General features: G+C 47.1%; 5 protein-coding genes across 5 annotated transcripts; all 5 read left to right on the forward strand.

The window, feature by feature from the left end:
- Positions 1 to 22,544: 22,544 nt before the first annotated feature.
- On the forward strand, positions 22,545 to 32,801 carry LOC147980792 (uncharacterized). The gene is made up of 7 exons (XM_087516955.1): positions 22,545 to 22,672; positions 23,888 to 24,082; positions 24,195 to 24,351; positions 30,906 to 31,122; positions 31,566 to 31,705; positions 31,834 to 31,896; positions 31,988 to 32,801. The coding sequence occupies exons 1-7, from the start codon at positions 22,599 to 22,601 to the stop codon at positions 32,171 to 32,173; spliced, it is 1,032 nt and encodes a 343-aa protein (XP_087373081.1). The 5' UTR covers positions 22,545 to 22,598; the 3' UTR covers positions 32,174 to 32,801.
- A 1,569-nt stretch (positions 32,802 to 34,370) lies between these two features.
- On the forward strand, positions 34,371 to 38,998 carry LOC125545405 (protein NRT1/ PTR FAMILY 5.10). Its single transcript, XM_048709330.2, has 4 exons — positions 34,371 to 34,536; positions 34,654 to 34,871; positions 37,462 to 37,952; positions 38,026 to 38,998. Exons 1-4 carry the CDS (start codon positions 34,464 to 34,466, stop codon positions 38,813 to 38,815), a joined length of 1,572 nt encoding a protein of 523 aa, XP_048565287.1. The 5' UTR covers positions 34,371 to 34,463; the 3' UTR covers positions 38,816 to 38,998.
- Positions 38,999 to 44,233: 5,235 nt separating this feature from the next.
- Positions 44,234 to 48,786, forward strand: LOC125545404 (protein NRT1/ PTR FAMILY 5.10). Its single transcript, XM_048709325.2, has 4 exons — positions 44,234 to 44,413; positions 44,500 to 44,720; positions 46,714 to 47,204; positions 47,323 to 48,786. The coding sequence occupies exons 1-4, from the start codon at positions 44,299 to 44,301 to the stop codon at positions 48,143 to 48,145; spliced, it is 1,650 nt and encodes a 549-aa protein (XP_048565282.1). The 5' UTR covers positions 44,234 to 44,298; the 3' UTR covers positions 48,146 to 48,786.
- Positions 48,787 to 59,737: 10,951 nt separating this feature from the next.
- Positions 59,738 to 63,112, forward strand: LOC147980793 (protein NRT1/ PTR FAMILY 5.10-like). The gene is made up of 4 exons (XM_048709326.2): positions 59,738 to 59,945; positions 60,014 to 60,231; positions 61,351 to 61,841; positions 61,965 to 63,112. The coding sequence occupies exons 1-4, from the start codon at positions 59,831 to 59,833 to the stop codon at positions 62,785 to 62,787; spliced, it is 1,647 nt and encodes a 548-aa protein (XP_048565283.1). The 5' UTR covers positions 59,738 to 59,830; the 3' UTR covers positions 62,788 to 63,112.
- Positions 63,113 to 80,076: 16,964 nt separating this feature from the next.
- Positions 80,077 to 82,055, forward strand: LOC125545408 (protein NRT1/ PTR FAMILY 5.10). The gene is made up of 4 exons (XM_048709333.2): positions 80,077 to 80,288; positions 80,374 to 80,591; positions 80,686 to 81,116; positions 81,210 to 82,055. The coding sequence occupies exons 1-4, from the start codon at positions 80,165 to 80,167 to the stop codon at positions 81,997 to 81,999; spliced, it is 1,563 nt and encodes a 520-aa protein (XP_048565290.1). The 5' UTR covers positions 80,077 to 80,164; the 3' UTR covers positions 82,000 to 82,055.
- Positions 82,056 to 144,179: the final 62,124 nt, after the last annotated feature.

The following is a 144,179-nucleotide window of genomic DNA, read 5'->3' on the forward strand; positions in this document are numbered from 1 at the left end:
AAACAGAGTAACGCCTTAAGCAAGATGACATGACGTAGAGAGATAAATTCACGCAATATGAAATAAACCCCATCCTGTTATCCTCGATGGCAACGATGCAATACGTGCCTTGCTGTCCCTTCTATCATTGGGAAAGGACACCGCAAGATCGAACCCAAAGCTAAGCACTTCTCCCATGGCAAGAACTACCAATCTAGTTGGCCAAACCAAACGGATAATTCGAAGAGACTTGCAAAGATAACCAATCATACATAAAAGAATTCAGAGAAGATTCAAATATTATTCATAGATAGACTTGATCATAAACCCACAATTCATCGGTCTCAACAAACACACCGCAAAAGGAAGATTACATCAAATAGATCTCCACAAGAGAGGGGGAGAACTTTGTATTGAGATTCAAAGAGAGAGAAGAAGCCATCTAGTTACTAACTATGGACCCGAAGGCCTGAGGTAAACTACTCACACTTCATCGGAGGGGCTAGGATGATGTAGAAGCCCTCCGTGATGACGACCCTCTTCCGGCGGAGCTCCGGAACAGGACCCAAGATGGGATCTCGTGGATACAGAAAGTTGCGGCAGTCGAATTAAGTTTTTGGCTCCTCTTCTGATCGTTTGGGGGTACGTAGGTATATATAGGAGGAAGGAGTACGTCGTTGGAGCACCTAGGGGCCCACGAGGCAGGGGGGGCGTGCCCCCCACCCTCGTGACCTCCTCTTCGACTCCTTGGAGTAGGGTCCAAGTCTCCTGGATCACGTTTGGTGAGAAAATCACGTTCCCGAAGATTTTGTTCCGTTTGGACTCCGTTTGATATTCTGTTTCTCCAAAACACTGAAATAGGCAAAAACAGCAATTCTGGGTTGGGCCTCCGGTTAATAGGTTAGTCCCAAAAATAATATAAAAGTGGAAAATAAAGCCCAATATAGTCCAAAACAGTAGACAATATAGCATGGAGCAATCAAAAATTATAGATACGTTGGAGACGTATCAGGCATCCCCAAGCTTAATTCATGCTCGTCCTCGAGTAGGTAAATGATAAAAAGAGAATTTTTGATGCGGAGTGCTACTTGGCATAATTTCAATGCAAATCTTCTTAATTGTGATATGAATATTCAGATTTGAAAGATTCAAGACAAAAGTTTATATGAATAATACTTCAAGCATACTAACAAAGAAATTATGTCTTCTCAAAATAACATGGCCAAAGAAAGTTATCCCTACAAAATCATATAGTCTGGCTATGCTCTATCTTCACCACACAAAATATTTAAATCATGCCCGACCCCGATGACAAGCCAAGCAATTGTTTCATACTCTAACTTTTTCAAAACTTTTTCAATCTTCACACAATACATGAGCGCGAGCCATGGATATAGCACTATAGGTGGAATAGAATGGTGGTTGTGGAGAAGACAAAAAGGAGAAGATAATCTCACATCAACTAGGCGTATCAACGGGCTATGGAGATGCCCATCAATAGATATCAATGTGAGTGAGTAGGGATTGCCATGCAATGGATGCACTAGAGCTATAAGTATATGAAAGCTCAAAAAGAAACTAAGTGGGTGTGCATCCAACTTGCTTGCTCATGAATACCTAGGGCAATTTGAGGAAGCCCATCATTGGAATATACAAGCCAAGTTCTATAATGAAAAATTCTCACTAGTATATGAAAGTGATAACATGAGAGACTCTCTACTATGAAGATCATGGTGCTACTTTGAAGCACAAGTGTGGTAAAAGGATAGTAACATTGTCCCTTCTCTCTTTTTCTCTCATCATTTTTTTATTTGGGCCTTTTCTCTTTTTTTATGGCCTCTTTTTATTTGGGCTTCTTTGGCCTCTTTTTTTTTGTCCGGAGTCTCATCCCGACTTATGGAGGAATCATAGTCTCCATCATTCTTTCCTCACTGGACAATGCTCTAATAATGATGATCATCACACTTTTATTTTTCTTACAACTCAATACTTATAACAAAATATGACTCTATATGAATGCCTGCGGCGGTGTACTGGGATATGCAATATGACAATGATGGAGTGTGTCATGATAAACGGAACGGTGGAAAGTTGCATGGCAATATATCTCGGAATGGCTATGGAAATGCCATAATAGGTAGGTATGGTGGCTGTTTTGAGGAAGGTAGATGGTAGGTGTATGATACCGGCGAAAGGTGCGCGGTATTAGAGAGGCTAGCAAAGGTGGAAGGGTGAGAGTGCGTATGATCCATGGACTCAACATTAGTCATAAAGAACTCATATACTTATTGCAAAAATCTAGAAGTTATCAAAGCAAAGTATTACGCGCATGCTCCTAGGGGGATAGATTGGTAGGAAAAGACCATCGCTCGTTCCCGACCGCCACTCATAAGGAAGACAATCAATAAATAAAGCATGCTCCGACTTCATCACATAACGGTTCGCCATACGTGCATGCTACGGGAATCACAAACTTTAACACAAGTATTCTTTAAATTCACAACTACTCAACTAGCATGACTTTTAATATTATCACCTCCATATCTCAAAACAATTATCATGCTTCAATCTTTTCTTAGTATTCAACACACTCAAAAGGAAGTTTCACAAATCTTGAATACCAAGCATATTATTATTAAGCAAATTACCATGCTATTAAGAGACTCTCAAAATAATTTAAGTGAAGCATGAGAGATCAATAGTTTCTTTAAAACAAATCCACCACCGTGCTCTAAAAGATCTAAGTTAAGCACATAGAGCAAAATTATAACTCTCAAAAGATATAAGTGAAGCACATAGAGCAAACTACATAGCTCAAAAGATATAAGTGAAGCACATAGAGCAAAACTACTTAGCTCAAAAGATATAAGTGAAGCACATAGAGTATTCTATCAAATTTTAATTCATGTATGGCTCTCTCAAAAGGTGTGTACAGCAAGGATGATTGTGGCATACTAAGACACAAAGACACAAATAATACAAGACGCTCCAAGCAAAACACATATCATGTTCGTGAATAAAAATATAGCTCCAAGTAAATTACAGATGGAAGTGGACGAAAGAGGGGATGCCTTCCGGGGCATCCCCGATCTTTGACTTTTTGGTGTCCTTGGATTATATTGGGGGTGCCATGGGCATACCCAAGCTTAGGCTCTTGCCACTCCTTGTTCCGTGACCCATCAAAAGAATTCACCCAAAACTTGAAAACTTCACAACACAAAACTCAAAATAGAAAACTCGTGAGCTCCGTTAGCGAAAGAAAACAAAAGACCACTTCAAGGTACTGTAATGAACTCATTATTTTTTTATATTGGTGTTAAACCTACTGTATTCCAACCTCTCTATGGCTTATAAACTATTTTACTAGCCATAGATTCATCAAAATAAGCAATCAACACACGAAAAATAGAATCTGTCAAAATCAAAACAGTCTGTAGTAATCTGTAGCTAGCGCAAGATTTGGAACCCCAAAAATTCTAAAATAAATTGCTGGACGTGAGGAATATATCTATTAATCATCTGAAAAAAGAATTAACTAAATAGCACTCCCAAATAAAAATGACAGCAGTTCTCGTGAGCGCTAAAGTTTCTGTTTTTTACAGCAAGTTCAACAAGACTTTCCCCAAGTCTTCCCAACGGTTCTACTTGGCACAAACACTAATTAAACACAAAAAACACAACCAAAACAGAGGCTAAATGATTTATTTATTAAATAACAGTAAGGATAAATATTGGGTTGTCCCCAACAAGCGCTTTTCTTTAAATCCTTAAAGCTAGGCATTGATAATTTTAATGATGCTCACATGAAAGACAAGAATTGAAGCACAAAGAGAGCATCATAAAACAAGTGAAAAACACATCTAAGTCTAACATACTTCCTATGCATAGGCATTCTATAGGCAAACAAATTTTCAAGGCAAGCAAAAACTGGCATATGTAAGGAAGCGGAAAGAAACAATAGCAATCTCAACATAACGAGAGGTAATTTAGTAACATGAAAATTTCTACCACCATATTTTCCTATCTCATAATAATTGCATGAGGGATCATAAGAAAATTCAACAAAATATCTATCACACAAAATATTTTCAACACGGTCCATATGCATGCAAAGTTGACACTCTTCCAAAATAGTGGGATTAACATTAACTAAAGTCATGACCTTTCCAAACCCACTTTTATCAAAAATTTCATAAGATTGAACATTCTCCAAATATGTGGGATCTAAATTTGACACTCTTCCAAACCCACTTTCAATAATATTGCAAACACTATTATCAATATCATATTCATCATGGGGCTTAAATAAATTTTCAAGATTGTAAGAAGAATCACCCCAATTATGATCATTGCAACAAGTAGAGGTCATAGCAAAACTAGCATCCCCAAGCTTAGGGTTTTGCATATTATTAGCACAATTTATATCAATAGAATTTATACTATCATCATTGCAATCATGCTTTTTATTCAAAGATCCATCGGGAATCACTCCATAAGGTACTTTATCACAATTTTCAGATTCACGAATTTCAAGCAAAACTTCATAAAGATAATCTAGTGCACAAAACTCACTAGCAATTGGTTCATTATAATTGGATCAATTAAAATGATTAGCAAGTGGATGAGGATCCATAGATCTTAGGTTCTCTGTTTAGTAATAAATAATTAACTATTCCAACCATACGAGCAAACAAGAAACGGGCAAAAGCGGCAAATAGAGAAAGAGCGGGAGGATAGAGAGAGAGGGCGAATAAAACGGCAAGGGTGAAGTGGGGGAGAGGAAAACGAGAGGCAAATGGCAACTAATGTAATGCGAGAGATAGGGATTGTGATGGGTACTTGGTATGTTGACTTTTTGCGTAGACTCCCCGACAACGGCGCCAGAAATCCTTCTTGCTACGTCTTGAGCTTGCATTGGTTTTCCCCGAAGAGGAAGGGATGATGCAGCAGAGTAGCGTAAGTATTTCCCTCAGTTTTTGAGAACCAAGGTATCAATCCAGTAGGAGGCCACGCTCAAGTCCCTCGTACCTGCACAAAACGATAGCTACTCGCAACCAACGCGATTAGGGGTTGTCAATCCCTTCACGGTCACTTACGAGAGTGAGATCTGATAGATATAATATTTTTGGTATTTTTGGTATAAAGATGCAAAGTAAAAAGTAAAAGCAAAGTAAAAGGCAAAGCAAGATTAAAGTGATGGAGATTGATATGATGAGAATAGACCCGGGGGCCATAGGTTTCACTAGTGGCTTCTCTCAAGAGCATAAGTATTCTACGGTGGGTGAACAAATTACTGTTGAGCAATTGACAGAATTGAGCATAGTTATGAGAATATCTAGGCATGATCATGTATATAGGCATCACGTCCGTGACAAGTAGACCGAAACGATTCTGCATCTACTACTATTACTCCACTCATCGACCGCTATCCAGCATGCATCTAGAGTATTAAGTTAAAAACAGAGTAACGCCTTAAGCAAGATGACATGATGTAGAGAGATAAATTCATGCAATATGAAATAAACCCCATCTTGTTATCCTCGATGGCAACGATGCAATACGTGCCTTGCTGCCCCTTCTATCACTGGGAAAGGACACCGCAAGATCGAACCCAAAGCTAAGCACTTCTCCCATGGCAAGAACTACCAATCTAGTTGGCCATACCAAACGGATAATTCGAAGAGACTTGCAAAGATAACCAATCATACATAAAATAATTCAGAGAAGATTCAAATATTATTCATAGATAGACTTGATCATAAAACCACAATTCATCGGCCTCAATAAACACACCGCAAAAAGAAGATTACATCAAATAGATCTCCACAAGAGAGGGGGAGAACTTTGTATTGAGATTCAGAGAGAGAGAAGAAGCCATCTAGCTACTAACTATGGACCCGAAGGTCTGAGGTAAACTACTCACACTTCATCGGAGGGGCTAGGATGATGTAGAAGCCCTCCGTGATGACGGCCCTCTTCCGACGGAGCTCCGGAACATGCCCCAAGATGGGATCTCGTGGATACAGAAAGTTGCGGCGGTGAAATTAGGTTTTTGGCTCCTCTTCTGATCGTTTGGGGGTACGTAGGTATATATAGGAGGAAGGAGTACGTCGGTGGAGCACCGACGGGCCCACGAGGCAGGGGGAGCGCCCTAGGGGGGTGATGAAGCTATGCACCTATGGTAGGGTCATGGACCTGTCCTAACTGCCCTACCCAAGGACATCTCTAGAAGAAATCACCTTTTCAATCGACTTGGAGGTGTTCCACTCGACAGACTCGAAGACACTCGACCAAGAAGCAAACACTCGACCAAGATCCAACCACTCGACGGCCAGGAGACCTAAAGTCACTCCGCACGCTAACGGACGGTCATTAAGTAGCTTTTATGGTCATCATAGCACTTTATTAGGGGCGTTACCAGCAACGCCCGACCTTAATGTATTTGAAACCCTGCATAACTGAGGGCCGGAGGGGTCTGGCGAACTCTATATAAGCCACCCCCCTCCTCAGTGTAAAGGGTTCGACCCCTGTAATTCATACACACATAATCCAGTCGACCGCCTCCGGGCTCCGAGACGTAGGGCTATTACTTCCTCCGAGAAGGGCCTGAACTCGTAAACCTCGTGTGCTTACAACTACTTGCCTCTCCATACCTACCCCCCTACATTACTGTCAGACTTAGAACCACGACAGTTGGCGCCCACCGCGGGGCCGGTGTCTTAGCGATTTGTTGGAGGAGTTGCGATATTTTCCGATCCAAATCATCATGGTTTTTGGCGGAGTTTTGGTGGAGGGCCGCGAGATCCGTCTCGGCGCGCTCATGTTCATCGCCGACGACTCCGCTTGGCTTCAGGAGGCTCCGCTCGACGTCGACGCCCTCCCTGTCCGCGGGGCAACACACTTACGCGCGTGCGTTCGCGGCGTCCTCTTGCAGCAACCGTCGACCCATTATCGGTCGGCCCCTGTGTTGTCCTCCCTCCCTGTTTCCTGCCGGCGCAAGCGCTCCGGTCGGTCGAGACTTCAGCGGTGGGTGAGACACACGGTGGCACGCCAATCGGCCACCCCTCAAGTCACGGCGATCGAGCCCGGCGAATCCCTCTACGGCCTGTTCGACTGGCTCCGCAGAGACCGCATCCGAGTGCGACAGCAGTGATCCGGCCTGCGGAGGTTCTGATGGTCGATGGACCGCGCAGTCCTCCCGGTTTTCCCCGCACCGACGGAGGCGCAGGTGGAGGCGACCCGTCGCATCCCCATGAGGAATATCTCCCCGAGCCCCTCACGTCGCTGCAGAGAGAAGAACTTCGTCGCCGGAACATGGATGCACTGCACACTCCTATCGTTGGAGAAACCCCCGAGGCTCGTGCATTGGAGGACGCGCGCTTGGCAAACTTGGCTGAGGGCACTCGACTGGAGAACCTCAAGCGAGCACTCAACGAGCGTGCGTGACAACGGGTTCCAGAATCCAGTCGACGTCAGCTCTTTCCGCCCCCACAGGTATATCAAACTCCGATTCAGAATTTAGCAACTGTAGCCCGTATAGCAGAGTCGATCCAGCCTTCCCAATCAGAGGCTGGCAGAGGCTTGCTGCAGATCAGAGCGTTACTCCGGGCAGCAGGAGACCAGAATTCCGCTGTTTCTCAGTGGCAGAACAGGATTCATAGCAGATCCATTGCTGCAGACACAGTCCAGTCGGCTCATAGTCCAAGATCGCCCCCAAGGCGTGAGGGACGTGGGGACCGGCGTGATTAGTACGGAAACCGTGAGCAGTATGATCACCGATTCGATCGTGACGATTGACGTCGAGTGCCCACCCCTCCCCCGAGGAGTGGATCGTATGTGCCTCGACAGTAGGATGACAGGCGCCCTCATAGTGTTGGGCGAAGGATTCCACTCGACCCCAGGGAACCAGGCTTTGATGCGAGATCCATTCTCGTTCAAGATTTGGTCGACAGGAACAGAGCTCACCGAGAAGGTCATGACAGAGATGCACCTACCAGCAGCAGAGTACATGTTTCAGGGCCAGAGTGCTTTAGTAGAGCCATCAGGGCCGCTGTGATTCCTCCCAACTTCAGGTTGGTGACTGGAGTCAGTAAGTTCACTGGCAAGTCCAAGCCCGATACTTGGCTTGAAGACTACCAAGTGGCTGTCCAGATTGGCGGTGGCAATGATGAATTGGCCATGAAGCACCTGCCTCTCATGTTGGAGGGCTCGGCCAGAGCGTGGCTGAATCAGTTAGCACCCAGCAGCATTTACACTTGGGAAGATCTCGCTCGAGTGTTTGTCACTACATTTGAAGGAACATGCAAGCGACCGACATGACTGATGGAACTGCGGTCTTGCGTGCAGAAGCCGAATGAAACCTTGAGGGATGACATCCAGAGATGGATCACGTTACATCACACGGTAGAGAATGTGCCTGATCACCAAGCAGTCTGTGCCTTCAAAGAAGGCGTCAAGTACAGAGAACTGAATCTGAAATTCGGTCGAACCGGAGACATGTCTCTGAATCGGATGATGGAGATTGCCACCAAGTACGCTAATGGTGAAGATGAGGATCGACTCCGGAGTGGCAAGCACAAGTCAGTCGCCCAAGAAACCGGAGGAGGAAATTCCAATCAAAAACAGAAGCAGAAAGCCGAGCCAGCCGCTCCTGGGGAAGCCTTGGCTGTAACTCAAGGAAAGTTTAAGGGGAAACCCAAAGGGCCTTGGAACCCCAAGAAAGTTAAAGATCAAGACGGAAATGATGTATTGGATTTGCCATGTCACATTCACACCAAGAAAGATGAAGAGGGTAAGCTCATTTACCCGAAACATACCACTCGACAGTGTCAGCTCTTGATCCAGCAGTTCCAAGGCAAACAGCCCAAAGATAAGGAAAAGGAGTCGGACAAAGTTGAGGACAAGGAAGACAATGATGATGGATACCCCCAGGTCAATTCCACCTTGATGATTTTTGCTGATGTTGAAAGCAAAAGTCGACTGAAAGTTATCAACCGTGAGGTGAATATGGTTGCTCTGGCGACACCCAGTTATCTGAAGTGGTCTCAGACTGCCATCACATTCGACCAGTCCGATCACCCAACGCACATTGCCACCCCTGGGAGGCAAGCTTTGGTGGTCGACCCAGTTGTTGAAGGCACTTGACTGACCAAAGTCTTGATGGATGGTGGCAGTGGTTTGAACATACTGTATGCTGAGACGTTGAAAGGGATGGGCATTCCGATGTCCAGACTCAGTACCAGCAACATGAGTTTCCATGGAGTCATTCCTGGGAAGAAGGCTGAGTCACTCGGCCAAATTGCTCTTGATGTGGTTTTCGGTGATTCCAAGAATTACCGCAAAGAAAAGTTGACGTTCGAAGTTGTGGACTTCCAGAGTGCTTATCACGCTATTTTGGGCAGGCCAGCTTACGCACGCTTCATGGCTCGACCATGTTATGTGTATCTCAAATTGAAGATGCCTGGTCCCAAAGGTGTGATCACTGTTATGGGCAATCGGAAGAAAGCAGAAGAGTGTTTTCAGAAAGGCTCAAAGATCGCTGATGCTCAGATGGCAGTGGTGGAGCTGCAGGAGTACCAGAAGACTGCAGACCCGAGTGATTTGTTGCGAGCCAAGAAGCCCGCTACAGAATCAGCTTTTCAGTCGTCTGGTGAAACGAAGCCGGTTCACATTCACCCGACCGATCCCAGTGCTGCTCCGACTCATATCTCAACAACACTCGACTCCAAATAGGAAGAAGCGCTCATCCAGTTCCTCCGTGAGAACTGGGACATCTTCGCATGGAAGCCTTCTGACATGCCGGGTGTTCCCAGGGGGCTGGCTGAGCACCGCCTACGAGTCGACTCGAAAGTGAAACCCGTCAAAGAACATCTCTGACGGTTCGCCGTCCAGAAGAGAAAGGCTATTGGTGAGGAGGTGGCTCGGCTCTTAGCAGCGGAGTTCATCCGAGAGATTTACCACTCCGAGTGGCTCGCCAACGTTGTCATGGTCCCCAAGAAGGAAAAGTCACTTCGCATGTGCATTGACTTTAAACATATCAATCGGGCCTGCCCGAAAGATCATTTTCCTCTCCCCTGCATCGACCAGATAGTCGACTCGACTGCGGGATGTGAGCGACTGTCTTTTTTAGACGCCTATTCCGGGTACCATCAGATCCGTCTGTATGGACCTGACGAGATCAAAACAGCTTTCATCACCCCATTCGGGTGCTTCTGTTACGTTACCATGCCATTCGGCCTCAAGAATGCCGGAGCCACATTCATGAGGATGATTCAGAAGTGTTTGCTCACTCAAATCAGCCGGAATGTGGAAGCATACATGGATGATATTATGGTCAAGTCACGGAAGGGTTCCGACCTGCTGACTGATCTTGCTGAAACTTTTGCCAACCTCAGGAGGTATGATATCAAGCTTAATCCATCAAAGTGCACATTCGGAGTTCCTGGCGGAAAGTTACTCGGTTTTCTCGTTTTCGAACGGGGAATCGACGCCAATCCAGAAAAAGTCGGTACTATACTCCGGATGAAACGTCCCGTGCGAGTGCACGACGTCCAGAAGCTTACTGGTTGCTTGGCCGCTTTAAGTCGATTCATATCTCGTCTCGGTGAAAAGGCATTGCCTCTTTACCGATTGATGAAGAAGTCAGACAAGTTCGAGTGGACTCCTGAAGCTGATGCAGCGTTTGTAGAGCTCAAAGCTCTGCTCTCCACCCAGCCGGTGCTTGCTGCTCCAATCAGCAAAGAGCCTTTGCTGCTTTACATCGCAGCCACGGGACAAGTCGTCAGTACGGTACTTACGGTCGAGTGGGAAGAAGAAGGAAAAGCCTTCAAAGTTCAGCGCCCAGTATATTATGTTTCTGAAGTTTTGACCCTGTCGAAGCAAAGATATCCTCATTATCAGAAGCATGTATATGGGATTTATATGACCACAAAGAAGGTTGCTCACTACTTCTCTGATCATTCCATTACGGTCGTCAGCGACGCTCCATTGTCAGAGATCTTGCACAACAGAGATGCAACTGGTCAAGTGGCAAAATGGGCGATTGAACTCCTTCCTCTAGATATCAAGTTTGAGGCAAAGAAAGCTATCAAGTCCCAAGCAATAGCAGATTTCGTCGCCGAGTGGATTGAACAACAACTGCCAACTCAGGTTCACTCGAAGCATTGGACCATGTTCTTCGACGGTTCCCAAATGCTGAATGGTTCCGGTGCCGGAGTAGTATTGGTCTCCCCCCGAGGAGATAAGCTCAAATATGTTCTTCAAATCCACTTTGATTCCTCCAATAATGAAGCAGAATACAAAGCACTTTTATATGGGTTGCGCATGGCCATTTCACTCGGTGTCCGTCGCCTCATGGTCTATGGTGACTCAGATTTGCTGGTTAATCAAGTGATGAAAGAGTGGGACGTCAGAAGTCCGGCCATGACTGGTTATTGCAATGCAGTGAGAAAGCTGGAGAAGAAATTCGAGGGGTTAGAACTTCTTCACATACCCCGACTGAAAAATCAAGCAGCTGATGATTTGGCGAAAATAGGTTCCAAAAGAGAAGCCATTCCCAGCAATGTGTTTTTGGAACACATCCACGCACCATCAGTTCAGGAGGATCCCTTCACTGAAGAAGCCCCGCAGCCAAAAAGTGCCACGGATCCGATTGAAGTTGAAGTTCCAGCTGTGGTCGACCTGATCATGGAAGTTTTGGTCATCACTCCCGACTGGACGGTACCGTACATCGCGTACATCCTAAGGAAAGAACTCCCAGAGGACGAAGAAGAGGCTCGACAGATCGTCCGTCGATCCAAGGCCTTTACAGTCATAAAGGGACAGTTGTATAGAGAAAGCGCGACTGGAGTTAGTCAGAAGTGTATAACACCGGAAGAAGGTCAGATAATCCTTGATGATATCCACTCGGGGACCTGTGGTCATCATGCGTCCTCTCGGACCATTGTGGCTAAAGCATACCGAGCGGGATTCTACTGGCCAAGAGCGAATGAAATGGCGAAAGAGATAGTCGACAAATGTGAAGGATGTCAGTTTTACTCCAATATGTCACACAAACCTGCGTCAGCCCTGAAAACCATTCCACTCGTCTGGCCCTTCGCTGTTTGGGGATTGGACATGGTTGGACCATTGAGAACGGGCAGGAGCGGCTTCACTCATGTGCTAGTAGCAGTCGACAAGTTCACCAAATGGATTGAAGCTAAGCCTATCAAGAATCTTGATGCTTGCACTGCTATCAGTTTCATCAGAGAGTTGATATTCAGATATGGAGTTCCACACAGCATCATCACTGACAATGGGTCAAACTTCGATTCCGACAAATTCAGAGCCTTTTGCGCCTCTCAAGGAACACGAGTCGACTATGCTTCAGTCGCTCACCCCCAGTCGAATGGACAAGCGGAAAGAGAAAACAGCTTAATTCTCAAAGGACTGAAACCCGACTGATGCGCGATCTCAAGCACGCAGCAGGTGCATGGGTCGACGAGCTTCCATCAGTTCTTTGGGGATTGAGGACAACCCCGAACCGATCGACTGGAAGAACCCCATTCTTTCTGGTCTACGGAGCCAAAGCAGTTTTACCGAGTGACCTGCTTCACAATGCACCCCGAGTCGAGCTCTACTCTGAAGATGAAGAAGAACAAGCCTGACAGGACGCAGTCGACCTCCTGGAAGAAGAAAGAGAAATGGCCATGATCCGATCGACCATCTATCAGCAAGACTTGCGTCGATTCCATGCCAGAACTGTGAAGAGTCGAGCCTTCCAAGAAGGAGACTTGGTCCTCCGAGTGGATCAACAGAAACCACACAAACTCGCTCCTACTTGGGAAGGTCCCTTCATAGTCACCAGAGTCCTCCACAATGGAGCGTACCACCTTTATAATGTCAATCGCCAGATTGATGAGCCACGAGCCTGGAATGCGGAGCTGCTCCGCCCCTTTTATACTTGAATTCTCACTCGGATGAGATGTAATAAGAAAAACTTATGTAGTTTATTTATCAAAGACAAGAGCGTTACAATTCTCCCAGTGATTGTTATTGTTTTTGTTTGCGTGAGAAATCCCCCAGTGGGTGGCTTAGCTGCGAATCCGTTTCGCCTAAGTTTGTAAAAATAATTTCCTACCGAGTGGTGAGCCAGCCTCCCACTCGGGGGCTTAGCTGCGAACCCGTTTCGCCTAAGTGTTTGAAAATCCTACCAAGTGGAGAGCCAGCCTCCCACTCGGGGGCTTAGCTGCAGTCCAGTACTCGCCTAAGTATTTGAAAATCCTACCGGGTGGAGAGCCAGCCTCCCACTCGGGGGCTTAGCTGCAGTCCAGTACTCGCCTAAGTATTTGAAAATCCTACCGAGTGGAGAGCCAGCCCCCCACTCGGGGGCTTAGCTGCAGTCTAGTACTCGCCTAAGTATTTGAAAATCCTATCGAGTGGTGAGCCAGCCTCCCACTCGGGGGCTTAGCTGCAGTCCAGTACTCGCCTAAGTATTTGAAAATCCTACCGAGTGGTGAGCCAGCGTCCCACTCGGGGGCTTAGCTGCAGTCCAGTACTCGCCTAAGTTTGAAAAATCCTACCGAGTGGAGAGCGACCCTCTCACTCAGGGGCTTAGCTGCAGTCCAGTACTCGCCTAAGTTTGAAAAATCCTACCGAGTGGAGAGCGACCCTCCCACTCGGGGGCTTAGCTGCAGTTCAGTACTCGCCTAAATTTGAAAAATCCTACCGAGTGGAGAGCGACCCTCCCACTCGGGGGCTTAGCTGCAGTCCAGTACTCGCCTAAGTTTAAAAAATCCTACCGAGTGGAGAGCAACCCTCCCACTCGGGGGCTTAGCTGCAGTCCAGTACTCGCCTAAGTTCGAAAAATCCTACCGAGTGGAGAGCGACCCTCCCACTCGGAGGCTTAGCTGCAGTCCAGTACTCGCCTAAGTACGAAACACATCCCGATCCGCAAGGACGGCGAGGTGCAGGTCGACTGCCACCTTCTCCTTGGGAGCTTCGCCACAAATACAACGTGCGCTCCATCCCAATCCGCAAGGACGACGAGGTGCAGGTCGACTGCCACCTTCTCCTTGGGAGCTTCGCCACAAATACAACGTGCGCTCCATCCCGACCCGCAAGGACAACGAGGTGCAGGTCGACTGCTACCTTCTCCTTCGGAGCTGCGCCACAAATACAAAAGTTGTCTCGAGTGAAGAACGAGTTCCACTCGACGGAGAATTCATGAAGATATTCAATGATAAACCAAGTTCAGATAAATCCTAAAGGTTCCAGACTACAGATCGAAGTGCTCGGGCATTCAGCCCGAAATAGTTTAACGGTTACAAAAACCACTCGGCATTCCGAGGCAAATTTAAGGTGGGTGGGGCATAAAAGTTTGTTCACTCCGCAGGAGGAGGACTGGCAGGCTCGACGAACTCGTCTAGGTCGACGTCGTCGGCGATCCGATTTGCTGCAGCAATAAAAGTCTCCATAAAAGATCGGAAGTCATGCCTCTGGGTGTTGGCGAACTTGATTGCTGCCATCTTATCTTGTCGCACCTCCTTGCAGTGGACACGAACCAAAGACAGAGCCACATCAGCACCACACCGGGCAGAAGATTTCTTCCACTCCTGCACTCGACCAGGGATCTCGTTAAGTCGAGTCATCAGAGACTCGAGATCATTCTGGAGCATGGCCCCTGGCCAAAGTGCCGTGTCGATCCGTGACGTGGCGACCTTCAGTCGAGCCAAGTAGTCCACAACACCGTCGATGCGGGATTCCAGTCGGAGCAGATTCATGGCAGTTTCATCTTTCACGGGAGAGTTGATGGGGTCCAAACCTGGCTCAATCCGCCCAGTCTCCTCCTCAAAGTTCTGGCAAAACTCTGCATTCGCGATCCAAGGATAAGTCAATTTTCGTATGCTGAGTCAAAAAAAAACATCAGTCAGAACAAAATGTATACCTTCAAGCTTGATGAACAACTTCTTGGCAAGGCTCCTCGGATAGCTCTCCAGATCGTCCCTCCTGCGAGCGATGCCTTCCATCTTCTCGTACAGGTTGAGATTGTCCTTCTTCAAGCGCGTGCACTCCTTGTTGGCTTCGTTCAGGGCAGATTTCATCTTGGCGTTCTCTTCTTCCAATTGGCCGATTAAAGCCAGTTTCTGTTCAGCCAGAGCGATTCTGTCATCAGCTTTCTTTTGAGCAGCAGCCAAATCCTGATCCTTCTTCGCCAGAGCTTTGTTCAGTTTTTCTGCAAAGAAATGGTGCTTGATTCAGAAAGAGCAGAAGGGTACTCAAGCCTAAGACAAACCAGTCGACAAGCTCGTCTTACCATTGGTGTCGTCCTTGGCCTTTTGCAGCTCTGTCTTGGCCAATTCCAAGTCAAGGTTTAGCTGGATCTGCTGTTTCTCCAAGTCAGCAAAGCGAGCTCCAAGATCGCAAGATTTCTGCAAACAGGGAGGGGAAGTTATTTTACAGCGAAAAACGACAAAGACAATCAATACCAAGACTACGGTCGACTGCCCGCAGTCCACCATAGTCTCGGGGACTACACCCAGTGGGTGCACTTTGTGTGCCCCCACCAGTTCGGTTTACACTCGACATGGCCAGACCAGATCGAGCGAAAGAATCAAAATACAAAGACTACAGTCGACTGCCAGCAGTCCACCGTAGTCTCGGGGACTACACCCAGTGGGTGCACTTTGCGTGCGCCCACCGGTTCAGTTTACACTCGACACGGCCAGACCAGATCGAGCGAAAGAATCAAAATACAAAGACTGCAGTCGACTGCCAGCAGTCCACCGTAGTCTCGGGGACTACACCCAGTGGGTGCACTTTGCGTGCCCCCACCGGTTCGGTTTACACTCGACACGGCCAGACCAGATCGAGCGAAAGAATCAAAATACACAGACTATAGTCGACTGCCAGCAGTCCACCGTAGTCTCGGGGACTACACCCAATGGGTGCACTCAGCGTGCCCCCACTAGTCCAAAAATTCAATCGACGCACCCAGTGGGTGTACAGATGCAAAGATTTTCGAAAAGAGAGTCTCCAGATAGCATATCCTAACAAGAACAAGCGGTGACCAGCTAACCTGAACATTGCTTTGGAGAGCCGAGCTGGCGTCATAGGCGGCCTGACTGGCGTCCCGCACCATCTTCACCTTCTCCATCATAATGCCCGCCTGGCGTATGGCTTCCTTGACAGCATTCACTTCGTCCTCTGGGACATGATGGATCGCAAAAACTGAAGGTGGGTGGGCAGGAGCTTGAGCAGTCGACGAAGAAGGTAGGGCACTCGACAATGGTACGGCGAAGGTAACAGAACCCCGATTGGCATCACCAGCATCCTGAACGACTGGTTCCGCCATCGGCGTCGACTGTGGCACCTTGCTTGCAGGAGCTTTCCTATTTTTCCTCGTCAAAGGCCTCTCAGGCTCTTCATCATCATCATCGGGGAGGTCAATAATGTTAGGAGCTGTTCAAAGATCAATCGCCAAAATCACATCACCCAATGGTACACATTGCAGTTGAGTCGACCAAATAAAGACAGAATGACAGAAATCATACCCAGATTGGAAGTGACTGCATCCTCCATTACCTCATCCTCATCTCTGTAAGCTGAGGTCCCGGAAGTAGCAGCGCTACCAGTTCCAAAGTTCGTCTGGTTAAATCAAGAAAAAATAAACAGCACGGAGCGTCGAGTGAATACAAAGGGAGACACTCACGCAGAAGCGACGGGGATGTCGATCTTAATCTTCGGCAACGCCTTCCGAGGCTTCTACTCTGCAACTTTGAGATGCTTCGACACTTTTTCAGTTGGGGTTGGTGAAGATGTCCGAGGACGCTTTGAAGACTGACCAGTCTGAGCAATCGCCTTTTCACGGGCGCTCGGTCGTTCTTGGTCAAGCTTGGATCGCCTCTCCCTGCGAGGAGGCGACTCGACTTCTTCTTTGTCACTTGAGTCGTCGCTTTCTTTGTCCTCTTCTCCATCAGAATGCCATTCGCCACTGTCGCCGCCGCTCGCCTCTCCTTCCAGATCTTGCTCTTGCTCTCTGTTGGGCACTGAGTACATTTCGATAAGGGCCTAAAAGAAAGCAGGAAGAATAAAGTCAGTCGACGCAGTAAAGACAGCTGCGCGAGTGAATTCAGATTATAATCAAAAGCTCAGAATCAGACCTTTTCTGGTTTGTGGGACTGGTCGAATGGAGGAACTCTCCTGGCTCCCCTGGGGTTGTCCTTGTTTCCGATGATGCCCGACAGCCACCCCTCCAGTGTGTCATCATCGACCTCCTCCGGGTGAATCTGAGTGGTGTCGTCAAGACCCGAATACATCCACATCGGATGGTCTCGAGCTTGAAGAGGCTGGATGCGCCGCTGAAGGAAAACCTCCAAGAGATCCATACCAGTGACCCCGTCACGGATAAGCTGGACCACTCGTTCGACCAGCACCCTAACTTGCGCCTTCTCCTCCGGGAGCACCTTCAAATAAGAGGGTTTCCTCACTCGGTCCATGGTAAAAGGAGGGAGGCCAGTCGACTGCCCTGGCGTCGGCTGGTCTTTGTAGTAAAACCAGGTCGACTGCCATCCGTGGACCGAGTCGGGAAGAATCATGGCCGGAAAGGAACTTTTCCCTCTCATCTGAACACCAAGACCCCCACACATCTGAATCACTTGTGTTCTCTCGTCACTCGGATTGGCCTTTTTCACCGTCTGAGAACGACAGGTGAAAATGTGCTTGAAAAGACCCCGGTGAGGCCGACAACCCAAGAAATTCTCGCACAAAGACACGAAAGCAGTGAGATACACGATTGTGTTGGGAGTGGAGTGGTGGAGTTGTGCCCCAAAGAAATTCTGAAATCCCCGGAAGAAAGGGTGAGGAGGCAAGGAAAATCCACGGTCGATGTGGGTGGCAAGGAGAATGCGCTCACCCTCCCGAGGTTGCGGCTCGGATTCCTTCCCCGGAAGCCACGCCGATCCATGGGGGATCAGTCCTCCGTCGGCTAGGTCGTCGAGGTCTTCTTGGCGGATCACCGAGTGGATCCAGTCGCCCTGGATCCAGCCCTTCGGCAGGCCGGCTCGTGAGGAAGATCCACCCCGACCGATCGCCTTCCCCTTCGCCTTTGCCGTCGCCTTCTTCGCCCGCTCCAGAGCCGCCGTCTTCTCCTTCCCCATCGTCGCCGGCGAGACGCGTATGGAGCGGTGGCGCTGGGGCGAGAGCGAGCGCGACGAAGAAGCCTGAAGAGGAGAGGAGGAAATGAGAACGCACTGTTCAAGAAACCCCGGTCCGACGCCTTATATGAGGTCGCTTCCGAGTGGCTGACTGGTAGGCCCGGACGATCCTGTCAAATCCCCTAACAATCGCGCGCGTGATACGTGGCGAAAAAGGTGGCGCGGAGATCGAGGCGGCTCCGCCCTATCCCATCCGATTACTGCGGCCTCCCCCATCCCGCGCGCTTCCCAAAATTCGAATCCCGCGAAATCTGCGGGCAGCAGAACAACTTGTCAGACGAAAGATCTCCTCCACACCGTCACTCAGAGCTTTTCAAGTAAAGAAACTCACTCGACAAAAAACTAAGAATGGATCAAGGCGACTGAAAAGGAAGTTGCCGTCATCACTCAGGTTCATTGATCCGAAACAAGATATGCTCATGGCATGAAAAATGAGTCGGAGAAGTTCTCAACTCCTTCCCCACTCAAACCTCGATCCGTTCGGGGGCTAATGATGAAGCTATGTACCTAGGGTAGGGTCATGGACCTGTCCTAACTGCCCTACCCAAGGACATCTCTAGAAGAAATCACCTTTTCAATCGACTTGGAGGTGTTCCACTCAACATACTCGAAGACACTCGACCAAGAAGCAATCACTCGACCAAGATCCAACCACTCGACGGCCAGGAGACCTAAAGTCACTCCACACGCTAACAGTCGGTCATTAAGTAGCTTTTATGGTCATCATAGCACTTTATTAGGGGCGTTACCAGTAACGCCCGACCTTAATGTATTTGAAACCCTGCATAACTGAGGGCCAGAGGGGTCTGGCGAACTCTCTATAAGCCACCCTCCTCCTCAGTGTAAAGGGTTCGACCCCTGTAATTCATACACACATAATCCAGTCGACCGCCTCCGGGCTCCGAGACGTAGGGCTATTACTTCCTCCGAGAAGGGCCTGAACTCGTAAACCTCGTGTGCTTACAACTACTCTATAGCTAAGATCTTGCCTCTCCATACCTACCCCCCTACATTACTGTCAGACTTAGAACCACGACGGGGGGCGCCCCCCACCCTCATGACCTCCTCTTTGACTCCTTGGAGTAGGGTCCAAGTCTCCTGGATCACGTTTGGTGAGAAAATCACGTTCCTGAAGATTTTGTTCCGTTTGGACTCCGTTTGATATTCTGTTTCTCCGAAACACTGAAATAGGCAAAAAAAACAGCAATTTTGGGCTGGGCCTCTGGTTAATAGGTTAGTCCCAAAAATAATATAAAAGTGGAAAATAAAGCCCAATATAGTCCAAAACAGTAGATAATATAGCATGGACCAATCAAAAATTATAGATACGTTGGAGACGTATCACTGGCCTTGGCCCAGTGCGCGCGGCGGCGCCCGCTGCCGGTGGCCTCGGCCCAGCTCGTGCCTCCTCTTTCAGCCCAATGGCCAGCGACCGCACTAGGGTTTCAATCAAGCCCTTCCATAGCGATCCGACGGACCAGCGTCGTTTTCGCTTGATCAAAATCGATCGATGCGGTGAGGGGCGAGGGGAACCCTAGTCATTTCCTCCCCCACGCGCCGCTCGGTTCGTTCTCGCCGCTCCCACTGGCTGAGCACGGGGCTGCGCCCCTGCCGCCCTGTCCGGTCGCCGCCGCCGGCGGAAGCCATCGCACCGCACGCGCATCCTCTTCCTTCCCCTTTCTCTTGCCACTTCTAAAACCGCCTCCTGTTACTGTTACAGAGAGACTCCGAGTGACAGCGCGTTAGGGCCCCGCCGGTGATACGTCTCCGTCGTATCTACTTTTCCAAACACTTTTGCCCTTGTTTTGGACTCTAACTTGTATGATTTGAATGGAACTAACCCAGACTGACGCTGTTTTCAGCAGAATTGCCATGGTGTTGTTTTATGTGTAGAAAACAAATATTCTCGGAATGACCTGAAACTCCACGAAACATCTTAGCAAAAATAATAAAAAATCCTCGCCAAAGATGAAGACCAGGGGGCCCACACCCTGTCCACGAGGGTGGGGGGCGCCCCCCCCCCCTCTAGGGCGCGCCCCCTACCTCGTGGCCCCCCTGGATGCCCTCCGGCGCCAACTCCAACTCTATATATTTGCTTTCGGAGAGAAAAAAATCAGATAGAAGAAATCATCGCGTTTTACGATACGGAGCCGCTGCCAAGCCCTAAAACCTCTCGGGAGGGCTGATCTAGAGTCCGTTCGGGGCTCCGGGGAGGGGGATTCGTCGCCGTCGTCATCATCAACCATCCTCCATCACCAATTTCATGATGCTCACCGCCGTGCATGAGTAATTCCATCATGGGCTTGCTGGACGGTGATGGGTTGGATGAGATTTATCATGTAATCGAGTTAGTTTTGTTAGGGTTTGATCCCTAGTATCCATTATGTTCTGAGATTGATGTTGCTATGACTTTGCTATGCTTAATGCTTGTCACTAGGGCCCGAGTGCCATGATTTCAGATCTGAACCTATTATGTTTTCATGAATATATGTGAGTTCTTGATCCTATCTTGCAAGTCTATAGTCACCTACTATGTGTTATGATCCGGCAACCCCGAAGTGACAATAATCGGGACCACTCCCGGTGATGACCATAGTTTGAGGAGTTCATGTATTCACTATGTGCTAATGATTTGTTCCGGTTCTCTATTAAAAGGAGGCCTTAATATCCCTTAGTTTCCAATAGGACCCCGCTGCCACGGGAGGGTAGGACAAAAGATGTCATGCAAGTTCTTTTTCATAAGCACGTATGACTATATACGGAATACATGCCTACATTACATTGATGAATTGGAGCTAGTTCTGTGTCACCCTATGTTATGACTGTTACATGATGAACCGCATCCGACATAATTATCCATCACTGATCCGGTGCCTATGAGTTTCCCATATACTGATTTACGCTTATTTACTTTCCCGCTGCTACTGTTACAATCACTACAAAATACCAAAAACATTACTTTTGCTGTCTTTACTTTTGTTGCCGCTACCACCACTATCATATTACTTTGCTACTAAACACTTTGCTGCAGATACTAAGTTTCCAGGTGTGGTTGAATTGACAACTCAGCTGCTAATACTTGAGAATATTATTTGGCTCCCCTTGTGTCGAATCAATAAATTTGGGTTGAATACTCTACCCTCGAAAGCTGTTGCGATCCCCTATACTTGTGGGTTATCAGCCGGCCGCCGGAGACGGCGTCGCCACGGCGTCGCGCGAGCACCTTTTCTTCTCTTTACTTCCTTAGACAGAGAGAGAGAGATGCGAGGTCGAAGCCACCCTTGCTCCCCTCGCGCCACCTTTCACAGAGAGAGAGGGAGACACACAATTGCATCCTGCTCTGCTCCCCTTCGACGATGGTGGCGCTGTTGCCTCCCCTTCGCCGGTGACGCGTTTCCCTTAGCAGAAGCGCGCCGCCGTCGAACGGCGTGGCTGCTGTGCTCTTTACCCCTTTCGGGGTAGGTTCTTCGTCCCTGTCGCCTCGGCTTGCCGATGCGCGACGGGATCGAGAGGAACAGGCGCGGCCTTGTGGCGGCGCACTTTGCCGGCGAAGGCCCGAGGCCCTTCTCCGGTGAAAACTTTGTTCTTTTGTTTGATTTTCTCTGCCCTTCTAGGGTTCTTTGGGGAAGGATGATACTTTTGCTTTGAATTCTTTCTACCGAAAAAGATCTAACCCGATCTGGCTGATACCATTGATAGATTGCTTTGGATCGGATAGGTTAGATCATTCTGGTACACCTACCTTCTGCTGCTGCAGACGAACTCGATCCAGCGCCGGCCTGAAGTAGGGGCCGGTGATGGCAGAGAGATGGCGGCAGTGGTGGAGCTTCCCGTGAGCGCCACGCTAACCCTAGATCAGAAGGGAGTGTCGGTAGGGATTATGGCAGCGATTAACCTCGTAAGTCGTGCCCCGGCCCCCACCTCTATTTATATAGCGCGGGTCACAGGGACCCACCAACCATGGTTTGGTTGGGCGCCCCCGATCAGGACGCGAGTCAAGGGACCGTTCGACCCGTTGGGTTCGAACGGGATAGAGATCAACCTAACAGCCGCCTCATCAGACGAGCAGATGGACGGGGTGGCTGAGCAGCGATCGGCGGGTGGCTTCTTCTCTCCTGCTCGAACGGCAGCTGGTTGCGTGTTCGATCGGGTCACGAGGGGGCCAAGTGTTGGGCTGGGCGCGCCTACGCCCCTAGCCACTTCTGAAATTTTCTACTCTCTTTGTTCACTTTTATAAGACGCTCTGGACATTTCAGACAGCTTGTAAAACAGCTTATTTTCAGTTGTCTGAAACGACTTATAAAAATGAACAGAAGGAGTAGCATATAGGCTTAATTTTTTTCCCCACGCCCTGGTAGCCTGGGCCCAGCTACGCCTTCGCCGGCAAGGTTCGGATCTGTTGAGGCCAGGCAGCAGCGAAAAGAGAGGATGGGGCACCTCACACCACCGCCGCCGGTAAAGATGAGATCCGTTGAGCCGAAAGGGCGGACGCCACCTTCCACGTAAGATCTTGCTCTTGGTCCTTAATCATTTCCTGTTTGTAATTTGTCGAAATCGAATTGTTTTGTCTGTTGACGGTGATTCGTAGCTAAATTTCAGTCCGATTTCTCGCGGCAAGGTTCCAGGTCACATCACGCCATGATAGTCCTCATATCTTGAGAATGCTGGACCTCTTACCATCGCTGTCTTGGTCTTCTTCTATTTCTTGCTCGGATTGAGATCGGATGTTGCCCCAACTTCAAATGCAGTGGTGCCCTTCAATTCATACTCCATTCCGGTCGGATCTTCATTGTCATTGATCATATTCGACATGAACGCCTCCTACGTAATCATGGTTTGCAAGCATTGGTCATGTGCGAAATGAACTAGTGGTCTATGCACAAATTTGATCGGACAGGAGCAAAAAAAATGTACCGACTCTTGTTCGGTCATTCCATCGAACATGTCGAGCGCAGCCCGAGTGCCGCTGGTGCCCGTGCTCATCCGCGCCCGAACGAGCTGCGGCGAGTCACATACGTCCATTGTCAGGTTATGCGTCGGCGAAAAGCTGTCCGGAATAGCCTAGCCGACCGTTGAATCCTCCTCTGTCTCAACGGCGTCAGACGACGTAATCCACGTCGACGCTCGGATGGAAAGGGTGTGGGGTGCCGGGCACGGCGGGGGAGACAGCTGCTCGACCATGTCTGAACCTCCCTGCGCCGCCGCCGCCTCCCTCTCTCGGCTGCCGCCGCCGCCGTATCTTCTGGGCGACGTTCTCCGCCTTGCAAGACGGAGCCGAGGAAGGGACGGCTACGGATGAGGCAGACTGCGTCTCCATCGCGACGGTTGAGGTCGAGCTGGATGACATCTACGGCGGCGGGTCGGGGCCGATGGTGAGGATGGGAGGGGTGAGGGTGGCGGACGATGAGAGCTCTGGCGCGGGAAAGGTTGAAGGGTAGCGGGAGGATGAGGAAGGGTTTGATGAATTTAGTGTAATTTGCGGCGGGGTCGAGCTGCCTCATGCTGCCTCATGCCCAGACGCCTCATGTCCGTCCCATATTTGGTTGGATACAAGGGAAGACAATAAGCCTGGTCATTTGAGGCTCATTTAAGGCGTTTGTCTAGATTGAAATTTCCCGACCAGATAGAGTATGAGGCGGCTTTGACGCGCCTGCAGACGCTCTAACATCTAACATACAATCATTCTTGTACTCATCGACCGAGCCTTCCCACTGCAGGGTTCCCAATCCTTATTGGAACACCGACCATGTTATGGCCTGGAGGCATTTCCGTTTGCCTACACCAGTCTACGTCAGAGTGGATCGTTCAGGAGTGTATCACTCATATCCAGAGCTGCCAGGTCGGCCGTTCCAGAGTTTTGATGCAATTGCAAGTGCTCTCCATACCTATGCTCGTGACAGTAGCACTGACACGTAATGTTCTGAGCTCTCTTTCTTTTTCGCTCTCAAAAAAAAAGAGAATCTCTTACCTTCTCTGAAGAACGTAACATCTATTAATCGTATGCTCTGTCTGATCTAAAATTAGGTCCAAGGAAACAAAAAAGGAGCGTCTTATACGTGAATCTCTTGAGTGGTCAGATGGTACGAGGAAGGTCGCCACAAGTTTGAAAATAGCCGAGAGGGAAACGGAGAATGTGCACAGACTGGTTGAAGCTTTACTGGACAAGAAGCACGACGATGAGGTTCGTTCTCTCTCCACCCCGCTCGCCCTCACTCAGTCCCACTACCAGGATTACCGTATTTTATTGCTGATGCTTTGTTTTTTTTTTCAAGAACATGCAAGAGCGCTGCATGTCTTTTCCATTAAGATAGAAGGAGAGGAACCGAGACAGAGGATCATTACAAGGTAATTCCGCCTAGGGGCCAACTACTGCAAGTACTAGTGAACCTGAAAAGGGGATCCACCTACAACCCTAGCGCTAATCCAAAGCCGGAGCTCCGCCCTAATGAGCTCTACCGTGGCGGCGGCCGAAGAGACCTTGCGTTCGAAGACGCGGCTGTTACGCTCGAGCCAGATGAAGCGTAAAGTGGCGAGGGTAGTGGTGTTGAGATGTCTTCGTTGGCTCGCCGGTGCGGTCTCCACCATGTTGGGCCACCATTCTACTAGCGGCTTTGTACCGTCCGGGGTGAATCTGTGCAGCCTCAGCGGGAGTAGAACGCGGTACCAGACCTCGCGCGCGAACACGCAGCCCAGGAGCATGTGGTTGACATCCTCGTCCTGTTGGCAACACAGCTGGCACAGTCTAGTGTGCGGCATGTTTCTACGAGCCAGACGATCGGCCGTCCGCAATCTAGCTCTGACCGCAAGCCATGCAAAGATCTTTACTTCGAGCGGCGCCCAAGATCGCCAGATGTGGTCCGCGCATGGCGCGATCTCCCGTCCCAGGAAGAAGGCGGCGTAAGTGTCCCGGGAGGAGTACATGCCGGCCACTCCAAGCCGCCAGGAGAACATGTCTGGCGCTTCCGAAAGAGTGACATGCCGCACGTCCTCCCAGATGTCGAGGAATTCGGCGATGGCCGGCACAGTTGGTGCCCCACGAATTGCATGAACCCAGGCATGATCATGCAGGGCCTCCGCGACGCTCATCCTTTTGCCGGCCGGCTGGACAAAATGAAGGAGATGAGGAGCCCTTAGCGCTAGAGCGCGGCCGTCGAGCCAAGAGTCGTGCCAGAAGCTAGCTCCGCGCCCGTTCCCGATGGTGCACCTGAGCGCCGCCTGGCCAAGAGACATGGCCATGTCCGAGATGCCCACTTGCAGGCCTGCCCAAGGCTTATCCATCACCGTTTTCTGAAACCAAAGCCAGCGCAACCGCAGCGCTTGGTTCAGAAGCCGCAGATTGAGCACGCCCAGTCCACCCAGAGGCTTCGGGGAGCAAACAATATGCCAAGCCACGAGACAACACCCGCCCCTGGCGTCCTCGAGTCCGCGCCAGAAGAAGCCCCTACGCAGCTTATCGATGCATTTGAAGAACCATGGTGGGAGGTCCAGCGCCATCAGGTGAAAGATAGGCATCGCTGTGAGTTTGCAGTTTACCAGCGTCAATCTGCCTACCCGACGGAGGAGGCCGGCCTTCCATGTAGGCAGCTGGGCAGCAATCCTGTCCACAAGGGGTTGGAGCTCTGCACGGGTCAAGGCACGCAGCAATAGGGGAAGGCCAAGGTAGGTGATTGACAACTCCTTGACGGCGCAGCCCGCCGCCTGAACAATGCCCTGCACGTCGTCCACACTGCAGCGGATCAAGGAGATGGAGCTCTTGGCGAAGTTGCAGCGAAGTCCCGTGGCTTCGCCGAAGCATTCTAGGATTCCCTTTGCCGCGTCCATCTCGGCGGCCGAAGGCCTGAGCAGTAGGATGGCGTCGTCAGCGTATAGCGATAGGCGATGGCGCACCCCTAGCGCATGGAGCGAGGAGAAGACGCCCGCTTCCTCCGCTTTCCTGAACATGGCAGTGAGGACATCCATGACGATGATGAACAGCATTGGAGAGACAGGATCCCCTTGGCGCAGCCCCTTTCCGTGCCAGAAGCTAGTGCTGGCCGAGCCATTGACGAGCACCTGGGTGCTAGCCGTCGAGAGGAGAGTGGAGATCCGTCCGATCCACCTTGGGCCAAAACCACGGTGCGATAGCACCTCAAGGAGGAACGGCCATGAGACGCTGTCAAAGGCTTTGGCGATGTCGATTTTGAAGATGATAGCCGGCGCTCGCTTGCGGTGGAGGGTGCGGATGGACTGTTGCACGAGCATGAAGTTGTCCAGGATAGACCTACCGGAGATGAAAGCACTCTGATTGCGGTCAACCAGCTTTGGGATTAGCGGGGCGAGCTCAGTCGACAATGCCTTTGCGAGGATTCTGGCGAAACTGTGAATGAGGCTTATGGGCCTGAAATCTTTGATGTCTGTAGCGCCCTCTGTTTTGGGCAGCAGGACGATGAAGGCCTCGTTGAGCCTTTCCAGGCCCCTACCATCCGCACCATCGAAAGCCTGCACTGCCTTCATCACCGCCTCCTTGATAATGGCCCAACATGTCTGGTAAAAACGCGTGGTGAATCCATCAGGCCCCGGGGCTTTGTCAGGCTGCATGGCCTTTATAGTGCTCCAGGTTAGGGTTTCAGAAAGGGGGGCCTCGAGCGTCGTAGTGTCGACCGCCGGCAGCTCGAGAGCAGCCAGGCGGAGCGTGTGCTGCCGCAGCACCGGCCTGCCCAGGAGGCCCTCGTAAAAGTCCCCTGCCATCTCACACATGTCCGCCCGCGATGTTGCCTCTGTCGCGCCACACTTCAGCCTGAATATGTGGTTTTTCCGGCGCCGCTGGCTCGCATAGATCCTGAAAAACGCCTCGCTTGCCTCCCCAGCCTTTAGCCACGAGATGCGCGACTTCTGCCGGGCTATGGTCCGCTGTAGAGACGCCAGCCCGAGCACCTTCCTCTTGAGCTGCTTGCGGAGTCATGATTCTCCGCTTGACAAGGGTCGGGAGTCCATCGCCTGATCGAAGCACAGGATGAGCTCGTTTGCCAGCAGCATCTGCTCTTGATGTTGCCAACCTTGGCCTGATTCCACCTGGTCAGCGCCTTAGCAGTGGCCTTTAGCCGTAAAAATAGATCCACGAAGGGGTCGGCTTTCGGGGGCAGCGAGTTCCAGCTCGTTGCGACGACATCATGGAACCCGGGAAGAGAGGGCCAGTAACTTTGGAAGTGGAACCGCGATTTGTGATGGAACGAGACGTTGGTTGACATGAGAAGCAGGCAGTGATCGGAGATGGAGGAGGACAAGGCCTGCAACAAGTGCCCTGGGTGCTCGGTGTCCCAATCTGCCGTGGAGAACCAACAGTCTATCTTTTCCAAGGTAGGGCGAGTCCTCTCATTGCTCCACGTATATCTTCGTCCAATAAGGCATGCTTCCTTAAGCTCCAAGTCATTTAGGAGGCGCCGAAAGCGCCCCATCATGCGCCTGTTGATCAAGTTGTTGTTTTTGTCCGCCGCTTCAACAATGAGATTGAAATCTCCTGCTACCACCCAGGGTCCCGCACAAGCCCCCCTGATAGCCCGGAGCTCATCAAGGAACATAGGTTTCAACGTGTCGTCGGTTGGGCCATAAACTGCGGTAAGCGTCCACTGGTTGCCCTCCCCAAAAATCATCTCCACCGTGGCAGAGAACTGGTCGATCCGGAACGCGAGCACAGTGGCCATCGTGGAGTCCCATGCGATGATGATTCCGCCGGCCGTGCCTTGAGCAGGAAGGGCCACGAACGCGTTAAATTTCAGCCCAAGCAACGAGTGGATCAGGCGCTGATCCACCCTCTCGAGCTTTGACTCCAGAAGGCACACTACCGACGCCGAGGCGTCCTCCACCGAGCTTCTCATGGCAGCCCCCCTAGCTGCGCTGTTGAGACCCCTCACGTTCCACACCATAATGTTATGATTAGCAATCTCCATTACAAGGCGTACAATCCACCAGTCCGATCCTCTAGAATTCTAGAGACAGCGAGGCCTCCTCAAGAGGGACATCTAAGGAGAAGAGCCTCACTAGGGCGTCGATGCGGTGTTGAGGCAGCGGGCTCCGAAACAGCTCCGCATATTTCTGCAGGCAGTCCACCGGTGGCTCATCCTCCAGCTCACAGATGCCCATCTTGGACATCAAGACCCGTTGGGCCTGTTTGATGTACGACGACGGCAGGGATTTGGCACTTTGCTGCAACCTCGCGCTGCGGCAACAAAGTTCGTCCGGAATGATTGGCCTCTTGCGCCGGCCACGCTACACATCAGGGAGCGGTAAGAGGGGGGCCTGTATGTGATCACGGATCTGAGATAGGACCTGCTCGAGCACGGTAGGCGGGGTGGACGGGCCGGATGCAGAATCTCGAGCGGGGGTGGCCAGCATATGGGGTGACGAAGCGGGATCAAAGGGGCTGCTGCATGGGGGTGTAGCTGGGTGGGCCAGAGCTGCATGGGTACTTATTGGTGAAAGCCCGCGTGGGTCCGCCTGGGGAGAGCAGCGCGCATGCAGCGGGGAGACCGATGCCTCGAAGGCGGGGCCAAGGTCAACTGAGAGGCGGACCCCGCCCGAGCCGGTGCTGCGGACCGCCCAGGAGGCCGACCAGGAGGCAGCAGAAGCATCACGAGAGCGCCCGCGCGCCCCTGCCGAACTGCCACGTAGAGCAGCAATCATACTGCCCACCTCCGCGGATTGGACGGACGAGCCGCTACATGCAGAGGGAGTGCGTCCAACATCCATCCGATCTATATCCACTCCGGATGACCCGCCCGAGGCGGGCCCGGGGCCGGTCCGTACCCGCGATTCCTGGTACCAGGTCCCAGAGTCCATCGTGGTCAAAGCCCGCATGGCCTCAACGGGCCCCATGGCAGCGCAACCTGGCATGCACATAGAGCCAGCCCCACACGGCGTGATGTCACCAACGCCAGCGCCGGCAGGCGCCCGCCGACGATGATCCGGAACCGCGTCCACCTTCCCGGCGTAGGAACACCGGAAATATCCACCGCTGGGCTCCTCCACGCACCTCGCAGACGAGCCACCCTCCATCCAGCGTCCCGACGAGCCAGCATCGGGGCCATGGCCATCAGCGGAAGGCGGGGAAGGAGGCGGTGGCGGCGGTGGCCGTGGTGAGGAGGGAGGCTGCAGCGGGCGAGGCATCGCCGGGAGGTCGCCCACCCGACGGATCTCGATGGGGTACCGCAGGGTACCAGCGCGAGCCCGAGAGGAAACCCTCGGGCGGCCACGCGCCGCCGGCGCGGACGGCAGGGCCGGCTCCTCCACGAAGAGGAGCTTGCGGGAGGGAATGCGGCAGAGGTCCGCCGTGCGAAGCCAGACGCAGAAGTGAGACATGTCGTTACGGCTCGACTTTTCCTCCGCCACGTCCACCACGAACCCATAGCCGTCTAAGATGACGTCCGCCGTCCTCCGCGTCCACGCGTTGGCCGGCACTCCGACGAGGTCAAGCGGAATGAGGAAGGGGAGGTTTACCGCCGTAGCCTGCGCCTGTCTAATCCAGGGCCTGAGCGTCAGTGTGAAGCCCGGGCCGTCCGCCCGACCGCGATCCGCCATGCGCTGCCGGAGGTGAATGGAGTCGCAGAGCACCAGGAAGTCCTCGGGGAAGAAGGCCCGGATGGACATGGACGCCGGCCCGACGTCGAACGCGGCATGAAGAGCCTCCGCCGCACTGGCCAGATCCATCGCCGGGCGATTTCCGACGATGGTAACCACAACCGCGCGCGCGAGCTCCGCCTCCAGCCGCTCCATCTCCTCGGAGCGCTCAAGGTAGCAGCAGGATGGCTCCTCCACCCGCTGCGCCGGCGGCAGCCTTACAACCTCCACCCGGGAGGGAGCCCGGCGAAGGGGATGGCGAAAGCCGGGCCATCCACCGATCCCTCACTGGAGCCCTCCCGCACAACATTGCTCCAAGAGCGCCCAAGCCGGACGGCCCCGGGTGGCGGGGGGCCCAGCGGCGGGGGCGGGGGGACCGCACCCAGCAGCGGCCTAGACGTCGGCGGAGAGGAGAAACGCTGCCGACGAGCAGGCGGCCTGGGGGAGCTGCCACCGGACGAGGAGCCACGTCGCAGCGGGCACTCCCTGGAGCTGTGCCCGGTGCCCTCACAGCGAACGCACTTGGTTGGGTTCGTGCACTCCCGCGAGATGTGGTCGTCTTCTCCGCAGTTGTAGCAGCAGCCGAAGAAGCGCGCCAGCAGCCGCGAGTGCGGCGGCGGCCTAGGGGCCGGAAGAGTGCGCGCACCCTGCGCGCGCGGGCGCGCCAGGCGACAACGCTCCCGGCGCCCCCGCTTCGTCCGCCACGGCGCGTCGCCGGCTGCCGGCACCGTCGGGCCGCCCGGGCCCAGGGGTCCCAAGGCGGAGCCCACCACCGGCACCAGCAGCGAGCGCAGGGGAGGGGGGGGGGGGCGCCGGTGGGGAACTGGAACTGGATCCACCAGATCCCGAGAGGGCCACGCGCTCAGCCATGGCGCGGCGCTGAAGGAGGGGCGGGGGGAAGGGAGGGGGGAGGGGTGGCTGCCGGCACCGTAGCGGCGACCGGCAGGAGCAGTGGCCGCCGGCGCCGGAGTGGCGCGCGGCGCAGATAGCGAGGGATCAATTACAAGGGAGCGGAATGACAAGTCGTCCCTTCACTCACGCCTAACAATGCAAGATACTCGTAGTCGCAACGTTACTCGTAGTCGTCCCTTAACTGATGCTTTGTGCATGCAACGTTACTGATCCAACCCATGCTCATTCTAGGGTTTCGAGTATGAACTCAAAGATATTGTGCATTGGCAATCAATCTGCGAAGGTCCCAATGCATGGTACTACCATCGCAATATCACTATGAAAACTAAAGGAGTTGATGATGATGCGGGCAGTGTCAATCAATTCTTCGCTGAAGTCACACTTGATCAAAGCGATACGCCGGGATATTTTCTCAGCAGTTTCTGCAGAATCGACCCTAACAGCAAGGGTGGTGTACACTCTTATCTTAAATTAAGCATTTTTGGAATACTGTTTGAAATTAGCTGTTAGATATAGGTCAAAACATTGCGGCAGGATATTTTCTCAACAGTTTCTGCGGGGTTAACCCTGACGGCAAGGGTAGTATACACTCTTATATTAATTAAGCAGTTTTGGAATACAGTTTGAAATTAGCTGATAGATATAACTGCGAATGTGTTTCTGGTTATTGTGGAGCTGTTACTATTGACTGTTTGCCCATTTTGTGCCATCTTCTACCATACATAGCTTTATGTTTGTAATATCGCAATCGAACTGGTTCACACACAACCAGTTGTATGTGCTGCTGCAATCATGCTTTTTTTTTGCCACTTATTCAGCTATCCTCGTGTATCTGAGCCAGGCTGGTTATCTTGCACTTAAATGACAAATCTCACTCATATCTTCCTTTAGATGTTCACTGCCATGGTTGTACGAACAATGGAAGTATTCATCTGAAGCACCCCCCTACTCATTTTGATTGCGGCCACACTGATCTCTCCCTTGGTTATGATACATGTAACGACGAGGTGTGTCGCGACGCCCAGAACAAGGTATGGTAACATATATAATAGCTAGCGTTTTAGTATCTTCAGTGTTACTTACCTGTGGTCCATCTTTTGCAGTGGCATATTTGTTTTGCTGCGCCAACGTTAATTATGTGTTTTTTCCTCGGGTGCAGGAAGACGACGATGAAGAAGAAGAACTGAGAGAAGAGGAGGAAAGGATAAGAAAGTCATTTGATGTAATGCCATAAATTGTGTGGTAAAGAACCATTTTGTGGGAAATTGATTGACCAGTTGACTAATTATTTCTTGTGTGTTTATCTTCTGAAGTACCTTGACGATGTGGAATTTATGGAGAAACTCGGCAAGAAACGTGCTGAGCTCTTAGCCTTACATTCCAAAATCCAGGTTCGAGTCCCAATCTCCTTCAATTTGTTAGTGGGTGTATGTTTGTATAGTTTTTGTGCGGTTCACTGGTGTTTGTACCTCCTAAAACTTGATGATTGTATCTCCTAAAATCTGTTAGCTCTTAGCCAAATCTGTTTGGTGTTTGAAACTGGTCTGCTATTTGTTTTTCTTTGCTCTGTTTAGTTGTGCCATGTACAAGATTAGTGGTGCCGTTGCATGTTTTTGTTTAGATGACTCCATATACTCGTTGACCGTACTGAGAAAAGTAGTGTTGCTGCTGTGATTTCAGAACGTGAACCACTATGTAATCAAGAACCCTAGTTGGTCTGTAACAGGACTGGAATAGAACATCATGGTTGACTACCACTCCCTCCATTCCCAATTAGTTGACGCAGATTTGTACTAAATATGCGTCAACTAATTTGAAACGGAGGGAGTATATTGCGACTATATTTTTCGCCATCAGCCAAGCCTTTGAAATGTCGGTATGTCAGTCTTTCCCAATTCTCCATCTCTGATGTCATGTGGAGGCACTGCCAGTGTATGAAAGTGTTGAATATGTGACATCGCTGTAAAGTCGTTTAAATATTCAAATTTTGTGTTCTTTACTAGTTCTATCATTGCTGCCATCTTGTAGGAGGATGAAGAAACGACCTGTAAAGAGTGAAGAGTGGAGATGTCCCTGCTTATTATCACATGTTTTCATTTATGTCAGTAATTTGAACTCAGTGAAGCTTGCGAGTAATTGTTGTTTGTGAACTTGCTATCAAGTTAAACACTTTAGCTATTATGACGTTTGTGTGTTGTCATGTGTGAAGAAGGCTCTGGAAGACGGGTTAACAGCCCAACCCCATGTCACGGACGAGTAAACAGCGGCACGAACCCTAGAAACATCTAGTTGCAAATGGGGGCCCTCCTCCTCTCGACTCTGCCCTAGCACCGTCTCCTCAGGAGGCGGCCGGGGCGGCGCGAGCCCCTTTTCTCTTCGTCCACCCCCCCCCCCCCCTCCCCCACGCCACCGCCGGCAAGCGCTCCTATATCTGGTCGGGTTGGTGTTGGCGGCGGCGGGACCTTCCATACCCGCGCGCGGTTCCCCGTCCCGGGGCAGAGGACGACGGCAGTAAAGCTCGGACGGTGGTGTTCCGGCAACCTAGAGACGGTGGCTGGCGGCGGGCGCGGTGGTGGCGCTGTGTGACGCCCCCGAAATTAATGGTGCACTAAACATCCACGCAGCATGCATGATCAAGATCAGTGACTCACGATATAATATCACAACACAACTCTATTACTCAAATATAAACAAAGAAATAGTATATTACAAGCCCTCTAACCAGGAATCCAGAAATAAATGCCACAATCCCTCTAACCATGAACATCAAAATACAGGTTGGTTCGCATGCTAGGAGAGTAGTTTTTTCGGTCCCATCGAGCCGACCAGTTAAAATCCGGACCAGACCGGATGTTCTTTCGGACTGATTTCACTAACCAGACCGGTCACAAATTTTGGGCGGGCCTTCCTTCTCCGGCACGGTGCGGTCCGGTCCACGAGCGGGACCCCAATCATGATGCTCCGGCGCATCGGCGTCGGCATGGCCATAGCGTCCGTCGCCATGGCTGTGGCGGCGCTGGTGGAAGCCGTGCGCCTCCGCTCGGCCAGGGACGCCGGCCTGGTCGACCGCCGGCAGGTAGCTGCGCCGCAGTTGGTGCTGATCGATCGGCTTCGCCAACGAGTTCACCATCGTCGGCTTCGAGGAGTTCTCCTACGACTAAGTGCCCGGCGCGCCACGGAGCGTCGGGCTCGCCTGAGCATCGCGGGCGTGAGGAGCTACACCAGCGGCACGCTCGTCTCGGCGGTTGACTGTGCGACGAGGAGCACGAGGGGGAGAGCTGGTTCTCGGACAACCTCAACCGGCTTTTTTTTTGCGAGGAATTTAGAGCTTTATTCAAACAAAAGCGTTCTCTGAACAGTCAGCTAAAAGACTGCTGATCAGGAAGCTCTTCTGCTGCTTTGGAGGTGCTCGGTTTCCTGTATTTTTCCAAGCGAGATACGTCTACACCAACAAATGCGAGCCTGTAATGTAGACTCGACGAGACGACCGGAGTGCAATCTGCATCTCGCCCCTGAAAAGTGAGAAGCCAACCGATCTGCATCTCACACTTGATTTCACGGAGAGACATGCCTTGATCCACACTCACAAAGTCACAATAATAGTGGGGCAGTTATTAATTCCATCGATTTAGACAGGCCCCTTCTCCATCACGAGAGACACGTGGATGGTAGTAGTGTAATAAGTACCGCCCAGGGCAGCTGTAACCTGCAGGTCCACCAGCAGAAGGCACACACTGAATAGATCACGCACCGGCACCACCTCCGGCCAGAGCGCCAAGGCGCGAAGCGATGGAGTCGGGCGAGCCACTCCCACGTCGCGACGGCCGCCGCGGCGGCTGGCGCGCCGCGCTCTTCATCGTCGGTAATCTCGCCGATCATTCCCCGCCGTGCGAGCTAATTTGTTTCGTCCTAAACGTCTCTCGCTTAATATGTGTTTAAAAGCCTGAACTAACCATCTGTGCGCCGTGCCTGCGTGCAGCCGTCGGGTTCTTGGAGCGCATCGGGTTCACCGGCGTGGGGGGCAACCTGATCACGTACCTGACCGGCCCGCTGGGCATGTCCACGGCGGCCGCCGCCGCCGGCGTGAACGCCTGGTCCGGGACCGTGCTGGTGCTGCCGCTCGTCGGCGCGCTCGCCGCCGACTCGCGCCTCGGCCGGTACCGCGCCGTCCTGATAGCCGGCGTGCTCTACCTGCTGGTCAGTGCTAGCACAAACTTCGCCCCCTCCCCTGTTCCGAGCATCTTTAGAGCATCATCCATGCCGCGCCTTGATTCCCTTGCCATTATTGCGCGGTAGGCGGTCGCGCGGCGGAGGTGACAATGATTTGCTCCACCGTAGAATTTCGCCAAGACTTCATTCTGGGGCGTGTGTCAGTACTATGCGAAACCTTTTGGAGTTGCCATCCAGCCACGGCAAAAGGTCTGCTTCAATTGCCGTCGGCGAATTGATGCATCGTCGCCTATCCTTGGCACACAACCGAGAAATGTCTGGATCGACCATCTCGTTGAGGTTCCAGACCGCGGGGTTAGCGGGGAAGTAACCAGAAGGCAACCGACAGATGACACATCCATGTGATGTGATGCGTACTGCTGCTGTCATTCTGAGATACTCCAGCGCTAGGAGCCAAGCTGGTCCCGTCCGTACAGAATTGGGCGTGGCTGGATCTCGTGAGTCAGCTGAAAATTTCTCTTGGGGTCAATCAATTTTGTGAACGTCAGATGCGAAATCAACGGACATAGCCTTTTTTTCAACCTCCCGCACATCTACTTTCTCCCCGCAGCCAGCTACCGCCGCCTCCTGCGGCCGGTGGCGCTCCCACGACCGCCTCGCCGTCCCGCCCTTACCTGAACCACTCCACCACCGGTCTTTCATCGCCCCCGGTCATCCCTCTAGCCACCCTCCCCTTCCCGTGTCGAGTTTTTTCTTCGGCGAAGCCCCGCCGCTGCCCCACCACGCCATCACTCTGAACCCTAAGATAGATAATGGGGTGATGACTTGTGAGCCCCTTCTTTAGCTCCGGCGAGGCCCTTCCTCTTTCTTCCGTTCAAAAATCGACCGACCTAATTGTGAAAATCAATCGACTGATATGTAGCTAAAATAGAAAAAAATAAATAGATACTCCCTCCGTCCAAAATGTAAGATGTTCTTACGTTTTGGGATGAAGGGAGTACATAAATTTTAATTTTCTCTAAACGATGGTTCTTGGTTGCCATATTGGTCGTCAGATAAAACGTAAGATTCTCCGTTAAAAATAAAAGATAAGATTTTTGGTTGCCGTAGTCTACTCTTTTTTTTTGTGAGAAACCACACTCTACTTTATCTGTACTGTTTGTAAGAGAGTAACATGCCAAAGTGTCCTTCTCAGTTCGAGCACAACAGTAAAAACAAATGAAAAATAAATTCAAAACATTCTGATTTTTGTGTGGCAAATACTAAGGAATGTTCGAGTGCTTGCAAAGTTCCAAGATGAAATCACATTCGTAGAAGTCGCAGCCAAACAAAAAAGCAGTGCTCCGAAATGTGTTCGGAATTTTTGGAGTATCATTTTTTCCCCATGACTTCCATGATTGTGATTTCATGATGAAACTATCCAAACGCCCAAAACTTTCCTCACTGTTTGTAAGAAAAATAGATTTTTTTTAAAAAAATAACCCTTTTCTCGATTTTACTATTTATACGGGAGCATGTGAGTCCAAGAGCAGATACTCTGGGTAACATGCAATCTCTTCAAATAAAAGATAAGATTGCCGAAAAAAAGATAAAACAAAAAAATTCTGTTATAGCACTCTATTTTACTTCACATATTAATTTTATTTGAAGTTTAACTTTCTGAAGTTCCACCAAGTTTACATAAAAGTATAATATTTTTTCAATTATCAATATACCATTTTTAGGGCATCTTCAACGGCAACCCGGTAAAAACCTCCCGCATCCGTCCGTGGACAGGGGTGACCAGTCCGCGAACACGGATACAGGAGGTAGCCATCCAACGTTAGCCGCATTCTGTCCGTCAGCAAATTCAAATTCAAATCTATGCTGAACCACACAATGCGTCGGATCACACCCGCCGAATCGCATCTCCGATCACAACCAAAAGGAGGCAAATATGCTTAGGTTTTACATGCACAAATTCAAAAGAACATCAGTCCGGCAGTCCGTGCATTTCTGCTGCTGCTAGTGATTTCGAGAAAGGGCTAGTATCCAAGGTGAAAATATCCTACGATACCATGTATCACGTGATACCACGTTACAAATTTTTTACATTTGTTGAAAATTTCTTAGTTTTTTTAATGTTCACAAAATATATTTCTACTATCCCCAAAAAGTTCAGATCAAAATTCAAAATACACATTAAGAGAAAAAGGATGAATGGTGTCAAAAAAGGCTGATGGAAAAAATGACACTATTCACACGGGGACTTCTATTTTTTGTTTCTCCATGTATATTTTAATTTTGGACTTGAACTTTTAGGGATTGTGGACACATGTGTTTTGAACATTCAAGATTATTTTTTTCATTTTTTTTGGATTTTTTTGAATAAATAAATATTCCCAATTAAAATGAAGACCCCTCTGTAATGCTTTCATGTGCATACTTTTATACAGTTTTGCTAATTGGTTATGTCTCAGTCGATGCTATATTCGTTCGAGCTTGTGTGAAGATTTATGCATTGTTTTCTTCTTATATACTATATGTCACTTGAGTGAGATTTTGTTAAATCTCTTAGTTGACTGACACCTAACCACACCCTACTTTACATCCCGTTACTAATGTTGATGATGAGCAGAGCTTGGGAATGCTGACGGTCTCATCCATGCTGCAAACGCCGCAACCTCATCCTGCCGGCTGCCACAGCACAGGCAGCACCTGCTCGCCGCTGCCCTCGGCATCATCGCCTGCCCGGCTCGCCTTCTTCTACACCGCGATCTACCTGCTAGCACTGGCGCAGGGCTTCCACATGCCATGTTCGGAGGCTTTGGGCGCGGACCAGTTCGATCCCAGCGTCGGTGCGTCCCGGAGCTCCTACTTCAACTGGTTTCACTTCTCCATATCGTGGGGCTACGCCATCGCGGCGATCGTGGTCACCTACATCGAGGAGAATGTCGGCTGGACGGAGGGGTTCGCCGTGTGCTGGGCCACCATGGTGGTGTACCTCGTCGTCTTCTTGCTCGGCACGAGGACTTACCGTGTAGAGCAGCCCGTGGACAGCAGTTCCTTGGCGCACCTCACCAAGAAGCTCACATTTGGAACCAACAATGCCACCACTGACACACAACGGTGAGTGCAAATTGACGTGACAGAGAGATGGTGTCATAGTAGTGAGTAATGGCGGATGTTTTTACTTGTGCAGGCTTTTGGCGACGGACCAAGATGTGGACGGCAAAGGGTTCCTCATTAAGCTGCTTCCTATCTGGTTGTCAAGCATAGTCATCGCCGCGGCCACCTCGCAGGTCTCCACCCTGTTCACCAAGCAGGGCAGCACGATGGACAGGCGCCTGGGCGCGGCCACGGGCCTCGTCGTGCCGCCCGCGGCGCTTCAGAGCTTCGTGAGCTTCACCTACATCGCGCTGGTCCCCGTCTACGACCGCGCCCTCGTGCCCCTCGCGAGGCGCCTCACCAGGCACCCAGCGGGAGTCACCATGCTCCAGCGCATCGGCGCCGGCATGGTCATGTCCTGCGTCACCATGGCCGTCGCGGCGCTCGTGGAAGCCAAGCGCCTCCGCGTGGCCGCTGACGCCGGCCTGCTCGACCGGCCCGACGTGGCGGTGCCGATGAGCCTGTGGTGGCTGGTGCCGCAGTACGTCCTGGTGGGCTTCACAGAGGTGTTCTGCTTCATCGGGCTGGAGGAGTTCTTCTACGACCAGGTGCCCGACGGGCTCCGCAGCGTGGGGCTGGCCCTGTGCCTGAGCATCTTCGGCGTGGGGAGCTACGCCAGCGGCATGCTCGTGTGGGCGGTCGACTGGGCCACGACGAGGGGCGGGGGAGAGAGCTGGTTCGCCGACAACCTCAACCGCGCGCACCTCGATTACTTCTACTGGATCTTGGCTGGCCTCAGCGCCTTGGAGGTGGTCGTGTTCTTGTATTTTGCAAACCGGTATGTGTACCGGAAGAATTCTGAGCAGCCAGTCGCCCTCCATTAGGGCATCAACAACTGGATGCACAACGGTGTCCAGTGGCATAGAAAGCTGCACTCTGCAGTGCGCTACAAACACCTTCCTACAGTGCATTGTCGATATATATAGATGCATATATGTATAAGCCTCCAGTTATGAAGAAACTCATAACATATGATGATCAAAAATTAATTTTATCTTTGTGCTGTACATTACATTACACGAGATGAAATGGGAAAAATCAAAGCTTGTCAAGCATCTATCGGCCCTGGTTCAAACCGAGCGACACAAAAGGGAGGAACCGAAGAACAGAAGCATCAACGCTCCCAAATCAAGAAGACCACAATAAACGCTAGACACAACCTTTTAAATATAGGCCGATACGACCAATATATGGGCATATTTATTGGTTTGGGAGATCTGGCGATGTAAACACGAATATCATTTTGTAAATATCATTTTTACATGTATCATCTGACATGTATTGAAATATCCACCGATATGGCATATATTTGGCCGATATGGCCACTGATATAGACCGATATGTAGATGACAATAATTCTTTATCAGAAAGTAACGAAAATACAATTATGTATTTACCACTTCATCATATTATCAAAGTCATGCTTAATATTTTGTAGAAAAGCATATATAACGTATTTTTTTATTTTAGATTAAGGATTTTGTGAATCTCTCTTAAGGACTTTCTTGATTAAGAAGTTAATAAAAGTAGAGTCTAAATTTGTTATGTCAGAGCATTGACATCAAATATTTTGTTTTACTAAAATGGTTTGCCCCCGCAAAAAAACGACATGTTTTGAACAAGAATAATGAAAACAATTCACATACATTCTCTCCAATATATTGACATATTGATAACCCACAAGTATAGGGGATCGCAACGGTTTTCGAGGGTAGAGTATTCAACCCAAATTTGTTGATTTGACACAAGGGGAGCCAAAGAATATTCTCAAGTATTAGTAGCTGAGTTGTCAATTCAACCACACCTGGAAACTTAATATCTGCAGCAAAGTAATTAGTAGCGAAGTAATATGATAGTAGTGGTAACGGTAGCAAAAGATAACAGTGGTAAAAGTAGTGTTTTTGGTATTTTGTAGTGATGATAGCAATAGCAACGGAAAAATAAATAAGCGAAGAATAATATATGGAAAACTCGTAGGCAATGGATCAGTGATAGAGAATTATGCCGGATGCGGTTCATCATGTAACAGTCATAACCTAGGGTGACACAGAACTAGCTCCAGTTCGTTGATATAATGTAGGCATGTATTCCAAATATAGTCATACATGCTTATGGAAAAGAACTTGCATGACATCTTTTGTCCTACCCTCCCGTGGCAGCGGGGTCCTTACGGAAACTAAGGGATATTAAGGCCTCCTTTTAATAGAGAACCGGAACAAAGCATTAACACATAGTGAATACATGAACTCCTCAAACTACGGTCATCAACGGTAAGTATCCCGATTACTGTCACTTCGGGGTTAACGGACCATAACACATAATAGGTGACTATAGACTTGCAAGATAGGATTAAGAACACTCATATATTGATGAAAAGATAATAGGTTCAGATCTGAAATCATGGCACTCGGGCCCTAGTGACAAGCATTAAGCATAGCAAAGTCATAGCAACATCAATCTCAGAACATAGTGGACACTAGGGATCAAACGCTAACAAAATTAACTCGATCACATGATAGATCCCATCCAACCCATCATCGTCCAGCAAGCCTACGATGGAATTACTCACGCACGGCGGTGAGTATCATGAAATTGATGATGGAGGATGGTTGATGATGACGATGGCGACGGATTCCCCTCTCCGGAGCCCCGAACGGACTCCAGATCAGCCCTCCCGAGAGGTTTTAGGGCTTGGCGGCGGCTCCATATCGTAAAACGCGATAATTTCTTCTCTCTGATTTTTTTCTCCCCGAAACTCAATATATGGAATTGGCGTTGGAGTCGGAGACGCAACAGGGGCCCCACGAGGTAGGGGGCGCGCCCCCATCCTCGTGGCAAGGTGGTGGGTCTCCTGGCCTTCATCTTTTGTAGATATTTTTCTTATTTTCTGAAAAGTGGCTCCGTGAAATTTCAGGTCATTCCGAGAACGTTTGCTCCTGCACATAAATAACACCATGATAATTCTGCTGAAAACAACGTCAGTCCGGGTTAGTTCCATTCAAATCATACAAGTTAGAGTCCAAAATAAGAGCAAAGGTGTTTGGAAAAGTAGATACGTTGGAGACGTATCACATATCATCCGATATGTCGAAGCCAAACTGGCAAGAACCCAATGTCTGATATTTTGAACCTTGATGCTAGGCCCTGCCAATAAATATGAGAGGAAGGAAGGATTAAGAGAACCAATGGTTGGAGTAAGAACATCGAGGCATCTACGGGACCCACGCATATCCATATCCCGTTATCTAATTTTTGCTTTTGACCGCCTTAGTGCCCTTAGAAAAATCCCGTTGTCTGGGCTTTTTGTCTAAGAGCCATATAATTTTGTAAGGATATCTAAGACAAACTTTGTAAGGATATCTAAGACAAACTAACTTGCTCAATAGATATATATCAGCCCAATCATGATGTCCGCCTTTTCGAAGTCCATCCTGCCAGCTCATGCTTATTCATCATTTCCCTCATATTGTACTTCTACATATGGAAGGAGATTTCACGCACACAAGGGCGGGGGCACCAACCCCATTTTTTCTTTTGGCTTTCAATTTTCAATCTCTGTATCTTTTGAATTGAACGTCCAAATTTAGCGCCGTTTTCATATTCATGTTTCTTGTGACAAGGGCTTTGAAATAAAACCTATTTTGAATACATTTTGACGAGTTTTTAAAACTTCTTCAAGTTTTAACCGTTGGAACTTGATACAACAAACGACAAAAGTCACAACTTTCAGAAACTAAAACTTGGTGTGCCCTCATGCGAAATTGAATGACTTTGCGGATCGCGAAGCAATGCTGCGGCCGAGCACAGCTGATAATATGTGTGCCTCGACCCCTGCATGCTCCTGTGATTTTTCCTTCTACATGTTTGTCATGACAAGTAACTTCCATAAGGCTAACTTTTGTATTGTCTTCGAATCTAGCAACTACGTGCAACTTCCATATTTGTGTACTAGACCATGGCACATCAAATTTAATTAGAGTAAGTGTCCCTTAAATGCCTTCTTTCGTCTGCTTTACGGTGGCTTCTTATTAAATGAAAGACATCTCCACTACACTTGTGCCTTGAAACCTGAAAACAATGGTTATTATGACACGAGGTGAAATAGTTGATTTTTCTTCTCTTCCTCCCCTAGACCTACTGAAGTTGAAGGTATGTCCAATTATGAAAACAACAGGTCCGACAACAACTATCTATGAAGAATCTAATTTTTATCTTAGGATTTTGATCATGTGACTAATATGCTGGTGCACACATTAAACAGTCATGCCGACGGAGTGGTATCAACTTCTTGTCAAGCTGAGCCCCCCCCCCCCCCCCCCCCCACACACACACATCCCTCGGATTTTACTCTTGATGTTCTTGCAAACAATGTAACTATATATTGTTTCCAATCAATAAAATGTGTCATGAGGCTTCCCATAAAAATATGAATACCATGTAGTTATGGGTTAACAATGCTTAGAATTGCTAACGTAGTTAGATATTTTTCTATAAACACAATACAAATGCCATTAGATTTTGGAAGTCGTGTATGCACGATTTTTTATGTTGGACAACATTTTTTATGAAATTTGATAATAAAAGTATTATAGTGTCATTGAATTAAAAACAATCCAGGAATCAATCAAGCAATATACACTGTAGAACCTACTTCCTTGCCTTCCCATCATAAGCGGATAAGCCACATCTAGGGCAAACTCTTCCCCTCAAGGTTGCGCCGGTGCCTCGCCTCCGTCTACTAGTTTAGTTTAGGATTTTTTAGTCCTCGCAAGGGTGGTGCTCGGACGGATGATGCGCTTCTTCGTTGAGTTGGATTTTGGGCTCTGATCCTCCTCGAGTTTGTTTGTCTAGACGAAGTCAATAGAGCTCTGACATATATTTATGTCAGCTTGTTGGTCGGTGAGGTTAGGGTTTTCTTCATGTGTACATGATGCGCAAGATCTGGTGCCAAGCGTTCTGTACGGATTTAGGGGTTCGACGCAATGGCTACATGGCACTAGTCAGCATTGGCATGTGCAGAAAGACTTTTCGGTTTTCATCGAGAAGGCCAGGCTGACTCCTGTAGGGGAGCGACAACAACGACACGTCGGTGGCGATGGTTCTAGTCCCTCATTTTTGTTTTTACTCACTTTGTCTCTGAAAACAAGGCTTATATTTTTGTCTTAAGTCAAATGATGCAGATTATGATCAGATTTGTACGAAAAATCATCAACAACTACAAGCTTAAACATATACGCCCTCCAATTTGAATTAATTGACGCATCCTCTAAACAATATGTATTTTACATTGTATAAAGGTCGTGTCAGTTAATTCAGATAGGAGGGAGCATAAGATATGATGTATCTAATGATACGAATTTGGTGTCATAGTCTTGATAATCCTTTGCTACAAACTTTGTACCCTTATTTTCAGAAGAAGAAAAAAGTGCATGCTTTCTTTTAAGACATGAAGGGAGTATTTTGTTGAGCATTGTACTTTTAATGAACTTTATAGTAGATCTAATCCTTTTTAGCCTTTTTTCTAAGTTTTGTTAGGGTTTATGCCATGTTGAAGAAGATGAGGCGGTGGTGGCTTCTTGAATATGGAATAAGGTCCCCCGGCCTAGCCCTTGTCCTGGTGATGTTTCAAGCGTTGTTAGAAGGCGTGTGGAGGTTTGTCTTCGACGGATCTCGTGGGATCCGATCGGCGTTTGTCTTCGGTGGATCCGACTCGATCCGGTCTTCGTTCGTCTACGTCCGCGTGTCTGAAGGTTGGATCCTTTCGACCTACACTTCTCTTCGTCGGGGGGGGGGGGGGGGGGAGGAGGGAGGGGGGTAAGTTGTTGTTCTAGTGCGCTGGTCCTAGGGTTCTTAGCACGGCGACTTCCCGACTGTCTACTACAACAATGTTTGCCTGGCTCCGACGAGGGATGGGTGATGACGGCGGCGCAGCTTCAGCTCGCTCCAGTGATTGTAGCCGTCGCTAGGTGGTCTACGGACCTGGATGTAAATTTTACTCCTAATGTTCTTTGTACTACGTTGACAATTGATGAAGATCGAAAGTTTTTTCAAAAAAAAAAATCAGATCTTTTTTTAAAAAAGTGTCACTTAGTTCATGTGAGACATGTGGTAAGCAATTAAAACAATTCAAAAAAAAGTGTCACTTAGTTCTTTCTGCTGTATGGAAATTTAGGGAAAGATATTATCCATTGCGCCCTCGCAGCAAAGTGAGGTCAACAGTTTTCCTAAAAAAAGGGGGGGGGGGGGGGGGGGTCAAAGCAACCGGACGACCTCGGCCAGTGGAGAGGAGGGGAACAGGTGGACGTCCATGGACGCCACGGCGGATCCCCTGCTGCCCCAGCCGGCAGCCGCCGTGGACCACCTCGGCCGCCCAGTCTCCCGCCTCACCTCCGGCCGGTGGCCCGCCGCGTTCTTCATCATCGGTACCGCGAAGCACCAGCAAGGCAATCAATCAGCCATGCCCTCCCAGCCTCGATCCTCTTTGACCCGCTTGCCGTCGGTATCGCAGGCGTGGAGATCTCGGAGCGGTTCGCCTACACCGGCATCTCAGGGAACCTCATCGCCTACCTCACCGGACCGCTAGGGCAGTCCACGGCGTCGGCCGCCGCGACCATCAACGCCTGGAACGGCGTCGCGCTCCTGCTGCCGCTGCTCGGCGTGGCCGCCGTCGCCGATTCCTGGCTCGGCCGTTACCGGACCGTAGTCTGCGCCTCTCTGCTCTACATCCTGGTATGTGTGCCATACTGATGTGCTCTGGTCTCACGTGGTCGCAGCGAGTAGCGTGCGGTCTGGATCATCCAGCTGCTGATTGAGGCCGAGCACCTGATACTTGGTACTTTTGGATGATTTAAAATCTGGAAAAGTTAAAGCTATAGTTGACATTGACTTTGCCAATTGTAAGTCGAACCTTTTTGCCGGTGCTAATTTGGCATACAGAATAGATATCGCAAAAAGAAACGTCTGGAGTTCTGGAATAGAGTACGTAGCCTGGTACAAGAATGGATCTCTTGGGACTCTACACTCCTTCAAAGAATTCGTGCGCAATCTCATAAAACATAGGAGCGCATTCTAGTGAGCGTGTTACTAAGAGTGATGGTCTTGTGGTCTGCTTCACAAACTAGCAAGAAGAAGAAGGCCTCCTAAAAAGCTGTTGTTGAACCAGCTTAGAAGATGTACAAGAAGTAATAAAGTGCAGGGCGAGTTTGGGTATGCAGAGTTGCGGGCTCATGATCAAGTGCAGATTATGCTGTAACAGTTCTCTAGCAAATCTTGTTTTTGGTGTATGGCCTTTATCTTTGCCTTGGATTCCCCAGTTATATAATAAGTGGCATTAAGAAGTCTCTCATGGCCTGGCTTCCATTTGTGTTGCTTTTTTCCTTACCTGCCATCATTGAGCCGGCCTGGTCTCTCTCAAGCCTGCACTTTATTGATCCAGCACTGTTTTTCCTGATCCCCAGCGTACGGTTTGGGTGGTTTAGTGCCTCCTCCTTTTCCCCCATGGCTAAATAAATAGCATTGGAATATCTTAGATTGGAACATTAGAGGTAAAAATTCCAGTGATAAATGGGTGCATATTTACAATAAAAGTTAGGAATCTGGTTGCTCCTTTTTTTTCACTCCATTATTTGCTTCCAGGAAACTAAGAAAGAGTTTATGGAACTAGAATTCCTTAGGAATTTTTGTCCTAGAAAATTTGCTTTGGCAACTAGACTGAGTTACGTATGCCAAGTCCAATACCATTCCCATCACTATATCTGGTGACAGGGTCCTTGCCATTCACTTACCTTGGCCTCTCCTTGAGCACCACCAAACCCAGGAAGGAGTTCTCTATGCCTCCTTAGTTGTGCTCACCATCTAAGCTATGGAAGTAAACTTCAAGTTGTGAACTCTGTGCTTTCATCTCTACTTATATTTCATCTCAGGTCCCTAAAAACTACCAATGGGTTATTGATGAGCTGGATAAGTACATGAGGCATTGCTTATGGAGGCATGAGGATCTCCCAAAGAAAAATCCACCTCTTGCTGCCTGGTATCTTGTTTGTAAGCCAAAGAGCCAAGGAGGGCTAGCTGTCCCGAACCCGAGGGTGCAAAATGGTTGTCTACTGATCAAACACCTTCACAAATTCATTAACAGAACGGCCTCCTCAAAACATGGATATTTAGAACATAATTGCAGACCTAAGGCAGATAATTCAGCTACCATTTGCCATGGAAATTATCATGTTGATCAGTTGGGCAATCTGGATTACTAACAACTTTATTTTCAACAGAATTTCACCAATCCTCTATAGATGCAGGTTCAAGTTCAAAGCAGAAATATCCCTGTTAGCACATAGAGCCAGGAAGAAATCCCTTTCAGGTCTTCAATCCTGGGTTGAAGCCTTTTGTAATCTGTGTTTTTAGAGGCCTTGGGACTTAAACTAGGATTCCCCCCCCCCCCCCCCCCCCCCCCGCGCTTCCTTTTCCCTGTACATATCCTGTAAATTTTGGACATTTTACAAAATATAAAAATACATACAGTAGGCAACCTACTATTCTTCCTCAAAGAAAATTCTGCAATACTTACTCAGGCATCATAGTACCTGCTTGACGTTTTCTTTCCTCCATGTAATAGCCTGGAATTTCCCCCCTTTTTGTAGTCTACTTGGAAAATTATTTAATTGACACACTATGCATCACTGTGCTAAAATACTTCTTTCATGGAATTAAATCCACCATCCAGGGCCTGGGCATGCTCACACTATCATCAATTCTTGCGACACAACTACCAGCACAACTTGGAGACTGCATGGATTCCGCTCTATACTCAACTTCGACTGCTCATTTACCTTTTTTCTACATCTCCCTCTATATGGTGGCCTTTGCTCAAGGTGGGCACAAACCTTGTGTGCAAGCATTTGGGGCAGACCAATTTGATGAGAATGACCCTGAAGAATATGCCTCGAGAAGTTCCTTCTTCAACTGGTGGTATTTTGGGACTTATGGAGGCACTCTTGTTACAGTTTCAATCTTGAATTACATTCAAGAGAACATAAGCTGGCAGTATGGGTTTGGAATCCCGTGCGTCGTCATGTCTCTGTCTCTTGCGGTTTTCTGGCTTGGGACCAGGACTTACCGCTTTTACCCTGTAAGAAGTGATGGAAGTCTATTTGGAGAGGTTCGCAGATACCTTTTATCATTAATTAGAACCTGGCATGCATCATGGTGTTTGAGGTAAGTTTATTCTAAATTCTGAAACTTCGTATCACTGTATGGAGTTCTTTGTTCAGAAACACTGACTTTATTCTTCTCTGTTTGGTGTGTGCGTGCACACTGTGATTTTGATTGGCAGATCAACCGATGATTCTGACTGCATGCCAACATCGACATCCAGCGGAGCCAAGGATAATGCAGAAATGATATGTTTCCCTGATGAAGCCAAGTCAGTGCTTAAGTTGTTTCCGATAGGGGCAACCTGCCTGATCTATGCAGTTGTTTTTGCCCAGTGGACCACGATGTTCACTAAACAAGCAAGTACACTAGATAGGCGGGTAGGTAGCCTACAGGTACCAGCTGCTGCCCTACAAAGCCTGATCAGCATGTCAATCATCATCTCAATTCCTATATATGACCAGATACTCGTTCCACTAGCCAGAAAATACTCAAAGAACCCCAGTGGTATCACACCCTTGCAAAGGATTGGAACTGGACTAGCCATCTCCGTGATCTTGATGGTTGTCGCGGCCCTCGTGGAGATGAGAAGGCTCAGGATAGCCAGAGAATATGTCCTAGTGGACAAACCTGAAGCGACCATTCCGATGAGCTTTTGGTGGATGGTACCCCAGTTTGTCCTGGCCGGTCTGGCGGACATGTTCACAGTGGTCGGCCTGCAAGAATTCTTCTACGACCAAGTGCCTGAGGATCTGCGCAGCATGGGCCTTGCCTTATACCTGAGCATACTCGGGGCCGGGAGCTTCGGCAGTAGCATTCTGGTGTACGCGATCGACTGGGTAACCAGCAACAGCGGAGATAGTTGGTTCTCGGACAATCTAAACCGAGGTCATCTCGATTACTTCTACTGGCTTCTGGCCGTGCTCAGTGTTCTCGGGTTGGCTGCTTTTCTTTACTTTTCACAAGTGTATGTCCACAAGAGAAAGGGCATTTCAGCAGAATGATGGTATGCGAAGGGACTGGCAACTGAGTCCTGAAATCCATGGGTTGCCGCCCATAGCCTTTTCAAAGTCCATGAATCTGGAAGATGGGCTGAAGCTTTGCTTTAGGCTGTTGTACATATATAATAGGACATTCTTCGTAAATAGGTAAAGTCACCACAGTAAGCTGAGGCGAATGATCAGGCATGCTTGGACGCTGCTGCTTCAGCCGGCCGGACAAAATCAGCGCTAGATCCCTCAACAATTACACTGCCAGATCCAATGAGAATTTCTGCAGGGAAGTTTTCCCTGCGCGCCAACGTCCTGAGGTGAGATATTAGTTTGCATACGGCCTGTCGATTCAATCTGTGAGGTCTGCAGCATACAAAGAATTATTGCATTGAGACTTTTGAAAAATACAGTTTCTCCAATGTCGCACAACTGTTCCAGTACAGTGCGAAATGCTGTGTCGACTCTTCTGTTCAGTACAGTGGTAAATGCTGCACTCAGTACTCAACGGTGAGTCCAGAGAATCACAGGTAGGAACCTGGGTTTTCCAGCTGATCGACTGGACGGCCGAGCGACCTGGAATAGTTGTGTAGGAAACTGTTCCCGTCATGGTTCTGGTGCTTTGCACGTTTTGTGCGGATGATGTTTGCTGATTATTCTTATCTGTTTTGGGTAGTGGAGTGGCAACGCTCCGAGCAGGCAATCAGTGATGTAGTAGCAGTTTGCAGAGAAGACAATTAAGGGGCTGTTGGTTCTAGTCCTTGCCATGGGCATGAAACCGTGGAAACCGGTAGGTGAGGGGCTCAGACGGGGTAGGTGAGGGGCTCAGACGGGACTTTGAAATTCCCATCTTTGCAAAGTGTGTCGGGAAGACGGCGTTGACCCCGCTGCCCCGTCCATAGGACTCGGGGAAGGCGGAAGCCGCCGCCGATCGGATCTTTTTTTTTGAAAAGGAGGTCATTCCCCGGCCTCTGCATTGGAAAGATGCATACGGCCACCGATCGGATCTACTAGCACTTGAGCGGATTTTTCTTGGATGAGGAATGTAGTCTGGGTGGTCTATGCGATCGAAGGTGGTGGTGGAGTTGGACCACTCCAGATATTCTGCGTGGGTCGGTGCAGTTGTATAAACTGCCCGATGCGTGTTCTTCTGGGCTCCTCGTGTATAGCCTGAAAGATCATGTTCACTTCATGCGATGGGGCGGACTGGCGGGGTGATGAAGATCCAGCCACCCTGAGGTTAGCCACGATCGGCACTGCTTCGCATGTCAAAGGTGATGGCGGGACACGGAGGCACACATCATCGACGTGCTGGTTGAGGTGTAACTCGATGCTTTTGAAGGTCATGATAGGGAAGGGCGACAGGTTGTAGTAGAGTAGCCTCGCTTGTCGACAATGAACTTGAAGGGACCGAAGACGAAAGTTTGGCCCAACATGAAGTTGTTGGGCATGACTAGAGATTCATTCTGGACTCAGTCTCCGTCCGACAGAACACATGACTGACGTGGTTGAGGTGTAACTCGAGGCTTCTGAAGGTCATGGTCCTGATAGGGAAGGGCGGCAGGTTGTAGTAGAGTAGCCTCGCTTGTCGACAATGAACTTGAAGGGACCGAAGACGAAAGTTTGGCCCAACATGAAGTTGTTGGGCATGACTAGAGATTCGTTCAGGGCTCGGTCTTTGACCGACAGAACACATGACTGACGCGCCAAATGACGGTGCAGAAAACTGTCGGTAGCCTCGGTAGGGTGGAGAACACGGTTGTAAGTATCAGAGGGGTGAAGGAAATATGGCCTAGAGGCAATAATAAAGTTGTTATTTATATTTCCTTATATCATGATAAATGTTTATTATTCATGCTAGAATTGTATTAACCGGAAACTTAGTACATGTGTGAATACATAGACAAACAAAGTGTCCCTAGTATGCCTCTACTTGACTAGCTCGTTACTCAAAGATGGTTAAGTTTCTTAGCCATAGACATGAGTTGTCATTTGATGAACGGGATCACATCATTAGAGAATAATGTGATGGACAAGACCCATTGGCTAGCTTAGCACTATGATCATTTAGTTTATTGCTATTGCTTTCTTCATGACTTATACATGTTCCTATGACTGAGATTATGCAACTCCCGAATACCGGAGGAACACTTATTGTGCTATCAAACGTCACAACGTAATTGGGTGATTATAAAGATGCTATACAGGTGTCTCCGATGGTGTTTGTTGAGTTGGCATAGATCGAGATTAGGATTTGTCACTTCGTGTTTCGGAGAGGTATCTCTGGGCCCTCTCGGTAATGCACATCACTATAAGCCTTGCAAGCAATGTGACTAATGAGTTAGTTGCAGGATGATGCATTACGGAACGAGTAAAGAGACTTGCTGGTAATGAGATTGAACTAGGTATGATGATACCGACGATCGAATCTCGGGCAAGTAACATACCGATGACAAAGGGAACAACGTATGTTGTTATGCGGTTTGACCGATTAAGATCTTCGTAGAATATGTAGGAGCCAATATGAGCATCCAGGTTCCGCTATTGGTTATTGACCGGAGATGTGTCTCGGTCATGTCTACATAGTTCTCGAACCCGTAGGGTCCGCACGCTTAACGTTTGATGACGATTTGTATTATGAGTTATGTGATTTGATGTACCAAAGGTTGTTCGGAGTCCCGGATGAGATCATGGACATGATGAGGAGTCTCGAAATGGTCGAGACATAAAGATTGATATATTGGAAGGTTACATTCGGACACTGGAACGATTCGGGTCGTTTCGGAGTACCAGGGTTACCGGAACCCTCCGGGAAGTTATTGGGCCTCATGGGCCTAGTGGTGGAAGAGAGGAGGCAGACCAAGGTGTGGCGCCCTCCCCCCTAGCCCAAACCGAATTGGACTAGGGCTATGGGGGCCGCCCCCCTTTCCTTCTCTTCTCCCTCTCCTCCCCCCCTTCTCCTTGTGGAAGTAGGAAAGGGGGGGGGGTGAATCCTACTTGGAGTAGGACTCCCCCCCCTTGGGCGCGCCTCCTCCTGGCCGGCCTCCTCCTCCCTCCCTCCTTTATATACGTGGGGAGGAGGGCACCCAAAGGCACAACAAACAAGCTCTTAGCCGTGTGTGGTGCCCCCTCTACAGTTTTACACCTCGGTCATAACGTCGTAATGCTTAGGTGAAGCTCTACGCTGGTAACTTCATCACCATCGTCGCCACGCCGTCGTGCTGACGGAACTCTCCCTCGGCCTCAACTGGATCAAAAGTACGAGGGACGTCATCGTGCTGTACGTGTGCTGAACACGGAGGTGCCGTACGTTCGGTGCTAGGATCGGTCGGATCGTGAAGACGTACAACTACATCAATCGCGTTGATATAACGCTTCCGCTTTTGGTCTACGATGGTACGTAGACACACTCTCCCCTCTCGTTGCTATGCATCTCCTAGATAGATCTTGTGTGATCGTAGGAATTTTTTTGAAATTACTGCGTTTCCCAATAGTGGCATCCGAGCCAGGTTAATGCGTAGATGTTATATGCACGAGTAGAACACAAAAGTTGTGGGCGATAATAGTCATACTGCTTACCAGCATGTCATACTTTGATTCGACGGTATTGTTGGACGAAGCGGCCCAGACCGACATTACATGACCGCGTTCATGAGACTGGTTCTACCGACGTGCTTCGCACACAGGTGGCTAGTGGGTGTCTGTTTCTCTAGCTTTAGTTGAATCGAGTGTGACTATGCCCGGTCCTTGTTGAAGGTTAAAACAGCACACTTGATGAAAAAATGTTGTGGTTTTTGATGCGTAGGTAAGAACGGTTCTTGATAAGCCCGTAGCAGCCACGTAAAACTTGCAACAACAAAGTAGAGGACGTCTAACTTGTTTTTGTAGGGCTTGCTGTGATGTGATATGGTCAAGACGTGATGATATATAAATTGTTGTATGAGATGATCATGTTTTGTAAAAGTTATCGGCAACTGGCATGAGCCTTATGGTTGTCGCTTTATTGTATGAATTGTAATCACCATGTAATTGCTTTACTTTATCACTAAGCGGTAGCGATAGTCGTAGAAGCAATAGTTGGCGAGACGACAACGATGCTTCGATGGAGATCAAGGTGTCAAGCCGGTGACGATGGTGATGATGACGGTGTTTTGGAGATGGAGATCAAAGGCACAAGATAATGATGGTCATATCATATCACTTATATTGATTGCATGTGATGTTTATCCTTTATGCATCTTATTTTGCTTAGTACGGCGGTAGCATTATAAGATGATCTCTCACTAAATTTTAAGGTACAAGGGTTCTTCCTGAGTATGCACCGTTGCTACAGTTCGTCGTGCCAAGACACCACGTGATGATCAGGTGTGATAAGCTCTACGTTCACATACAACGGTGCAAGCCAGTTTTGCACACGCAGAATACTCGGGTTAAACTTGACGAGCCTAGCATATGCAGATATGGCCTCGGAACACTGAGACCGAAAGGTCGAGCGTGAATCATATAGTAGATATGATCAACATAGTGATGTTCACCATTGAAAACTACTCCATCTCACGTGATGATCGGACATGGTTTAGTTGATTTGGATCACGTGATCACTTAGATGATTAGAGGGATGTCTATCTAAGTGGGAGTTCTTAAGTAATATGATTAATTGAACTTTAATTTATCATGAACTTAGTACCTGATAGTATTTTGTATGTCTATGTTGTTGTAGATCAATGGCCCGTGCTACTGTTCCTTTGAATTTTAATGCGTTCCTAGAGAAAGCTAAGTTAAACGATGATGATAGCAACTACACGGTCTGGATCCGTAACTTGAGGATTATCCTCATTGCTGCACAGAAGAATTACGTCCTAGAAGCACCGTTAGGTGCAAGAACCACTGTAGGAGCAACACCGGATGTTGTGAACGTGTGGTAGAGCAAAGCTGATGACTACTCGATAGTTCAGTGTGCCATGCTTTACGGCTTAGAACTGGGACTTCAACGACGTTTTGAACGTCATGGAGCATATGAGATGTTCCAGAAGTTGAAGTTAATATTTCAAGCAAATTCTCGGATTGAGAGATATGAAGTCTCCAATAAGTTCTATAGCTGCAAGATGGAGGAGAATAGTTCTGTTAGTGAACATATGCTCAGAATGTCTGGGTACCACAACCACTTGACTCAACTGGGAGTTAATCTTCCTGATGATAGTGTCATTAATAGAGTTCTTCAATCACTGCCACCAAGCTACAAAAGCTTCATGATGAACTATAATATGCAAGGGATGAACAAGACTATTCCCGAGATCTTCGCGATGCTAAAGGTTGCGGAGGTAGAAATCAACAAGGAGCATCAAGTGTTGATGGTCAACAAGACCACTAGTTTCAAGAAAAAGGGTAAAGGGAAGAAGGGGAACTTCAAGAAGAACGGCAAGCAAGTTGCTGCTGAAGTGAAGAAGCCTAAGTCTGGACCTAAGCCTGAGACTGAGTGCTTCTACTGCAAAGGGACTGGTCACTAGAAGCGGAACTGCCCCAATTATTTGGCGGATAAGAAGGATGGCAAAGTGAAAGCTATATTTGATATATATGTTATTGATGTGTACCTTACTAATGCTCGCAGTAGTGCCTGAGTATTTGATACTGGTTCTGTTGCTCATATTTGCAACTCGAAACAGGGGCTACGGATTAAGCGAAGATTGGCTAAGGACGAGGTGATGATGCGCGTGGGAAATGGTTCCAAAGTCGATGTGATCGCCGTTGGCACACTACCTCTACATCTATTCGGGGTTAGTTTTAGACCTGAATAATTGTTATTTGGTGCCAGCGTTAAGCATGAACATTATATCTGGATCTTGTTCGATGCGAGACGGTTATTCATTTAAATCAGAGAATAATGGTTGTTCTATTTATATGAGTAATATCTTGTATGGCCATGCACCCTTGATGAGTGGTCTATTTTTGCTGAATCTTGATAGTAGTGGTACACATATTCATAGTATTAAAGCCAAAATATATAAGTTTAATAATGATAGTGCAACTTATTTGTGGCACTGCCATTTGGGTCATATTGGTTTAAAGCGCATGAAGAAACTCCATGCTGATGGGCTTTTGGAATCACTTGATGCTTGCGAACCATGCCTCATGGGTACGATGACTAAAACTCCGTTCTCCAGAACTATGGAGCGAGCAACAGACTTGTTGGAAATAATATATACCGATGTATGCGGTCCGATGAGTGTTGAGGCTCACGGCGGGTATCGTTATTTTCTTACCTTCACAGATGATTTGAGCAGATATGGATATATCTACTTGATGAAACATAAGTCTGAAACATTTGAAAAGTTCAAAGAATTTCAGAGTGCAGTGGAAAATCATCGTAACAAGAAAATAAAGTTTCTACGATCTGATTGTGGAGGTGAATATTTGGGTTACGAGTTTGGTCTTCATTTGAAACAATGTGGAATAGTTTCGCAACTCACGCCACCTGGAACACCACAGCGTAATGGTGTGTCCGAACGTCGTAACCGCACTTTATTAGATATGGTACGATCTATGATGTCTCTTACTGATTTACCGCTATCGTTTTGGGGTTATGCTTTATAGACGGCTGCATTCACGTTAAATAGGGCACCATCTAAATCCGTTGAGACGACACCTTATGAACTGTGGTTTGGCAAGAAACCAAAGTTGTCGTTTCTTAAAGTTTGGGGGTGCGGTGCTTATGTGAAAAAGCTTAAACCTGATAAGCTCAAACCCAAATCGGAGAAATGTGTCTTCATAGGATACCCAAAGAAGACTGTTGGGTACACCTTCTATCACAGATCCGAAGGCAAGATATTCGTTGCTAAGAATGGATCCTTTCTAGAGAAGGAGTTTCTCTCGAAAGAAGTGAGTGGGAGGAAAGTAGAACTTGATGAGGTAATTGTACCTGCTCCCGAATTGGAAAGTAGTTCATCACAGAAATCAGTTTCAGTGATTCCTACACCAATTTGTGAGGAAGCTAATGATAGTGATCAGGAAACTTCAGATCAAGTTACTACCGAAACTCGTAGGTCAACCAGAGTAAGATCTGCACCAGAGTGGTATGGTAATCCTGTTCTGGAGGTCATGTTACTTGACCATGACGAACCTACAAACTATGAGGAAGCGATGATAAGCCTAGATTCTGTGAAATGGCTTGAGGCCATGAAATCTGAGATGGGATCCATGTATGAGAACAAAGTATGGACTTTGGTTGAATTGCCCGATGATTGGCAAGCCATAGAGAATAAAGGGATCTTCAAGAAGAAGACTGGCGCTGACGGTAATGTTACTGTTTACAAAGCTCGACTTGTTGCGAAAGGTTTTCGACAAGTTCAAGGAGTTGACTACGATGAGACTTTCTCACCCATAGCGATGCTTAAGTCTGTCCGGATCATGTTAGCAATCGCCGCATTTTACGATTATGAAATTTGGCAAATGGATGTCAAAACTGCATTCCTGAATAGATTTCTGGAAGAAGAGTTGTATATGATGCAATCAGAAGGTTTTATCGATCCAAAGGATGCTAACAAAGTGTGCAAGCAGCAAGCTCCAGCGATCCATTTATGGACTGGTGCAAGCCTCTCGGAGTTGGAATAAATGTTTTGATAGTGTGATCAAAGCATATGGTTTTATACAGACTTTTGAAGAAGCCTGTATTTACAAGAAAGTGAGTGGGAGCTCTGTAGCATTTCTAATCTTATATGTGGATGACATATTGTTGATTGGAAATGATATAGAATTTCTGCATAGCATAAAAGTATACTTGAATAAGAGTTTTTCTATGAAAGACCTCGATGAAGCTCCTTACATATTGGGCATCAAGATCTATAGAGATAGATCAAGATGCTTAATTGGACTTTCACAAAGCACATACCTTGATAAAGTTTTGAAGAAGTTCAAAATGGATCAAGCAAAGAAAGGGTTCTTGCCTGTGTTACAAGGTGTGAAGTTGAGTCAGACTCAATGCCTGACCACTGCAGAAGATATAGAGAAAATGAAAGTCATTCCCTATGCTTCAGCCATAGGCTCTATCATGTATACAATGCTGTGTACCAGACCTGATGTGTGCCTTGCTATTAGTATAGCAGGGAGGTACCAAAGTAATCTAGGAGTGGATCACTGGACAACTGTCAAGAACATCCTGAAATACCTGAAGAGGACTAAGGATATGTTTCTCGTTTATGGAGGTGACAAAGAGCTCGTCGTAAATGGTTATGTCGATGCAAGCTTTGACACCGATCCAGATGACTCTAAGTCACAAACCGGATACATGTTTATATTGAACGGTGGAGCTGTCAGTTGGTGCATTTCTAAACAAAGCGTCGTGGCGGGATCTACGTGTGAAGCGGAGTACATAGCTGCTTCGGAAGCAACAAATGAAGGAGTCTGGATGAAGGAGTTCATATCCGATCTAGGTGTCATACCTAGTGCATTGGGTCCAATGAAAATCTTTTGTGACAATACTGGAGCAATAACCTTGGCAAAGGAATCCAGATTTCACAAGAGAACCAAGCACATCAAGAGACGCTTCAATTCCATCCATCATCAAGTGTCGGAAGGGGACATAGAAATTTGCAAGATACATACGGATCTGAATATTGCAGACCCGTTGACTAAGACTCTCTCACGAGCAAAACATGATCAGCACCAAGACTCCATGGGTGTTAGAATCATTACTATGTAATCTAGATTATTGACTCTAATGCAAGTGGGAGACTGAAGGAAATATGCCCTAAAGGCCATAATAAAGTTGTTATTTATATTTCCTTATATCATGATAAATGTTTATTATTCATGCTAGAATTGTATTAACTGGAAACTTAGTACATGTGTGAATACATAGACAAACAAAGTGTCCCTAGTATGCCTCTGCTTGACTAGCTCGTTAATCAAAGATGGTTAAGTTTCCTAGCCATAGACATGAGTTGTCATTTGATGAACGGGATCACATCATTAGAGAATGATGTGATAGACAACACCCATTCGTTAGCTTGGCACTATGATCGTTTAGTTTATTGCTATTGCTTTCTTCATGACTTATACATGTTCCTATGACTATGAGATTATGCAACTCCCGAATACCGGAGGAACACTTAGTGTGCTATCAAACGTCACAATGTAACTGGGTGATTATAAAGATGCTCTATAGGTGTCTCCGATGGTGTTTGTTGAGTTGGCATATATCGAGATTAGAATTTGTCACTTTGTGTTTCGGAGAGGTATCTCTAGGCCCTCTCGGTAATGCACATCACTATGAGCCTTGCAAGCAATGTGACTAATGAGTTAGTTGCAGGATGATGCATTACGGAACAAGTAAAGAGACTTGCCGGTAACGAGATTGAACTAGGTATGATGATAGCGACGATCGAATCTCGGGCAAGTAACATACCGATGACAAAGGGAACAACGTATGTTGTTATGCGGTTTGATCGATTAAGATCTTCGTAGAATATGTAGGAGCCAATATGAGCATCCAGGTTCCGCTATTGGTTATCGACCGGAGATGTGTCTCGGTCATGTCTATATAGTTCTCGAACCCGTAGGGTCCGCACGCTTAACGTTCGATGACGATTTGTACTATGAGTTATGTGATTTGATGCACCAAAGGTTGTTTGGAGTCCCGGATGAGATCACGGACATGACGAGGAGTCTCAAAATGGTCGAGACATAAATATTGATATATTGGAAGGTTACATTCGGACACCGGAATGGTTCGGGTCGTCTCGGATAAGTTTCGAAGTACCGGGGGTTATCGGAACCCCCCCGGGAAGTTATTGGGCCTCATGAGCCTAGTGGTGGAAGAGAGGAGGCAGGCCAAGGTGTGGCACGCACCCCCCTAGCCCAAGCCGAATTGGACTAGGGCTAGGGCCCCCCTTTCCTTCTCTTCTCCCTTTCCTTCCCCCCTTCTCCTTGTGGAAGTAGGAAGGGGGGGGGGGGTGAATCCTACTTGGAGTAGGACTCCCCCCCTTGGGCGCGCCTCCTCCTCCCTCCCTCCTTTATATACGTGGGGAGGGGGCACCCAAAGGCACAACAGACAATCTCTTAGCCGTGTGCGGTGCTCCCCTCCATAGTTTTACACCTCGGTCATATCGTCGTAGTGCTTAGGCGAAGCCCTGCGCCGGTAACTTCATCATCACGGTCGCCATGCCGTCGTGCTTACGGAACTCTCCCTCGGCCTTAACTGGATCAAAAGTACGAGGGACGTCATCGTGCTGAACGTGTGCTGAACACGGAGGTGCCGTACGTTCGGTGCTAGGATCGGTCGGATCGTGAAGACGTACGACTATATCAACTGCGTTGATATAACGCTTCCGCTTTCAATCTACAAGGGTACATAGACACACTCTCCCCTCTCGTTGCTATGCATCTCCTAGATAGATCTTGCGTGATCGTAGGAATTTTTTTGAAATTACTGCGTTTCCCAACAAGGGGATCACACATGTTTTTTACCCATGTTTGGACCGTCATGATTGAGGTAATACACTACTCCTGCTTCGATTATTGATGGTGGAAAAACGCCTACGTGAGGGGATTGCAAATACAAGGTGTTTCTAGCCACCGAACGATCACCATCCGATTCTCCCCTAAGGTATCCTTCGGTTACAAAAACGCCAGAATGACCCTGCAAAAGTACAATGGGCTTGCTTCCTCATGAAAATGGTTGTAATTCCTCGGCCTCACCCGAGGCCTGTTGGCGGCATTGCCCTCGTTCACCTCCTTGCCCTTCGAGCAGCCCTCTGCCAACTCCTTGCCCTTCGGGCAGTTGCCCTCAACAGCATTGCCGAGGATGAGCTTCTTTGCAAAGCACTGCATTGAAAAACCGAACAAGATCAATGGAGCTTCATCTAACCCTATATTGACACGGTAATTGACCAAAATCTGACCCTATACCGACATGGCAACTGGCCCAAATCGGACCCTACATCAACATGGCATCTGACCAAAATATATCCCTATGTCGACACCCAAATCTGACCGGACTTCAACACTGAAATCGATCTGTATGAACCCCCAAATAATATCCTTACATGACATGCTAAATGGACACCAATATGGATGACCAAATTGTGCTTTTAGTCGACACCTCAAATCTGATCGGACTTCAACACTGAAATCGATCTATATGAACCCCCCAAATAATATCCTTACCTGACACGCTAAATGGACACCAATATGGATGACCAAATCATGCTATTAGTCGACACCTCAAATCGAAGCCTAAATCAAATGTGTGAAGTTTAAATTCAGGGCTAAATCGATGCCTATATCGATCCCTAATCGGGGAGACAGGGCTTACCGCCACTGATGAAGCGGCGACAAAGGGGAGATGAAGCGGTGATGAAGCCGTTGGTTGTCGCTGGTGTTTGTTTTCGAGATTGCCTTCTATGATTCTCGCCGCCGTACGTGAAAGAGGGGGAGTGAGCGGTGCGAAACAGGCCCACGTGGGGATGGGATCATGGGAAAGATGATTACCTCAGCCGTTTGTTTTGTATAAACTTGATAAAATTTATTGACCTTAGTTAAATATAATATGCAAAGTGAATAAAAACAGAGTAAATAAAAACGGAGGGAGTATTAAAATGACGTCAAAGCGTCGTGGAGACTTGAGCGAGACTTTTTTACCACCCTTTTTCGAGGGGAAGAGACTCGAGCGGGACTACTGGAGAGGAGGGGAACAAGTGGGCGCCCATGGACGCCGCGGCGGAGCCCCTGCTGCCGCAACCGGCAACCGCCGTGGACCACCTCGGCCGTCCAGTCTCCCGCCAAACCTCCGGCCGGTGGCCCGCCGCGCTCTTCATCATCGGTACAGCAAGGCACTCGCCCGCACTCTCGTCTCGATCCTCTTTGACCCGGGTGTCGTCGCTTCCGCAGGCGTGGAGATCTCCGAGCGGTTCGCCTATGGCGGCATCTCAGGGAACCTCATCACCTACCTGACCGGCCCGCTAGGGCAGTCCACGGCGTCGGCCGCCGCGGCCATCAACGCCTGGAGCGGCGTCGCGCTTCTGCTGCCGCTGCTCGGAGCCGCCGTCGCCGATTCCTGGCTCGGCCGTTACCGCACTGTAGTCTGCGCCTCCCTACTCTATATCCTGGTATGTACGCCATACTGTTCTGGTCTTGCTTGCTCGTAGCGAGTAGTAGCATCTAGTCTGAATCTAGACCACTCAACGTATACTGAACATCTGACAGTATATTGTGCCCGTGTTCTGATCTTACATTGGTGCTGAACATCTGACAGTTACTTGTATTTTTGGATTGGTTCAAATCTGCAAAGTTAAAACTATACTCTACACTGACTTTAGCAATTGGAAGTCGGACCTTTTATCTGTGCTTTTGGCCTTGTAATTTCTGTGAATTTTGAGTTCCTACCCTCCTAGGCTTTAGTTAACGATACGTTTTTGTTTTCTATGAAGTTAGTGGTATGTATATTTTTATAAAAGGGAGTAGCTCCCGACTTAGCCTTTGATGGTGTACTGCAGTTCATTTAGCGAGCCCGTGATGGAGTACTGCAGTTCATTTAGCCTTGTCAGTGTTAGTGTTCTGGGTTCAACTTTGAGGATCCGACTGCACTAACCCCTTGTGTTAACCGTGACATAGCATTTTTATCCGTTGATTGCAAGTTCAGGTATAGCATTTTTATCCGTTGATTGCAAGTTCAGGCATAGCATTTTTATCCGTTGATTGCAAGTTCAGGCAGGACTGTTGCGCTGCTGTGATATACTCCCTCCGTTCCAAAATAAGTGACTCAACTTTGTACTAGCTTTAGTACAAAGTTGAGTCACTTATTTTGGGACAGAGGGAGTACAATATATAATATATATTTTGCTTACTACTAGTTCCTGAACTCCAACCAACTGCTAGATTCTGGATTGGATTTTGATTACCCAACTACATTATATAAAACTTGGTCCTGGCTTCAATGAATCTTGATACGAGTACTAAAGTTTCTGTTTTGGTAATGACCAAATTATGCAAGATACATCCAAAATGCATGTTTGACATGTTGAGGTCTGAAGCAAAAGGATTTCCGCGATTAATTCAGCTAAATATTTTTTGTGTGTGCAATACTTAGGCATTGTCCTAGCAACTGGACAACTTTTATCCTGCATGTAAATAATCTGGAAATCTTTTTTTCTTTTAAATCCACTTGGAAAATAATTTAATTGACACGATAAAGTACTTCTTTCACTGAATTACATCCACCATCGCAGGGCCTGGGCATGCTCACACTATCATCAATTCTTGCACCACAACAACCAGCACAATTTGGAGACCACATGGATTCCGCTTTATTCTCGACTTCAACAATTCATTTAGCTTTCTTCTACGTGTCCCTGTATATTGTGGCCTTTGCGCAAGGTGGCCACAAACCTTGTGTGCAAGCATTTGGGGCAGACCAATTTGATGAGAACGATCCTGAAGAATTTGCCTTGAGAAGTTCCTTCTTCAATTGGTGGTATTTTGGGACGTATGCAGGCAGCGTTGTTACAGTTTCAATCTTGAATTACATTCAAGATAACATAAGCTGGCAGTTTGGGTTCGGAATCCCTTGCATGGTTATGTCTCTTTCTCTTGCAGTTTTGTGGCTTGGGACCAGGACTTATCGCTTTTATCCTGTAAGAAGTGATGGAAGCTTAATTGGACAGGTTGTCAAACACATTTTATCATTGGTTAGAACCTGGCATGCATCATGGAGTTCGAGGTAAGCTTATTCTAAATTCTGAAAGTTTGTATCACTGCATGGAGTTCATTCTTCAGAAACACTAACTCTATATGTTCTCTGTTTTGTGTGTGTGTGCGTGCGCACTGTGTGTCTGTTTGGCAGGTCATCTGATGATTCCCACTGCATGCCAACATCGTCATCCAGCAGACTCAAGGATAAAGCAGAAATGACATGTTTCCCTGATGAAGCCAAGTCTCTGCTTAAATTGTTTCCAATAGGGGCAACCTGCCTGATCTATGCAGTTGTTTTTGCCCAGTGGATGACGCTGTTCACTAAACAAGCAAGTACACTAGATAGGTGGATAGGTAGCTTACAGGTACCAGCTGCTGCCCTACAAAGCCTTATCAGCGTGTCAATCGTCATCTCGATTCCTATATATGACCGGATACTTGTTCCACTAGCCAGAAAGTACTCACAGAAGCCTTGTGGCATCACAGCCTTGCAAAGGATAGGAACTGGACTAGTCATCTCCGTGATCTTGATGGTTGTTGCAGCCCTCGTGGAGATGAGAAGGCTCAAAATAGCAAGAGAGCATGGCCTAGTGGACAAACCCGAAGCAACAATTCCAATGAGCTTTTGGTGGGTGGTACCTCAGTTCATCCTGACTGGCGTGGCGGACATGTTCACGATGGTCGGCTTGCAAGAGTTCTTCTACGACCAAGTGCCAGACAGTCTGCGCAGTTTGGGCCTTGCCTTATACTTGAGCATATTCGGAATTGGGAGCTTCATCAGTGGCTTTCTGGTGTATGCAATCGACCGGGTAACCAGTGACGGTGGAGATAGTTGGTTCTCAAACAATCTGAACCGAGGCCATCTTGATTACTTTTACTGGCTTCTGGCCGCGCTCAGCGTTGTCGGGCTGGCTGCTTACCTCCACTTTTCACAAGTGTATGTCTCCAAGAAAAAGGGCATTTCAGCAGAATGATGGTATGCGCCAAGTGACTGCCGACTGAGATGCCTGAAATCCATGAATCCATGACTGCCAACTGGTATGCGAAGCTTTCTCTAGGCTGCTGTACTTCGTAAATAGGTGACGTCACCACTGTAAGCTTGTGGCGATTTCTCAGTGTGATTGTTTTTTTTTTTGAGGCATCACAGTCTGATTGTTGAATCCGGAAGTTTTCACTGCGCGTCAGTGTCCTGAGGTGAGATGTCCGTTTGCAAGCTCAACTGTTGTACTAAGCGGCTGTGAAATCAATTTATAAGGTGTGTACCTAGAACAAAAAATTTATAAGATGTGTACAACTGCACGGTGCTCTCTTAGAGCAACTCCAACGCGCTGACCCAAACGGATGGCGATTTCGTTCGTTTTTTTATCCGTTTGGGTCGGTCAGACGGACACGGATGCCCGCTTCCGCATTTGGGTTGGCACCTGCGCCTAACGCTGGCCTGCGACCCATTTAGACGGCGCCAAAAAAATGAACGCATGCATATTTAAAAAAAGAAAAACTGCATTAATTAAACATTAAAGCCGGCCATGAAGGCCGGCGAGAGTCCACGCGTCCACATTTGCATAAAAAAACAGCCTAAACTACGAGCCCTAGGCGTCGTCGTCGTCCTCGGGGTCCGTGAGGTCGATGAGCGTCGGCGCCAGCCCGGCCCAGGCGAACGCCGTGTTTGTGATGCCCCGAGACCGTTGCGCCAGGTGTCTTCCAGTTATTCGTTGTTGTTGCCTTGTCTTTTGCTTGCGTGTTGTTTTTCATCATGTCATCATGTGCATTGCATCATCATGTTTTCAAAACTTGCATCCGTTCGGGTCTCCTCGTTCTTCCCGTTGTCCGTTCTGAGCCCAGACACACTTGCACGCGCCCGTGGCATGTCCGAAATATTATTTTATAAGTGGCCCGAAAATGTTCTCGGAATGGGTTGAAAGTTGGCGTGCGGTCTTATTTTAGTGTAGGAAGACCGCCTGTCAAATTTCATCGTGTTCGGAGTCTGTTTGATAGCCCAACCTTTAACTATAGCGGCAGTATAGCCGGTCTAATGTCGGACGTTTTCGGTCTTCGGAAACAGTTGCCGGGTTGCTTTCCCCTTCTCTCTTCTCAGCCCACCACCACTCTCCGTCAGGCCTTACCTAACCTCTCTCGTCAGCCCGCGGCCCTCCTTGCGCGCGCGTCTGAAAAGTTGTCCCGGACCCGACTCGGACAGTCGTTACCGTTGGATCCGGATCATCCCCAAACATCTACAAAACGTCTCCGTTTTGTTAATTGGACTTCCTAGTCTATTTTTCTCGACCGCTCGATTTATTTGGAGGAACGGATTAGCCCCTATATGTCTCCCTCTTCCTTTATATATATATATACTCTCTAGTCTAAATCTAGACCAAACCCTAACTTCTAGGCACTTGTCCATGCGGCCGCCGCCGCACTTATCTCCAAAATCCCCATCGGGATCTCACCCACAGCCAACCACTAACCTTCCCTGTCTCTCTCGTTTTCCTCGCCGCCGCCTCCACCCCAATCCCCTTCCTTGGGATCCATCCCCGACCAACCAGAGCCAGCACTCACTCGATCCACCTCCCTGGTTCTCCGCAGCCCCGCAAGGCCCGAGTGCCTCGTCCCGTGCCTCGATCCAGGAGGGATCGAGAGCAGCTATGCCCTTCGCACGCCGCCGCTAGCGACCTCAACCACCACCACCGAAGCCTCTAGGTCCGGCCGTCGCCGGCAGCTACAACCAACAGATGAGCGCCGCCCCTCTTCTATTTCTTCCCTCGTTCTTCCTCCTCCTCTCCTTTTCCTGCTATCTCTCCCGAGCTCACCTCTCTCTCTCTCCCTCCCGTTCTGCAGGAAGCCACCAGGACGGCGCCGCCATGAATGGGAGCCACCTCCTGCCGCCGTTCACCTCGCCCTGCGCATCAAGTTCCTCCCGCCGGAGCCCAAAGTCCACCTCGCCCGCGCGAAGTCCCGTGCCGCCATGGCCGCCCGGGAACATGGAGACCCGCCGCCGTCCTGCCGTTCCCCTTCGACGATGGAGCTCCCCGCTGCCAAGTCCAGGACCCCGTCGCCGCGCTGCCGTTTTAGGCCGTCCTCCGCCTAAGTCCCGCTGCTGCCTTTCTGTCAAGCACCGCCGCTGCTCTGTTTTCTGACGAGCAGAGGGACGCGCTAGATGCAGTGCCTCCCCGCTGTCTAGATCGAGAGAGAGAGAGCAAGGTCGCCCGATCCCCTACCTGCGTTGACTTCGCCCCTCGACCCCACACGCAGGAACCGGCCTCGCCTGCCCAGATCCGCGGTTGGACCGCGTCTTCCTTCCGCGCCGCGCCAAGGCCCAGCCTGCGTACGGCCTGCCTCTTGCCTCGATCAGGCCCAGTCGCCTGTGCCCTGCCAGGCCGCCTTCTCCACAGTATTGGGCCGCGACCCATGGTGAGAAACCCCCAGCCCTCCTGTGCACTGTTGGCCCAGCCAGATGCGGCCTGTGTTATTTTTTCCCTGCGCTGCGATTTTAGCTATTATCCAGAGTTTGCCAGGTTCACAAAAAAGCCCTCATACATCATGCATATCATATCTCACAAACCGTGCATCCAAATTAAACAAACTTTATATGAAAGTTGCTTAGAATTTTGTGTAGTTTCACAATATGACTTTTTCATCCATGTCTAAAATGTTTAAAATGATGTTTGTTTAAATTTTCTTAAATAACTTGTTAAAATGCTTTAATGCATAACTAAATAACCGTAACTCCAAATTTAACAAACTTTATATGTAAATGGGGTGGAAAAATGCCTAGTTTAACATGGTGGCATCACTTTGCATGTTTAACAACTCTAAAATATGGTTTAGGGCAGAACAGTACCATAACCAAAAATATGCACATGAGGATTTTTCCGGACTTGTTGCTTGTTGTTCCGGACTCATTTAAATTTGCCTAGTTAGGTACTTTTATTATGCTTCACCCTCTTGCCATGTTAATCAACATTTAATATTGTTGGGTACATAAACAAGATCGAACTAAATAAGTCATGTGGTGTTTTCTTCAAAATGCAACTCCGTTGCATTTGAGCTCCACTTATTTGTAGGATTGCTTGTGCACTTTGCCATGCCATGCCTCATTAAATCGGATATGCATCATACTTGTTTGCGCATCGTGCCATGCTTATGTGGTGGTTGTTTACTATGTTGTTTGCTTTCTTTCCGGTGTATTTTCTTCTCGGTAATCCGGTAATGTCGCGTTTGTGAGGACCCGTTCGACTACGTCCGTTTGTCTTCTTCATGGGCTCGTTCTTCTTCCTTGCGGGATTTCAGGCAAGATGACCATACCCTCGAAATCACTTCTATCTTTGCTTACTAGTTGCTCGCTCTTTTGCTATGCCTATGCTGCGATACCTACCACTTGCTTATCATGCCTCCCATATTGTTGAACCAAACCTCTAACCCACCTTGTCCTAGCAAACCGTTGTTTGGCTATGTTACCACTTTGCTCAGCCCCTCTTATAGCGTTGTTAGTTGCAGGTGAAGATTGAAGTTTGTTCCTTGTTGGAACATGGAGATGTTATTCCTTGTTGGAACATGTTTACTTGTTGGGATATCACAATACCTCTTATTTAATTAATGCATCTATATACTTGGTAAAGGGTGGAAGGCTCGGTCTTATGCCTGGTGTTTTGTTCCACTCTTGCCGCCCTAGTTTCTGTCATATCGGTGTTATGTTCCCGGATTTTGCGTTCCTTACACGGTTGGGTTATAATGGGAACCCCTTGACAGTTCGCCTTGAATAAAACTCCTCCAGCAAGGCCCAACATTGGTTTTACCATTTGCCACCTAGCCTTTTCTTTCTCTTGAGTCGGCCGGCTCAAAGGTCATCTTATTTTAACCCCCCCGGGCCAGTGCTTCTCTAAGTGTTGGTCCAACTGAGCGATGTCCGCGGCTACCAGGGGCAACTCTGGGCTGGCTTACTCGACGTCTTGCTCATCCGGTGTGCCCTGAGAACGAGATATGTGCAGCTCCTATCGGGATTTGTCGGCACATCTGGGTGGCTTTGCTGGTCTTGTTTTACCATTGTCGAAATGTCTTGTAACTGGGATTCCGAGCCTGATCGGGTCTTCCCGCTAGAAGGAATATTCTTCGTTGACCGTGAGAGATTGTGATGGGCTAAGTTGGGACACCCCTGCAGGGATTTGAACTTTCGAAAGCCGTACCCGCGGTTATGGGCAGATGGGAATTTGTTAACGTCCGGTTGTAGACAACCTGAAGTTGACCTTAATTAAAATACATCAACCGCGTGTGTAACCGTGATGGTCTCTTCTCGGCGGAGTCCGGGAAATGAACACGGTGTTGGAGTTATGTTTGACGTAGGTTGTTCTAGGATCACTTCTTGATCATAGTTGTTCGACCGTGCTTTTGCCTTCTCTTCTCGCTCTCATTTGCGTATGCTAGCCACCATATATGCTAGTCGCTTGCTGCAGCTCCACCTCATACCTTTCACCTTACCCATAAGCTTAAATAGTCTTGATCGCGAGGGTGTGAGATTGCTGAGTCCCTGTGGCTCACAGATACTTCCAAAACCAGCTTGCAGGTGCCGAGGATACCGTGCAGATGACGCAACCGAGCTCAAGGAGGAGCTCGAGGAAGATCTTGTCTTTTATGTTGTGTCGTTCTAGTTGATCAGTAGTGGAGCCCAGTTGGGGTCGATCGGGGATCTGTGTAGCATTTGGGGTAGTCTTCTTTTATTTTGGTTTCGTAGTCGGACCTTGTGTGTATTTGGATGATGTAATGCTTTATTCTTGTATTTGTGTGAAGTGGCGATTGTAAGCCAACTATGTATCTCTTTCCCTTATGTATTACATGGGTTGTGTGAAGATTACCTCACCTGCGACATTGCTTTCAATGCGGTTATGCCTCTAAGTCGTGCTTCGACACGTGGGAGATATAGCTGCATCGAGGGCGTTATAAGTTGGTAATCAGAGCCTTCCCCGACCTTAGGAGCCCCACTGCTTGATCGAATTAGCGGATGAGTTGAGTCTAGAAAAATGTTTTGAGTCATTTAGGAATTATATATCGGAGAGTTTAGGAATTCTTTTTACTCCCCAGTCCCTTCGCCGCTCTGGTGAGGCATCCTGACGTAGAGTTTTGACTCTTCTCTTCTCAAATTTCACTAATTTTTTTTTAGGATCACACGGGTATCTTGGAATTGTTCCGATGGTTTTGTGACGAGAACATTGTTCTTGGTGCCTCCTGACTTTTAGAGGTTGTGGCAGTGTCCCGGGGAGTTGAGCTCCGAGGTGTTGTCGTCACAATTTTATCGCTGAAGTTCTGGAATACCTGAGTTTAGTTCGCCGACATCGAAAATCTCTTTTATGCAGTTGTTGGTGAGATAACCTCGACGCCACCCAGTACTGGGGCGGGAGTTCGGGAGTATTGCCATAACTCGTATAACGGATCCTTTTCGAAGGTTGAGGTAGACGATTTCCGAAGGTTTCTTGGTTATGTGTTGAAGGATGGATACAGCTGGATGTAGGATTTGCTAGATTTGGGTGAGATATTATGCTTCCCCTGTATCCCCAACACGTGATTGCATAACCGGAAAATTTCGGGAGTTTATAAGTGGGAATTCAAGTAGCTCTTAGGATATCTTTCCGCCAGAGGTATGATATGAAATTGGGGTTCGACGTCTAGTGGTCCGCCTATCCACGGTTGGTTTTACAGTGGTCTCGTTGTGTCTTAAAGAGTCCTTGGCTATGCCGACTCGGGGACGCTTCGTATGTCATGTGCACTGCCTTGTACATGATGGTGCTGTACGATCGAGCCCGTGTAGGCCCCACCACGAAAACTTCGGATGAAATCTCTATCATATGTTTGTTCCGGCTTATTTTGTAAGCCAATCCTTTGTTTTTATTTTGAGTTGTGGTATTCGAGTTGCTTCGAAGTCAAATGTTGATTCCATACCTTTTCCTAAGTGGTGTTCTCATACTCCTATGTGAATACTAATCCTTCTTGTTCATCGAGATTGTCATGTCAATCCTTTTCACCGGTGTGCTTCTCTTCAAGTGGATCCGATCATTTCAACATCAGCAAGATCTATTACTAGTTCATTTCAACAGTGTTTGTTTCAGCCGTCTCCAAGTTGCCTTTGTTTTTTCCCGCCCTCCCTCCCTTGTTTTCTCCGAGGACTCAGAATTTTTACTCAACTATCCTTTTATTGATGGGAAGTCTCTCCATTCCTTTTCCGTCAATGTTCTTACCCGGTGATGCTCATGAAGATTCTAACGGAGCCTCAAGTTTATCATTCTTTGTTCTTTTATCTTCTCCGGTGGATTCAATCCAAGCTTTTAGTGTTGATCATATCCTTTCCTCGTTTCAATGCTTTCTCATGCCGGTGCAATTCTTAATCATTCACCTCTCTCTATTCAATTGTTCCGGAGTGCTCAAGATATTTTGAAGATTCATGTTTCAACTCTGCTTTCGTTCAAACTCTTTCGAGGATGTTATATCATTCAAGCCATTTAATTCAACCGGTGCAATCTCTCTTCAAAAAAATGTTCAACGATGTATCTTTTTAGTGGAACCTAACCCACAGGTCTTTTCCCAGGATCTTACCTGACTCTTCTTATGTACCCGGAGTTATTCTCAAATTCATTTCAAAGTTTGACGTAAGAATGATTCATCATCAGTCATATGTATTTCTCCAAGATCTTTCAAATTCTTTTCATCGTTGGCTCAACTTTTCCATTCTTCATTCTGGTGTGCCTCAATAATTCTTGGTGGTGTTTCTCGTCGTCATTTGAAGACCGAAGAAGAGTTTTTTTCCTACATATCTTATCCGCTTTCTCAGAGAGTCGTGGTTCTAGTTCGAGACCATCCTCTCTTTATTGTTTTCGATCATCAGAATTCTTTTCACCTATCCGGAGCAAATTCAGGAGTATTTTCAGTTTGATCATCCGGAGCTCATCATCTCAGATTTATTCTTTCTTAGCTTTCAGCTATCATTCTCCAATCTTACCGGTGCATCGTTCAAGTGATCTCTAATCAGTTCGTGATCCCTTCGTTCTCATGTATCTAGATTGTCTCAAGTATCTTCGTTCATTTCACAATTCTTACCCGGTGATTCATCCCTTTACTTCATTCATTTTTAATTCTTACGCTGGTTCGTTCAAGATTTCTCTTCCTTATCAATTCATTCGTGGTTTCAATTCTACCGGTGGTTCGTTGAAGACCTTCCTTAAGGTTGCGCTATATCTATATTAATCCTTTCTACGAGAATAAGTGGTATGCCAAATCTGTTGCTTGTCATCAATTTAAATTGGTGAAGGATACGCATAACATAATTCTTATTCTTGTTTCATCCAAGCGATTAATTCCTTATTCCGGAGGTTCATCAAAATTCTTGATTTCTTTTGTTCATCTTTCTTTTCTGGAGCTCCAAGCTCTTTCAATTATATCACCACGAGGATCCATCTAAATCATTACAAGGTTTCACCTTGTGTTTTCAACTTCTCTTTCCTTTCGTTGGATCATTCCTTTTGTGTACCGGAGTTCTTCATGAAGGTTCTACATGATGGTTCATCAAGGATTTACATCCCTTCTCCCAGTGTTCATTGAGATTTTTTTCTAAGGAGCTCAAGCATTCTTCATCTTCCAATCCGGAGTGCAATTCTTTCACGCATATATTTTGAGGTGGTGCTATGTCATTCTTGATATTTCCCTTCGTGCTTCGTGATTCACAAGTTATCAAGAATGAGATATCTTAAATCCATCAACCTCTTCGTTGGACTTATCTTGGGTTATAGTTCACCTAAAGCCTTCCCTAAGGATTGTTGCTATTTGTGGTGCTTATAAATGATCCAAGTTCTTCATTTATCCTTCCGGTGAAATAATCTTCTCGTCTCCTTATTCATATCAATCCAATTTATCATTTCCGTTAGTGGCAGAATTTCACCTCGTAGTTTTGAGATGTTCTTCATAAGCCCACTACAAGCTTACTCTTTTCGTTGTTGGTTTCCAACAAATCCATTCGACCCTTCTCCTAAGGATGCCTTTTCAAACTCTTTTGTGTCAGAAGTTGGCATTTCTTCTCCATTCTTTTATTTCAATTATCTATTTTCTATTTCTTCCTTCCGGAGGCATTATGATGTTGCTCTCTTCAACCCATCTTCTTGTTTTGTCAGGATCGTGTTCGTTCTTTTTGCTTATCCATATAACCGGAGTGTTGTGCCCTTTTGCTCAAGTTCTTTTCATTTTATCAAGTTTTTGCCTTCCGTTTCAACCGGAGTGATGTCCGAATTTGTTCTTCCTTGAAACTCTTCCCTACCGGAGTGCTTTCAACTTTGTTCTACTTCGTTGCATTCTTTCTTTCAATTTGTTCAAACTTTTCAAGGTTCTTTGGGTTCACTCATTGGTCAAAGAAGCAACTTAGTTTTACCTCTTCTCTTTTCTCATCCGTTTTCCCTCCGGTGCCATTCTAGATCTCGGGACGAGATCCTCTCGTAGTGGTGGAGTGTTGTGACGCCCCGAGACCGTTGCGCCAGGTGTCTTCCAGTTATTCGTTGTTGTTGCCTTGTCTTTTGCTTGCGTGTTGTTTTTCATCATGTCATCATGTGCATTACATCATCATGTTTTCAAAACTTGCATCCGTTCGGGTCTCCTCGTTCTTCCCGTTGTCCGTTCTGAGCCCAGACACACTTGCACGCGCCCGTGGCATGTCCGAAATATTATTTTATAAGTGGCCGAAAATGTTCTCGGAATGGGTTGAAAGTTGGCGTGCGGTCTTATTTTAGTGTAGGAAGACCGCCTGTCAAATTTCATCATGTTCGGAGTCTGTTTGATAGCCCAACCTTTAACTATAGCGGCAGTATAGCCGGTCTAACGTCGGACGTTTTCGGTCTCCGGAAATAGTTGCCGGGTTGCTTTCCCCTCCTCTCTTCTCAGCCCACCACCACTCTCCGCCAGGCCTTACCTAACCTCTCTCGTCAGCCCGCGGCCCTCCTCGCGCGCGCGTCTGAAAAGTTGTCCCGGACCCGACCCGGACAGTCGTTACCGTTGGATCCGGATCATCCCCAAACATCTACAAAACGTCTCCGTTTTGCTAATTGGACTTCCTAGTCTATTTTTCTCGACCACTCGATTTATTTGGAGGAACGGATTAGCCCCTATATGTCTCCCTCTTTCTTTATATATATACACTCTCTAGTCTAAATCTAGACCAAACCCTAACTTCTAGGCACTTGTCCCTGCGGCTGCCGCTACATTTATCTCCAAAATCCCCATTGGGATCTCACCCACAGCCAACCACTAACCTCCCTTGTCTCTCTCGTTTTCCTCGCCGCCGCCTCCACCCCAATCCCCTTCCTTGGGATCCATCCCCGACCAACCAGAGCCAGCACTCACTCGATCCACCTCCCTGGTTCTCCGCAACCCCGCAAGGCCTGAGTGCCTCGTCCCGTGCCTCGATCCAGGAGGGATCGAGAGCAGCTATGCCCTTCGCACGCCGCCGCTAGCGACCTCAACCACCACCACCGAAGCCTCCAGGTCCGGCCGTCGCCGGCAGCTACAACCAACAGATGAGCGCCGCCCCTCTTCTATTTCTTCCCTCGTTCTTCCTCCTCCTCTCCTTTTCCTGCTATCTCTCCCGAGCTCACCTCTCTCTCTCTCTCTCCCTCCCGTTCTGCAGGAAGCCACCAGGATGGCGCCGCCATGAACGGGAGCCACCTCCTGCCGCCGTTCACCTCGCCCTGCGCCTCAAGTTCCTCCCGCCGGAGCCCCAAATCCACCTCGCCCGCGCGAAGTCCCGTGCCGCCATGGCCGCCCGGGAACATGGAGACCCGCCGCCGTCCTGCCGTTCCCCTTCGACGATGGAGCTCCCCGCTGCCAAGTCCAGGACCCCGTCGCTGAGCTGCCGTTTCAGGCCGTCCTCCGCCCAAGTCCTGCTGCTGCCTTTCTGTCAAGCACCGCCGTTGCTCTGTTTTCTGACGAGCAGCGGGACGCGCTAGATGCAGTGCCTCCCCGCTGTCCAGATCGAGAGAGAGAGCAAGGTCGCCCGATCCCCTACCTGCGTTGACTTCGCCCCTCGACCGCACATGCCTGCCCAGATCCGCGGTTGGGCCGCGTCTTCCTTCCGCGCTGCGCCAAGGCCCAGCCTTCGTACGGCCTGCCTCTTGCCTCGATCAGGCCCAGTCGCCCGTGCCCTGCTAGGCCGCCTTCTCCACAGTATCGGGCCGCGGCCCATGGTGAGAAACCCCCAGCCCTCCTGTGCACTATTGGCCCAGCCAGATGCGGCCCGTGTTATTTTTTCCCTGCGCTGCGACCTTAGCTATTATCCAGAGTTTGCCAGATTCACAGAAAAGCCCTCATACATCATGCATATCATATCTCACAAACCGTGCATCCAAATTAAACAAACTTTATATGAAAGTTGCTTAGAATTTTGTGTAGTTTCACAATATGTCTTTTTCATCCTTGTCTAAAATGTTTAAAATGATGTTTGTTTAAATTTGCTTAAATAACTTGTCAAAATGCTTTAATGCATAACTAAATAACCGTAACTCCGAATTTAACAAACTTTATATGTAAATGGGGTGGAAAATGCCTAGTTTAACATGGTGGCATCACTTTGCATGTTTAACAACTCTAAAATATGGTTTAGGGCAGAACAGTACCATAACCAAAAATATGCACATGAGGATTTTTCCGGACTTGTTGCTTGTTGTTCCAGAATCATTTAAATTTGCCTAGTTAGGTACTTTTATTATGCTTCACCCTCTTGCCATGTTAATCAACATTTAATATTGTTGGGTACATAAACAAGATCGAACTAAATAAGTCATGTGGTGTTTTCTTCAAAATGCAACTCCGTTGCATTTGAGCTCCACTTAATTTGTAGGATTGCTTGTGCACTTTGCCATGCCATGCCTCATTAAACCGGACATGCATCATACTTGTTTGCGCATTGTGCCATGCTTATGTGGTGGTTGTTTACTATATTGTTTCCTTTCTTTTCGGTGTATTTTCTTCTCGGTAATCCGGTAATGTCGCGTTTGTGAGGACCCGTTCGACTACGTCCGTTTGTCTTCTTCATGGACTCGTTCTTCTTCCTTGCGGGATTTCAGGCAAGATGACCATACCCTCGAAATCACTTCTATCTTTGCTTACTAGTTGCTCGCTCTTTTGCTATGCCTATGCTGCAATACCTACCACTTGCTTATCATGCCTCCCATATTGTTGAACCAAGCCTCTAACCCACCTTGTCCTAGCAAACCGTTGTTTGGCTATGTTACCGCTTTGCTCAGCCCCTCTTATAGCGTTGTTAGTTGCAGGTGAAGATTGAAGTTTGTTCCTTGTTGGAACATGGAGATGTTATTCCTTGTTGGAACATGTTTACTTGTTGGGATATCACAATACCACTTATTTAATTAGTGCATCTATATACTTGGTAAAGGGTGGAAGGCTCGGCCTTATGCCTGGTGTTTTGTTCCACTCTTGCCGTCCTAGTTTCCGTCATATCGGTGTTATGTTCCCGGATTTTGCGTTCCATACGCGGTTGGGTTATAATGGGAACCCCTTGACAGTTCGCCTTGAATAAAACTCCTCCAGCAAGGCCCAACATATGTTTTACCATTTGCCACCTAGCCTTTTCTTTGTCTTGAGTCGGCCGGCTCAAAGGTCATCTTATTTTAACCCCCCCGGGCCAGTGCTTCTCTAAGTGTTGGTCCAACTGAGCGATGTCCGCGGCTACCAGGGGCAACTCTGGGCTGGCTTACTCGACGTCTTGCTCATCCGGTGTGCCCTGAGAACGAGATATGTGCAGCTCCTAGTGGGATTTGTCGGCACATCTGGGTGGCTTTGCTGGCCTTGTTTTACCATTGTCGAAATGTCTTGTAACTGGGATTCCGAGCCTGATCGGGTCTTCCCGCTAGAAGGAATATTCTTCGTTGACCGTGAGAGCTTGTGATGGGCTAAGTTGGGACACCCCTGCAGGGATTTGAACTTTCGAAAGTTGTGCCCGCAGTTATGGGCAGATGGGAATTTGTTAACGTTCGGTTGTAGACAACCTGAAGTTGACCTTAATTAAAATACATCAACCGCGTGTGTAACCGTGATGGTCTCTTCTCGGCGGAGTCCGGGAAGTGAACACGGTGTTGGAGTTATGTTTGACATAGGTTGTTCTAGGATCACTTCTTGATCATAGTTGTTCGACCGTGCTTTTGCCTTCTCTTCTCGCTCTCATTTGCGTATGCTAGCCACCATATATGCTAGTCGCTTGCTGCACCTCCACCTCATACCTTTCACCTTACCCATAAGCTTAAATAGTCTTGATCGCGAGGGTGTGAGATTGCTGAGTCCCTGTGGCTCACAGATACTTCCAAAACCAGCTTGCAGGTGCCGAGGATACCGTGCAAATGACGCAACCGAGCTCAAGGAGGAGCTCGAGGAAGATCTTGTCTTTTATGTTGTGTCGTTCTAGTTGATCAGTAGTGGAGCCCAGTTGGGGTCGATCGGGGATCTGTGTAGCATTTGGGGTAGTCTTCTTTTATTTTGGTTTCGTAGTCGGACCTTGTGTGTATTTGGATGATCTAATGCTTTATTCTTGTATTTGTGTGAAGTGGCGATTGTAAGCCAACTATGTATCTCTTTCCCTTATGTATTACATGGGTTGTGTGAAGATTACCTCACTTGCGACATTGCTTTCAATGCGGTTATGCCTCTAAGTCATGCTTCGACACGTGGGAGATATAGCCGCATCGAGGGCGTTACAGTGTTCCAGAGCGCTGCCATGTCGGGCTGTGCCGGTGCAGGCAGTGCCAGAGCGGGGGGCTGTGCGGCCACCTGTGTAGCTGCGGCCTCGCGCGCCTCCTCCTCGAGGTCGGCGCTCGAGCATCTCCTCGTACTCGCCTTGTCGGCGCTCCTTTGCCAGCCGGCGCTGGCGCCACATCTCGAGGTAGGCCTACTCCTGCGCCGTCGTCGCCCCTAGCCAGACCGATGGCGCAGACACCCACTCGCGCACCACTCCATTCCAGGAGAAGCGCGCGATGGGCTCGGGCTCCGGCTCCGGCTGCGGCTTGATGGGGTACGGCGGGGCCACCGGCGGCACCACGCTATCGCCCGCCGCGGGCCTCCTCTTCCGCCTCCGCCGCCTCCGCTCTGCGCCGTTCATCCTCTTCGCTCTCATGGTAGACGGCCGCAAGGGCCGCCTGGTCCTCCTCGCGGATGACCAGCGGCGTTGGCCTCCCTTCGACCTCGCGCATGCCCCGGCGCCTCACCTCCTCGTGCTCGAAGGCGAACCACCTCGCCCAGTTGGGCGAGTCGGTTGCGTAGGCGGAGTCGCGCCGCTGCTCCGCCGTCAGCAGCGCCCGCCGGCGCCGCACCTCCTCTGCGTGAGCACGAGCCGACCGCGGCACCGCCGGCACTGGGATCCTATCTGGATCCAGATGCCAGTCGTGCGGCAGCGTCACGTCGGGATACGGCAGCGGCTGGCGGTTCTGCCAGTGCCACTCCGCCTGGTGCACTGGCACGCTGACGCGCTGCCTCTGCCGGCGAGGCGCTGGCGGGGGTGGGAGAAACTCGGAGGGGAAAGGGGTGGCGGGGGACTTGCCCTTGGCCTTGCTGCCGCTGGCGCCGGAGAAGAGGCCCATCGTCGCTATGGCTGCGGTGGCTAGGGTTTGCCGGCGACGAGGGAGCAAGGGTGGGCAGATGGGGACGGCGAGTTTGGATGAGGACGGCCCCGCCGCACGTTCGGCTTAAAAAAGGACGAGCGCCGTCGCTGATGTGTGGGCCCGTTGTCATAAATTAACCTGACGGCGTGAACAGCGGGTAGTTGGACGGCCGCCATGTGGGGACGCGACGGATAGCGAGAAGGCGCGCGAAGCGTCCGTTCGGCGTCCGCGCCGACGCATTTGGGGCGCAAATTTGGGCCGCAAATGCGTCGGCGCGGACACGACGCGGACATGATTTGGGTTTGGGTCGGCGCGTTGGGCCGCCACTTTTGTCTGTGCCGACCCAAACGGACGCAGGCGAACGAAATGGGTCAGCCCTTTGGAGTTGCTCTTAGGTCTTTAACTGTTGGATGTGCTGTTTTCACTGTCCTCTTCAGTAAAGTTGCAGTAAATGCAGAAATTGCACTCAGACTAGCCATAGTGGGTAGTAACATATAGTAGTAACATGCATATGTTATTAGTCTATGTTACTACCTCTATAGTGGGTAGTAACATAGAGGTAGTAACTTGAGATTTTCATTTATTGTTTTGTGGGATCTATACTAGTACTTCAACTTTGTGATCTATATGTGGCATGTATCAATATGAAATTTTGTTTGCCAGTACCCATATATAAATACAAGAACACAAATTTGAACGGACCCATAATAAATAATAAGTGCCAATATAATATAATTAAAATATATAAAACATGTTTAGAGCCTTATGCTCTATGTTACTCAATAATAAGTGCCAACATGGATCAAGTCTCGAATATAATCTATCGTCGCCCAAACTTTCTCCATATATGCTCAATCAAATCATTTTTTAGAGCCTTATGCATCAGACGATTACGAATTCTAGCATCTCTTTGAAGTATCTCGGCAAATATTGGCATGCCACCGTGAGTAAATACTGATGGGAAAACAATTGATGAGCCTGCTTCCTCATTCAAATCAAGCATATTCCCCGCCTCTTCTTTTTCATCCTCAACTATCATGTTGTGTAGAATGATGCAGGCTAACATAATATGATGGAGATCGCCCCGGTCATATAAACGTGCCGGGCGCCGTAAAATAGACCATCGCGCCTGGAGCACACCAAATGCACGTTCCACATCCTTCCTTGCACCTTCTTGATGTTTAGCAAACAACCTCTGTTTTTCTGTTTGAGCCATCGGTATCGACTTCACGAATGCTGCCCACTCTGGGTATATTCCATCTACAAGGTAATAACCAAGTTGATATTCCTTCTCGTTGACATTATAGTTCACTCGAGGAGCTTGCCCTTTCAGTTGCTCAAGGAACAACGTTGACTGATTAAGCACGTTGATGTCATTGTTGGATCCAGCAACACCAAAAAATGCATGCCATATCCAAAGATCCTAAGAAGCAACCACCTCTAGAATAAGAGTAGGGACGCCTTTATACCCACTGGTGAATTGTCCCTTCCACTCCATGGGACATTTGTCCCAACGCCAGTGCATACAGTCGAGGCTTCCTAACATGCCAGGAAACCCATGACTCTCTCCAATATCAAGTAAGCGCTGCACATCGTTGACATTGGGTTTTCGCATATACTCATCACCAAATATATGAATCACGCCTTTGACGAACAGCTTTAAGCACTTAATTGATGTGCACTCGGCAATCTTCAGGTACTCATCGAGAGCGTCAGCGGGAGTACCATATGCCAATTGGCGAATAGCTGATGTGCATTTCTGCAATGGAGATAGTCCATCACGGTCAAGAGCATCTTTCCTTTGCGTGAACTCTGGAGACCACTCTCCTAGTGCATGTATGATACGCTCGAAAAGGGGCCTTCTCATCCGAAATCTTCTACGAAATACCTTCTTCTTGTAGGTAGGATCATCACAGAAATAGTCGCGTACCAATTGCTCAGCAGCTTCTTCACGTGGCCTGTTCACGTAAATCCTCGGACCACTTCTGCTTGATCTTCCTTGAGCGTCAAGGCTTTCCTTCACTTCTATTGCGATCTCCTTGGCGAATGAGTCTAACATGTCCATCTGGACAAGGTAGTGATCTAGTGTGTAGAGGGAGGAAGGATCAATGATACTTGCTCCAGCTTCATCATCGGAACCATCAGCCGGTTGATTGGTATCCATATTTTGGTGCCCTTGTATAGGATGCTGCACTTGCGGAGGTTGAAAATTATAATTATGCATTGGAAGGAATTGTCCAAAACTTAGCAAGTCTTCAGGTGCAGGGGTGTACATTGGCCTCCTGTTACAAATATCAGAAGTCATGAGCATAGTACAGTAGCAATGAAATTTTGTACAACACCTCATCTCTCTAACAGAAGTATTGTAAATATTAAATTATCAAGCGCACTAAACAAATTCATGAGGTATGCAATTGGATTTGGTCAGAAACAGACTTAAACAAGATATTTTTTAGGCTACTGTAAGAGATAGACTTAACACAGAACACATCTATTTTGGTGACCTGGAGTATTTGGACTGTTCGAAATGATTGTATTTGGTCAGGCACATAACTTATTCCTCTTTGTATCAAAGTCTAACTTGTGAATACTTATCTTAATAAAACTGCAGTAGGATAATCCTACTGTTTCTGCTATATATGAACCATAATCAATCCTTTGTTCAAAAAGCATGTCCTAACTAGTGTCTCGATGTGATATATCACTTGTTCAATGAAGAAAGCAAAAGCAAAAGGATGTCAACTGAAGCTCACGGTTTTGGTAATTCAGGCCACACCTACACACGCTAAATCAGATTTAGAAATTCAGACTTAGATGTGAGTAAAGACTTGGCAGTACAGAAATTCCCTGAAGATCTACACACGCTGAATCAGGTATTCGAGCTAAAGGAATTGCAATTGGCGAAGATTGAATTAAAAGCAGAAATTTATACCATGTAGGGTTTGCAGTAGAGGATTCCATGAGAGGGACGTACATGTACGGTGGTGTGGAGGGGCTGGCGGACGAGCTCGTCGGAGCGCCGGGGTAGAAGAGTTGCTGTGGCCAGCGGTTGGCGCACGAGCTTGCCGGGGCGCCGGGGATGTGCTGTTGCGGCGGAGAGGTCGCCGATGACCGGACTGGTGCCGCCTCCTTACGGGCACCAGACTTGGCCATGATTCAGGTGGACTCGCGTCGCCGGCCAGTGCTGCCGCTGGGCGGCAAGACGGAGAGTGGGGCGAGGGAGATGGAGGCGGCAGGGAGGGAGAGAATGGAGGCGGCAGGGAGGAAGAGGATGGAGCGGTGGGGAATTTTCCTTCGCGATGGGGACGCCGCAGTGGATCGATTTGCATTAAAAAATTGTGGGACCAAGCTCGAAGTTACGGTAACCAGCTATGTTACTGCTATACTCTCTTTCCTCATTAAATCATTGCCACGTATGCAAATCTGCTGAGTTGAAATTTATGTTACTGCTAAGTTATTACCCACTATGGCTAGTCTCACTGCTTGCAGTGGAGGTTCACAGGGGCGCCGTTCAGAGGTAGAAGTAGGATCTGCCGTATCTTCCTGGCTGACCCACCGTGGCTTTGGCGCTGTGCACGTTTTGTCTAGATAATGTTTGCTGATTATTCTACTATATGTTTTTGGAATCTTGGATGTTGGAGTAGCCACAGGCAATCAGTGATGTGGTAGCAGTTGGCAGAGTAGAAAATTGAGCAGGAGGTAGGCAAGGGGAAAGGAGCGGGCAATGGAGGCGGAGGCGGAGACGCTCCTGCCGCGGCCGGAGCCGCCGCTGTCCGCCGTGGACCACCTCGGCCGGCCCGCCTCCTGCGGCAGCTCCGGCGGGTGGCCCGCCGCGCTCTTCATCATCGGTACGCCTCGGACAGAGACATACTAGCACATCCTCGCCTTATCTGTGTCTGAAGTCTGAGGTTCTTCCGGGGTGTAACAACGTAGGGGTGGAGGTCGCGGAGCGGTTCGCCTTCTGCGGCATCATGGGCAACCTGATGATCTACCTCACCGGCCCGCTCGGCCGGTCCACGGCGGCCGCAGCGTCGGCCGTCAACGCGTGGCTCGCCGCCGCCATGCTGCTGCCGCTGCTCGGCTCCGCCGTCGCCGACTCCTGGCTCGGCCGCTACCGCACCGTCATCTGCGCGTCCCTCCTCTACATCCTGGTACCACACCAAAGCATACTTTGGCTCACAGCCTCACACTACTTCTGCTGTGCCTGTGCACCATCATCAGTCTGGCTCCTCAACTGTCCTGCAGGGGCTAGCCATGCTCACCCTGTCGACGGTGCTCGCGCCGGGAGAGCGACCAGGATGCGCAGGCAAGGCGCCGGGCTCAGCCGGATGCTCGACGAGCTCATCGTCCGCGCAGGTGGCGCTCTTCTTCTTCTCCCTCTACCTGGTGGCGTTTGCCCAGGGCGGCCACAAGCCCTGCGTCCAGGCGTTCGGCGCCGACCAGTTCGACGAGAACGACCCCGGGGAGCTGGCCTCCAGGAGCTCCTTCTTCAACTGGTGGTACTTCGCCTCCTACGGCGGCAACACCATCACCGTCTCCGTCCTCAACTACGTGCAGGAGAGCGTAAGCTGGCAGCTCGGCTTCGCCATCCCCTGCACCGCCATGGCCCTCGCTCTCGCCGTCTTCTGCCTCGGAACCAAGACCTACCGCTTCCATCCGTTACCAAGTGCTAACAAGTAAAATCCCGTTGATTCTGAAGACCTCCTGTTGTTAAACGTGTTCTTCTGAAACTGAAACCTTATTTGCATACCATCTTTCTTGGCATGCAGATTGCCCGATGATTCTGAGAATTTGCTGGAGCCGCCGAGGGGGGATCATGGAGCCACCGGATTGCTGAAGCTGTTCCCCATATGGGCATCCTGCCTGATCTACGCCGTTGTCCTCTCGCAGTGGTTCACTTTCTTCACCAAGCAGGCAAGCACACTGGACAGGAGGATAGGCACCCTGGTGGTACCAGCTGCCTCGCTGCAGAACCTGGTAAACGCATCGCTCATGATCTTCCTGCCGGTCTACGAGCGGGTCGTCGTTCCGCTTGCCAGGAAGCACACCAAGAACCCTTCCGGCATCACGGCGCTGCAAAGGATCGGCGTCGGGTTGGCGATTTCGGTCGCCATGATGGTCGTTGCTGCTCTTGTGGAGACGAGGAGGCTCCGGGTGGCAAGGGACTACGGCCTGCTGGACAAACCTGAGGTCACCATCCCCATGAGCGTGCTGTGGATGGTTCCGCAGTACCTGCTGATCGGTCTGTCCGACGCGTTCGCCATCGTCGGTTTGCAGGAGTTCTTCTACGACCAGGTGCCTGACGGTCTGCGCAGCTTGGGCCTGGCTCTGTTCCTGAGCATAGCCGGAGCCGGGAACTTCATCAGTAGCTTCGTCGTGTATGCCATTGACAGGGTGACCACTAGCGCCGGGGGAAGCTGGTTCTCCAACAACCTGAACCGAGGGCACCTCGATTATTTTTACTGGTTTCTCACCGTGCTCAGTGCTCTAGGCATGTTTGCTTACATGTACTTTGCGCGGGTGTATGTGCCTAAGAAGAAGGGTGTTTTGGTGCAGTGATTTTCTGCCCTATAATAACTGGCTACTAGTCTTGCATTTTGGTGGCCTATAAATCACATATCGAAGTCTGCTAATTGGCCCACATTTATACATAAGGATGATGTAGGACAGGCGGTACGATACTAGGAGGGGTTTCGCTCTCAGAAAATGGAAAACAACTTATACCGGCATACCGCATAGGTAACACTCCTTCCGTCCCATAATGTAAAGACGTTTTATAACACTACACTAGTGTCAAAAAACGTTTTAGTGTCAAAAACGTCTTACATTACGAGACGGGGTACTATATGTCTATATTCCCTAAAAAAGCACTATATGTCTACAACTTAAAGCTTGTTTAGGGTTATTTGTTGGAATTGTGATGATATTTCGATGAAATTATACTATTTGCTGTGTAATTTCACATATTTTGAACATATGTTCACACATTCTTCATGTAAACCATGGAACCCCCAACGCTAAGTGCAACGAGTCGCCACATAGCCCTGATCAGCATAATGACCGTCAATATGGCGATCTTGGCTGAAAGGGCCACTCTAGCATAGTGGCCATCCGACACAGTCGCCATAATTTATGGAGCGCGCTTCATGTACGGCCCGTGAGACTTTGTATTTGGAGTCTTTGGGCGTTGATATGAAGGGCACATCATCCACCAATCGCTCGCATGGAAGGGAAGTTTCAACTCTTTCTCTCTTCTTGTCTTCCCATGGGGCCCATTTCCTCGCCTATCAATGGTACAGTGAGCAGAAGACGTCATGGCACTAGGAAGCGCGCCAATTAATGGTTGTCGGCCTCGTGCCGACTGCCTGTGTCCATCAACGCCACGTTTCCCACTGCCTGGTCCCTCCCCCAGTGGCTATAAAAAAGGTCGTCACCATGGTCAAATATCTCACAAGCTCCTGTTCAAACATGATTACTCACACCCTCCACTTCCCTCTCCTCATAGCCATGCCGCTTCCCGCGCGGCTTGGTTGGGTTCCACTCTCAAAGGAGGAGTTGATCAAGGACGAGGCATCAGCGGCGGAGGAGGCCAACCTCATTGCCGAGGAGGAGGATGATTGTTACACATTGGAAAAGGCGCTGGAAGATCCAACCCTCGATGAGTGGCCAGATTGGAATCCAAAAGCACACTCAAGAGAGATCTTGCCCCCGCATCTACCACCATGTGCTCCCCTTCGCCTCACCATCGAGGAGGCATGGGATGAGCTATACGAGGACTTTGCCTCTGCTGTCTGCCCCGACGAAATCTTCGAGCATACCGATGGGGGAAGGTGTCGCTATTAGAGAGGGGTCATGTCGTCTGGCTCCATTACGACGAAAGCAGACAGACTTGCCACAGGAGAGCGGGCGGTTCAGATGGCGCAAATTCTACATAGAGATGTTGTCATGGACCGAGACGAATCACGTCATATTACTATATTAGGTATTAGCTCCTCGACGACAACCAGCGGGAAGGGGGCGAAGACGAGGTCGTCAGACCGTCAACTGTCGTGCGTAGACGACGACTCTAAACATATGCATATGCCTCGTGCGTTGCATTCACCATCATCGTGGCAAGGAGCAACTAGTGCTTCTCCCGAGACGTAAAAAGTCATCGGTTTAGTGAAAAAAATTGCTAATCGACTTTACACCTATGTAACCACATTGTGATGCAATGTTATCTTGTATTTAGCGTTTTAATCCCTCAATCGAGTGTGTGGTTATTGGGTTGATGCAAACAAAAAAGAAAACAAAAGATATGGAGGCCTCATATGGCGACTCAGTGTGTACGCACAACGGCCTCGGCCTCCATATCCATATGGAGCGAGCTTCAAAACTCGAGTTATTTATTCAAAACCACCACATTTGTGGCTAGGATAACAACTTAGTATCAGATTTATGTCAGGGCACAAAAACCCACCAAAATTGCGTCTAATCTGTAACACGGAGCACTGATGCTCAGATTTGGTCGAGAAAACAGCAAAACTGACAAGTTGGGCCCACCTGTCAGGCTGATGTGGCATGCTTGTGTGGACAATATGTTGAGTTGGAGGGGGTCCCACATGTCAGCCTCATGTATTTTCCCCCTATTTTCTTCTTCCTCCTCATCTCTATCTCTCTCTCCCCACTATATCCCACCAGGATCAAGGACCACTCCGAAGTCACCATCGCCGACGACTTGAGGCCCTCGCGCACCAGCTCGTCGAGGAGCTCCGCTTGTGCCGCCTTCGTAAGGCCATCGCCGCCGTCGGCCAAGGCAGCCCGCCGCCCCCCTTATCCTCCTAAAGCTTTGCATATGGCATTGCCCTGAGCTGCTCCGCCAGCCGCCACATGAGCCCATGGCCGCCGCACAAACCGCCCCTTAGCTCGCCATTGCTCCAGTCGTGTGCAACAAACGTGTTTGCTGCGCGCTCCCACGATCTTCTCTTGCAGCACGTCGAGCTGTTGGCCACGGGGGCAATAGCGGCGACGACACTTGACAAGGGTGTCCCCCGCCGAGCACGAGCAGCCTGAGACCACCGTGGCCTTCACAACTACAAAAGAACACCATGGCTCCACCCGAGCTACTCCTTGCCGCGGTTGCATCCAAGGTAGTCAGAATCCCGACTTGACTCCTAGAATCCTATGACTTCACGGCCCTACAGAAGCATGTCGATCCAAGTCCCACTATGAATTCGGATCAGGTAGAATCCACGCCGAGTCGCGATCCAAATCATAGAATCATGTACAAAACTGTAGAATCCCGACTATGCTATGGACTATGTAATATTCTACTAATTTATCTAAGTCATTTGTTTAGTTGTATCATAATAGTATGCCATAATCCAAACCTTTTACACATGCCTCATGGCCCTTTATTCCCCTCCCAAGCCAAAACGCTCAGCCATCGATACCTTTGATCTGGCTCTCAGATACCCTAGATCGAAACTAAGTATTAGGTTGTCGACGGATGGAATTGACGTGAGAAGAAGGATGCCTCAAGATTGATCAGACAAGGAGAGCAAGACCCTTCAAGGTTCAGCACTGCAAGTCATCTATACAAGTGGTCGGCTATTTAAGTACTCTAAAAAACCTCCTAAGTAGGTTGCATGAGTTGAAGATTTAAATGTTCTATATATTTCCCTCTTATATATGTTCCATACATGAAAGCTAGATAGTAGGATAGCCATGAAAAGAAGCGGAATACAACTAGCTTTGATATGTACTTTTTGTGCTCTATATTTAGTGTTAAAATTCTATAGAACCCATATAAATTTCTTGCGTGGATCCAAAAATATTTTATTTGAGAAAATCTAGTAGAATCCTTGATTCCACGACTTAATACTACGACTCGATTCTGTCTAGGGAAAATCGATCCAACTATGAATCCCGACTCTAACTACCTTGGTTGCATCTGTCAGCTCCATGGTGTGCCACCGGCGCAGCTTCGCCTATGCGGTGTCTGTTGGCTTCATGGTGCGCAGGCTCGCCTGGTCGTAGCTGCGGTCGAAGGCTAGCACCGAGCCTGGTGTACCTCGAGAACACGGCACCCCGGCGCCAAGCAGGTGAAATTTCCATGCGTCGCCCATAACCTGTTTGTTGAAATGCCTAGGAGAAAAAGGAAGAAGTAAAAAGGAGAATGCAAAAAAAAGAACGCTTGAGTCACTAACAGGTGGGACCCTCGTCCAACTCATCATATTGTCCACACAAGCACGCCACGTCAGCCCAACAGTTAGGCCCAGCTTGTTAGTTTTGCTGTTTCTTGAGGTTATCGGACAATCAGTGCTTCGCATTAGTCGTTAGGCACGAATTTGGTGGTTCCTCATACCCTACCTCAAATCTGGTACTAAGTTGTTATCCTAGCCCCAAGTGTGGTGGTTTTGGATAAGTAACTCTCAAATATCATATGGTGAATCTGTTAGAGTTACTCTAACATCCTAGATCTAACAACACTAAAATTACAAATTTACCATCATAATAGGTCGCATATTTTTGTTGCAAAATCAAAAACAGCTACATCATCGTCACTATCATAAATACTTTCATAAACATGATACCAGGTATAATGATACACCTATTTATTCACACATTAATTTTATGCATCATCATTAAATGAACGATAATCTTATGCGGTGCACGACAACCATCCTAGCTATACTACATAATGATACTCTTATGCACTCAAAAATGCGAAATGGATTTCGTGGAGCATTTTTTTGAAAATAAAGAATCAAAAATATTATTTGACAACTTCAAAAATTCTAAAAAATGTTGTAATTGTGCTTATAGACGTGTCTTATGCATGGATGAATTCTCATTAATATAGCTCTTCATTTGTGGTGCGGTGTATAGAAAAAAGGACAAATATGTGGATCATAATGGAGTACAAATCACATATTATTAATCTTACATATATGATATATGTAAAAACATCTATATGTATACATAGAGAAGATATTTGAAACTTTAATGTATTCTTAATTATTTTAAGCATATTAGAATATTTATTACTCCTCGTGTTGTGGAGGTTCGAGAGACCAACAAACAAAAATATATGCGGCGGTGCTGAGTCACCTCGATAAATTCCTCAAGACAACTCTTTTTTTTGGAGCAATCCACCAAATTTCACCACACACTTACGATGGTGACACAATCTAGCAAAAATAATTCAGATCTCAAAATAATGTGTGCTGGTATATGCAAAATTAGTACCATATTTTTTCTGAAAACCGAGTGTTAGCATTTGTTAACCACCACTTATACTCAAAAATTGTTTTATTAGACGAATTCAAATTTTGATTTGAAAACTGTGATAAATTGTTAGCATGGATAAACTACAGAGTATGAAAACTCGGTGAGTTTGGTTGGTGCACAAAAGTGTGGTCTGTATAACGAGCACATTGGTGCTCGTGCACCTACTCAATTTTAGATAATGCCACAAAATTGCCTAAAAACGATAATGCCACAACAATAATAAATAGGTTTCGAGGGGTCAAGATGTGCAACGAAGTTTTCACATTTTCACATAAGAATGAGTACCCAAGTACACACAACAAAACTAAAGTCACATCCCACTTACATAAGATAAACAACACTGTCGGCGTTCTAGGAATGGGGGTCCCCAGACTTACCTGACTGCGGCCCACGACGTGGCTTCGCTAGCAGGCCTGTACGGCCCATCTTCATCAACAAGGAATCAAGACCCTCGCGAGGGGCCAAGCCTCGCGAGGCGGACGACACAAGATTTCCTCAGGAGCGGCCTCACCGGGTTGGCTCGTGAGGGGCGGAGAGTTCAAAGTTGGGCAAACCTCGCGAGGTTCTCGTGACATAAGCCATGACGATCGAGATCAGGCGGGCGCCAAGCGGGCGCCAGCGCGCGTAGCATCCTTGTTTCCTCTTTGGTGCTAAGGGGGCAAGCGCAGGCGCGGAGTCCCGAGGCATCCAGCAAAGGTTCCCATATTGGTGCAATGAGACCAAGACCAGAAGGACGACAAGACGGAGGTCACCATGGAGCCCAGGACGGCGTCACCACCAGAACCTTTGGTAGACGAAGGCCACCTTTTGTCAGGATAGCTTGTACTAGTTGTCCCCTTTTAAATTGGCAGTTGTTGACTCCCTTCCCGCTCAATATTTGGGGAGAGGACCAGGGCCTCTATAAATAGGACTAGCCACCACCATAGGGATGGAGAGATCATTTTTGAAGATCATTCTCAACCACACAAGTTCATCAAGCACAAGAACACCTCAACCTCAGGAGGCTGTTCTTTCCCTTGTACTGTTCGTCATCAGCCCAAGAGGCAATCCATCACCACCACACTAGAGTAGGGTATTACACCACAACGGTGGCCCGAACCAGTATAAATCTTCTGTCATTTGTGTTGCCAGTTCGTCGAGTTAGTACGTGAGATCTTAGCTAAGTTAGGACGTGGATCGACAGGAGGGAGATCTTCGCGCGCACCCCAGTGTTCGAACCTTAAGTGTTTTGCCGGAACCCGTGATCCGACATATGGCGCGCCAAGTAGGGGTGCGCTGAAGCTTCCTTCCCATCGCTCCGCGTCACGTCGCTTCATCGTCTCCATGGCGGACGCACTGTTGGGGAACGTAGTAATTTCAAAAAAATTCCTACGCACACGCAAGATCATGGTGATGCATAGCAACGAGAGGGGAGAGTGTTGTCTACATACCCTCGTAGACCGTTCGCGGAAGCGTTATATCAACGCGGTTGATGTAGTCGTACGTCTTCACGTCCGACCGATCCAAGTACCAAAAGCACGGCACCTCCGAGTTCTGCACACGTTCGGCTCGGTGACGTCCTCGCCTTCTCGATCCAGCAAGAGGGGCGAAGTAGTAGATGAGTTCCGGCAGCACGACGGCGTGGTGACCGTGTTGGTGAAGAACAATCTCCACAGGGCTTCGCCTAAGCACTATGAAAACTATGACGGAGGATAAACTAGAGGGGACGGGGTTGCCGGCACACGACTTGGTGTTTCTTGATGTGTCTTTGGTGCTAGCCCTACCCCTCTATTTATATGTTGAGCCCTGGGGTCGAAACTTGGAGTAAAAGCCTCCTCAAAGTCGGTTTCACCCGAAAGGCAAGAGTCCTTCTTGGACTCCAGGGCTAGACGCCAGGGTTCTCGGCGTCTACCCCCTAGACGCCAGGGTTCCTGGCGTCTAGCCTCTGGTCTCCGCAAAACTTCCTTTTGCATTTTCCAAAAGCCTCGTGGGCTTTCCCCTTTGGCCCAGATAAAGTGTTTTCGTGCCCAAACATTTCGAGACTCATCCGGAACCCCTTCCAGTGAATTCCGGAACCCTTCTGGAGATCAAACACTACTATCCCATATATCAAACTTTATCTCCGGACCATTCCGGAGTTCCTTGTCATGTCCGTGATCTCATCTCGGACTCCGAACAACATTCGGTCATCAACATACATAACTCATATAGTACTATATCGTCAACAAATGTTAAGCATGCGGACCCTACGGGTTCGAGAACTATGTAGACATGACCGAGACACCTCTCTGGTCAATAACCAATAGCGGGACCTGGATGCCCATATTGGCTCCTACATATTCTACGAAGATCTTTATCGGTCAGACCGCATAACAACATACGTTGTTCCCTTTGTCATCGGTATGTTACTTGCCCGAGATTCGATCGTCGGTATCTCAATACCTAGTTCAATCTCGTTACCAGCAAGTCTCTTTACTCGTTCCGTAATACATCATCCCACAACTAACTCATTAGTTGCAATGCTTGCAAGGCTTATAGTGATGTGCATTACCGAGTGGGCCCAGAGATACCTCTCCGACAATCGGAGTGACAAATCCTAATCTCGAAATACGCCAACCCAACAAGTACCTTTGGAGACACCTGTAGAGCACCTTTATAATCACCCAGTTATGTTGTGACGTTTGGTGGCACATAAAGTGTTCCTCCGGTAAACGGGAGTTGCATAATCTCATAGTCATAGGAACATGTATAAGTCATGAAGAAAGCAATAGCAACGAACTAAACGATCAAGTGCTAAGCTAACGGAATGGGTCAAGTCAATCACATCATTCTCCTAATGATGTGATCCCGTTAATCAAATGACAACTCATGTCTATGGTTAGGAAACATAACCATCTTTGATCAACGAGCTAGTCAAGTAGAGGCATACTAGTGACACTCTGTTTGTCTATGTATTCACACATGTATTATGTTTCTGGTTAATACAATTCTAGCATGAATAATAAACATTTATCATGATATAAGGAAATAAATAATAACTTTATTATTGCCTCTAGGGCATATTTCCTCCAGTCTCCCACTTGCACTAGAGTCAATAATCTAGTTCACATCGCCATGTGATTTAACATCAATAGTTCACATCACCATGTGATTAACACCCATAGTTCACATCGACATGTGACCAACACCCAAAGGGTTTACTAGAGTCAATAATCTAGTTCACATCGCTATGTGATTAACACCCAAAGAGTACTGAGGTGTGATCATGTTTTGCTTGTGAGAGAAGTTTAGTCAACGGGTCTGCCACATTCAGATCCGTAAGTATTTTGCAAATTTCTATGTCAACAATGCTCTGCATGGAGCTACTCTAGCTAATTGCTCCCACTTTCAATATGTATCCAGATTGAGACTTAGAGTCATCTGGATCAGTGTCAAAACTTGCATCAACGTAACCCTTTACGACGAACCTTTTGTCACCTCCATAATCGAGAAACATATACTTATTCCACTAAGGATAATTTTGACCAATGCCCAGTGATCTACTCCCAGATCACTATTGTACTCCCTTGCCAAACTCAGGGCAGGGTATACAATAGGTCTAGTACACAGCATGGCATACTTTATAGAACCTATGGCTGAGGCATAGGGAATGACTTTCATTCTCTCTCTATCTTCTGCCGTGGTCGGGTTTTGAGTCTTACTCAACTTCACACCTTTGTAACACAAGCAAGAACTCCTTCTTTGACTGTTCCATTTTGAACTACTTCAAAATCTTGTCAAGGTATGTACTCATTGAAAAACTTATCAAGCGTCTTGATCTATCTCTATAGATCTTGATGCTCAATATGTAAGCAGCTTCACTGAGGTCTATCTTTGAAAAACTCCTTTCAAACATTCCTTTATGCTTTGCAGAATAATTCTACATTATCTCCGATCAACAATATGTCTTTCACATATACTTATCAGAAATGCTGTAGTGCTCCCACTCACTTTCTTGTAAATACAGGCTTCACCGCAAGTCTGTATAAAACTATATGCTTTGATCAACTTATCAAAGCGTATATTCCAACTCCGAGATGCTTGCACCAGTCCATAGATGGATCGCTGGAGCTTGCATATTTTGTTAGTACCTTTAGGATTGACAAAACCTTTTGGTTGCATCATATACAATTCTTATTTAATAAATCCATTAAGGAATGTAGTTTTGTTTATCCATTTGCCAGATTTCATAAAATGCGGCAATTGCTAACATGATTCGGACAGACTTAAGCATAGATACGAGTGAGAAACTCTCATAGTAGTCAACACCTTGAACTTGTCGAAAACCTTTTTGCGACAATTCTAGCTTTGAAGATAGTAACACTACTATTAGTGTCTGTCTTCCTCTTGAAGATCCATTTAATCTCAATGGCTCGCCGATCATTGGGCAAGTCAATCAAAGTCCATACTTTGTTCTCATACATGGATCTCATCTCAGATTTCATGGCCTCAAGCCATTTCGCGGAATCTGGGCTCATCATTGCTTCCTCATAGTTCGTAGGCTCGTCATGGTCAAGTAACATTTCCTCCAGAACATGATTATTGTATCACTCTGGTGCGGATCTCACTCTGGTTTACCTATGAGGTTCGGTAGTAACTTGATCTGAAGTTACATGATCATCATCATTAGCTTCCTCACTAATCGGTGTAGTAGTCACATGAACAGATTTTTGTGATGAACTACTTTCCAATAAGGGGGCAGGTACAGTTACCTCATCAAGTTCTACTTTCCTCCCACTCACTTCTTTCGAGAGAAACTCCTTATCTAGAAAGGATCCATTCAAAGCAACGAATATATTGCCTTCGGATCTGTGATAGAAGGTGTACCCAACATTTTCTTTTGGGTATCCTATGAAGACGCACTTCTCCGATTTGGGTTAGAGCTTATCAGGTTGAAACTTTTTCACATAAGCATTGCAACCTCAAACTTTAAGAAACAACAGCTTAGGTTTCTTGTCAAACCATAGTTCATACGGTGTCGTCTCAACGGATTTAGATGGTGCCCTATTTAACGTGAATGTAGTTGTCTCTAATGCATAACCCCAAAACGATAGCGGTAAATCAGTAAGAGACGTCATAGATCGCAGCTTATCTAATAAAGCACGGTTACGACGTTCGGACACACCATTACACTGTGGTGTTCCAGGTGGCGTGAGTAGTGAAACTATTTCACATTGTTTTTAACTAAAGGCCAAACTCGTAACTCAAATATTTTACTTCTGCGATCATATCGTAGAAACTTTTATTTTTGTTACGATGATTCTCCACTTCACTCTGAAATTCTTTGAACTTTTCAAATGTTTCAGACTTGTGTTTCATCAAGTAGATATACTCATATATGCTCAAATCATCTGTGAAGATCAGAAAATAATGATACCTGCCGCCAGCCTCAATATTCATCGGACCACAAACATCAGTATGTATGATTTCCAACAAATCTGTTGCTCGCTCCATTGTTCCGGAGAACGGAGTCTTAGTCATCTTGCCCATGAGGCATGGTTCGCAAGCATCAACTGATTCATAATCAAGTGATTCCAAAAGCCCATCAGCATGAATTTTCTTCATGCACTTTACACCAATATAACCTAACCGGCAGTGCCACAAATAAGTTGCACCGTCATTATTAACTTTGCATCTTTTGGTTTCAATATTATGAATATGTGTATCACTACGATCGAGATCCAATGAACCATTTTCATTGGGTGTGTAACCATATAAGGTTTTATTCATGTAAACAGAACAACAATTTATTCTCTTACTTAAATGAATAACCGTATTGCAATAAACATGATCAAATCATATTCGTGCTCAACGCAAACACCAAATAACACTTATTTAGGTTCAACACTAATCCAAAAAGTATAGGGAGTGTGCGATGATGATCATATCAATCTTGGAACCACTTCCAACACACATCGTCACTTCACCCTTAACTTAGTCTATGTTCATTCTGCAACTCCCGTTTCGAGTTACTACTCTTAGCAACTGAACCAGTATCAAATACTGAGGGGTTGCTACGAACACTAGTAAAATACACGTCAATAATCTGTATATCAAATATACCTTTGTTCACTTTGCCATCCTTCTTATCCGCCAAATACTTGGGGCAGTTCCGCTTCCAGTGACCAGTCCCTTTGCAGTAGAAGCACTTAGTCTCAGGCTTAGGACTAGACTTGGGCTTCTTCACTTGAGCAGCAACTTGCTTACCGTTCTTCTTGAAGTTACCCTTCTTCCCTTTGCCCTTTTCTTGAAACTAGTGGTCTTGTCTACCATCAACACTTGATATTTTTCTTGATTTCTACCTTCGTCGATTTCAGCATTATGAAGAGCTTGGGAATCATTTCCGTTATCCCTTGCATATCATAGTTCATCACGAAGTTCTACTAACTTGGTGATGGTGACTAGAGAATTCTGTCAATCACTAATTTATCTGGAAGATTAACTCCCACTTGATTCAAGCGATTGTAGTACCCAGACAATCTGAGCACATGCTCACTGCTTGAGCTATTCTCCTCCATCTTTTAGCTATAGAACTTGTTGGAGACTTCATATCTCTCAACTCAGGTATTTTCTTGAAATATTAGCTTCAACTCCTGGAACATCTCATATGGTCCATGACGTTCAAAACGTCTTTGAAGTCCCGATTCTAAGCCGTTTAAGCATGGTGCACTAAACTATCAAGTAGTCATCATATTGAGCTAGCCAAATGTTCATAACATCTGCATCTGCTCCTGCAATAGGTTTGTCACCTAGCGGTGCATCAAAGACATAATTCTTCTGTGCAGCAATGAGGATAAACCTCAGATCACGGATCCAATCCGCATCATTGCTACTAACATCTTTCAACTTAGTTTTCTCTAGGAACATATCAAAAATAAAATAGCGGAGCTAAACGCGAGCTATTGATCTACAACATAGATATGCTAATACTACTAGGACTAAGTTCATGATAAATTAAAGTTCAATTAATCATATTACTTAAGAACTCCCACTTAGATAGACATCCCTCTAATCCTTTAAGTGATCACGTGATCCAAATCAACTAAACCATGTCCGATCATCACGTGAGATGGAGTAGTTTCAATGGTGAACATCAATATGTTGATCATATCTACTATATGATTCACGCTCGACCTTTCGGTCTCCGTGTTCCGAGGCCATATCTGTTATATGCTAGGCTCGTCAAGTTAAACCTGAGTATTCCGCGTGTGCAACTGTTTTGCACCCGTTGTATTTGAACGTAGAGCCTATCACACCCGATCATCATGTGGTGTCTCAGCACGAAGAACTTTCGCAATGGTGCATACTTAGGGAGAACACTTATACTTTGATAATTTAGTGAGGGATCATCTTATAATGCTACCGTCAATCAAAGCAGGATAAGATGCATAAAAGATAAACATCACATGCAATCAATATAAGTGATATGATATGGCCATCATCATCTTGTGCTTGTGATCTCCATCTCCGAAGCACCTTCATGATCACCATCATCACCGGCGCGACACCTTGATCACCATCGTAGCATCGTTGTTGTCTCGCCAATTTTATGCTTCCACGACTATCGCTACCGCTTAGTGATAAAGTAAAGCATTACATCGCGATTGCATTGCATACAATAAAACGACAACCATATGGCTCCTGCCAGTTGCCGATAACTCGGTTACAAAACATGATCATCTCATACAATAAAATTTAGCATCATGTCTTGACCATATCACATCACAACATGCCCTGCAAAAACAAGTTAGACGTCCTCTACTTTGTTGTTGCAAGTTTTACGTGGCTGCTACGGGCTTAGCAAGAACCATTCTTACCTACGCATCAAAACCACAACGATAGTTTGTCAAGTTGGTGCTGTTTTAACCTTCGCAAGGACCGGGCGTAGCCACACTTGGTTCAACTAAAGTTGGAGAAACTGACACCCGCCAGCCACCTGTGTGCAAAGCACGCCGGTAGAACCAGTCTCGCGTAAGCGTATGCGTAATGTCGGTCCGGGCCGCTTCATCCAACAATACCGCCGAACCAAAGTATGACATGCTGGTAAGCAGTATGACTTATATCGCCCACAACTCACTTGTGTTCTACTCGTGCACAACATCAACGCATAAAACCTAGGCTCAGATGCCACTGTTGGGGAACGTAGTAATTTCAAAAAAATTCCTACGCACACGCAAGATCATGGTGATGCATAGCAACGAGAGGGAAGAGTGTTGTCTACATACCCTCATAGACCGTTCACGGAAGTGTTATATCAACGCGGTTGATGTAGTCGTACGTCTGCACGTCTGACCGATCCAAGTACCGAAAGCACGGCACCTCCGAGTTCTGCACATGTTCGGCTCGGTGACGTCCTGTCCTTCTTGATCTAGCAAGAGGGGCGAAGTAGTAGATGAGTTCCGGCAGCACGATGGCGTGGTGACCGTGTTGGTGAAGAACAATCTTCGCAGGGCTTCGCCTAAGCACTACGAAAACTATGACGGAGGATAAACTAGAGGGGACGGGGTTGCCGGCACACGGCTTGGTGTTTCTTGATGTGTCTTTGGTGCTAGCCCTACCCCTCTATTTATATGTTGAGCCCTGGGGTCGAAACTTGGAGTAAAAGCCTCCTCAAAGCCGGTTTCACCTGAAAGGCAAGAGTCCTTCTCGGACTCCAGGGCTAGACGCCGGGGTTCCCGGCGTCTACCCCCTAGACGCCAGGGTTCCTGGTGTCTAGCCTCTGGTCTCCGCAAAACTTCCTTTTGCACTTTCCAAAAGCCTCGTGGGCTTTCCCCTTTGGCCTAGATAAAGTGTTTTCATGCCCAAACATTTTGGGACTCATCCGGAACCCCTTCCGGTGAATTCCGGAACCCTTCTGGAGATCAAACACTACTATCACATATATCAAACTTTATCTCCGGACCATTCCGGAGTTCCTCGTTGTCGGTGTCAAAACCGGCGGATCTAGGGTAGGGGGTCCCGAACTGTGCGTCAAGGCCGGATGGTAACAGGAGACAAGGGACACGATGTTTTTTACCCAGGTTCGGGCTCTCTCGATGGAGGTAATACCCTACTCCTGCTTGATTAATATTGATGATATGGGTAGTACAAGATTAGATCTACCACGAGATCAAGGGAGGCTAAACCCTAGAAGCTAGCCTATGGTATGATTGTTGTGTATGGAGTTGATTGCCTACGGACTACAACCCTCCGATTTATATAGACACCAGATAGGGTTAGGGTTACATAAAGTCGGTTACAATGGTAGGAGATCTTGAATATCCGCATCGCCAAGCTTGCCTTCCACGCCAAGGAAAGTCCCATTCGGACACGGGACGAAGTCTTCAATCTTGTATCTTCATAGTCCAGGAGTCCGGCTGAAGGTATAGTACGGCTACCCGAACACCCCCTAATCCAGGACTCCCTCAGTAGCCCCTAAACCAGGCTTCAATGACGACGAGTCCGGCGCGCAAATTGTCTTCGGCATTGCAAGGCGGGTTCCTCCTCCAAGTCCTTCATACAAGATTGTAAACACCAAGAGTAGTGTCCGGTTCTGCAAAATAAGTTTCCACATATTTCCATAGAGAGAATAATATTGACACAAATCAAATTTGCCGACGTATTCCGCAGTGCGTCATCACACTACGGCCAAGTCCTTTACTCGAATCGTTTTTACTTTTCCACCTCAGCATGTTTTGCGAGGCGGTTTCCTTGGCACGTCTTGTCAAAGCAGAGATCGTGTACCCCCCTTTACGGGATTCTCATCAATACGGACGCGGATAACCCAACTGCGCCATTTATCACGGCGCTTGGGAGGCAAGTGAGTTTTACTAGGCTGGTGGGGACGCACAACCGCATCCGCCCATATAAGGGGATAAAGATCCACTTTTTTACCTACGCCTTCTTCCTCCTTTGCCTACCCATCTCCTGCGCACTCGAGCTCCAGCGCCCAAGCCCGCACTTCCCACCTCGACCTTCTCCAGCGATGTCCGGAGCGGGAGGCAAGTGGAAGGTCTCCTCCGTCACGGAGGGCGACGTCAAAAAGCTTAGGAAGGCCGGATACTTGTCCAAAGACATCGCGCACCGGCTTCCCGAGAAGGGGCATCTCCTCCCCACCCCAAGGCCCCACGAGAGGGTAGTATTCCTTCCCCACTTCCTCCGCGGACTGGGTTTTCCACTTCACCCATTCGTCCGGGGGCTCATGTTCTACTACGGCCTGGATTTCCACGATCTGGCCCCGAACTTCATCCTCGACATCTCAGCGTTTATCGTCGTGTGCGAGGCTTTCCTCCACATCCGCCCCCATTTCGGCCTCTGGCTCAAGACCTTCAACGTCAAGCCCAAGGTGGTGCGCGGCAGCCAGGCGGAGTGCGGAGGCGCCATGGCGGGCAAGATTGCCAACGTCCTGTGGTTCGAGGACTCCTTCATAGAGACCCTAAAGGGGTGGCAAGCCGGGTGGTTTTACATCACCGAGCCGCGCGATCCGAAATGGATCACAGCCCCCAAGTTCCGATCCGGACCCCCCACGCGGCTCATGTCCTGGAAAGAGACAGGCCTATCGTGGGGTAACGAGGAAGAGGTGACCGGACTGAAGACATGCATCCAGTCCCTGGTAAACAAGCCAATCAGGCTTGTAAATGTAGTCCAGGTCATGCTCGTTCGCCGAATCCTCCCGTGTCAACAACGGGACTTTATTCTGTGGGAGTTCGACCCGGCACAGCATCGAACCCTTAACAGGCTCTTCGGCACGACGTATGAAGACGTCTGGAAGGCGCTAATCAAAGGTGCCGAGGCTCCCGCATCCGCTTCTGAGGACCGCGGATACAGCTCGCAGCGTCACGCTAGCGAGGTAAGCTATTTTCACCTTTTACAGGGTGTTCAACTTTTTTCATAGTTTAACTCTATGCGGGATCTAAACTCCCTTACCTTTGACAGGCTTGGCGGGCGATATCCGGACCGATTAACTGTCCGGCTCCGCTGCCCAAAGACCCAGCCCCAGCTCTACTAGTGAAGCTGCTGGTTCCGGCGCCTTATGTGGTGCCGGAGAAGAAGGCCAAGAAGAAGAAGGCCACGGGGACTCGAACGAGTTCCCGTAATGTGGTGGTGTCAGACTCGTCATCTGGCGAGTCCGAGACGCTCTCCTCCCGTGAGAACGAGGAGGAGGAAGAAGAAAACTCTCCCCCTCCAGCGGGGGGAGGAAAGAAAAGGAAGGCCGCCCCAACGGGGGAGGCCGAAGGGTCCAGGAAGAGGAAGACCCCTCCGCCGAACTACTCCCCCGACGCCGAAGAGGACGAAGAGGAGTGGCCAGATAGGGCCAAGCGTCCGGCAAAATCGTAAGTTCGGATACCAGAATAACTCATGATGTTCCTTTGTTGCACAGCTTTCCCTAATGTCGAACATAATTATGCAGCCCGCCTCGGGCCGAACTCAACGAGTCGTCGAGCGGCTCCCTGGATTCATCGGACGTGAACTCAGTTCCGCCCGCTGTCTCCCCCCGCACTGCGGACGACGCCGAAGTGGCGTCGCAACGAGCTCCGGGGCAGGAGGAGGTGGTCCTGGAGGAGCCGCAAGGCGACCTCCCGGACCCCAGGAGTAAAGGGGACAAGACCCCCCAGGGCTCCAAGTCCGGCTTTGTGTCGGACACCGCGCCGGAATCTTCAACAGTTCCGGACCGCGGTAGGCGAACTCCTTCCAAGAGGAGCAAGCCTTCTGAGCCGGCGGCCTCCGTCCAACCGGAGGTGCCGGACAATCTGCTGGAGGTGCTTGACGGCGCCTCCATCAACGAGGAGCACCGTACTATTATGAGTACGGTGATCCAGAAGGTTCAGTCCGCCAAGAGCGGACTGAGTGAAGCTTGCGCTAGCCTTCTAACAGGCTTCGAGGTAAGTAAAAATATAAAAATAGTACCGCATAGACAGTAGCCCCTGATGCTCTGTTTGGCGTTCGGAAAGAAAAGCCGAATAGAGGATCTAGTAAATTTCGCAGGAGTCTAACAATAAAGAGTCAATATGCGTGTGCAGGCTTCGCTGCTATCCACCGCTGCACTGACTGCGGAGGTGGGTGTCCTGAAACAGGACCTCAAGCGGACCGAGCAAGAGCTCGGCCTTGCCAAGCGGCAGCTCAAGGAAAAAGAAGGTAGGAAATACCTTACAGAAAAAGTGCCTATAGAGAGGCGTGATTGCAAAAAATAACAGGATTGCACTGCTTATTATAGGGGCCACGACTGAGGTGGCGACCCTCAAGCAGGCGCTATCCGAGGATGAAAAGAAAACGGCCGCGGAGCGCACCGAGCGAGAGAAACTTGGGGCTCAGGTCGGCGAGGTGCAGCAAGAGCTTCAGGCTCTCATGAAAAAACATGAGAGTTTGGAGCTTGAGTCAAAGACCCAAGCGTCCGAGCTCGCGGTGGCCCTTGAGACTGCCAAGTCTGCCAAGGCCGAAGCCCAAAAGGCCCTCCAAGAGTTGGAGGAGATGAAGAAGATAGCAGCGGGTAAGGCATTCTTTATGAAAAGCAGAAATATAAAAGTAAACTACTTGTTACTTACCCGAATCCGGAGTTCTCCAGGGGCATTCGCAGATCTTCCCCGCAGCGAGTCCGCCGCCGCCGCATTCTACCGAGCTGAAGAGGGCAGCTCGACGGAGAAGGTGTTCTGGTCTCAGTATGCTGAGGCCGGACACCCTGTGCCCTTGAGCGACCAGCTGAAACAGCTGGTCGAGCTCCACAAGGCGGCCGAACAGGCCATGAAGGGCTTCATAGTTTGGCTGTGGCCCGGAGAGGCCCTGCCTGGGAGCTACTTCGGGCTGGTGCGGCAACTGGTGGAGGCCTGTCCAAGGCTCGAGGTCATCAAGCACTCCGTCTGCATCGAAGGTGCCCGTCGGGCCCTTGCCCATGCAAAGGTGCACTGGGGTAAGCTAGACGGTGAAAAGCTTGTGAGGGACGGGCCGCCGCCGGGGAAGGAGCATCGCAAGCCCGAGAACTACTATAAGGATGTTCTTGCGGGTGCCCACCTTGTGGCGGATGAATGTACCAAGGATGTGATATTTGAATGAACTCGCTCGTGTTTATCCTGTGCACTGAAAAATTGTTCATATGCGCTAAGGAATGCTTATTGAATTTAAAATATTACTTTCTGTGCGACCGTTTATCAAAAATTGAGAGATGGCCAGTCGTCGGCTTCTGCCCCCGTGCCACTAGTGCTAGGGTGTTCGGGATAAACCTGAGCGCTCTTTTTCCCATAGTTGGGTCCTTCGAGGGAGGCGCTCAGCACAACGAACCAGGAAATCGGACTATAAATTAGACAGCCTGTTAGATGGTATAGAAGAGGAATACAATCAGTTAGAATGACTATGTAATTTTGAATTGACATGTGTAATGCCTTCTAGCCGGATTGTAGATCGTTTGTCGTTGCCGGCCTTTTCGCTTCAACCTCGGGACCTAACGGTCCGGAGTGTGTCCGAATACCATAGCGGTTATATAAGAACCGTGGTATGCGTGGAGACCAGGCGTAGGGGTCATTAGTGCTTTATCAGACAAGTGCCCAACTAGTTATGTTATATTACATGGTTAGTAAGAAACATCTTCCAGAGAGAATAGTTCCGTTAAGGGTTCCTTTCGCTGGGAGGCATGCCCTAAAGTGCATGCCCGGACTGCGTAAAAAGACGCAGAAAAAAAGCATCTGGGGGCGCATAAAATGAGTAAAAAGATCATCTTTTTTTCTCACCGACCGAATATTCCCTTAAGAACGCTAGCTTTCGGCTTCACCCAGTCTAAGGTACACTTCCGGCTGACCCGGCAGTAACAATCACAGAGGTGCTCCCTTTACCGCCTAGCCGAACAATCGGGAACGTAGGGGTAAGCACAGGAGCCAGGCAACCCAGCTTGGCCAAAACTTAAGTCATATCGATGCATATAATGGTGAAGAAAAAGGTACATGCGGAAGTTTGACGCATGTGTTGGGCGTGAAGCCCGTATAAATAAGATTCTGTTAAAGAAGCCCCCAGGTTTAATGAGCGCGAGTGGCGCGTCACTAGATGAGCCTTTAAGGGCAGAGAGGCTATTTATCAAAGCCGAACGATACAAATAATGCGGTAAGCAAAAGATATTGGACTATTCAGTATGTCCTGACCAGGGGCAGGCCGCGGAATTGTATTTAAAACAGGTATACCGCTCGTAACAAAGACCACCTGTGAGTTCCATAATGCGGCATGGCTTTTCTGCCTCCCTGGATCTTGCATCGTTTGTGCGGCAGTCGAATTGCTGAACAGGTCGTCCGAAGTATGGAGTCCTGAAAGTAAGAAAAAATTAAAAAAAGAATCCGGCAGCCCCTAGTACGTTTTAAGCCATATTTTGGGCGTGCCATTATTGTGCCCCTTCCCCTGTGCGCATGGTATTTCAAGGGCGTAGTTATGTACGCGAGGTACTGGTTTCGCTATGTCGCGAAAGCTGGGGTTGGGGCCGCATTGCTACGCTTGCTCAGAGTGTGCCAGGCGGTCCTGCTGTGGGTTACTCCGGGTGCGCTTGGCAGTGTCTGGCTTTTTAATGGCCGGACTGGAGAATTGCCTGAGAAGGCTACTTTGTACCTCCGCTGTGAGAGCCGCCGTATGCTCCTCCGTACGGAGGGAGCGTTCGGTGTTTCCGTTGACCATAATTACTCCTCGAGGGCCTGGCATCTTGAGCTTGAGATATGCGTAGTGCGGCACCGCATTGAACTTTGCGAATGCGGTTCGTCCGAGCAGGGCGTGATAGCCACTGCGAAACGGGACTATATCGAAGATTAACTCTTCGCTTCGGAAATTGTCCGGGGATCCGAAGACCACGTCAAGTGTTACTGAGCCTGTACAGCTGGCTTCTACACCTGGTATAACGCCTTTAAAGGTCGTTCTTGTGGGCTTAATCCTTGAGGGATCTATGCCCATTTTCCGCACTGTATCCTGATAAAGCAGGTTCAGGCTACTGCCGCCGTCCATGAGGACTCTTGTGAGATGAAATCCGTCGATGATTGGGTCGAGAACCAATGCGGCGAAGCCGCCATGACGGATGCTAGTGGGATGGTCCCTTCGATCAAATGTGATCGGGCAGGAGGACCATGGGTTGAACTTTGGGGCGACTGGCTCTATCGCGTATACGTCCCGTAGCGCACGCTTCCGTTCCCGCTTGGGAATGTGGGTTGCGTATATCATGTTCACCGTCCGCACTTGTGGGGGAAAGCCCTTCTGTCCATTGTTGTTCGGCGGCTTGGGCTCCTCGTCGTCGCTGTGCAGCCCCTTGTCTCTGTTTTTGGCCCTTAACTTGCCTGCCTGCTTGAACACCCAACAATCCCTGTTAGTGTGATTGGCTGGCCTTTCGGGGGTGCCATGTATCTGGCACAAGCGATCGAGTATTCGGTCCAAACTGGACGGGCCCTGAGTATTCTTTTTGAATTACTTTTTCCGCTGACCGGATTTATAGCCTTTGAATCCGGCATTGACTGCCGTGTCTTCATTGTTGTCGCTGTTAACGCGGCGTTTTTGCTTATTCTGACGTGTCCTGCCACTTTTGTCCTTGGTATCCGAATTACCAGGGTTCTTTGATAAGTTGTTACTGCGAGCTAGCCAGCTGTCTTCTCCCGCGCAAAAGCGGGTCATGAGTGTCGTGAGGGCTGCCATGGATTTCGGCTTTTCCTGTCCCAGGTGCCGGGCAAGCCACTCGTCGCGGATGTTATGCTTGAAGGCTGCTAGGGCCTCTGCGTCCGAACAGTCGACTATCTGGTTTTTCTTTGTTAGGAACCGTGTCCAGAATTGTCTGGCCGATTCTTCTGGCTGCTGAATTATGTGGCTTAAGTCGTCGGCATCCGGCGGTCGCACGTAAGTGCCCTGGAAGTTGTCGAGGAATGCGGCTTCCAGGTCCTCCCAAGAACCGATTGAGTCTGCTGGCAAGCTGTTAAGCCAATGTCGGGCCGGTCCTTTAAGTTTGAGCGGGAGGTATTTGATGGCGTGTAGATCATCGCCGCGTGCCATGTGGATGTGAAGGAGATAATCCTCGATCCATACCGCCGGATCTGTTGTGCCATCGTATGATTCAATGTTTATGGGGTTGAAACCCTCTGGGATTTTATGATCCATTACTTCATTCGTGAAGCATAACGGGTGTGCGGCGCCTCTGTACTGGGCTATATCATGACGCAGCTCGGAAGAGCTATGTCTATTGTGTTCGGCCCGGCCGGATTTGTTGTATCCGGCGTGAAGATCATTGTCACATGCCGTAGGGCGCCTGCGTGATCCATAGATCATTGTCTTGCCTTATCCTCCAGTATGTCTCGCAGGTCGGGCGCATTTTCCCGTGCCTTAGTTGAGCGGCGTCGGGGCATGGCTTGGGTGGAGGGCCGAGAGGCCTCTCTGTCGCGGCCGTGAGGTGGCCGGTCTGCCATGTCATGCGCTGGTGATGTAGGTGCTTCCTCCTCTGATCGGGGTAGCGGCCTGCGCTTCGGGTAACTCTTGGAGGGGCGTTCGAGTTCATACTCTTCGGCCGTAAGGACTTCAGTCCATCTGTCAGCTAGAAAATCTTGGGCAGCTTTAAGTTGTTGCTGCTTTTTCTTGAGGCTGCTTGCCGTGGCTAAAAGCCTGCGTTTAAAACGCTCTTGTTTGGCGGGGTTTAATGGTATGACAAATTCGTCATCATCGAGGCTTGCCTCGTCTTTGAAGGGAGGCGTATAGTTATCATCCTCGACCTCTCGGTCTGCCGCTCTCTCATGAGGGTTGGCTTCTCCATCTTCCTGTGCCAAATCTTGCTGAGGTGGGTGTTCTTCGGCGTTATCCAGGGTAGTATTGTCTCCCGTGCCAGAATCACCGTTTTTTCTTTGGCGGGATTTAGAGCGGCGCCGCTGACGCTGGCGCTTCGGCTGTTTCTTGGCGGCGTCATCCCCCACTGTTCTATCGCCATCTCCATCTTTTGGAGTATTCACCATATATATGTCATATGATGAGGTGGCTTTCCAGCGCCCTACAGGTGCTGGTTCCTGTTCGTCTCCTACATCGTCGTCCATGCTGTCGATGTCTTCGGAGCGGAAGTCAAGCATGTCGGTTAGATCATCGACAGTGGCTACAAAGTGGGTGGTGAGTGGGTTTTGAATTTCTTCATCGTCCGTATCCCAACCTCGCCGACCGTAGTCCGGCCAGGGCTCTCCTGATAAAGAGAGAGACTTTAGAGAATTCAGGATGTCGCCGAAGGGCGAGTGCTGAAAGATGTCCGCGGCGGTGAACTCCATTATCGGCGCCCAATCGGATTCGATCGGTAGGGGCGCGGAGGGCTCGGTGTTCGGAGAGGAATCCGGCTCCTCGGAGTCACGGGCCATGCGGAGTGCTGGGCTGGAGTTCGGCTCGATCGCCTCTGAGATCGCAGCCCCTGAGGCAGCGTCCAACCGCTGATCCTTGATCGGCGCAGTAGGCTCCGAATCAATGGTCGAAACTGATGCGTGTGCGGCCTCCAAGGCGCTGTTCGGCGGCAGAGCTATATCATTCCCATCGAGACAGTGCGGCGCCCTTGGCTGTGGCTCGAATCCGTCGAAGATCAAATCCCCGTGGATGTCAGCCGTGTAGTTTAGGCTTCCAAACCTGACTTGATGGCCAGGGGCGTAGCTTTCGATCTGCTCGAGGTGGCCGAGCGAATTGGCCCGCAGAGCGAAGCCGTCGAAGACGAAGATCCATTCGGGGAGAAAAGTCTCACTGTGGACCGTATCGTTGTTGATGATCAAAGGAGCCATCGGGCCTAAAGGCGACGACACAGAGGAACCCTCAATGAAAGCACCAATGTCGGTGTCAAAACCGGCGGATCTCGGGTAGGGGGTCCCGAACTGTGCGTCAAGGCCGGATGGTAACAGGAGACAAGGGACACGATGTTTTTTACCCAGGTTCGGGCCCTCTCGATGGAGGTAATACCCTACTCCTGCTTGATTAATATTGATGATATGGGTAGTACAAGAGTAGATCTACCACGAGATCAAGGAGGCTAAACCCTAGAAGCTAGCCTATGGTATGATTGTTGTGTATGGAGTTGATTGCCTACAGACTACAACCCTCCGGTTTATATAGACACCAGATAGGGTTAGGGTTACATAAAGTCGGTTACAATGGTAGGAGATCTTGAATATCCGCATCGCCAAGCTTGCCTTCCACGCCAAGGAAAGTCCCATCCGGACACGGGACGAAGTCTTCAATCTTGTATCTTCATAGTCCAGGAGTCCGGCTGAAGGTATAGTCCGGCTACCCGAACACCCCCTAATCCAGGACTCCCTCACTCGTCATGTCCGTGATCTCATCTCGGACTCCGAACAACATTCGGTCATCAACATACATAACTCATATAGTACTATATCATCAACGAACGTTAAGCGTGCGGACCCTATGGGTTCGAGAACTATGTAGACATGACCGAGACACCTCTCTGGTCAATAACCAATAGCGGGACCTGGATGCCCATATTGGCTCCTACATATTCTACAAAGATCTTTATCGGTCAGACCGCATAACAACATACGTTGTTCCCTTTGTCATCGGTATGTTACTTGCCCGAGATTCGATCGTCGGTATCTCAATACCTAGTTCAATCTCGTTACCGACAAGTCTCTTTACTCGTTCCGTAATACATCATCCCGCAACTAACTCATTAGTTGCAAGGCTTATAGTGATGTGCATTACCGAGTGGGCCCAGAGATACCTCTCCGACAATCGGAGTGACAAATCCTAATCTCGAAATACGCCAACCCAACAAGTACCTTTGGAGACACCTGTAGAGCACCTTTATAATCAACCAGTTACGTTGTGACGTTTGGTGGCACACAAAGTGTTCCTCCGGTAAACGGGAGTTGCATAATCTCATAGTCATAGGAACATGTATAAGTCATGAAGAAAGCAATAGCAACAAACTAAACGATCAAGTGCTAAGCTAACGGAATGGGTCAAGTCAATCACATCATTCTCCTAATGATGTGATCCCGTTAATCAAATGACAACTCATGTCTATGGTTAGGAAACATAACCATCTTTGATCAACGAGCTAGTCAAGTAGAGGCATACTAGTGACACTCTGTTTGCCTATGTATTCACACATGTATTATGTTTCTGGTTAATACAATTCTAGCATGAATAATAAACATTTATCATGATATAAGGAAATAAATAATAACTTTATTATTGCCTCTAGGGCATATTTCCTTCACGCACGTCGCGCCTGTGCCGAGCGCCGGGCTGCCCTAGCCACCAGCGTTGCTTAGACGGCCCTGTCGGCGGGCCACCCCGTCGCTCTCCGTCGCCTGCCGCCAACGCCTCCACCGGCCCGGCGGTGAACGATCAGCAAGCATCCTTGCTGCACCCCTCGGTGCGACAGGACGGCCGCACCGCCACTCCATCGCTGACTCCCGCTAGTTCGTCGTCTCACGCTTGTCGCGTTCCCACGGACGCACGGGCCGCGCTCCTCATGGCGCACGAGCTTCTACGCTACCGTCCAGTCGATGACCTCTACGAGGACTGGCTCGACCGCATCGTCGAGTTTGTCCGCGCCGTAGGGGGCTCCCCTGCGTCGTCCCACTCTCTGCCTCGTCCTCCGCCAGCCACGGGCGACGCAGCTCACGAAGCACCTCCACAACCTTTGCCCCAAGACGGTGCCCTAGCGCCAAGGCACGCGGCTCCGCGGCGCGACCCACCGCGTCCGGCGCCCGCGCGTGAAGAAAGAAGCTGTCAAGAAGTAACTCGACCACAAGCGAACGCTCCGCTGCTCCTTGCTGTGGCAGGGCCCTGCGCCACTTGCCATAGCGGCGCGCGGGCGCCAAGACCAAGCTCCACCTCCAAGGCGGGCACCGATGACCACGGCTGGTGCTACCTCTTGAGCTCTTGCGTTGGTTTTCCCTTGAAGAGGAAAGGGTGGTGCAGCAAAGTAGCGTAAGTATTTTCCTCAGTTTTTGAGAACCAAGGTATCAATCCAGTAGGAGGCTACGCACGAGTCCCTCGCACCTACACAAAACAAATAAATCCTCGCAACCAACGCGATAAGGGGTTGTCAATCCCTATACGGTCACTTACGAGAGTGAGATCTGATAGATATGATAAGATAATATTTTTGGTATTTTTATGATAAAGATGCAAAGTAAAATAAAAGCAATGAAAATAACTAAGTATTGGAAGATTTAATATGATGAAGATAGACCCGGGGGCCATAGGTTTCACTAGTGGCTTCTCTCAAGAGCATAAGTATTTTACGGTGGGTGAACAAATTACTGTTGAGCAATTGACAGAATTGAGCATAGTTATGAGAATATCTAGGTATGATCATGTATATAGGCATCACGGCCAAGACAAGTAGACCGACTCCTGGCTGCATCTACTACTATTACTCCACACATCGACCGCTATCCAGCATGCATCTAGAGTATTAAGTTCATAATAACAGAGTAACGCCTTAAGCAAGATGACATGATGTAGAGGGATAAACTCATACAATATGATGAAAACCCCATCTTGTTATCCTTGATGGCAACAATGCAATACGTGCCTTGCTGCCCCTACTGTCACTGGGAAAGGACACCGCAAGATTAAATACAAAGCTAAGCACTTATCCCATTGCAAGAAAGATCAATCTAGTAGGCCAAACCAAACCGATAATTCGAAGAGACTTGCAAAGATAACCAATCATACATAAAAGAATTCAGAGAAAATTCAAATATTGTTCATAGATAAACTTGATCATAAACCCACAATTCATCGGCCTCAACAAACACACCGCAAAAGAAGATTACATCAAATAGATCTCCACAAGAGAGGGGGAGAACTTTGTATTGAGATCCAAAAAGAGAGAAGAAGCCATCTAGCTAATAACTATGGACCCGAAGGTCAGAGGTAAACTACTCACACTTCATCGGAGAGGCTATGGTGTTGATGTAGAATCCCTCTGTGATCGATGCCCCCTCCGGCGGAGCTCCGGAACATGCCCCAAGATGGGATCTCGTGGATACAGAAAGTTACGGCGGTGGAATTAGGGTTTTGGCTCCGTATCTGATCATTTGGGGGTACGTAGGTATATATAGGAGGAAGGAGTATGTCGTGGAGCAACAGGGGGCCCACGAGGGTGGAGGCGCGCTTGGGGGGGGGGGGGGGTAGGCGCGCCCCCTACCTCATGGCCTCCTCTTTTGTTTCTTGACGTAGGGTCCAAGTCTCCTAGGTCTTGTTCGTTGAGAAAATCACGTTCCCGAAGGTTTCATTCCGTTTGGACTCCGTTTGATATTCCTTTTCTTCGAAACCCTAAAATAGGCAAAAAAAACAACAATTCTGGGCTGGGCCTCTGGTTAATAGGTTAGTCCCAAAAATAATATAAAAGTGGATAATAAAGCCCAATAATGTCCAAAACAGAAGATAATATAGCATGGAGCAATCAAAAATTATAGATACGTTGGAGACGTATCAAGCATCCCCAAGATTAATTCCTGCTCGTCCTCGAGTAGGTAAATGATAAAAATGGAATTTTTAATGTGGAATGCTACTTGGCATATTTTCAATGTAATTCTTCTTAATTGTGGTATGAATATTCAGATCCGAAAGATTCAAGAAAAAAGTTCAATATTGACATAAAAATAATAATACTTCAAGCATGCTAACTAAGCAATTATGTCTTCTCAAAATAACATGGCCAAAGAAAGTTATCCCTACAAAATCATATAGTCTGGCTATGCTCTATCTTCACCACACAAAGTATTTAAATCATGCATAACCCCGATGACAAGCCAAGCAATTGTTTCATACTTTTGACATTGTCAAACTTTTTCAATCTTCACGCAATACATGAGCGTGAGCCATGGATATATCACTATAGGTGGAATAGAATGGTGGTTGTGGAGGAGACGAAAAGGGAGAAGATAGTCTAACATCAACTATGCGTATCAACAGGCTATGGAGATGCCCATCAATAGATATCAATGTGAGTGAGTAGGGATTGCCATGCAACGGATGCACTACAGCTATAAGTATATGAAAGCTCAAAAAGAAACTAAGTGGGTGTGCATCCAACTTGCTTGCTCACGAAGACCTAGGGCATTTTGAGAAAGCCCATCATTGGAATATACAAGCCAAGTTCTATATGAAAGTGATAACAAAGGAGACTCTCTATCATGAAGATCATGGTGCTACTTTGAAGCACAAGTGTGGTAAAAGGATAGTAGCATTGTCCCTTCTCTCTTTTTCTCTCATTTTTTATTTGGGCCTTTTCTCCTTTTTTATGGCCTCTTTTTTTATTTTATTTTTCGTCCGGAGTCTCATCCCGACTTGCGGGGGAATCATAGTCTCCATCATCCTTTCCTTACTGGGACAATGCTCTAATAATGATGATCATCACACTTTTATTTTCTTACAACTCAAGAATTGCAACTCAATACTTAGAACAAAATATGAATCTGTGTGAATGCCTCCGGCGGTGTACCGGGATATGCAATGACTCATGAGTGACATGTATGAAAGAATTATGAACGGTGGCTTTTCCACAAATACAATGTCAACTACATAATCATGCAAAGCAATATGACAATGATGGAGCGTGCCATAGTAAACGGAACGGTGGAAAGTTGCATGGCAATATATCTCGGAATGGCTATGGAAATGCCATGATAGGTAGGTATGGTGGATGTTTTGAGCAAGGTATATGGTGGGTGTATGATAGCGGCGAAAGGTGCGCGGTATTAGAGAGGCTAGCAATGGTGGAAGGGTGAGAGTGCGTATGATCCATGGACTCAACATTAGTCATAAATAACTCATATACTTATTGCAAAAATCTACAAGTTATCAAAGCAAAGTATTACGCGCATGCTTCTAGGGGGATAGATTGGTAGGAAAAAAAACCATCGCTCGTCCCCGACCGCCACTCATAAGGAAGACAATCAATAAATAAATCATGCTCCGACTTCATCACATAACGGTTCACCATACGTGCATGCTACGGGAATCACAAACTTTAACACAAGTATTTCTCAAATTCACAACTACTCAACTAGCATGACTCTAATATCACCATCTCCACATCTAAAAAGAATTATCAAGTATCAGACTTCTCATGGTATTCAACACACTCATAAGAGAATTTTATTATTAATCTTGTATACCTAGTGATTCGTCTCCAACATATCTATAATTTTTGATTGCTCCATGCTATATTATCTACTGTTTTGGACATTATTGGGCTTTATTATTCACTTTTATATTATTTTAGGACTAACCTATTAACCGGAGGCCTAGCCCAGAATTGTTGTTTTTTGCCTATTTTAGGGTTTCGAAGAAAAGGAATATCAAACGGAGTCCAAACGGAATGAAACCTTCGGGAACGTGATTTTCTCAACGAACAAGACCCAGGAGACTTGGACCCTATGTCAAGAAACAAAAGAGGAGGCCATGAGGTAGGGGGCGCGCCTACCCCCCCCCCAAGCGCGCCTCCACCCTCGTGGGCCCCCTGTTGCTCCACGACATACTCCTTCCTCCTATATATACCTACGTACCCCCAGATGATCAGATACGGAGCCAAAACCCTAATTCCACCGTCGTAACTTTCTGTATCCACGAGATCCCATCTTGGGGCCTGTTCCGGAGCTCCGCCGGAGGGGGTATCCATCATGGAGGGCTTCTACATCATCACCATAGCCCCTCCGATGAAGTGTGAGTAGTTCACCTCAGACCTACGGGTCCATAGTTATTAGCTAGATTACTTCTTCTCTCTTTTTGGATCTCAATACAACGCTCTCCCCCTCTCTTGTGGAGATCTATTCGATGTAATATTCTTTTTGCGGTGTGTTTGTTGAGACCGATGAATTATGGGTTTGTGATCAAGTCTATCTATGAACAATATTTGAATCTTCTCTGAATTCTTTTATGTATGATTGGTTATCTTTGCAAGTCTCTTCGAATTATCAGTTTGGTTTGGCCTACTAGATTGATCTTTCTTGCAATGGGAGAAGCGCTTAGCTTTGGGTTCAATCTTGCGGTGTCCTTTCCCAGTGACAGTAGGGGCAGCAAGGCACGTATTGTATTGTTGCCATCGAGGATAACAAGATGGGGTTTTCATCATATTGCATGAGTTTATCCCTCTACATCATGTCATCTTGCTTAAGGCGTTACTCTGTTTTCAGTAACTTAATACTCTAGATGCATGCTGGATAGCGGTCGGTGAGTGGAGTAATAGTAGTAGATGCAGGCAGGAGTCGGTCTACTTGTCTCGGACGTGATGCATATATACATGATCATGCTTAGATATTCTCATAACTATTCTCAATTCTGTCAATTGCTCAACAGTAATTCGTTCACCCACCGTAGAATACTTATGCTCTTGAGAGAAACCACTAGTGAAACCTATGGTCCCCGGGTATATCTTCATCATATTAATCTTCCAATACTTAGTAATTTCCTTTGCTCTTATTTTAATTTGCATCTTTATCATAAAAATACCAAAAATATTATCTTATTATATCTATCAGATCTCACTCTCGTAAGTGGCCGTGTAGGGATTGACAACCCCTTATCGCGTTGGTTGCGAGGATTTATTTGTTTTCTGCAGGTACAAGGGACTCGCGCGTAGCCTCCTACTGGATTGATACCTTGGTTCTCAAAAACTGAGGGAAATACTTACGCTACTTTGTTGCATCATCCCTTCCTCTTCAGGGAAAACCAACGCAGTGCTCAAGAGGTAGCAAGAAGGATTTCTAGCGCCGTTGCCGGGGAGTCTACGCAAAAGTCAATATACCAAGTACCCATCACAATCCCTATCTCCCGCATACATTATTTGCCATTTGCCTCTCGTTTTCCTCTCCCCCACTTCACCCTTGTCGTTTTATTCGCCCTCTCTCTCTATCCTCCCTTTCTTTCTCTATTTGCCTCTTTTTGCCCGCTTTCTTTTTGTTTGCTTGTGTGTTAGTTTTTTTGCTTGTCATTATGGCTAGTCCCTTATCTTCTCCATTGTCTCCCGAGAATGAAATTCTAAATTTTAAGCAAAGGGAGGGAGAAAATCTAAAAGATGCTTGGTATAGAATTTGCAATGCTCAAAATAGATCTACCAGGAAGCAGTCTTCTTCCGTTCTTCTTCGCAATTTTTATGTAGGCATAACTCCCTAGAACAGATATATCCTTGATACTATTATCGGAGGGAACTTCTTGGGTAGCCATACTTTTGATTCTTATAATGCTATGATAGATTTGTTTGGCTCACCCCCTCTTTTGCTTAACGGAACTGTATTAACTTTGTTGCATGTAATGCAAAGGCTCGAAGTTATTGAAAATAAGGTTGCTACCGTAGAGTTAATTGAAAATTTGGATAAAAATATCCACAACCAAATCTCTCTATATGGATCTAAAGTAGGAGTCACTTTGAAAAATATTAAAGAGAAGGAACCCATAGTTAATGAGAAATTAAATCACGATTCCACTAGGATCGATAAACTTGAGGATATTATTACCAACTTGGGAACCGATTTTTCTTCCGTAAAGAATACTCCAAGTCCTCCCACTAAAATTTCCAAGCTTATGTATGTTCCTAAAAGTAAGGGTGAATCCTCTAATAAGGAAACTGCGGATCTCAAATCTATAAGTATTCATCCCATTCTTTTTGCTATCATTAAGGAACCGTTTGTTACAAATGAATGTTTCGATCTTGTGGCTAAAAGTTTGATAATCAATAAAAAGAAATAAATTCCTAAGTATGGCAGATGCCTCATTGAAGAATTGCCTACCAAAGATGGCAATACCTATATCTATCCTTGCTTTTTATGCCTAGCTAGGGGTGTTAAACGATAGCGTTTGTTGGGAGGCAACCCAATTTTATTTTTATTCCTTACTTTTTTCTCCTGTTTAGTAATAAATAATTTATTTATCCTCTGTTTAGGTTGTGTTTTTTGTGTTTAATTAGTGTTTTTGCCTAGTAGAACCGTTGGGAAGACTTGGGGAAAGTCTTGTTAATCTTGCTGTAAAAAACAGAAACTTTAGCGTTCACGAGAACTGCTGCCATTTTTATTTGGAAAGTGATATTTAGTTAATTATTTTTGCAGATGATTAATAGATAAATTCCCCACGTCCAGCAATTTATTTTAGAATTTTGGGGGTTCCATATCTTGCGCTAGCTACACATTACTACAGACTGTTCTATTTTTGACAGATTCTGTTTTTCGTGTGTTGTTTGCTTATTTTGATGAATCTATGGCTAGTAAAATAGTTTATAAACCATAGAGAAGTTGGAATACAGTAGGTTTAACACCAATATAAATAAATAATGAGTTCATTACAGTACCTTGAAGTGGTCTTTTGTTTTCTTTCGCTAACGGAGCTCACGAGATTTTCTACTTTACGTTTTGTGTTGTGAAGTTTTCAAGTTTTGGGTAAAGATTTGATGGATTATGGAACAAGGAGTGGCAAGAGACTAAGCTTGGGGATGCCCATGGCACCCCCAATATAATCTAAGGACACCTAAAAGCCAAAGCTTGGGGATGCCCCGGAAGGCATCCCCTCTTTTCGTCTACCTTCTATCGGTAACTTTACTTGGAGCTATATTTTTATTCACCACATGATATGTGTTTTGCTTGGAGCGTCTTCTATTATTTGAGTCTCTATTTGTAAGTTTACCACAATCATCCTTGCAGCACACACCTTTTGAGAGAGCCATAACATGATTTGGAATCTGTTAGAATATTCTATGTGCTTCGCTTATATCATTTGAGTTATATAGTTTTGCTCTAGTACTTCACTTATATCTTTTAGAGCACGGTGGTGGATTTGTTTTAGAGAAACTATTGGTCTCTCATGATTCACTTAGATTATTTTGAGAATCTTAAATAGCATGGTAATTTGCTTAAATAATCCTAATATGCTTGGAATTCAAGAATAGTAAAAGAACTTTCTTATGAGTGTGTTGAATGCTATGAGAAGTTTGATGCTTGATAATTGTTTTGAGATATGAAGATGGTGATATTAGAGTTATGCTAGTTGAGTGTGACACCCTCGATTCAATCATACACTAATCATACACGCAAATGTGTACGATCAAGATCAATGACTCACGGGAAGATATCACAACACAACTCTAGACACAAATTAAAATAATACAAGCTTTATATTACAAGCCAGGGGCCTCGAGGGCTCGAATACATAAGCTCGAAAAACACAAGAGTCAGCGGAAGCAACAATATCTGAGTACAGACATGAGTTAAACAAGATTGCCTTAAGAAGGCTAGCACAAAAGCAACAATGGTCGAAAAGGCAAGGCCTCCTGCCTGGGAGCCTCCTAACAACTCCTAGTCATCGGCGGTCTTCACGTAGTAGTAGGCATCCTCCGGGTAGTAGTAGTCATCAGTGGCATCGTATGGCTCCTGGGCTCCGTCATCTGGTCGCAACAATCGGGTATGGGGGAAAATAAGTAGCAAAGAAACCGTGAGTACTCATCCAAAGTACTCGCAAGACTTACATCAGATCTAAACTAAGTATGCATCTGTATCAAAGGAAAATGGGCTGTATCTGTGGACTAAAATGCAGAATGCCATAAGGGAAGGGGAAAGCCTAGCCTATCGAAGACTAGCATCTTCTGGAAACCACCATCTTGCAGTAACAGGAGGGAGTAGAGTAACATAAACTAAAGTAGCAGCAGAGTTATCAACCTCGTCCAGAGATCCTTTTTCGACTCCCTGCGAGAAAGCAATCCCAGAGCCATACTATCCACTTCTCATCACCATCCATTTCTCATCACAATCCATTTCTCATCACAAGTATCCAGTTCTAGTTGTATCGATCGGGATACAACTCCAAGTGTCCGTTACCCTAGGACAGGCTATCGATAGATGTTTTCTTCCCTGCAGGGGTGCACCAACTTACCCACCATGCTGGATTAACTCCGGCCGGACACACTTTCCTGGGTCATGCCTGGCCTCGGCTAAACAATACGCCACAACCCGGCCTAGGCTCAATCGAGAGGTCAGCACGCCGGACTAAACCTATGCCCCCAGGGGTCATGGGCCATCTCCCCGGGAACTCCTACACGTTGCGAACGCGGCCGGTGAGAAGACCTAGCTACCTCCTTCAACAAGGCAGGTGCTTACGCAGTCCAACCCGGCGCGCGCCGCTCAGTCGCTGACGTCTAATAAGCTTCGACTGATGTATACGACGCAGAATGTCCATACAGTGCCCACGTGATGGTTAGTGCTATCAGGCCAGAGGCCCCTCAGATCAAATATCCAAATCGTAGTGGATTAGGAACGCGCGGTGACGAGCAGAGACTCACGATCGATGTGACCCCATCGCCCTGTCTCGAGTACTTGCGGCAGGGGCTAAGAATGCCCGGCCATGCCTCGTAAGTATCTCGCGGGCACCTTCCAGGTCAACCCGACTCCACATCACTCGCTATTAAGCTCGCGCGGGTACCCCTCAGGGTCGACCCGTCTTTAGTAACATGGCTCAGTGTAAAGTCATAGTAACCATAGTAACTGTGTATCTAACACCAAGGGGAAACCCCGAGGAATCACCCCCGGTGAATTCCACTCGATGTTGTCATCCAGGTGAACATAAGAGGATCCACCCTCGAGGTTCACGTTTGATGGGTTGCACGACAGAGCCGTAACGGAAGTGGTTAAGGAGGAAATCACCCTCGATGACCTCAACCGTATAGCTACACTACGGAGATCTCATCAGGAGTGATGTAAGAGGTTCCACCCTCGGCACTCGATGGTAACTCTGCAGAGTCGTACTACTAGGGGGGTGATGTGCGGTGTCGGGGCCTGGACGTCGATCACGTTGATCGAGTCATCGAACATAAAGCGAGGCAACTGGGACATGGTGGGGGTCACTGATGGATCACTAACCAACCTATACTAAGCAGTTTAGGATAATCAGGTAAGGTATGAAAGCAGGTAACAACAACCAGCTATGCTTCAGAGTAGGATCATACAGAAAGCAGTAACAGTTCTAATGCAAGCATGAGAGGGAAAGAATTAGGCGATATCGGAATGCTCAAGGGGGGGTTTGCTTGCCTGGTTGCTCTGGCAAGGAGGGGGGTCGTCGTCGACGTAGTCGATCACAAGGGCAGCATCAGTCTCGGGGTCTACCGGAGAGAAGAGGGGGAAGAAACAGTAAATATAAAGAAAACATAGCACCACAAGGCATAACATGGCAATAAGATGTGCCGGGTGTGACCTAACACGGTAGGAGGTGATACCGGCGAAGAGGGAAACATCCGGGAAAGTATCCCCGGTGTTTCGCGTTTTCGGACAAATGAACCGGAGGGGGAAAGTTGCGTGTTCGCTATGCTAGGGATGCGTGGCGGACGAACGGGCTGCGTATCCGGATTCGTCTCGTCGTTCTGAGCAACTTTCATGTACAAAGTTTTTCCATCCGAGCTACGGTTTATTTTATATTAATTTTAAAAGATTTAAATCATTTTTAGAATTTATTTAATTTATTTAATTCAACATTATCCAGAACAGTGTTTGCTGACATCAGTATGACGTCAGCATGACGTCAGCAGTCAACAGAGGTGTTGACTGGTCAAACTGACGTGTGGGCCCAGTGGGACCCACCTGTCATACACTATTAGGTTAATTAGGGTTTAGGTTAAACTAATTACTATTTAATTAAACTAACAGGGTGATTAGCTTAATTAAATATGATTAATTAACTTAATTAATTTAATTTAATTTAATTAATTAATTAAATTTATTTTTATTACTATATTTGTTTTCTTATAAAAAACATTCTGGGGGGGGGTCGGGCCCCACATGTCATTGGCCCTAGGGGCCTATCGGGCGCCGCTAGCGGGTGGGGGCGTTGGACGCGCCCGAGCGGGTGCACACCCAGTGCAGGCGGACCCGGCAGGGGCCGGCGTAGGGGGCGGTGGCACCGGCGAGGCTACGGCAGGGGCGGCGCGGGCAAGCGCGCGCGGCGGCATGCCGGGCAGGGCGAGGCGTGGGTAATGCGAGGCAGTGGTGGGGCACCATGGCGCGGTTGCAGGCGGCGGCCGATCGAGGCAGGGGAGGGATCGCGGCAAGGGCGAGAGGAGCGGGACGGCGGACGGCGCGGGCGCGCACTGGGCGCAGGCGGCGAGCGTGGTGACGACGGGGCCGGCGAGCAGGCGCGTCTGTGGTTGCGCAGGCGTGTGCGTGCTCCACGACACGAGGAGCAGAGGCGGGCAGAGGGGGGCAACTGTGCGGCGGTGACGGCAGCGTGCGGGAAGGTCAGGGGCGCGTCGGAGCAAGCTCCGAGCGTGGGTGCGGCGTGCGGCAAAGGAGTAGAGGAGGAGATTGGGGCGAGGCTCACGGGGGGCCATAGGGACAAGGGCAGCGGTGCTCGGGGAGGTTGACGGGGACGGCGTGACGGAGAGGAGGCAACGAGGTCGGGGTGGCGCGGGGTTCCAGCGACGTCCGTGGAGCTCCGGGCGGTGGTGAACAAGGACGAGGCGACGGCGTACGGCGGGTCGGGCGCGGCATCGGGTCTCCCAGATCAGGAGAGGGGGGAGGCAAGGAGGACGGCGGTGGGGCGGCGCCGGCGGTGTTCGACGGGGCCGGAGCAACTGGCCCGAACCAGATCCAGACGGGATCAGGTTAGGGAGGGGAGTGGGGGACGAGGAGGAGTGGGGGGGCGTCGAGCAGAGGGAGTGGGGGTCGTGGGGGAGTTAGGGTTACGGGGAGGGAGTGATAAGGAGGCCCGACTAGGCCTGGTGGGCCGGCCGATGCGGCTGCCAGCGGGGCCGTTCGGTCCAGCGTGGGCGGGGGTCTTTTCCCTTTTTTCAGCATTTTCCTTTTTTAAACGAAAAACCTTTTCTGTTTTCCTTATTAAAGGGCATTTGAACACTTTAAAAAAAATTGGTTCCACCACCAAAATTAGTTAGGGATTATTTGCCTCATGACGAACATTTTAGATTTCATGTCTGAGCAATTTTGAATTTCCCTCATAATTTGAATTTGAAATTTGACTTTGATTTTTCATCAGGTGACAATTAGCTCAGTAAGCATGGTGACCTGGCACCATTAACAGGTGATTACTATAGCATGACACTGGGGTGTTACAAATCTCCTCCACTACAAGAAATCTCGTCCCGAGATTTAAGTGGTGAAGTAAAGTGTAACTTCGGGAGAACTGACCCATATAGGGTTAATTATCTGGTGAACAATGCAGGGAATGTGACAGAAGTATCTCTCGAGTTGAAATTTAGGAAAAACGTCGAGAGCAAAGTATGAAGGTACAATAGGAAGTTTCAACTAAATGAACAACGATTGATACTTGAACAAAGTGTGAGAAAGAGGGTTCAGAGCATCGTGAATACATCATCTCTCGGAAGGTGGCTCGTGACATGATACGAAGCCAAATGCAAGAATATTTCGGAATCAAAGATATACAGGAGAGGCAGGTTTCGATCCTGTGGAACTGTGGGTTATGGGCCCACCATGTGGGTTAAATGTAGAAAGAGTGCTGACATCTTGTACGGTCATGTTAGCAAGGCATGTCAGAGTGTATCCTGTCAGTTATGTCGGCAACAACGTCGGTACCAAGGGCGATGGACGAAGAGAACCATTTTCCTGCTCGTTGAAATGAGGCGGCCATTAGGAAAAGTTCTCGTCCATTGGTGGCTACCGAAATGTCATCAACAATAATAACAGGGTCTTACTGATAGAGTGATACAACGAGGTGTTTACATAAGCAGGGAAATATTACTGCTTAGATCATATAGATCACAAGAAAGGTTTAAACAAAACAATGGAAAGGAAAATGTGCTTAAACACATACTTCAGGGGTATATCCTTCCCAAGGACAAGCAGAGCATGGTATCCATGACAGGATAGAAGTATAAAACCATTTAGGTAAGGGGAAAGAAATTTCATGACATTAACCATACAACGGTGTTTGGATAATTGATAAAGAAGATTTAGTATCGTGCTTCAAATGTTCTTATTGGAGATTGGATTACCACAGACATGCTTCGAGATAGCATTGACATGGTTTCAAGCAAAGGTCAGACTTTGGATACACCAAGGACCCATCGGAAACAACTTAGAAAATAAGTCATACCATTTTAGCAGGGAAAAGATGAAGGTGTGGCCGACGGGCTCAGTAGCAATCCATCGACATGTCAAAAAGGATGTATTCCCAAAATCAATATGATCAAGTTTGTGTTGGGGGGAAGACAAGAATGTTGTTGATGCCGACACAAATCATCGAGAGGGAAGGATGGTATTTATAGCCATGAATTCAATTGACATCTCTGAAGAAGCCAATGTGTGACGGTGATCAAGACAAAGTTTGTTGAGAGACTCTACGAAGGTGCCATCGAGCAGAAAAGGGAGGAAGAAGTGAAAGGCTATGATAACCACGGATTCGACACAAGCTCAAAGTCAAGCTTGTTGTTCGAGGTAAAATGATAAGATGAGGAAGATCGACGTAAGCTTAGCTCATCGTCGGAAGTTGCTCCGGGCATAAGGACTAGGTAGCACAGTTAAAAAGTTGCCATGATAAAATATAGCCGTTCAGGCTAGGAATGATGTGATGGGGTATAAAGCTTCCTAGTATCAAGTACTAGGTGTAAAGCCAGAAGGTAAATCGGAGTAGAGGTTGGATGGGGGAAATGAGTTGTAGAGGATAAGTTATTTAACTTAACCAGTACATGGGATTAGGGAGGAAATATGGTCGGGACCATAAATGCAAAGGATCCAATTTATAATACCGGAAGAATATTCAAATGATTAAATATCCTTGCAAGAAGCTTTCACGATAAGTCCCACATCGTGTCCGTGGGCATGAACACAAGGTTCAGGGTCGACTCCCACTTCTTCAATGCATAACCTTTCATTTTACTTCTCGCTCTTGATGAAGCTGTTGTATTGAGTTTTATCTGACGAAGAGCCAGTAGAGTATAATCCGCATAACTTTCGAGTTCACACAGATTAGGGAAGGCATAGGTTCAACCCATCGGGGCATCTTAGGAACATATATCATAAATTTTAAGAACAAATAACACAAGCTCGGTAGGAGAGCTTGCTTGAGAAAGTGAAGGATACAATTTACCAAAAGAATTATGTATCCGAGGAAAGGCCCACAACCTTATTGAATATGAAGGACGTTGTCGGATAAAATCCGAAAAAGGGGTCTGGTGGTCCACAAGGGATCTGATGTGAGCATCAATATTCAACCAAGGGAAAGAAAGAATGCAAGGAGATCAGATTATAGAAACAATTGACTAACTCAAAGCTCAATTGCAAAGGAATTATGAATTCCAAGACAAGGGATCAGAAGCAATGCTCTGATAAGGGATGGATAGGTAGAATAGCCTTAGGGGTACAATCGATGGCGATTCGATGGCGATTTGATTGATCGAGATTCAGCACATGTTAGAATGACGTCTGAGCCGGAAGGATGAATTCTAGGATCTGATTGAGGATTGCGACCATTCACGACATATTGTATCAACGGACTCAAAATGATAATGACAAAGGCTGACAATAAGATTACTAGACTTATGGTATTAACCATAATGCAAGCAAGCAAGAAATCCAAGAACAATAGGCTGTTGAGGATTTTCACAAGAACGAATGGTATTACGAAGACTTTTGTGAAGTACAAGAATCAACCGAGGATGAGCGGATACTCGATAGGTGCACAAAGTTATCCGTAGGGGTATTCAGACGACAAGGAACTACAAGGCAGTAAGCTCAAAGGATTCTCGGAAAAAGGAGATCAGTTCAAGGCATCTTGTAATAACAAGATCAATGGGATAGAATGTAAGATTGGTAAGTGTGTGTAGTTATCCATAAGGATATTTCGGTGGTAAGGAATTGCAAAGGCAACAGGCACAAAGTCTCGAGAGAATATCGTAGAGTATCTTTGGAATCTTCTGATGCAGCAGGCGATCATCTGAAATAAGAGGCTCTCCGGGCGGATGTGATCACGACATCTTAATGTTCGAGTTAGTAAAACCATTTAACCCGAATAGAAGAGAGATCAGAGTCCCAGAGTATAGACGAGGAGTAAAAGATCCTAATACCGCCCAAATGGCAATGTGGGCCCGTAAGGCACACAACCATGTTAGTAAAAGCTTTTTAGTGACTAGACTCAACTTGGGCCAAGGAGTTTGGAAGGAGGATTCCTACAGGCAGTCGGCTCTCATACCAACTTGTGACGCCCTCGATTCAATCGTACACTAATCATACACCCAATTGTGTACGATCAAGATCAAGGACTCACGGGAAGATATCACAACACAACTCTAGACACAAATTAAAATAATACAAGCTTTATATTACAAGCCAGGGGCCTCGAGGACTTGAATACATAAGCTCGAAAAACACAAGAGTCAGCGGAAGCAACAATACCTGAGTACATACATGAGTTAAACAAGATTGCCTTAAGAAGGCTAGCACAAAAGCAACAATGGTCGAAAAGGCAAGGCCTCCTGCCTGGGAGCCTCCTAACTACTCCTAGTCATCGGCGGTCTTCACGTAGTAGTAGGCATCCTCCGGGTAGTAGTAGTCATCAGTGGCGTCGTCTGGCTCCTGGGCTCCGTCATCTGGTCGCAACAATCGGGTATGGGGGAAAGAAGTAGCATAGCAACCGTGAGTACTCATCCAAAGTACTCGCAAGACTTACATCAGATCTAAACTAAGTATGCATTTGTATCAAAGGAAAATGGGTTGTATCTGTGGACTAAACTGCAGAATCCAGAAGGGAAGGGGAAAGCCTAGCCTATCAAAGACTAGCATCTTCTGGAAACCACCATCTTGCAGCAACAGGAGGGAGTAGAGTAACATAAAGTAAAGTAGCAGTAGAGTTATCAACCTCGGCCAGAGATCCTTTCTCGACTCCCTGCGAGAAAGCAATCCCAGAGCCATACTATCCATTTCTCATCACAATCCATTTCTCATCACAAGTATCCAGTTCTAGTTGTATCGATCGGGATACAACTCCAAGTGTCCGTTACCGTAGGACAGGCTATCGATAGATGTTTTCTTCCCTGCAGGGGTGCACCAACTTACCCACCACGCTCGATTAACTCTGGCCGGACACACTTTCCTGGGTCATGCCCGGCCTCGGCTAAACAATACGCCACAATCCGACCTAGGCTTAATAGAGAGGTCAGCACGCCGGCCTAAACCTATGCCCCCAGGGGTCGTGGGCCATCTCCCCGAGAACTCCTACACGTTGCGAACGTGGCCGGTGAGCAGACCTAGCTACCTCCTTCAACAAGGCAGGTGCTTACGCAGTCCAACCCGGCGCGCGCCGCTCAGTCGCTGACGTCTAATAAGCTTTAGCTGATGTACACGACACAGAACGCCCATACAATGCCCACGTGATGGTTAGTGCTATCAGGCGAGAGGCCCCTCGGATCAAATATCCAAATCATAGTGGATTAGGAAAGCGCGGTAACGAGCAGAGACTCACGATAGATGTGACCCCGTCGCCCCGTCTCGAGTACTTGCGGCAAGGGCTAAGAATGCCCGGCCACGCCCCGTAAGTATCTCGCGGGCACCTTCCAGGTCAACCCGACTCCACATCACTCGCTATTAAGCTCGCGCGGGTACCCCTCAGGGTCGACCCGTCTTTAGTAACATGGCTCAGTGTAAAGTCATAGTAACCATAGTAACTGTGTGTCTAACACCAAGGGGAAAACCCGAGGAATCACCCCCGGTGAATTCCACTCGATGTTGTCATCCAGGTGAACGTAAGAGAATCCACCCTCGAGGTTCACGTTTGATGGGTTGCACGACAGAGCCGTAACGGAAGTGGTTACGGAGGAAATCACCCTCAATGACCTCGACCGTATAGCTACACTACGGAGATCTCATCAGGAGTGATGTAAGAGGTTCCACCCTCGGCACTCGATGGTAACTCTGCAGAGTCGTACTACTAGGGGGGTGATGTGCGGTGTCGGGGCCTGGACGTCGATCACGTTGATCGAGTCATTGAACATAAAGAGAGGCAATTGGGACATGGTGGGGTCACTGATGGATCACTAACCAACCTATACTAAGCAGTTTAGGATAAGCAGGTAAGGTATGAAAGCAGGTAACAACAATCGGCTATGCTTCAGAGTAGGATCATACAGAAAGCAGTAGCAGTAGCAGTTCTAATGCAAGCATGAGAGGGAAAGAATTAGGCGATATCGGAATGCTCAGGGGGGGGGGGTTTGCTTGCCTGGTTGCTCTGGCAACGAGGGGGGTCATCGTCGACGTAGTCGATCACAAGGGCAACATCGGTCTCGGGGTCTACCAGAGAGAAGAGGGGGAAGAAACAGTAAATATAAAGCAAACATAGCACCACAAGGCATAACATGGCAATAAGATGTGCCGGGTGTGACCTCACGCGGGAGGAGGTGATACCGGCGAAGGGGGGAAACATCCGGGAAAGTATCCCCAGTGTTTCGCATTTTCAGACAGATGAACCAGATGGGGAAAGTTGCGTGTTCGCTATGCTAGGGATGCGTGGTAGACGAACAGGCTGCGTATTCGGATTCGTCTCGTCGTTCTGAGCAACTTTCATGTACAAAGTTTTTTCGTCCGAGCTACGGTTTATTTTATATTAATTTTAAAAGATTTAAATCATTTTCAGAATTTATTTAATTCAACATGACGTCAGCAGTCAATAGAGGTGTTGACTGGTCAAACTGACGTGTGGGCCCAGTGGGACCCACCTGTCATACACTGTTAGGTTAATTAGGGTTTAGGTTAAACTAATTACTTAATTAAACTAACAAGATAATTAGCTTAATTAAATAGGATTAATTAACTTAATTAATTAATTTAGTTAATTAATTAATGAATTAAATTTATTTTTATTACTATATTTTTTATTATTATTTTTTTATAAAAAACATTCTGGAGGGGTCGGGCCCCACATGTCATGGGCCCTAGGGGCCTATCGGGCGCCGCTAGTGGGCGGGGGCGTCGGACGCGCCCGAGTGGGCGCACGCCCAGTGCGGGCGGACCCGGCAGGGGCCGGCGCAAGGGGAGGGGTGGCACCGGCGAGGCAACGGCAGGGGCGGCGCGGGCGAGCGCGCGTGGTGGCGTGCCGGGCAGGGCGAAGCGTGGGTAATGCGAGGCAGTGGTGGGGCACCATGGCGCGGTTGCAGGCGGCGGCCGATCGAGGCAGGGAAAGGATCGCGGCTGGGCGAGATGAGCGGGACAGTGGACGGCGCGGGCGCGCACTGGGCGCAGGCGGCGAGCACAGCGACTACGGGGCCGGTGAGCGGGCGCGTCTGTGGTCGTGCAGGCGTGCACGTGCTCCATGGCACGAGGAGCAGAGGCGGGCAGAGGGGGGCAACTGCGCGGCGGTGACGGCAGCGCGCGGGAAGGTCAGGGGCGCGTCGGAGCAGGCTCCGAGCGCGGGTGCGGCGTGCGGCAAAGGAGGAGAGGAGGAGATCGGGGCGAGGCTCACGGGGGCCGTAGGGACAAGGGCAGCGGTGCTTGGGGAGGTTGACGGGGACGGCGTGACGGAGAGGAGGCAACGAGGTCGGGGTGGCGCGGGGTTCCGGCGACGTCCGTGGAGCTCCGGGCGGCGGTGAACAAGGACGAGGCGACAGCGTACGGCGGGTCGGGCGCGGCGTCGGGGCTCCCAGATCGGGAGAGGGGGAGGCGAGGAGGACGGCGGTGGGGCGGCGCCGGCGGTGTTCGACGGGGCCGGAGCAACTGGCCCGAACCAGATCCAGATGGGATCGGGTGAGGGAGGGGGAGTGGGGAACGAGGAGGAGTGGGGGGGTCGAGCAGAGGGAGTGGGGGTCGTGGGGGAGTTAGGGTTACGGGGAGGGAGTGATAAGGAGGCCCGACTGGGCCTGGTGGGCCGGCCGATGCGGCTGCCAGCTGGGCCGTTCGGTCCAGCGTGGGCGGGGGTCTTTTCCCTTTTTCAGCATTTTCCTTTTTTAAACGAAAAACCTTTTCTGTTTTCCTTATTAAAGGGCATTTGACCACTTTAAAAAAAATTGGTTCCACCACCAAAATTAGTTAGGGATTATTTGCCTCATGACGAACATTTTAGATTTCATGTCTGAGCAATTTTGAATTTCCCTCATAATTTGAATTTGAAATTTGACTTTGATTTTTCATCAAGTGACAATTAGCTCAGTAAGCATGGTGACCTGGCACCATTAACAGGTGATTACTGTAGCATGACACTGGGGGTGTTACATTGAGTAGTTGTGAATTTGAGAAATACTTGTGTTAAAGTTTGTGATTCCCGTAGCATGCACGTATGGTGAACCGTTATGTGATGAAGTCAGAGCATGATTTATTTTTTGATTGTCTTCCTTAGGAGTGGCGGTCAGGGACGAGTGATGGTCTTTTCCTACCAATCTATGCCCCTAGGAGCATGCGCATAATACTTTGCTTTGATAACTTGTAGATTTTTGCAATAAGTATATGAGTTCTTTATGACTAATGTTGAGTCCATGGATTATATGCAATTTTCTTCCTTCCACCATTGCTAGCCCTCTAATACCGCGCACCTTTCGCCGGTATCATACACCCACCATATACCTTCCTCAAAACAGCCACCATGCCTACCTATTATGGCATTTCCATAGCCATTCCGAGATATATTGCCATGCAACTTTCCACCGTTCCGTTTATTATGACACACTCCATCATTGTCATATTGCTTAGCATGATCATGTAGTTGACATCGTATTTGTGGCAAAGCCACCATTCATAATTCTTTCATACATGTCACTCTTGATTCATTTCATATCCCGGTACACCGCCGGAGGCATTCATATAGAGTCATATTTTGTTCTAAGTATCGAGTTGTAATTATTGAGTTGTAAGAAAATAGAAGTGTGATGATCATCATTATTAGAGCATTGTCCCAGTGAGGACAGGATGATGGAGACTATGATTCCCCCACAAGTCGGGATGAGACTCCGGATGAAAAATAAAAAAATGAAGAAAGAAAAGAGGCCATAAAAAAGGAGAAAAGGCCCAAAAAATTGAGAGAAAAAGAGAGAAGGGACAATGTTACTATCCTTTTACCACACTTGTGCTTCAAAGTAGCACCATGATATTCATGATAGAGAGTCTCCTATGTTATCACTTTCATATACTAGTGGGAATTTTTCATTATAGAACTTGGCTTGTATATTCCAATGATGGGCTTCCTCAAAATGCCCTAGGTCTTCATGAGCAAGCAAGTTGGATGCACACCCACTTAGTTTCTTTTGTTGAGCTTTCATATACTTATATCTCTAGTACATCCGTTGCATGGCAATCCCTACTCACTCACATTGATATCTATTGATGGGCATCTCCATAGCCCGTTGATACGCCTAGTTGATGTGAGACTATCTCCTCCCTTTTTGTCTTCTCCATAACCACCATTCTATTCCACTTATAGTGCTATATCCATGGCTCACGCTCATGTATTGCGTGAAGATTGAAAAAGTTTGACAATGTCAAAAGTATGAAACAATTGCTTGGCTTTTCATCGGGGTTGTGCATGATTTAAATACTTTGTGTGATGAAGATAGAGCATAGCCAAACTATATGATTTTGTAGGGATAACTTTCTTTGGCCATGTTATTTTGAGAAGACATGATTGCTTTGTTAGTATGCTTGAAGTATTATTATTTTTATGTCAATATGAACTTTTATCCTGAATCTTTCGGATCTGAATATTCATACCACAATTAAGAAGAATTACATTAAAATAATGCCAAGTAGCACTCCGCGTCAAAAATTCTGTTTTTATCATTTACCTACTCGAGGACGAGCAGGAATTAAGCTTGGGGATGCTTGATACGTCTCCAACGTATCTATAATTTTTGATTGCTCCATGCTATATTATCTACTGTTTTGGACATTATTGGGCTTTATTATTCACTTTTATATTATTTTTGGGACTAACCTATTAACCAGAGGCCCAAACCAGAATTGTTGTTTTTTGCCTGTTTTAGGGTTTCGAAGAAAAGGAATATCAAACGGAGTCCAAACGGAATGAAGCCATCGGGAACGTGATTTTCTCAATGAACAAGACCCAGGAGACTTGGACCCTACGTCAAGAAACAAAAGAGGAGGCCACGAGGTAGGGGGGCGCGCCTACCCCCCCAGGCGCGCCCTCCACCCTCATGGGCCCCCTGTTGCTCCACCGACGTACTCCTTCCTCCTATATATACCTACGTACCACCAAACAATCAGACACAGAGCCAAAACCCTAATTCCACCGCCGTAACTTTCTGTATCCACGAGATCCCATCTTGGGGCCTGTTCCGGAGCTCCGCCGGAGGGGGTATCCATCATGGAGGGCTTCTACATCATCACCATAGCCCCTCCGATGAAGTGTGAGTAGTTCACCTCAGACCTACGGGTCCATAGTTATTAGCTAGATTACTTCTTCTCTCTTTTTGGATCTCAATACAATGTTCTCCCCCTCTCTTGTGGAGATCTATTCGATGTAATCTTCTTTTTGTGGTGTGTTTGTTGAGATCGATGAATTGTGGGTTTATGATCAAGTCTATCTATGAACAATATCTGAATCTTCTCTGAATTCTTTTATGTATAACTGGTTATCTTTGCAAGTCTCTTCGAATTATCAGTTTGGTTTGGCCTACTAGATTGATCTTTCTTGCAATGAGAGAAGTGCTTAGCTTTGGGTTCAATCTTGCGGTGTCCTTTCCCAGTGACAGTAGGGGCAGCATGGCACGTATTGTATTGTTGCCAACGAGGATAACAAGATGGGGTTTTCATCATATTGCATGAGTTTATACCTCTACATCATGTCATCTTGCTTAATGTGTTACTCTGTTTTCATTAACATAATACTCTAGATGCATGTTGATAACCCGCAAGTATAGGGGATCGCAACAGTTTTCGAGGGTAAAGTATTCAACCCAAATTTATTGATTCGACACAAGGGGAGCCAAAGAATACTCTCAAGTATTAGCAGTTGAGTTGTCAATTCAACCACACCTGGAAACTTAATATCTGCAGCAAAGTGTTTAGTAGCAAAGTAATATGATAGTAGTGATAAAGGTAACAAAAGGTAACAGTAGTAAAAGCAATGTTTTTGGTATTTTGTAGTGATGATAGCAATAGCAACGGGAAAGTAAATAAGCGAAGAACAATATATGGAAAGCTCGTAGGCAATGGATCCGTTATGGAGAATTATGCCGGATGCGGTTCATCATGTAACAGTCATAACCTAGGGTGACACAGAACTAGCTCCAATTCTTCAATGTAATGTAGGCATGTATTCCGAATATAGTCATACGTGCTTATGGAAAAGAACTTGCATGACATCCTTTGTCCTACCCTCCCGTGGCAGCAGGGTCCTTACGGAAACTAAGGGATATTAAGGCCTCCTTTTAATAGAGAACTGGAACAAAGCATTAACACATAGTGAATACATGAACTCCTCAAACTACGGTCATCACCGGTAAGTATCCCGATTATTGTCACTTCAGGGTTAACGGATCATAACACATAATAGGTGACTATAGACTTGCAAGATAGGATCAAGAACTCTCATATATTGATGAAAACATAATAGGTTCAGATCTGAAATCATGGCACTCGGGCCCTAGTGACAAGCATTAAGCATAGCAAAGTCATAGCAACATCAATCTCAGAACATAGTGGACACTAGGGATCAAACCCTAACAAAACTAACTCGATTACATGATAGATCCCATCCAACCCATCACCGTCCAGCAAGCTTACGATGGAATTACTCACGCACGGCGGTGAGCATCATGAAATTGGTGATGGAGGATGGTTGATGATGATGATGGCGACGGATTCCCCTCTCCGGAGCCTCGAACGGACTCCAGATCAGCCCTCCCGAGAGGTTTTAGGGCTTGGTGACGGCTCCGTATCGTAAAATGCGATGATTTCTTCTCTTTGATTTTTTTTCTCCCCGAAACTCAATATATGGAGTTGGAGTTGGAGTCGGAGAGGCAACAGGGGGCCCACGAGGTAGGGGGCGCGCCCCCCACCCTCGTGGAGAGGTGGTGGGCCCCCTGGCCTTCATCTTTTGCATGTATTTTTCTTATTTTTTGGAAAGTGGCTCCGTGAAGTTTCAGGTCATTCCGAGAACGTTTGCTCCTGCACATAAATAACACCATGGTAATTCTGCTGAAAACAGCGTCAGTCCGGATAAGTTCCATTCAAATCATGCAAGTTAGAGTCCAAAATAAGGGCAAAAGTGTTTGGAAAAGTAGATACATTGGAGACGTATCAACTCCCCCAAGGTTAAACCTTTGCTTGTCCTCAAGCAATGTTGACACCAGATTTTGGCACGGTCAAGAACTTATTTAAGATGGCCTCAAATGGAGAAGTGATCTACATGAAAGAGTTCCGTATTGTTGATATGAACATCTTTGAAGTTTGGGTCATCGCCGTCCGATTTCATCTCGAAGGCCGAAACTATGCCCAAAGTAGTACGATCTTATATTCAGAGTACAGTTTGTCCTATTAAGCCCCCAAGACAACCTCAAATGGAAAAATGATCTACACGCCTTGTCTTCGTCTCGTCGAAATGATCGATTTTGATATAAAAATCGTCCAAATCCGAGTTCGTATGCAAAAGTTAGAGCAATCGGAGTGCAGCCCTGTCACGAGGCGAGATGTGGGGCGCCCCACCAGACACATGTCTGATGGGTAGCGCGAGGAATAGCCTGTTTTGCGCGACAGATTTGACCCTCAAGACGACTTCTGATCAAAAACCGTTCAACATGAAAGTTGTTCGTCTCGTCGAAACGGTCAAGATTGCTTTTGGGCTCGTTTCCATGCAAGATTGTTTACCACCACAAAAAAGACCCACAAGGTGCAGCCAATTTAAACCGAATAGTTTTGGAAAGTTCGGACAACACCAATCCGAATTTGACTAGGGTTTTGGACGTGAATCCAAGCCTTTTCCTTTCACGGGAAGTCCAGCCGCCTCTTATATATCTAAGGGGTGACGGCCGATTGAACAACACACAATCGATCAAATCATCTACCACTTTTTATCTTTTTATCTTTTCTCCCTAACCCTAGTTCTTCTTCTTCCTCGTTCTTCGTCTGTTCTTCTTGTTGTAGGGCGCGAACCTCGAGGCCCTAGGGGCGATCAGGTCGACCTAGGGCAGCCCATAGCTGCCGCGTGCCCTGACGGGGTCCCTCCTGGGCGTGTGGGGTTTCGGGTCCTGAAAAGCACCCGCCGGATTGCTTGCGTACGGCGCTTCCGGACGGGTCTCCTTCGACGTGAGCTGTGGTGCATCACCCCCAGCGTCGAGGTACACGGTGACGTGTTCGTGTGCGAACAAGCAATTCAGTTGACAAACTGAAAGTGATAAAGAAATTTTTTTACAAACTCTGTTTGATCTTTTTGTTCTAAATATGTAAAGCCAGCATTCAAGTTTTCAGCAAAGATTATAACTAACCACATTCACAATAACGCATAGGTCTCAAGTTTACTCATATCAATAGCATAATCAACTAGCGAGCCATAATAATAAATCTCGGATGACAACACTTTCTCAAAACAATCATAATATGATATAAAAAGGTGGTATCTCGCTAGCCCTTTCTGAGACTGCAAAACATAAATGCAGAGCACCTTTAAAGACCAAGTACTAACTAGACATTGTAATTCATGGTAAAAGAGATCCAGTCAAGTCATACTCAATGTAAACTAACAGTAATGAATGCAAATGAAAGCGGTGCTCTCCAACTGGTGCTTTTTAATAAGAGGATGATGACTCAGCATAAAAGTAAATAGATAGGCCCTTCGTAGAGGGAAGCAGGGATTTGTAGAGGTGCCAGAGCTCGGTTTTGAAACAGAGGTGAATAATATTTTGAGCGGTATACTTTCATTGTCAACATAACAACCAAGAGATGGCGATATCTTCCATGCTACACACATTATAGGCGGTTCCCAAACAGAATGGTAAAGTTTATACTCCCCCTTCCACCAACAAGCATCAATCCATGACTAGCTCGAAACAACGAGTGCCTCCAACTAACAAGAGTCCCAAGGGGGGTTTTGTTTGCAATTATTTTGATTTAGTTTGCATAAAGCATGGGATTGGGCATCCCGGTGACCAGCCATTTATCTCGTGAGTGAGGAGCGGAGTCCACTCCTCTTGAGAATAACCCGCCTAACATGGAAGATACAGACAGCCCTAGTTGATACATGAGCTATTCGAGCATACAAAAAAGGATATTTATTTGAAGGTTTAGAGTTTGGCACATACAAATTTACTTGGAACGGCAGGTATATGCCGTATATAGGTAGGTATAGTGGACTCATGTGGAATAACTTTGGGGTTTAAGGGATTGGATGCACAAGCAGTATTCCCGCTTAGTACAGGTGAAGGCTAGCAAAAGACTGGGAAGCGACCAGCTAGAGAGCGACAACAGTCATTAACATGCATTAAAAGTAATCAACACCAAGTGCAAGCATGAGTAGGATATAATCCACCACGAACATAAATATCATGAAGGCTATGTTGATTTTGTTTCAACTACATGCGTGAACATGCGCCAAGTCAAGTCACTTAAATCATTCAGAGGAGGATACCACCCTATCATACCACATCATAACCATTTTAATAGCATGTTGGCACGCAAGGTAAACCATTATAACTCATAGCTAATCGAGCATGGCACAAGAAACTATGATCTCTAGTTGTCATTGCAAACATGTTTATTCATAATAGGCTGAATCAAGAATGATGAACTAATCATATTTACAAAAACAAAAGAGGTCGAGTTCATACCAGCTTCTCTCATCTCAGCCAGTCCATCATATATCGTCATAATTGCCTTTCACTTGCACTATCGAACGATGTGAATAATAATAGTGCATGTGCATTGGACTAAGCTGGAATCTGCAGGCATTCAATAAACAGGAGAAGACAAGGCAATATGGGCTCTTTTGTCAGATCAACAAGTATGCATACAAGAGCCACTTCAACAATTTAATTATGGTCTTCTCCTATCGACCCCCAAAGAAAAGAAATAAAACTATTTACACGGGAAAGCTCCCAACAAACAAAAAGAAGAACAGGAAATCTTTTTGGGTTTCCTTTTTAATTACTACTACAAGCATGGAAATTAAACTAACTAAAAGCTACAACTAATTTTTTTGGTTTTTTCTTAAGTTTTATTAAACACACAAGAAGAAAGCATAAAAAGGGAAATAAACAAACATGGATGATACAATGAAAAAGTATGAGCACCGACATCTAGCAATGAGTGTGTGAACATAAATGTAACATCGATGGGAAATACGTACTCCCCCAAGCTTAGGCTTTTGGCCTAAGTTGGTCTATGGCCACGGCTGGCCTGGCGGATATCCATAATAGTGGTTGGGGTCGTACTGGGATGAAGAAGAGGAAGACTCCGCTTGCCACTGGCTGACAATCATCTCCGGATCCCACTGATAATTAGACTGTCGTGGAGGATCAACTTGTGGTTCCGGCCCTGGCTCCATGGCTGGTGCAGGGTTCCGATAGGCGTGAATAGCCTTCAATGGAACAAGGTACGTGCCTACAGATAAATCAAACAAAGAAGGAGTAGGCAGGGTAATAGTCTCAGGATGATGTTTATTAAAGAACAATTGATATTTAAGCTCTCCTTCCCTATTCTTAACAATAAAATCATGTGCCACCATACTTTTATAATCTAAATAAACACGAGGCAACACGTTTTCTTCCTTCTCATAATGCCTAACAGGTATGTTAAAATGTGTAGCTAGGCGTGAAGCATAGATGCCTCCAAAGATGGGGCCCTTTGTACGGTTCAGGCCTAACCGTTTGGCAATAATGCAGCCCATACTAACAGTGTTATCACCATATAAACCGTGGAGCAAAATAATAATATCACGGATGCTAAGGTTTCCATAGTTTCCGTGACCAATTAAACAACGACTAGCAAATAATGCAAAGTAACGTAAAACAGGAAAATGTATGCTAGTGATTCATGCATCGGAAACCTTCCTTGTCAATAAACCCCTCCACATCATCGTGATGTGGTTCTTCTGTCTTGCCCTCAAAAGGTACTAAACAAACCCGGCAAAAATCATAAAGTGGCATCTCCTTATGCCCATCATATAAATGGAACTCCACCGTAGGTGGTGAGCTCCTAGAATGGAAATGAAAGTTTTGCACAAAGGTATTTGTGAGTAAGAGATACTGATCGCGGTTGGTCATGGAGGAAAGCGGTGAGGCCTGCATTTTTAGCCAATTCATGAAAATCTTCATAAACCCCGGCTGCTCTCAAGAAATCATCGGAAGGCCATTCACACGCCCGAATCTCCGCGGTGCGAGGCAGATTATACTTAGGCTTTGGTGCCTTTTCCTTCGAGCTTTGGCTTGATGAGCCCCTCAAAAGTCTCCTCATCATTTTCTGAAAAAAGATCTGAAATTTTTAGTAACTTCAAAATCAAAGTAAATCAAACTCAATAATATTGATAGCAACTACTCCTACAAGTGCCTAGGGCCTATATCATGCATCAAAACTACTTTTGACCATATAAATTTGACATGGAAGCACAAGAACAGGGTCACCTAAGCAGCAAAAATTTGCAATGAATAAAGCACTAGAACAAAAACTAATTGGACCAATGGAGGAGTCACATACCAAGGAACAATCTCCCCAAGCAGTTTTGTGAGAGGTGCTTTGAGAAAGGAGATCGAAAATGGCAGCAAAGTGAGCTAGAACTCGTGCTTGAGCTGGATATTCGTGTTTGGGGGAGGAAGAAGGAGTGTGTGGGTGAAAGGATAAGTGGAGGAGGGCCACTATGGGCCCACGAGGCAGGGGGTAGGGCGCGCCCTCCACCCTCGTGGGCAGGTGGTTGGCCCCCCTGCTGTGTTCTCAGTGCCAAATATTCTCAAATATTCTGGAAAAAATCATATTTAAATTTCAGGGCATTTGGAGAACTTTCATTTTCGAGGTATTTTTATATTGCACGGATAATCAGATAACAGACAGAAAAATATTTATTTTTATTTAATTTAATTTAAATAACAGAAAGTGAAAGTGGGGTACACAAGGTTGTGCCTTGTAGTTTCATCCATCTCATGATCATCAAAAGGAATCCACTAACAAGGTTGATCAAGTCTTGTTAACGAACTCATTCAGAATAATATGGAACCGGAGAAATTTCGAATAACACTATGTTACCTCAACGGGGATATGCACATCCCCAATAATAAGAATATCATATTTCTTCTTGACAGTAGGAAGAGGAAATTCAAAACCTCCAAATATAATCGATGGAATTTTTCCAATAGAGTTGATACTGTGAACTTGAGGTTGTTTCCTTGGAAAGTGTACCGTATGCTCATTACCATTAACATGAAAAGTGACATTGCCTTTAGTGCAATCAATAACAGCCCCTGCAGTATTCAAAAGGGGTCTTCCAAGAATAATAGACATACTATCGTCCTCGGGAATATCAAGAATAACAAAGTCCGTTAAAATAGTAACATTTGCAACTACAACAGGCACATCCTCACAAATACCGACAGGTATAGCAGTTGATTTATCAGCCATTTGCAAAGACATTTCAGTAGGTGTCAACTTATTCAAATCAAGTCTATGATATAAGAGAGAGGCATAACACTAACACCGGCTCCAAGATCACATAAAGCAGTTTTAACATAGTTTCTTTTAATGGAGCATGGTATAGTGGGTACTCCTGGATCTCCAAGTTTCTTTGGTATTCCACCCTTAAAAGTATAATTAGCAAGCATGGTGGAAATTTCAGCTTTCGGTATCTTTCTTTTATTTGTAATAATATCTTTCATGTACTTAGCATAAGGATTGGTTTTGAGCATATCAGTTAATCGCATACGCAAAAAGATAGGTCTAATCATTCCAGCAAAGCGCTCAAAATCCTCATCATCCTTTTTCTTGGATGGTTTGGGAGGAAAAGGCATGGGTTTCTGAACCCAAGGCTCTCTTTCTTTACCATGTTTCCTAGCAACAAAATCTTTCGTATCATAACATTGATTCTTTGATTGTGGGTTATCATGATCAACATCAGGTTCAGTTTCTATATCATTATCATTACTAGGTTGAGCATCATCATGAACATTATCATTAACATTACCACTAGTTTCAAGTTCATTACCAGATTGAGTTTCAGCATCAGAAATAGAAATATCATTTGGATTCTCAGGTGTTTCAACAATAGGATCACTCGAAGCATGCAAAGTCCTATCATTTTTCTTTTTCTTTTTTTAGAAGAACTAGGTACATCTATATTATTTCTCTGAGAATCTTGATCAATTCTCTTGGGATGGCCTTCAGGATACAAAGGTTCCTGAGTCATTCTACTAGTTCTAGTAGCCACTCTAACAGCATTATCATTGTCTTTACTATTCAATTCATTGAGCAAATCATTTTGAGCTTTAACTACTTGTTCTACTTGAGTGGTAACCATAGAAGCATGTTTACTAAAAAGTTTAAGTTCACCTTTAACATTAGCCATATAATCACCCAAGTGTTCAAGCATATTTGAATTGTATTTCAATTGTCTACCAAAATAAGCTTTAAAGTCTTCTTGCTTAGCCATAAATTTATCAAACTCATCTAAGCATGGGCTAGCAAATTTAGTAAATGGGATTTTAGCTTTATCATATATGTAGAGAGAATTTACCTTTACTACCTGTGTTGGGTTATCAAGACCATGAGTTTCTTCAATAGGTAATGGATTTAGATTATATGTTTCTTCAACAGGCGGTAAACTAAGACCATGTATTTCTTCAATAGGAGGTAAATTCTTAACATCTTCAGCTTTAATACCTTTTTATTTCATAGATTTCTTTGCCTCTTGCATATCTTCAGGACTAAGAAATAGAATACCCCTCTTCTTCGGAGTTGGTTTAGGAATAGGCTCAGGAATTGGCTCCGGAGGTGTCAAATTATTTTCATTTGTCAACATATTATTCAATAGAATTTCAGCTTCATCCGGTGTTCTTTCCCTGAAAACAGAACCAGCACAACTATCCAGGTAATCTCTGGAGGCATCGGTTAGTCCATTATAAAAGATATCAAGTATTTCATTTTCCTTAAGAGGATGATCAGGCAAAGCATTAAGTAATTGGAGAAGCCTCCCCCAAGCTTGTGGGAGACTCTCTTCTTCAATTTGCACAAAATTATATATATATATATATCCCTTAAAGCAGCTTATTTCTTATGAGCAGGGAAATATTTAGCAGAGAAGTAATAAATCATATCCTGGGGACTACGCACACAACCAGGATCAAGAGAATTAAACCATATCTTAGCATCACCCTTTAATGAGAACAGAAATATTTTAAGGATATAAAAGTAGCGAGTTCTCTCATCTTTAGTAAACAGGGTAGCTATATTATTTAATTTAGTAAGATGTGCCACAACAGTTTCAGATTCATAACCATGAAAAGGATCAGATTCAACCAAAGTAATTATATCAGGATCAACAGAGAATTCATAATCCTTATCAGTAACAAAGATAGGTGAAGTAGCAAAAGCAGGGTCAGGTTTCATTCTAGCATTTAGAGATTGTTTACTCCATTTAGGTAATAACCTTTTGAGTTCATTTCTATTTTTGCAAGCTAAAATATCTAAATAAGCCTCTTGATCAAAAACATAACCCTTAGGAATAACAAGTGATTCTTCATCATCACTTTCATCAGTATCATCAGATTCAATAATTTCCGCTGTGCAGAATCTAATAATTGCTCTTCGCTGAGTATTCTAATAATTTCTGAATCATGTGTGTCTCTATCAAAAGGTGTGTAGAGTAAGGATGATTGTGTTAAACTAAAAATCAAAGACTCAAATCATACAAGACGCTCCAAGCAAAACATATATCATGTGGTGAATAAAAATATAGCTCCAAGTAAAGTTACCGATGGAAGTAGACGAAAGAGGGGATGCCTTCCGGGGCATCCCCAAGCTTTGGCTTTTAGGTGTCCTTAGATTATCTTTGGGGTGCCATGGTCATCCCCAAGCTTAGGCTCTTGCCACTCCTTGTTCCATAATCCATCAAATCTTTACCCAAAACTTGAAAACTTCACAACACAAAACTTAAAGTAGAAAATCTCGTGAGCTCCGTTAGCGAAAGAAAACAAAAGACCACTTCAAGGTACTGTAATGAACTCATTATTTATTTATATTGGTGTTAAACCTACTGTATTCTACCTTCTCTATAGTTTATAAACTATTTTACTAGCCATAGATTCATCAAAATAAGCAAACAACACACGAAAAACAGAATCTGTCAAAAACAGAACAGTCTGTAGTAATCTGTAGCTAGCGCAAGATATGGAACCCCCAACATTCTAAAATAAATTTCTGGACGTGAGGAATTTATATATTAATCATCTGCAAAAAGAATTAACTAAATAGCACTTCCCAAATAAAAATGGCAGCAGTTCTCGTGAGCGCTAAAGTTTCTGTTTTTTACAGCAAGATTAACAAGACTTTCCCCAAGTCTTCCCAACGGTTCTACTAGGCACAAACACTAATTAAACACAAAAAACACAACCTAAACAGAGGCTAGATAAATTATTTATTACTAAACAGGAGCAAAAAGCAAGGATTAAAAATAAAATTGGGTTGCCTCCCAACAAGCGCTATCGTTTAACGCCCCTAGCTAGGCATAAAAAGCAAGGATAGATCTAGGTATTGCCATCTTTGGTAGGTAATTCTTAAGTGGCTCTCATAATAGATTCATAAGGTAATTTATTTTTCTTTCTAGGAAAGTGTTCCATGCCTTTCCTTAACGGAAATTGTAATCTAATATTTCCTTCCTTCATATCAATAATTGCACCAATCGTTCTAAGGAAAGGTCTACCAAGAATAATAGGACATGAAGGATTCCAATCTATATCAAGAACGATAAAATCTACGGGCACATAATTCCTATTTGCAATAATAAGAACATCATTAATTCTTCCCATGGGTTTCTTAATAGTGGAATCCGCAAGGTGCAAGTTTAAAGAGCAATCATCAAAATCACGGAAACCTAACAAATCACACAAAGTCTTTGGAAACGTGGAAACACTAGCACCCAAATCACACAAAGCATAGCATTCATGATTTTTAATTTTAATTTTAATAGTTGGATCCCACTCATCATAAAGTTTTCTAGGGATATAAACTTCCAGCTTAAGTTTTTCTTCATAAGATTGCATCAAAGCATCAACGATATGTTTGGTACAAGCTCTATTTTGACTATAAGCATGAGGAGAATTTAGCATGGATTGCAACAAGAAAATACAATCTATCAAAGAGCAATTATCATAATTAAATTCGTTGAAATCCAAAATAGTAGGTTCATTAACATCAAGGGTTTCGATCTCTTCAATCCCACTTTTATCAAATTTGGCATCAAGATCTAAAAACTCCGAATTTTTGGAACGTCTTCTAGGTAAAGGTGGATCATATTCAGTCCCATCACTATCAAGATTCATATTGCAAAACAAATATTTAATAGGGGACACATCAATAACTTTTAGATCTTCATCTTTATTATCATGGAAACTAGAAGAACACGCTCTTATAAAGGAATCTTTCTTAGCACGTATCCTAGCGGTTCTTTCTTTGCACTCATCAATGGAAATTCTCATGGTTTTGAGAGACTCATTGATATCATGCTTGGGTGGAATAGATCTAAGTTTCAAAGAATCAACATCAAGAGAAATTCTATCAACGTTCCTAGCCAACTCATCAATCTTAAGCAATTTCTCTTCAATCAAAGCATTGAAATTCTTTTGCGAATTAATAAATTATTTAATATTAGATTCAAAATCAGAGGGCATCTTATTAAAATTTCCATAAGAATTGTTGTAGGAATTACCATAATTATTAGAGGAATTACTAGGGTAAGGCCTAGGATTAAAGTTTCCTCTATACGCGTTGTTACCAAAATTGTTCCTACCAACAAAATTCACATCCATAGATTCATTATTATTCTCAATCAAAGTAGACAAAGGAATATCATTAGGATCAGAAGAAACACTCTTATTAGCAAATAATTTCATAAGTTCATCCATCTTTCCACTCAAAACATTAATTTCTTCTATCGCATGCACTTTTTTATTAGTAGATCTTTCAGTGTGCCACTGAGAATAATTAACCATAATATTATCTAGGAGTTTAGTAGCTTCTCCTAAAGTGATTTCCATAAAAGTGCCTCCCGTGGCCGAATCTAAAAGATTTCTAGAAGTAAAATTCAATCCGGCATAAAAAATGTGTATAATCATCCACAAATTCAAACCATGTGTTGGGCAATTACGTATCATTAATTTCATCCTCTCCCAAGCTTGTGCAACATGTTCATGATCAAGTTGCTTAAAATTCATAATATCGTTTCTAAGAGAGATAATCTTAGCGGGAGGAAAATACTTAGAGATAAAAGCATCTTTGCACTTATTCCAAGAGTCAATACTATTTTTAGGCAAAGACGAAAACTAAGCTTTAGCACGATCTCTAAGCGAAAAAGGAAATAGCTTCTATTTAACAATATAATTGTCCACATCTTTCTTCTTTTGCATATCACACAAATCAACGAAGCTATTTAGATGGCTAGAGGCATCTTCACTAGGAAGGCCAGAAAACGGATCTTTCATGACAAGATTCAGCAAGGCAGCATTAATTTCACAAGATTCAGCATCGGTAAGAGGAGCAATCGGAGTGCTAATAAAATAATTGTTGTTGGTATTGGTAAAGTCACACAATTTAGTGTTATCTTGAGCCATCGTGACAAGCAAGCAATCCAACACACAAGCAAACGAGGAACGGGAAAAAAGAGGCAAATAGAGAAAGAGAGGGAGGATAGAGAGAGAGGGCAAATAAAACGGCAAGGGTGAAGTGGGGGAGAGGAAAACGAGAGGCAAATGGCAAATAATGTAATGTGGGAGATAAGGGTTTGTGATGGGTACTTGGTATGTTGACTTTTGCGTTGACTTCCCCGGCAATGGCGCCAGAAATGGCTTGTTGTCGGGAGTCAAATATTGACTTGCGCGAACCTCGCCGACAACGGCGCCAGAAATCCTTCTTGCTACCTCTTGAGCACTTGCGTTGGTTTTCCCTTGAAAGAGGAAAGGGTGGTGCAGCAAAGTAGCGTAAGTATTTCCCTCAGTTTTTGAGAACCAAGGTATCAATCCAGTAGGAGGCTACGCGTGAGTCCCTGCATCTACACAAAACAAATAAATCCTCGCAACCAACGCAGGGGTTGTCAATCCCTACACGGTCACTTACGAGAGTGAGATCTGATAGATATGATAAGATAATATTTTTGGTATTTTTATGATAAAGATGCAAAGTAAAATAAAAGCAATGAAAATAACTAAGTATTGGAAGATTTAATATGATGAAGATAGACCCGGGGGCCATAGGTTTCACTAGTGGCTTCTCTCAAGAGCATAAGTATTTTACGGTGGGTGACCAAATTACTGTTGAGCAATTGACAGAATTGAGCATAGTTATGAGAATATCTAGGTATGATCATGTATATAGGCATCACGTCCAAGACAAGTAGACCGACTCCTGCCTGCATCTACTACTATTACTCCACACATCGACCGCTGTCCAGCATCCATCTAGAGTATTAAGTTCATAAGAACAGAGTAACGCCTTAAGCAAGATGACATGATCTAGATGGATAAACTCATGCAATATGATGAAAACCCCATCTTGTTATCCTCGATGGCAACAATACAATACGTGCCTTGCAAGCATTGCAACTAATAAGTTAGTTGCGGGATGATGTATTACAGAACGAGTAAAGAGACTTGCCGACAACGAGATTGAACTAGGTATTGGAATACCGATGATCGAATCTCGGGCAAGTAACATACCGATGATAAAGGGAACGACGTATGTTGTTATGCGGTCTGACCGATAAAGATCTTCGTAGAATATGTAGGAGCCAATATGGGCATCCAGGTCCCGCTATTGGTTATTGACCGGAGACGTGTCTCGGTCATGTCTACATTGTTCTCAAACCCGTAGGGTCCGCACGCTTAAGGTTACGATGATAGTTATATTATGAGTTTATGCATTTTGATGTACCGAAGGTTGTTCGGAGTCCCGGATGTGATCACGGACATGATGAGGAGTCTCGAAATGATCGAGACATAAAGATTGATATATTGGAAGCCTATGTTTGGATATCGGAAGTGTTCCGGGTGAAATCAGGATTTTTCCGGAGTACCGGGAGGTTACCGGAACCCCCCGGGAGCTATATGGGCCATGATGGGCCTTAGTGGAAAAGAGAAGAGGCAGCCCCTCATGGGCCGCGCGCCCCTCCCCTCCCTTGGTCCGAATAGGACAAGGAGAGGGGCTGGCCCCTCTCTCTCTTTTCCCCCCTCCGCGAATCCTATTCCAACTAGGATTGGGGGGGGGAATCCTACTCCCAGAGGGAGTAGGACTCTCCTGGCGTGCCCTCCTTGGCCGGCCAGCCTCCCCCCTTTAGTCCTTTATATATGGAGGCAGGGGCACCCCAGAAGGACACAAGTTGATCCACATGATTTTTTCCTTAGCCGTGTGCGGCGACCCCAGCCACCATAGTCCTCGATAATATTGTAGCGGAGTTTAGGTGAAGCCCTGCTGCAGTAGTACATCAAGATCGTCACCATGCCGTCGTGCTGACGGAAATCTTCCCCGACACTTTGCTGGATCGGAGTCCGGGGATCGTCATTGAGCTGAACGTGTGCTAAAACTCGGAGGTGCCGTAGTTTCGGTGCTTGATCGGTCGGGCCGTGAAGACGTACGACTACATCAACCAAACGCTTCCGTTGTCGATCTACTAGGTATGTAGATCACACTCCCCCCTCTCGTTGCTATGCATCACATGATCTTGTGTGTGCGTAGGAAAAATTTGAAATTACTACGTTCCCCAACAGTGGCATCCGAGCCTAGGTTTTATATGTTGATGTTATATGCACGAGTAGAACACAAGTGAGTTGTGGGCAATATAAGTCATACTGCTTACCAGCATGTCATACTTTGGTTCGGCGGTATTGTTGGATGAAGCGGCCCAGACCGACATTACGCGTACGCTTACGCGAGACCGGTTCTCCCGACGTGCTTTGCACAGAGGTGGCTTGTGGGTGACAGTTTCTCCAACTTTAGTTGAACTGAGTGTGGCTACGCCCGGTCCTTGCGAAGGTTAAAACAACACCAACTTGACAAACTATCGTTGTGGTTTTGATGCGTAGGTAAGATTGGTTCTTGCTTAAGCCCGTAGCAGCCACGTAAAACTTGCAACAACAAAGTAGAGGACGTCTAACTTGTTGTTGCAGGGCATGTTGTGATGTGATATGGTCAAGACATGATGCTGATTTTTATTGTATGAGATGATCATGTTTTGTAACCGAGTTATCGGCAACTGGCAGGAGCCATATGGTTGTCGCTTTATTGTATGAAATGCAATCGCGATGTAATGCTTTACTTTATCACTAAACGGTAGCGATAGTCGTGGAAGCACAAGCTTGGCGAGACGACAACGACGCTACGATAGAGATCAAGGTGTCACGCCGGTGACGATGGTGATCACGACGTTGCTTCGGAGATGGAGATAACAAGCACAAGATGATGATGGCCATATCATATCACTTATATTGATTGCATGTGATGTTTATCTTTTATGCATCTTATCTTGCTTTGATTGACGATAGCATTATAAGATGATCTCTCACTAATTATCAAGAAGTGTTCTCCATGAGTATGCACCATTGCGTAAGTTCTTCATGCTGAGACACCACGTGATGATCGGGTGTGATAGGTTCTACGTTCAAATACAACGGGTGCAAAACAGTTGCACACGCGGAATACTCAGGTTATACTTGACGAGCCAAGCATATACAGATATGGCCTCGGAACACGGAGACCGAAAGGTCGAGCGTGAATCATATAGTAGATATGATCAACATAATGATGTTCACCAATGAAACTACTCCATCTCATGTGATGATCGGACATGGTTTAGTTGATTTGGATCACGTAATCACTTAGAAGATTAGAGGGATGTCTATCTAAGTGGGAGTTCTTTAAGTAAATTAACTGAACTTAAATTTATCATGAAACTTAGTACCTGATAGGTATCTTGCTCGTTTATGCTTGTTTGTAGATAGATGGCTCATGCTGTTGTTCCGTTGAATTTTAATGCGTTCCTTGAGAAAGCAAAGTTGAAAGATGATGGTAGCAATTACACGGACTGGGTCCGTAACTTGAGGATTATCCTCATTGCTGCACAGAAGAATTACGTCCTGGAAGCACCGCTGGGTGCCAGGCCTGCTGCAGGAGCAACGCCGGATGTTATGAACGTCTGGCAGAGCAAAGCTGATGACTACTCGATAGTTCAGTGTGCCATGCTTTACGGCTTAGAATTGGGACTTCAACGACGTTTTGAACGTCATGGAGCATATGAGATGTTCCAGGAGTTGAAGTTAATATTTCAAGCAAATGCCCGGATTGAGAGATATGAAGTCTCCAATAAGTTCTATAGCTGCAAGATGGAGGAGAACAGTTCTGTTAGTGAGCATATACTCAAAATGTCTGGGTATAATAATCACTTGATTCAATTGGGAGTTAATCTTCCAGATGATTGCGTCATTGACAGAATTCTCCAATCACTGCCACCAAGCTACAAGAGCTTCGTGATGAACTATAATATGCAAGGGATGAATAAGACTATTCCCGAGCTCTTCACGATGCTGAAAGCTGCGGAGGTAGAAATCAAGAAGGAGCATCAAGTGTTGATGGTCAACAAGACCACTAGTTTCAAGAAAAAGGGCAAAGGAAAGAAGAAGGGGAACTTCAAAAAGAATGGCAAGCAAGTTGCTACTCAAGAGAAGAAACCCAAACCTGGACCTAAGCCTAAAACTGAGTGCTTCTATTGCAAGCAGACTGGTCACTGGAAGCGGAACTGCCGCAAGTATTTGGCAGATAAGAAGGATGGCAAGGTGAACAAAGGTATATGTGATATACATGTTATTGATGTGTAACTTACTAATGCTCGCAGTAGCACCTGGGTATTTGATACTGGTTCTGTTGCTAATATTTGCAACTCGAAACAGGGACTATGGATTAAGCGAAGATTGGCTAAGGACGAGGTGACGATGCGCGTGGGAAACGGTTCCAAAGTCGATGTGATCGCAGTCGGCACGCTACCTCTACATCTACCTTCGGGATTAATATTAGACCTAAATAATTGTTATTTGGTGCCAGCGTTAAGCATGAACATTATTAATGGATCTTGTTTGATGCGAGACGGTTATTCATTTAAATCAGAGAATAATGGTTGTTCTATTTATATGAGTAATATCTTTTATGGTCATGCACCCTTGAAGAGTGGTCTATTCTTGTTGAATCTCGATAGTAGTAACACACATATTCATAATGTTGAAGCCAAAAGATGCAGAGTTGATAATGATAGTGCAACTTATTTGTGGCACTGCCGTTTAGGTCATATCGGTGTAAAGCGCATGAAGAAACTCCATACTGATGGACTTTTTGGAACCACTTGATTATGAATCACTTGGTACTTGCGAACCG

Source organism: Triticum urartu, chromosome 3A (assembly GCF_056163025.1).
Source record: "Triticum urartu cultivar PI428250 chromosome 3A, HENAU_Tu73, whole genome shotgun sequence".
NCBI lineage: Eukaryota > Viridiplantae > Streptophyta > Magnoliopsida > Poales > Poaceae > Triticum > Triticum urartu.

Bases quoted from the DNA above. Each gene is read 5' to 3' on its own strand.
- LOC147980792 (XM_087516955.1), top strand. From the start codon at position 22,599: ATGGGGCACCTCACACCACCGCCGCCGGTAAAGATGAGATCCGTTGAG. The intron at 31,706-31,833 runs GTATGGTAACAT...CCTCGGGTGCAG, and splicing joins GTCGCGACGCCCAGAACAAG to GAAGACGACGATGAAGAAGA. The intron at 31,897-31,987 runs GTAATGCCATAA...TATCTTCTGAAG, and splicing joins GGATAAGAAAGTCATTTGAT to TACCTTGACGATGTGGAATT.
- LOC125545405 (XM_048709330.2), top strand. From the start codon at position 34,464: ATGGAGTCGGGCGAGCCACTCCCACGTCGCGACGGCCGCCGCGGCGGC. The intron at 34,537-34,653 runs GTAATCTCGCCG...GCCTGCGTGCAG, and splicing joins CGCCGCGCTCTTCATCGTCG to CCGTCGGGTTCTTGGAGCGC. The intron at 34,872-37,461 runs GTCAGTGCTAGC...GATGATGAGCAG, and splicing joins CCGGCGTGCTCTACCTGCTG to AGCTTGGGAATGCTGACGGT.
- LOC125545404 (XM_048709325.2), top strand. From the start codon at position 44,299: ATGGACGCCACGGCGGATCCCCTGCTGCCCCAGCCGGCAGCCGCCGTG. The intron at 44,414-44,499 runs GTACCGCGAAGC...TCGGTATCGCAG, and splicing joins CGCCGCGTTCTTCATCATCG to GCGTGGAGATCTCGGAGCGG. The intron at 44,721-46,713 runs GTATGTGTGCCA...TCCACCATCCAG, and splicing joins CCTCTCTGCTCTACATCCTG to GGCCTGGGCATGCTCACACT.
- LOC147980793 (XM_048709326.2), top strand. From the start codon at position 59,831: ATGGACGCCGCGGCGGAGCCCCTGCTGCCGCAACCGGCAACCGCCGTG. The intron at 59,946-60,013 runs GTACAGCAAGGC...TCGCTTCCGCAG, and splicing joins CGCCGCGCTCTTCATCATCG to GCGTGGAGATCTCCGAGCGG. The intron at 60,232-61,350 runs GTATGTACGCCA...CCACCATCGCAG, and splicing joins CCTCCCTACTCTATATCCTG to GGCCTGGGCATGCTCACACT.
- LOC125545408 (XM_048709333.2), top strand. From the start codon at position 80,165: ATGGAGGCGGAGGCGGAGACGCTCCTGCCGCGGCCGGAGCCGCCGCTG. The intron at 80,289-80,373 runs GTACGCCTCGGA...GTAACAACGTAG, and splicing joins CGCCGCGCTCTTCATCATCG to GGGTGGAGGTCGCGGAGCGG. The intron at 80,592-80,685 runs GTACCACACCAA...ACTGTCCTGCAG, and splicing joins CGTCCCTCCTCTACATCCTG to GGGCTAGCCATGCTCACCCT.